The following is a 115,817-nucleotide window of genomic DNA, read 5'->3' as shown; positions in this document are numbered from 1 at the left end:
ATATCCAATGTTTCACTCATCTCATTGTTTAGCACATTTTTTTTTTTTTTTAAAGTAAACCCTGCTTTGCTTTGTAAACCTGCTTTATGCACACACACACACACACACACACACACACACACACACACACACACACACACACACACACACACACACACACACACACACACACACACACACACACACACACACACACACACACACACACACACAAATCTGCCATCTACAAACCCACATTAATTAGTATTTCCAAGCAAAGTAAAACAGGTTGCATTTATTAAACTTGCACTTAAAAGCAGAGAGGACAAAAATAAAACGTGCTATTGATCGGCCCGAACAAGAGCATCCAGTCATCAGAGTACTTCTGAACGTCCGTTCCAGGCTTTATTATTGAAGTGTACACAAATCTGTAGAAACCAAAAGCACTGTCAGAGGGTCACCAGAGGAGCGGGGGAACTCAAGAGTGGGTACGGGCGCGTGTTCGTTACGTTCTTCTTTTAAATAGTTTGCTTAAAGAATGACCAGTATATTCTCACTTACAAACTGTCCTTGCACTAAGAGTCCAAAATAAAAGAAAAACTGAACAAAAAAAAAAAAAAAGGAAAAGAAATAAACATTTGGTAAACATTCTCCACTAAAGGCAGTTCCCTTATATATACTGTGATTTCATCTTTCATTTTGTTTTACATAAACAAGTTTAATAACATATCAATCAGTGGTTATTTAACAATTTGGGAAAATAAAGAAAAAAAAAAAGCACAAAAAAACTTTATACTCTTTTACAAGTAAATAAAAAGATGTTTTCTTGTTTTCAGGGCGCAGAATGGAGTACAGCGGTTCGTCTTGTGTCGGTGAGTGTAAGCGGATCTCTTTCCTTGTATTTTCTTTGTTTTGACTGTCCTCTCTTTTTATGCTATTACATAATTAGATTCTTACATACAAATATTGACAAAAAGATGGCTTAATCACCAAAGCCATCCAGTCTTTTTTCAATATCAATGGATAGTCAAAGGCGGTGGGCGGGGCTTTGGGGGAGAGGGGATCATAGCTGGCCGTCGCTACAGTGGGCGTCTGGGCTGTCCGCCTGCTTCTCCGCATCCTGACCGGGCAGCTCTTTCACCATGAGCGAGGTGCTTTTCTCAGAAAACTCCTCCCCGTCCGGCTCCAGGCCTTCAGGACAGGGAAGCTTCAACAACTCTTCTCTGAGCTGAGCCGTGTGCCTCTGCAAAAAAAAAAACACATAGAATTGCTTTCATAATAACGAAGAATGGCACAATTTCCGGCTGTATGACAGCGTTCACACTGTTTTGTACCTTTAGTGCAGCTGCGTGATGAGACATGGTTCGGCCGACTCTCTTATCGCTGCTGTACTGCTGAATATCACAGATCCAGCCCTCGCACTGGGCCATGATCTCAGCTCGCTTCAGATAGAAGTGCCGATGGATCACCTGCACGCACACACACACACACACACACACACGGTTAGTGCACAAAAACACTCTCTGTGTTCTTGGAAAAGCAATTGTGAGCCCATAAATCAAACGCAAAACTCATATCCTATTTTAGTAGCACTAGAAAACAATCTGCTGATCTTTGGATTGAGACTCCAGTGATCTATTTGATTCATAAAGACCCGACGACCGATCGCAGCGCACAGATAACCGGCAGTCATTGCCTGTCCGCGCATGTTAATATGAACAAACTAAGTGACCTTTTCGGTAACAAAGACCATAGGCAGGAAAAGAGAGGGACTCAAAGCTCACACAGACACATACTTCTTAGTATAGTAGACTCTGTCTGTAGGCTAGAGCTGAATCATTCGTTCATTCTGGGTTTGGATCAGTCTCCGAGATATTCTTTTTCTCTCCATCTCAATGTGTTTTCCAAACACGTCATATAGTGTACCAAATGGCAGATGTGAGGATTTCGTAATAGCTGTCATACCACCAAGAAACGCTTCTTCAGATACTTGGGTGTGCTTAATACAGTAAAAGAAAAATGATAAATACATGATTCGCTTTTTAAATAGCTAGTTGGACTACATGGTCATAGACTGGTCACATATTTGGAAAAGCTTTACTTCTGAACTACTTTAAGCCATTACATGACTTTCCACTGTCTCAACTGCGTTATGATGATAGTGGTCATATTTTAGGACGTATTTTACAAAATACTAATTTTATAATGCCACTTCAGTACCATTTCAAGAACAAAATTAACATTATCACAACATCAAACCAAGATTTTGTCAGGTTTGCGAGCCAGAGATGCGAGTATAAAGTTATAGTACTGGGATTAAAAGGTTTTGAGGCTAGAGTTGCAATGTTACAACAATCCATGTTTTCTGTGAATCTGAGAATTCATGTTCTGCACAAAACATTGTTTAGATAAAGTAATGGTTTAATAAAAAAAATTTAATTAAGAGAACAAGTAGGTCATGTTTTGAAAATTAAGTTCTAATGCTACAATACTAGATTTGCAATATTTGCTGCACAAAATGTTACAGGAATAAATTCATAGTGTTTTTTTTTTAAATATTTGCAAATGATTTGAAATCATACAAAATTTGTAAAACAAACAAACAAAAAAAAAATAAATACTACACAGTTACCAAAATGTCATTTTCTCAACCATGGCTGCCATTTGGGCGAACAACAACAAACATATTAAGCACCAACTAAATAAATGCAGAATCCTCTTGAAGCTCAAGTGGGAAAACACTCGATCCACTTGTTGTGTCTTCACTAACACACACAATCTCTCTCAGGATTAAGACATGCACTTTAGCCTGCTTGTAAAAGCGAGACGCTGCATGGCTCAAACTTCAGCGGGGAAAAGACCGAGTGCAGACAAGAGGGATTCGGGAATGAGTGCATGTGATCGATGGTCTTGCCAGTGTTGCCATGGAAACCCCGGCGGCCACTACACATCACTCGCTGGCTCAGAGCTCAACCTCACCAGCCTTGTTTCTCTCTCGCTTCATCCATCCTTCCTAAATCTATCTTTCTTTCAAACATACAAAGGTCACCAGCCACCAGACATGTGACTGTTACAGCCTCTCCCATTACGCCGCATTTGCTTTATATTCATTCAGTCCCCAAAGGAACATCTGTAATGATATCGGAAAGCCAGAGAGAGGTAGAGGAATGAAAAAGGCTTAGGAACAGAAATGCCATTTAAAAGAAAATCAACATGAGCGCAGCTACCAAGCAAGGTTGTTGTGCAGGAGCAAGCGTGTGTGTTTCCTCTCCCTTCTGACGTCAACAGCCCACCATTTATTACCCTGTGTGACTGGTGTGTGTGTGTGTGTGTGTGAGAGAGAGAGTGTGTGTGAGACAGCTACTTGTCCTGCTGTTTATTAAATCTAATGTGTAAACCTGTGTGGATATACTATACTCAAAAATATAAATCTAATGGTGGATGAAGAAAGAGATATGTTGATTTTAATTACTAAAATTATATATTTAATATTACTAATATTATATATGATCGTGTGTGTGTGGTTGATTAAGATTCTGCTGCACTTGCTTCTGACAAAACCAACTTCCACCTCGTGTAGATGACGTCACGGGCATCTCCTACAATGGCTGAAAGCTAATGTCTGAGGGAACGAGAGAGAGAGTTCACTAGTTTCATTATATATTCAGCAACTAAAGCTAGAATTCTGCATAATTATGTGGACTCCGTCTGCGTCAATATATAACTCATCATTGAGTATGAGTCCCGTACGAGCCGGTCGATATTTGGCCTGGCTCGGTTATGCCCAAACAACAGCCCTTTATCCCTCTTAACAATGCTCAGGTTGCCATGGCAACAGCCTGTTTAGTGTCCACTGTGGGATACAGAGGTAATGTACCAGCCTCATGACTGCCTGAGGTGGTAAGGCAGACGTTAGACATTACATCAAACTCATGAACACCAGCTGAAATGCCCATACTAGACCTAAGATATGAAGCGATGATGCTAGTGTGACGCCAGGTGGCCTGATCTCGTTTCTTCTAAATGAAAAGCTCCTGATGTGTGACAGTCTGAGAAAGTCATCAGGGATTACATGAGGTGAACGCAGGGTTTAATGCATGTTTTTGGTTTGATTGTGGAATCGTGAGTACGTTTGGTAATTAGATGAGTGCACATATTTGGATCATTTCAGCTCATTCAAGATTTGTATGCCTTGTTTCAATGACTCTAAATCTTCACTCATTTATATTCCGATTCAAGCCGCCCATCCTCCTCCTATTTCTTGCGTATGGATGATTGTTATCTGCTGGTGGGGGCCAGATCAAGGACAAAAGGAAATCAAAAAAGTGGGGAGAAGATGAGGGGGTGGAGAGGAACATTATCTATCTAAAAATTTGAGGGAAAAAACAAAACAAAAAACCACCATGTAAAATAAGACATATACATATATACACACATATACATATATATACACACAAGCTTTGAAATAAAATTCCAATTTAAAATAATAGTTTTCTATTTTAATATATTTTGGAATAGTTTATTCGTGTGAAGGCCAGATCAAAGTTGAATTTTCAACAGAAACAAAATTCTTTCTAACATTCTTGGTGTTCAAAAAATATTCCCTATAATCACCAGTATTACACTGAAAAAAAATGTAAGCTCCCTAGTATTATTTTGGATATTCAGCTTTTATTTTCTTCTCCAAATACCTTTTGAGGTTTGAACTCATGATTTGAACTCAAACGTTTCATGACCCAATAAGATATGATATCTAACCTCTTTAAAGCAGGGTGAAGGGTTGCGGATCTGTTCTAGCATGGCCCACTTCACAGTGGCCTGCCGAATGTTTCCGTCGTACTCTCTGGAGCTCTGCGTTCCGCTCGGCGTACCCCGAGAACGCTCATAACCCGGTTCGTTGAAGTATGGCTCAGCCACTAGGATCAGAGACTGGATGGACACCAGCACCTAAAACACAAATACACATACACACACGTTTAGGAATGACACACAGATTAAGTGAAAGAGGTGAAGAGCACACCGGCTCTCACTGACCACAGCACTACTGTTCCTCTGCCTGATTTCCATTTATTGATTGGCTGGACACTAACTGTAGCACTAATCAATGGAGACATTTCTATGAACTGCTGGCAGAAGTACATGAGCACGAGCTTGAGGAGAGAGAGCTAGAGCCTGATCAGATCAATATTACAGGAGGAAACAGCTCCCCTGCCTATTATTCACAGAGGTATGATGGAGGGAGGGAGGGAAACCAGAACGAGAATATTGCAAATGCTCAACTGTCAATGTGCAGGTGATGGTGCTATGACTAAATATTCTCTGAAAGTGATGAAATGAGACTAGGTCTGGCATTCCACTACATTGGATATATCAGAAAGAACCATCCGCATTTGTGCAATTGGTATCAGAAGCCAAATCCTTTCTGGCTAATGAGCGTGAGAAGGATAGAGGATTATATAAGAAAGAGAAACTACAAACGGATGGGATTTGGCTCACCTGTAGAAAACTAGAAGTCTGAGGGTTCCATTTCTCCTCGGGACGCCCGTGCCAGGTGTTCAGGATACTTAAACACACCTGGTTGTGACAGAATGAGTGAGAGACAGTGCGAACAAATTACGATATAGTGAAACAAACAAAAAAACAAAACAAAAAAAAAAACATAGAACAATTAAACTAAACAACAATATGTATGGTGACACATTGCTGCCTCATATATAATATTTTTTCCATGTCATGATACAATCTTTTTCATTAAAATAAGATCTTTTCACAAAATGATGAAACATTTCAAAACAGAACTTTTCAAATGTCTAATCTTCAGTGTTATTTAAAAAGGGGTATGTTTACAGGGGTATACACGCATACATATATACATACACACACACAAAAAGTATCTAAAATAAAGTACAATAAAAATATTTGTAAAAATATGATCTTTTTGAATTGAATAAAAACTTCAAATTAATCAATCAATCAAGCAAGCAATTCTACTGTCTGTTTTTCAGTGTTTGCATCGGTCGCCGAAAAAAACGAAAAACATCCCAAAAAGACAGAACTGGCCCATATTTCCCCCAAAAAGGAAAACAGGAAGTGACACCAACCTTGCCATCATTGTAGAGGTTTGGATTAAAGCGGACGCTGTGGTCACCAGTAGTCTCCAGATTAACAAGAGGAGGGGAGTTTGGGTAATCTTGAGGAAAGTAGACGTCAAATTCAAAACAGCCATTGGCATATGGTGTGTCTGCGGGCCCTGTTATCAACACCTGAGACAAAAACCAATAAAACCTCAATTCATTCAAAGGCAACAAACATTAAAATAGAAATCATTGTCTTGAACAACACCATAATAATGTGTGTCTAAACCATTCCTATAGAGTAAGTTTTACTGATACAGTCCAAGAGAGGTATCCCATTTCCCACAGAAGGAGTCAGAGAGGGGAAGATTGGAGGACTGTAATACCATCCAGTGAATCTCTCTCCACTGCAGGCGGCAGAGCTGCACTCAGGCGTTAAGACTGTTTTGACATGGCCATTCAAACGCAACACTAAACACACACACAGAGCTGTGCTCACACACTCTGTGTAGGTTAAATCAGGAAAGCTCAGTTTACTATTAATGTCCATTAAGATTGTATGAAGTGCGGAGGAAGATAAAAGGACCCGGCCCGCTGTTAAGGGTCAGTGTAAGCAGACGGAGCAGCGAGTGACCAGTCTGACTGGGGCTCTGCCTGTGGTCTGGCCTGCCCGAGACAAAGCTCAAGCCAGACACACTGACATTTACACACTCAGAGAGGAGCCCGGGTCAAAAGCACATCTCAAATGTCATTAGGAAGAGTGTGTGCACTCGTGTGTGTTTGTGTGTTAGAGACCACAAGACAACAATACAAGCAAGTGACTCCGGGGATTCACTGCTGTTGTCTTGTCATGCAGCAGAGATCGAAAGATCTATGTTGACCCACAGTCTGCTTTCATATTGACCACCGGCATCAGAACAAGCATCAGATGCTTGTTCATTGAATTTATTCAACTAGTCATTTTACATTATTTGATTCTGTAATAAAAACTGAATGAACACATTTAATAAATGAATACATTTAACTTGTTTTTAAACTTGTGTTTAACTGTCATAAACATTTTTTTAATTCAGTTAATCGTGCTTGTCCATCTGCAATTTGGATAAATGTTATGGCTGAACCACTGAAAGTAGATATTTATATTTTTTGGACTTTGACAGAGCAATTTTCTGTCAATGGGACAGTCACAAGCCTCCCAGTTTTAATTTAAAGTATCTTTATAGGTTTGGAATGACATGGGGGTGACTGATTAATGACATCATTTTCATTTCAGGGTGGAGCAACCCTTTAAGATGCTTATGCCACTTAAATCAATTTCTACTATTACTTCTACTTCTACTAATAATCAATAAGCCCTAATAACTATAAATGTTTTAGCGAAGGGGTCAGAGGTTTCAGATCATACCTTCATGATGTCAAGACGTTCTTCATCACAGCGGACGAACACGCTGGAGGATGAGGAGAGAGGGAGGGAGGTGGAGAGTGTGACGGCCTCCTGTGCTAATCGTCTAGCACGGGCGGCGCTGTTGGCGTCGCTGGCGTTCTTCACCTGAGACAGGTAATGGTAGTTCACCTTAAACACCAGCTTAGAGTCCTCATCCTCACACACCATTTCAAACGTGTCTGTAGAAGAGAAGACACATTCACAGTTAGTGTTTAGCAGTCACAATGACATATAAACATCAGACTCACTCAAAAATAAACATTTCATCATATTTCCTCCAGAAAAAGCCGTACTGTGTATTCTGAAGGATCTGTTCTGTGTGGACCAGTGCAAACCTGTTTACAGTCACGTCAGTTGAGATTACCTCATTCGTCTGAGGTCAGGCTAAATCATTTTTGGCAGAACAAAACTCTTGTCATCAATCACAGCAAAGACAGATGAGAAATGACAACCAGAAAAGCTATTCTTCTAGCAAGATAACACAATCTTCCCCATTTCACTTCATTGTGCTCCTTCAAATTTTTGGTGCACTCAAAGAAAATAAAATCAACTGAATGGAAAAACAGCAATTACTATTAATTCATTCAACTATGCATGCAGCACAAAAGCAGAATAGAAGAGAAGAACAGGTTTAGGCCAGGGTTTCCCAAACTGAGATTCGTAATATCCAGGGTGTTAATGAATTAATGAAAAGCTAATAATGATTTAAATAATATAAATGCAAATATATATATATGGTTAGATAAACCAATGGAATGTACTGAATGCACCAATACTAAAGTAAAATTATATAATTCTGGGCAGTGATTAAGTAGATTTTCACAGTATGGCCAGAAACCGACAAAAGGCTGATATATAAAAAAATACCATGCAATTAACTACTTTTAACAGTGTCATCTAAAATGATCATTACTGTTACTTTAAAAGAATAATTTAAGAGAGACAAAGGCAATCTAATGAAATGTGCATGTAGAGCTGCATATATTTGATATCGAGCAACACCAATAAATAAATAAATCTAATGTTGGTCAGTAACCAATGTATATGCATCCCTAAAATGTTCAAAATGCCGTGAAATATGTTTAAAATATTAATTAAAATGTTTAAATTCATTGAACTTGAGAGTACATTTTCATTTTAACGATTAAACTATATAATATAGCAGAGAGATGTAGTTCAAGACTCACCAAACTGTAGTTTCTTCATGGCTGCTGTATATTTCTCCTCCATTGAGCGCAAGATGGACAGCGGTTTGGGCCTGGCTGCTGCCTTCTTGGAACTTTCAGCCATTTTCCTCTCTAAAAAAAAAAAAAAAAAAAAAAAAAAAAAAACCTTCAGGAGTGTGTGCATGTGTGTTTCACAGTAGCCTGAGGGTGTGTTTCAGTAGGTCACATCTTCCATCTTACGAGACACAAAAGTAGCTTTGCTATCAGTAAAAAAAATTAAAGAAATAAATACAGCTAGGAAAGAGCTCAAATGACGCATTATTGTGACTTGATAATTAAAGACTCCCATTGAGATGTGTCTGACTGCAAATTTGTTACTTTGACAAATGAGACGAAGCGCAAAAAGTCGTGTTGTTACACAAATGAGTCGCTGCATTTCTGTTCTTCCAATTCAGATTGTTATCGAGTGAGCGTCAGACTAATGACAACGACACCAGCAGACCGTCACCACTCCAGTGAGACACATTAGACCTGCGGATGGAGGCCGTTAGAGCTACAACACAATTAAACTCCCTATATTTAGGAGCTTTATGGCATTACCGCCCATTCTGCACTGGTTGCAGACATGTCCATCCCTGTACACCCATGCTCCATGTCAGCCAATGAAATTACCTTTGTGCTTAACAAGGCTGATAGTGGTTGCGCTATGGATACGAGCCACATAAAATCACACCGACATTGATAGCTCCATTTATTCTCACCTCGTCACATTAGCGCACGATATTGATGCCAATATCGATATTGAACTACAGAACGCCACTTTCGACCAATCAGACACCCTGACTGCGCTGTCTCGGACACTTTTTAGGAAAAGACGGAGTACTAATTAAGCAGTTAAACGGGGTGGTAAGTGTAATGTCTTACTGCTCTTATCATATGGATTTTCCTTATGGATAGTGACAGCCGCATCGATCAGCTTCACAACGTTTAACGCCCCTTTCATTCACTCATCACGCAGAGAATGAGAGCATGAGATACCCAAGGGAGGGTAATGGTTATTATATGCGGATGTACTGATCTCGTTCTCTGGCGTAATAGTGGAAATTCCCGTTATTTCCAAACCTCCTCATGACCACAAGGGTCTCTGCCTAGGAGCAAACACTCACTTAGCTTTGGTCTAAAGGACCTCAGAATGACATATTAGTAAATGTTAATAAAAGGATGTGACTTATCTCAAGAGCTTTGAATCTCCAGATTAGGAAACGCCATGGTCACATTCATTTTCGGACTGAATGTTGATCACACAACATCCCTGATTGAAAATACACCCTGGCTATGACCACTGGTTCAAAAGAAAGATCTTAAAGAATTAGCATGACATAGATTAAGTCTAGCCTGACAAACGAAAGTGCCCAGTAAAGCTGACTCTCCGTTTAAAAATCCTTGGAGAAAACGATCAGGCTTTAGAGAGCCTGCCGCCTCTGGTGCTGAAGAGCCGTTTCTCTTTGGCTTATTTTGTCAGAGCAAACAGTCACTTCATGTCCCCCGAGGCCCTCAGACAAGCAGGGGAGTGTCTTCAGCCTGTGAAATACACACCATCCCTTCTTCTGACTGGCCACTATACATCCAGCACTGTCCTGCTTTTGCTTATGCTCTGTTTTAAGTCTACTTGTCCTACAGAGACACAGAGCATGAGCAGCTTTTGTACAAGAGGATTTGATGTGCAATGTGCTTCAAATGGCACAGAAACATCCAAGCGTCAGAAACATTATAAAATGATATATATTAAAATGTACAAAAGTTTGGACACTCTTAACTTGATTCATGATTTTAAAAAAAGCTCAACCATCAACATGCATTTAATCAACAATAGAGTAGAAGTAATATTTAGAAATGTAATTAAAATTGCAAATATCTGTTCTTTTTTATATTTAAAAAATTTAATTCATAACCTGTGGTGAAAAAGTTGAAATTGTTTTAATATTCTAACATGGTGCTTAAATTAAATTTCAATTTCAAACTCATCGATGTTAAAAAGGAAGCTTTGTGTGAAGTTGGTTTATGAAGTTACTCTAAAACGTAATACTGAAGAATCGAGAGTTAATGTGTCCAAATTAGAAATTCACTGAATAACAGTTTGTTAAGCATTTTAATTTCATAATTTTCCATTTATTATGTAATAAACAGTTCCTATGGAAAGCATTTTTTTGGAAAAGCAGATTAAGATTGATGTTCTCACCATGGTTGGCCTGCCGTAGGTTGGTAGTGGCAGCGTAAACAATCTCTGCAGTCTTCTGGATGTCAGGAACTAGCAGGGTGAGGCCTTCTGGCTCAGGATCAGATGTTTCAGTCTTCATCACCCCTTTACTTTTGTCTTTCTTGGATCTGAGGTTGATACAGAATCAATAGAAATCGCATTAAATACACAGACACTAACAGACTGATTATGGGTCTGCGTGTGAATTTGTGAGCTGTTGCATTTTTCAGTGACCACAACAATGACAGAAAAAACAACCTTGATGCAAACACGCACACGCTCTCACCCTTAGAGATGCTAGTACTCACTGGATGCATCAAATGAGCAGCAGATTGTGACTTGTCCCAAAGTAAACCATTAAAAACAACATCCAGCTGTCTTGTGGCTAAGCACATGTCCTCACAACATGCATCTTTCATTAAGCAGGAGGAGAAAAAAATGAAAGAGACAGGCAAATGAGAAAGGGGGCATGTCAAAAACGTCCTTTACCTGTAGGTGACGCATAGGACAATAATTAAACATACGTTCTCAGACACTCAGACAGAGCCAACCTTGTGACTTACAGGCCAAAGCCATAAACATCTTACTACCCATGAAGACTGAGCCATTATTAAACACAGACGACTGATAACAAATCACAGTCTCACTACTCTACATATCCACCTGTGCTATTGCTTGAAGCAATAAGGCTCACAATCTTCACCTATGATAAAAAAGGTGGAAAAAATCCAAAGGCTTACACTGACGGAACATACAACATGCTATATAATCTTGAAAAAGAAATTAATGTTTCAATTTTAGAGCTGTGAAATTTGTGTAAAATTTGGTGTACATAATGTGTGTTTGTACTGTGTATAAATATCATATATTTATATGTATATTTCGAAATGGTGTTTCTATATTAAATATTTATATCTAAATGATATGAATATAATTACATGTAAATACATATTCATTTTTCAAAATATACACTAGTATATTTATGCATAATAAATATAAAAAGTACACATTATGTAAAAAAAATATGTATTTTGTATACTATTAATCTCAATTAATCATAGACAGCACTTAATTTTTATAAATATGTACTATTAACTAACATTTACACAAATACATATTTTTTGATTTTTAAAACAAATGTAAATGAAAATAACAATAAAAAATTTAAAAGTAAATTTGTAAATAAAAAAGAAGGAAGAAAGGGAAGAAAGAAGAGAAAATGATATTTCTGATATATTATGTTGCTAAAAATCTTCCAAAAATAAATCCATGATTTATTTACTGTGGTGGGTACAGCGAAATTTCTGGCAACACACACACACACACAAACACACACACACACACAAAAACAAAGCTAAATCATGGACTACAAAAGCTCAGGACAGTTTGAAGGCCAACGGAGATTAGAGGCTTTTCGGGGGCAACTGAGGAGCACTGACCGATCTAGTAGTCATTTATCACTGTGTTACTACTCTGGTGAAACTCTGCTTTTGACTTGTGGCTATAGCATCAGGTTACATCTTGTGGGTATAAGTCAGGTTTCTCCATGGAGGTCAGAGAAAGTGAGCGTCACAGGGTGGGCATCCATCCATCCATCAGCATTCACTCTGTCTGTCCTCTGTTTATTATTAGTGCGACAGACAGGTGGACTGAATGTCTCTCTCTCTCTCTCTCTCTCTCTCTCTCTCTCTCTCTCTCTCTCTGTCTCTGTCTCTGTCTCTCTGTCTCTCTCTCTGTCTCTCTCTCTGTCTCTCTCTCTGTCTCTCTCTCTGTCTCTCTCTCTCTCTCTCTCTCTCTCTCTCTCTCAGGAGCTCACCTCAGGCGGTTGGTGTAGGTGTCCACACAGGTCTTCATTTTGGCCAGTAACATGCCAACGGAAGTCTGACAGGAGCTGTGCGCTCTTCATGTCCAAAACTGCAGGAGACAGAGAGAGAGAGAGAGAGAGAGAGAGAAGAGAACCAGACTGGTGCAGGTAGAGATGGAGAGAGAGAGAGAGAGAGAGAGAGAGAGAGAGAGAGAGAGAGAGAGAGAGAGAGAGAGAGAGAGAGAGAGAGAGAGAGAGAGAGAGAGAGAGAGAGAGAGACATTACGTACAGAGACAGGACGCTTATAAAAGAAAGTCGATTACATCTCTTAAATGACAGAAGGACGCAAAGGACAATCCACACATACACACACACTTTCAGTCTCTCAAGGTTATTAATGTTTTTAATATAGAAGTTTTTAGGAACATCATTGATTTCAAACATTTAAGCAGTTTGAATACCTGAACAGGATATACAAGCCGTTCTATCATATGGAAAATCACCTTATGACCATCTTATGAATGGACAAACAAGGAAACTTGTGTCATGCCTATTTAAAAGGACAGTTTGTGCAAAAATCTTATAATACTCTTAACATATACTAACCATTACATCATTTGAAACCTATACAACAAAACAGAAAAGATGCTGCTTTTAAGAAAGCTGGAGGCCAAAAAACTTTTGGTTACCACTGACTTTTTTGATAAAATATCTTTTATTTTGCACAGATGAAAGCTAGTCTTACAGGTTTGTAATAAACTGAGGGTGCATCAATAATGACAATTTTCAGTTTTCTGTGAACAGTCCCTATTAAACAACATAATAGCTTATGGGGAAGGTATGGGGAAAAACAACATGATCAAAAAAAAACCCTCAATCAATCTCCTGAGTATGTTGAGATGCCAGAGGTTTGAGACATGAGGGCTCTTTGTGTATGAATTTCCTGTTTGGAGAAGGCACGATAATCCTTTTGTGGCACAGCGGAGTCTTAAAGCCAGAACGAGGACAGTGAGAGAATAAAGGATGAGAAGGAACGAGACAGAGAGCGATTACTGAGGGTCTTCAAGCAAAACGCTATAATCAGGCTCATATTATCAGTGTGCAGTGAATGTAAGGAGCAGCAATACTGTGTGCATGTTTGTGTGACTTGTGTGTGTGCTTTTAAGAAGAAAGAGGAAATTCAAACGACTGAAAGAGCTCCATCAAAGGGTTTCATTTGAGTGTGCGCCCACTTCGAGGAGACCATAGATCAGAAAGCGTTTAGTGTGCGTGTTGTATCATCTCAATGTCAGTCTACGTTCCAGATTCTCCTCATGCCCTCCTCAGTTCAGACTGTTTCTCCTTCACTCTCATCTCATTTACAGACTAACTGATTTACTGCACACCAATCCTCCTCTCTGGCCCTCTCTCTCCCTCATCAGACATGCAGCTCCATGCTGGATTGGGTGGATGATAAACAATGTTAGTGAGAGTGGAGAGGACACATGCGTCAGCTCCCCTGCCCTCCGTCGCCGTATGCAGAGCAGAGATGGAGGAAGAGGAGGGAGGACACGGCAGGACAGGAGGAGAAAACCGGAGAGAGGAGAGGAGAGGAGAAGGGACTAGAAAAGAGGAGGGGCAAAAAGAGACAGCAGACGACACCAGACAAGGAGCAGAGAAGATATGGAAGGACAAGTGGAAAGGTGACCAGTAAGAAGAAGAGGCGAACAGAACGGAGGGGAGAAGGAAATAAGGAGACTAGAGCAAAGGAGGAATAGGAGAAGACCTGAAATAAGGAGTAGGGAGGAGACAAGAAAAGATTAGACAAGACGTAAGATCAGAGGAGAACACAAGAAGAAAAAAAGACAGGTATGGCAAGAAAACAAAATAGAAAAGAAGAGATAACAGGAGAAAGTAGAAAAAAACTAAAAAGAATGAAGACGCAGAGGTAATAGGAAAACATAAGGGGGCATTTAGATAAGAGGAGATAACTTAAAGGAATAGTTCACACAAAAATGATCCCATAATTTACTCACCCCCTAGTTGGAGTTGTTTAAAAAAATAAAAAAAATAAAATCTGGCTCTTCTAAGCTTATGGTGGTGGATAGTGGTTGATATTTTGAAGCTCCAAAAAGCGCATCTATCCATCATAAAACTAACCCATGGGGGGGTTAACACAATTCTTCTGAAGCAGATCGATGGGGTTTACCCCCTGGAGGCATATGGGTTAATTTTATGATGGATATATGCATCTTTTAAAGCTTCGAAATATCAGCCACCATTACTTAGGGCGCTTTGGGGTAAATTATGGAGTAATGTTCATTTTTGAGTGAACTATTTCTTTAACAGAGCAAAAAGCATAAGAGAAGACCAGATAGGAGGGGAAAGGAAAAAAAAGCAGAAAAAATAATAAGAGGAGAGATTACAAGACTACTGATACTACTACAGTCTCATGTCAAACTCCTCACAGCAGCTCTAAGGACACAATCATCCATCCATTCCCTCTTCCCCAGGAAAAGACTCTGTGGGTCACAGGTCATCTGGACTCAAGCTGAGCCTGATCCACAGCTCCACTGCTTTAAACGATTCTTCATTTGTACCAGAAGACCTTTAAGGCTGACCTCTCCCCCCATCGGCTCACTGTCTAAAAAGGAACAATATATCCTCAAACACAAGCTTCGCACTCTGTATGAAAGAAAGAGCCTTATGCACACTCTCAAGAGACATCTTAAAAACTGCCGTTTTCCCTCATCTTCAAAAAACACTCTCCTCTAATTAGCTTGCACAGGTCACAACCTTATTGAGAAAACACACGAAAGAATTTAAGACAAAAGCACACAAAAACTCTTTAGCCATTTCAAACAGGCATATCATGGAATATAGGATGTCATTTTTATCTTTTAAAGTAGGAGTTTAAAGTACTAGACAGAGATTCTCAATCAAGATTTCCCTCATGTTTTTCTTCCCTCTATTACTGTAACTGCATGGAGTTTGGGTTACTTGTCACAGTTGCCTCTGGCTTGCTTAGCTGAGGTCTAACAGATGCTTTCAGTAATATTATTCATTTCATGGCACTGATGCTCTTGGATGATAACAAAACTTGAATTGAACTGAATTGAGCTAAATAATGACACTATAGTCTCCAGTAGAGCTGCGCAACTCCCCTGCATTCAGTTGAGCTACTTACTGCTGAATTGATCTTGTTTAATAATAAATGAACTTCAGTTATTGAACTGAACTGAACCAACGTTAAACTGGCTAGAGCTGAATAATGATATAATACTGCATTGCTACAGCTGTACAGCTATTGCCATATTTGAAGTTTGTATTATTAATTTGGGTATTTGTTTATCAGTTCATCACAGCTATAAGCTACTTTAAAGCAATTAAAAAAATTAAGGTAAGTTTCCTGTGCTCACCAAGGCAGCATTTATTTGATCAAAAATAGTATAATTGTAAAATATTACCATAAAATAGTTCTATTTTAATTAATTTCATAATTATTGTAAAATTTTCAGCAGTCATTACTTCAGTCTTCAGTATCATATGATCCTTCAGAAATCATATTAATATGATTTGCTGCACAAGAAACATTTTATATTATCAATGTTGAAAGCTGTACTGTTTAATATTTAGTAGTTTCACATGCCCCATTCACACGAGAAACATGTAGTACTCAGAATAAACCTTAGGGGTGTGCAGTGTGTGACAGTTCTCTGAACATGTGGTAGAAACTCTTTGTCACCATGACAACAAAGATCTCGAGGACAGGCGGGACAAGATACACCAGCAGCAGCACAGCAATGCACACTTGCTTTTTGCCTCGTGGGTTGGTTAAAATTTAATCTGGTTATTTACAACATGCAGAAATGCATAACCGTTTATGACACACAGATGAAGAGAGGGAGAGTAAAAAAAAATGTGTGTGTGTGCGCGCGCATTTATTTCGGTGTGTTTGAAGTAACACTAGCACACTTTTGTTGAAGTAAATCAGGCTGACAGGAGTCTGATTTTAAATGCCGCTTTGCAGAGCGGAACTGGGCCTCGAGTCTAATGACTGACACAAAAATCATGCTTCCCAAATCATTCAGGGCACAAGAGTCCTCCGCCTGTCTGGAGTGTGCGAGTGAGCGAGCGAGCGAGCGAGAGAATCCTTCACATGAGGGCCAGCTGGAAAGAAAGACACAACATGCAGCAAGAGCTCAGAGAAGCGCTCCATCAATAATGCAAGAGAACGAGGAATAAAACAAGACGAGCGCTGCTGCATCTCCCTTTCACACTTCTGCATCTCTCTAGCACAGACAACACTGAGACGAAGGACTCGGACTGATGGCACAACCGGACCACTGACTCAACACACCGAAGAGAACATCGCCTGATCTATGTGCCAAACAAGAAAAATATAAGAGAGCAGTGAGTCAAAGGATGATAGAGGGTTTATTCATATGCTTTTATGCAGGTCATATTCATACGCCCATGACTCCAATGCAACACCCATTTAAAATGAGATGGCACAATACTACAATTCAGTTACAAACAAATAAACCGATAATTATTTTTATGTTTAATAATGCGTAAGGGGTCAAAATTAAAAGTTCTATATACCAAGTCCAAAGAAATAAAAATAAAGAATCAAAAACTAAAATCAATTGTTTTTAATGCTATAAGTGAATTTAATCATTACACATTGAAATTTGCATTCATTATATATTCATTATTTGCTGAAGATCACATTTAGTAGTATTACATTATAAGTGTTTTTAAAGATTAACTTACAGTCAAAGTTAGTTGATAAGTCATATAAATGCAAAAATAGGCAGAATGAGTATGAACAATTAAATATCCATCACTGACAGATACTATAAAAAAAAAGTCAATATAAAGTACGGATATATAATGTAATGAAAGGTTGAGAACAATAAGATTTTTTTTTTTAAAGAAATTAATACTTTTAATCCAAAATGATTAAATTGATCAAATTTGACAGAACGCATGTGACAAAAGATTTCTATTTAACAAAAAAATATATATCAAGGTGTATTAATTGCATTAAGGTTTACAGAAAATGGTCAAAATTGATAATAAATGTTTCTTTAGCACAAAATGTATCAAATAAATGCATCTTTGCTGAAGTATAATTTAAAATTAATTTTGAATGCAGTGCTTCCCACGGGATTTTGTGATACTTGTGGTGGCAGGTGAAGTCAAATGCTAATTTGCATATTTATGACGTCATTGCGTTCAGAAGAGTTTGGGCACTTCAGATCTGTTCTACTCTATGAGCTGTCGCATACTGTAATACAACTCGATGCCCAATTTCTGTTGTTATACATAAAACAAGTATAAATAGCGCATGCGACCCAATAATACTACATGTTAACCAGGAATCACTCGCTTAAATCTCAATTTATAATTGCATCATCTTCTGATAAAAATCAATATATCCTACACTAAAAAGTGACTATATTTGGTCATTTTGGCTATATCGTTTTGTCTCATTCAGAGCACTGTATGAGAGAAGCTAAACTGCACCTGGAACAGCACTGGCAGCATCTTCCAACTAAACCATAGCTTTTTTTTCAAAATTTTTGCTAGGTTTGTCAGTATGTACCTGCCCTGGAAAATAGTTGTGGCAGCTCATCACAAATAAATCAAAGTATGTGAAACACGTCAGAACGAGCAGTACAAATGCGTAGGGAGAGGGAGATTTTCTACTTGTTGATCACAAATGGTTTCATTATCTTGTCCGCCCAGGTAAAGTCTATGTGTGGGAAGCACTGGGTAATGTACATAATTACTAAATGGATAGGCCTACTATTTAAGATTGGGTACAACAAGTCACTGCTTGTTCCAATACAACACCAAAACCAAAAGCATTGATAGAATGAGCCTAGAAACAAAATGCCACTCTTTTTTGGATTCAATCCAACTGACCCCAGAGATTACAATGAACAGTGGCCGCTCGCAAAGTTACTTAAACGCATGGAGTCAGCCAGCAGACACTTCGGTGCCTGGGCATTAACATCCACACCCTCATGAGAAAGTGGCACCCTTCCAGGCGTTTATGTACGAGTCAAGTTTATGCAATGTCGGCGCAGCACAAAAGCTGTAATTTTCAGGAAAATAGTCTTGTATCTGAGGAAAGCCTTTGCCAGCAGAGGCTGTTTATGCACAAGGATGTTTGATTGAGCTAATGGCGACGACCACAGGGCTGTAATTTTCCTCCTCTGCGAAGCTGCTATAAAACCTTCAGCTAACGGAAGGATAACAAAGCGCATTCTTCCCTTTCTGCATCATTTAAAGCCACTAAATCATTCAGAGCATTTCTCTCATCTGAAGGGGACTCAGTTTCTCAAAGGCTCTAATGACATTGCGTCTGTCTACTCATGAGGGCAGGATTTTGGACAGCGAGCTGACCCAACTGTTATAAATATCCCAGAAAAAGTGGTGGGAAAGAAAAAAAAGCTTAACCTGACTGTTGAACCTGTTGAAAAGCATTATTTGAATTATTTTTGGGGGTGTAAAGTTTTTTTTTTTTTTTTTTTTTAGAAGTTTCTTATCCTTACCAAGGCTGCATTTGTTTGACAAAAATACAGTTATAGTTCTGAGAAAACAAACAAACAAACAAACCACTAAATGTGCACTTCTGATGTAAAGCCAAAGGCTAGAAATTGCACTCACATTACCAGCACAACTATCTATACCAAACCAAAGTCGACTGAAGGCTAACGAAGCTAAAATAATCTTGTGGTCCAGTCACTTTCTGTGACTGCTTCATTTTAATGACCGTACCATTCCTGTCCTCCCATCCTTCCACACACTCCTCCACTCTCATTCCTTTATCCAATTTAGCTCCCGTGCACCCATCCAGGTAAAAAAGGGGGTATCTATCTCTCTCTCCACGCAGGAGGGCGTAATTAATTTTGACAAGCCCTCTGACTGACATTTGGCATTTTGTGTGGGCACACACACGCTGTCAAAGAGCTTTGGTGAGAGGAGAATATGACTTTACAAAAGGGCACCTGTTCAAATGAGCAGAATGAGATATATTAATACATCACAGCTGAGAGAAAACAGGCTGAGTCGTATTGCAAACCTTTACTACAAACATCTTAATGAGAGAAAGAAACCGCACACTCACAACAAAAAAAACTCAGCAAGAGAACAATAATTAATGAGTCTCGCAGGTTTTGACTGTCAGATATGAATTGCGTTCGTTGTTCAGAGTTTGTCCTCTATAATGATCCAGGTGGAGATTTAGAGAGGAAAAAAATGGGAAGAGGCAGGAATGTGCATCGCATGAGTGCACACACATCCATTAAAAGGTTTCCGAGCCATCACTCACTCTCTCCGTTTTTGGCGTTTGATCGAGGGGAGTATGAACGCATCCTGCAGGATGTTGCGGCAGGTTTGAAAAGCTTGTCAGCGCTGACCCAATTCACTGATGTCCATTTCTGAGAGTCTCAGCAGAACCTTGCTCAAGGTCTGTGTTACACCAACTGCTGTTTTAAAAGCTACACATACACTCTACAATATTCACATTCTACAAGATTAATGGCAACTGAAAATGTAGGTTCACTATATATATTTATTATTATATAGTTGTAATTAATACATTCTATTTTATATAATAAAAGTGAATAAGGAATGTTACTGTCAGATATATATATATATATATATATATATATATATATATATATATATATATATATATATATATATATATATATATATATATATATATATATATCCATACACACACACACACACACACACACACAGTTATGTTCAATTAAGATTAAAAGTAGCACTCTGACTTTTTGAATTGGATACTAATAGAAGATCAATATTAGAACACAAGCAGATCTTCGAGTCAGCAGAACTTTGTAATATTATGGTCACACGCACATACAGTAATGAGATCGCTCCATAATCGCCCACCACCGGCTGTCAGCTTGATGATTATATGATCCACAGCTCCAGAGAGAGAAAATTACAAACAAATAAATGAATATAAACAACGGCTCATTGACAAGGAACTCCACTTAGAGCAGATGAAAAGAGAGGGGAGAAAAAAAAAAAAAAAAAAAAAAAATCCTGCCTCTTTCTTCATGGCTTCTAACCCGCCGGGTTGAGTCTGATCCGTTTTAAATGTTCTGGCACGGCACTGGGAACCCGGGACCGAGGGAATTCACCCACATGATAATTTCATTTAATTGGCCTGTGCAATAATTTCTGCACATTATGGTGCCTGAAATGTGCCGATACTAATTATCAGAGAGAGAGAGAGAGAGAGAGAGAGAGAGAGAGAGAGAGAGAGAGAGAGAAGGGGGGTGGTTTCCTGACATGAGACATGTTCTCAGATAATTATGATGAAGATGATTGAAGGAAATAAAGTTCATAATCCTTCATTTTTGTTATGGAACCATGTATCCAAAAATCTGTCAATAACATATACAGCACATCTAGTAGCATCAGGATAAAACACTAACAATGAAGTTCTACAGCAGAGATTATTAATCATTTATGACCCAAGAACACACATTAAAAAAAGTCAACTTTCTAAAATAAAAATAAATAAGATAAAATTCACAGGTTGTTCTACAACTCTTCCCTTTCAGCCACTTGGCTCCTGTTTTATTTGTGGCACCCACTATTTAAGATTCAATTCATTTCCAATGACAAAAATAAAGTTAAATCATTTTTTCAACCATTTTTGAATATCATCTTCCCCCACAAAAATAACATTACAGAAGTAAACTGGTTTCCACATGCTGTTTTATGATTCTACAGTCAACATTCTCAGGCCGCTCAGTTTTGCTTCTTATGCCTAAAGGTAAAGCCTTTTATTGACCTCCTGTAATTGTGCGCCTGCCCAGAGGTCAGGATTATTTCAGATTGAAACAGTAAATAATTTATCTGGCTTTGCTGAGGTTCGAGGGCTTCTAGAGGTAAACCAACTTATTTATGTACCACATAACACTGATATATGATTTTATTGGACTGGACGTGGCAAGGAAGGAGTGTATACAGATCCTCTATTCTGATCCCATCAAATGTTAATATGGACAATGAGCTTGATATTTTATTAACACACACCAATGGACAAGAAATAAGATAAAAGCAAAAAGCAGGATGGAGAACTGCAAAATGCATAGGGAAAACAATGGTCAGAAGTACACGAGGAGAAGGGAAGGTTGTGTTGTATTTTATTTCCACTGATGGTGAGTAAGGAAACAAGAATCATACTCCTCAAGGGTCAGGTGTGAGTCAGTGTGCGGACACACGGTGGTCATGGTAGCTTGCGTTTGAGTTGAGTAAATGCTGTAGACGAGGATTACAAGAAAACAAGATGCCATGTTTTCACACTTCAGCTCCAAAGCTGTCAGCATTAAAGGCCACTTAAAAAGACATTTATTAACAATGAAGGGCTTATGATTAAAATTTCAGGGACAAAGTTTGTTTTACATTTTCATACTTTTCCTAAACTAAAAAAAAAAAAGATGTTCTTGCATCTTTTTTTACATTTATTTTTTGATAGGAGAGATCAGACATGACAGGAAGCAAAGTGGAAGGGAAATAGTGGGCATGATCGGCAAAGGTCCTCCATTTGGCATTTGAACTTGGGACACCTGTAGCACAATAGCCACATGGCTACTGGCAGATAATGACTTAATATTTAGTTATTTTGACATGTTTTACACTAGAAATATGTAAAAATCCTTAAAACATAATGCTGCATGAACTATTAAACAATATGCATGTTTTCGCCAATAAAGGTCATATTTTAAAAACAATAACCATGGCCAAGCTTAATTATTTCAAACAAAGAATAAATTACATAGAGAATGCAAACAAAGAACATTTGCACTGTGAAAAAACATTAGAAATGCGACAATGACCAGGGACGATTCATCATTTCTGTGAATTTACAAATCCTTGGAAACTTTTGGTATAACGTAAATGTACAACTAAATGAAATATATCACACTGTGGAAGTAGTTTTTAATTTTACCTTGTCTTAACAACAAGTGGGGAAAAAGCTGCTAGTTCTTCAAGTTATTTATATATAAATGGACTGTGTAATATGTGATAATTAACTTTTTTCAAAACTTAAAAATGTACGCAATTAAATTAGTGTTTTTTTTTTTATTTCAAGGATTTTAGCATGTAAAAACAGTTTGAAGAAAATGCTGCTCCCTCTTTAAAAAACCAAAAAAAAACCTATTCATATCCAGCTCACAACATTTCCTATCAATGAATCCCTAATCTCCCATCTGTTTCTGCCTATATTCTGCTATCACTGTCAAAAAAAATAGAAACACAATAAAATACCTGTATGCAATAGGTTTTCACGATCTTAGTGTTTTTTCCTGAGAGTATACTTTCTGAAAAGGACAAAAACTGGATAATTAAAAAAGCCTGAAAAATAGCCTGAGATCATCAAAAATTAGGAAAAAAGGAGACTTCGTGATGGTTTTGTGTACAAACGTGATTATCAAATCCCAAATATAAATTCGGGCCACCATCCCACACCTCCTTCTCCATTAGGATCCTTCTCCTCATCTCAGAGTAGCTCTACATTGTTCTTGGCAATAAAGACATTTGACGTGTGAGCCTCCTCGCCGCCCACCCTCCCGATCTCGCTCGCTCGCTCTGTTTCCGCGGTTACCAGTCGCTCTGCTTGGTTATGCAATGCACGCCGCTTTCAGGCTCCGAGACGGGACCTATAACCACACGGCTGCCATCGGCTACGGACAGAGAACGGCAGGGTGGGGAGCTCGCAGCCTCAGGTCACCGATCTGCCGAGCATCGGAGGAGTTTGCGCGCATCTGTAGCACTTCTACACCCACTGAAAAAGAGGAGCGCAAAACAAGAAAGGAAAGAAATCGCGGAGGAGGCGAAGGAGAGAAGGTGGGGGTCGGTATTTGTTACAAACGCTGAGACGCCCCGCTTTCAGATGCTAAAAGGGTCAGAAAGACAAGAGTGACAGAGCAGAGAATGAGAGTGTGTGACAGCAAGAGGGTGGGGAGAGAAAGGAGGGGAGACCGAGTCGAAGAGTGATTTTTTTTTTTTTGAGAGAGAGAACAAGAAAGGAGGATGGAGGAAGCAGATTCAAGCATCTCTTGAATGAAAGGTGTAAGTCGTTCAAGCAAAGAATAAAAAAAAAAAACAACGGCGAGAAGCATAAAAGAATATCTGAATGAGCGTGGAACAAAAGGAAGGGCTGGTGATACATAAGGAGGCTGGAATACTGACACAGAAAGAGCGAGAGAAAGCCAGAGGGAGAGGGAGAGAGAGAGAGCGTGAGCGAAGGGGAGGGACGTTAGGGACTGAGATTGTTGTCTGCGTAACGCACACGGCTCAAGGAGATGCTGTTGTAGACCTACTCTTTATGCCTCTTTCTCTCTGTCCACCTCTCAATTTCTCTTTTCTCCTCCTTTACGGTATTGGGGACGTTGGACATTTGGCCAGCTGGCCCTCATGTTGTCGCCAGCCCAGATATGCCTCTCCTGTGATGAGCCCACAGCATGCTGGATCTTCCCCCAGATCTCCCACGCCGTAGGGTAAGACTTCTTGTTTTCTAGCTATACTTTGTGTTTTCCATCTTGCTTTCCATTTGTGTCAGTCAGTCTGTGTACCTGCTTGCTTGTCCACTTCGCGGAGCTGTACGTTTGGCCCCAGGCTGCTTTATCGAGGTTCATGTTCTGGTACCTATCTGTAGGAACCTGGATGTATACGCTTCTACGTCTGCTCCAATGAATGTGACACCATAAACCATGACGGGATGAGAAAAGAGAAATCGTTTAGTGTGCGTAGAGGAAGCAAACAGCAAGTGAGAAGGTTTAAACGTACAGTAAATCATCTCAGCTGCCGAGAGTCGCCCTGTTGTAGCAGCTCCGCAGGGAAATATCATTTTCTGAGGGGGAAATCCATCACAGAGGTGGGGGGAGACATCCTCTTTTGTGTTCATTACGCCACACTCGCAGCTGGGCAATCAGCAGAGAGGGAAATCTCACCCTCCGTGCCGCTCATTCTGGCCTCTGGATGAGCACTTCTTGTGGCCACCAAAAAAAAAAAAAAAAAAAAAAAGCTTCCACGTCTTGTCGATTGTTTATCTCATTCTGCTCTCCTGTTTCTCCACAGATAAGCACCCCAGAGACAGAGGTGGGGGGGTCAGAATGGGGACGACCACCGTCAGTATAGAGGAGGTTCGGGCGCAAGAGGGTAAAGAGGAGCGAGAGGAGTCCATCTTGGCCCTGCTGGGGATCATTGGCACCTTCTTGAACCTCTTCGTCATTGTGTTTGTTTACATCTACACTACTCTGTGAGAAGAAGGATCCACGCGGGTTGAAAGGAGGTGAAGGTGAGGGGCGGTGTACAACGGAGATATGACAGAAGGGTTGAGATCTCACAGAGAAGAACGTGGAAGATGACACTGGACCGCTCAGGACTGGGGAAGTGACACTTTATCTTGACCTCTGACCCCTTACGGAGATATATATATCTCTTGAAGCGATGGACTGCTATTTAACGCAGATCTTTGAACACACTGAGAGCGATTCTTGGATTTGTACCCTTGCAGGACGCGGTCATGGGCCAAGGGACCTTGAGCTTCCCCGGTGGTGGGAATTACATCGAACACTGCCTGGCTTTAATTACAAGGACACACGTACGCAAAAAAAGGCTATTGGTCAAACAAGAATATCACAGAGTGACAGAACGACTCTTTCCGAACTTATTCACCAATAGGAAGAGTTCTGCAATAAAATGGAAAAAAATTGGAATTCTGAAATATTTTTCTATCGAGAACAAAAGAGAGAATGAGACACACCGGGACCCATCTGCAGGTTCGAAAAGCTGGACCTTCTGGGAACAGGCAGTTTGGTGACATGTGGACACTTTTTCACTACAGTTCATCCTCTTTTCTGACTGGTGACGGGAAGATAAACAGACAAATGAGTATGTGTGTGTGTTTTCTGTCTGATTTGAGTGCGGAGTCAGACACGTTGTTTCTGTGCAAAGGAAAACGCTTTTGTATTGATACATGATTACATACTAGATGTACTGTGCCATAGGGAATCTAATCAATAAAATGATATTCTATGGATCGGGATGTTGTAAATGGCATGCATGTGTGAGAAAATGCTGTATCAGATGGTCTTGTTTTAAGAAGCCCAGAGTTGACCAATCACGTATGTGAGCTGCCCTGCACGTCTTTGGGTGTGAGTCATGCATTTGAGTTTTTGAGTGTTAGTATAGCCCAGTGCACCATAAAGACAGTCAGGTAAAATAAACAGTTGCAAAAAGGGAACAAGCAAGGAGGAGGGCAGACATGGTTACTAAGCTTCGCTATTTTCATCCTTCTTTCCCAGTAGTGATGGAGGTGTTTTTAAGCCCTTTGAGCATGCAGAGGTCAGTTTCCTGTCACATGTAATAGAAAGTGGTAGAAATGGTTGATGGGAGCTTCATGCATTAGAATGAGGCTTCAGTATGTGCTCTACACACCTTCTAACTCAAAACACCAAGAAGCCTAAAAATGTGCGCATGTGATTGTGGTGGGGGTGGCAGGGTGGTGGTGGTTGTGTTTCTGTTTCTGTGTGAGTGTGTTTGCCCTCTATCCGAGTGTGTTCCGATACGTCACATGTGAAATGTGCTTCAAAAATCTGCCTGCGGAAATGTTAGCAGGGCTTTAACGCTTAGTCTCAGGTCCCTCAATAAATTCCAAAGCCACAGGGCACTGCTGTAATAAAGGCCTGAGCAGTAAATCAGCATGTACCTGCAGGGCTTATCATCAAATACAAATCCCCACAACGATGGCTCTGTGTAAACCAGCTCTCAGAGCTCTCAGACCAGAGGAAAACCTCTCTACCTGCACTCAGATCAGCAGTGTGAGCACTTTACACCAGCTCTCACATTAGTTAAACACTCTAAACCAGTACTCAGACCATGATTGCATACTCCTTAAAAGTTTAACAATTAGCCTTTTTGTCATAAACAATTGGCTGAAATTGTACCATTTTGTTTTTCATACATCACACTACAATTGCCTTTTGCAACAAAAGATTGAGGTGACTGGTATTTACCTCTTCAAATATTCAATTATGCATTGGACAAGGGGATAAAGACTGTAGCAAGACAGCAAAAAAACTGCCGCTGATTAATTATAAATGTAGGCTAAATGTAAACATACTTAGAGAAGAGTAAACCATTTATAACAAGCCTAAAATTTGTGCAAACCATATCTCAAGATTAAATTAAACCCTCAACACCTGCAAGAAGCACCCAGCCAATCCTAAGAGCTTAACCAAACCTCAGAGTAATAGAAATAACGCTCTTCCAGCATTTTGATGGACATGGCCTCCTGACACACACGTATGAATAAGGAACTTATGATTCAGTTCAGATACAGCTTTCAGGCGTAATGCAGTAGGATGTGCGCGTTTCCTGGGGTCAACAGTCCTGTGTAAGCCGCTCACGTGAGGTTTACACGTGACATGGTGGTCAAAGACATATGAATCACTATTGCTTTATTCGCATATCTGTTCTTCACAGGCCAATATATCAACACAAACGAAGCATCTTTCAAACAAGAGCTATGTTCCAGACCCTATTAAACTGCTTCTCATCCTATTTAGAAAGCAATCCATACCAGCATGTTGCTTCATTTGCTTATACATAGGTTACAATTTAAACAATTTATAATGAGCATAAATTTATTCATCAAACATCTAGAATTTTGGGGTGGGTACATCTCTAAGCATACTGGGACTGCCTTTTCTGCAAAGGCTCAACAGCTCCTTTGAATTTAGCTAAATTGAGGTGGTCTTAACTTCAAAAGCACAGTAACGATGCTTTAAAATGTCTCCATAGGCAGACTGCTAGATAAATAAAGAGATGGAGAAAACAGGGAGCCATACTGAGGAGGTGGGAGAAGAGATGAACAAGAGAGAACAGTGATCTTTTCTATTTACACTCAGGGAAAAGACTCTAGCACCTCAAAAACCTGCCCTACTTAATGACTGCACCACGTCAGCACTGTTTCAAACACACGCGAGCCTTACAGCATATGTCAGGGGTGCCGTGTGTAGGCGAGTGTGATATCCCTGTAATGAAAACAGCTTTCAAGGGAATATAAAGTGAACGGAAATAAACAACACAGAGAGCAACTGCATGTCCTACAGACCCACATTAACAAAAAATCTTGATCTTTTGTCGCTTGTTTTATTAATCAGTGAGTGTTTAATACAATAAAGTGTTAGATGCTAGAAAAGGTTATTTTAAAAATCTTTGATAAATAGAAAGGATAAAAAAGGATTCCTCTGTAACATTACAAATGTCACCTTCCATTAATTTAGTGCGTCCTTGCTGAATAAAACTTTTTTTTTAAACCACCTTTTCACAGTTGCATAGAAACAGCAAATTAGGCACCTCTTTTGTCTACTGTAAGATGAATTTTCTTAAATGTTTGCTTAAATAGTTGGCATTGCTAGTTTTAGTTTCAAACCCAAGTGTAATGGGTCCATTTCACACACTCCCTGTACCTCACAAACACCCTCCCACCCCCGTTCGTCAGAGTGCTACACAATTCTTCCCTCAAAATTGAATATTAATCAAGATTCTTGTATTTTATCCAACAATCTACGCAAAACAAATGAACAGTAACGTTCATTAACAGTTGCCTTCAGATTGCCAGAAGGTTAGGTAAAAATATGCAGAAGAGCTGATGGGAGTCGAGAAAAGTAGCAGGTTTGATGACCCCTCTTGAGGGAGAGAAAGGAAGGAGCATAATAATCTTTGAGAGAAGGTATTAAATGAATGTGCCGGATGGTGAGGGAGAGACAATGAGACAGACTGCTGTAACCTGTGTGAGCCAGAACAGACCTCACTTCCTCAATGAAAATAAGTGCTGGTGGCTGTCCATATACACAAAGTGCTCTACACTGTAATCTTGTACTCTCTGTTATTTGCCCCTTGGCTGTTTCTTAATGCTTTTTGGAAGCAGTAGTCCGACTCTTCTCTCTCCTGTTCATCAGGTGGATGGGGCGTTATTACAGCAGGGGTGATCGGAGATGCTAATTTCCTGTTTCACTGCCACAGAGACAGCTAAGGATACCAGGGCACAAAACACACACTCTTTAACACGGGGTGTGTGTTTTATTGGCTCAGTTGTTCATGAGATTGACCAACTGCTACTCCCCCTGCTGGTTGAGTGTGTTTAGAGAGAACATTTGTGTGTGTGTGTGTGTGTGTGCGCGTTGCTGTTCTCGTTGATTTGAGTCACACACACCATGCCAATGTAGGGTTGAAACCTCCAGCTGATATCTGGAGCTAATTACTACACTCATCGTTTTATTGGCGCTTATTTAATTAAGCCGGAGAGAAATAAACACACAGCACGCACACACACAAGCAGTGTGCATTTGCGGCTATTAAAATTAAGGAAATAGGAAGTTTTAATAGTTCATATTGAGATACTACAAGAAATACCAAAGATATATATATATATATATATATATATATATATATATATATATATATATATATATATATATATATATATATTTTTAAATATTGTACTTGTCAATCCTTTCCTTTAGAATGTATGGGGAAATGTGATGTTTCAAAAAGGATACAAAACTGCATAAAGTTTTGTAATTGTGGTCGGTAGGACCCATGTTCAATATTCAAATCATAAAAAAAAGTCATAAAAAATAGCTTTAAGGATGGAACACAATACAAAATAAAAAGGTAACATTTTAAAACACCAGGCATCGTAACTTGGTAACTTTACAAATGGTTGAAAAGAAAAACTGGGCATCATGGATCACACACTAAAAGGCTTCTAAATTCACTACAAACACAAACTTTTCCTTGTTGCAAAGAGGCACATTACATGACTTTAGGAGTCTTGGAATAGTGTGTATAGAGTCATGCAAATACTTCAATGATACTTTGATAATTCCATTCTTCACTTTCTTTATGTGGCCAAATAATTCATTCAAAAGCCAATTTGAAAACCTGGGGAATGAGCAAATGAGTAAACAATCCCTTTAACACCTGATAACAAAAACATGTTTGACAAGAAGAGATAGAGAGACCACTCAGAAGAGACAGGGGCTCCACCTGCTGTCTCCATACACAATGAGGCACGAAGTGGAACGTGTAAAAAAAATAATAAATTCTCAAGCAAACACGCAAATTATACGTCGCATCATCCCTTTAACCGCTTTAGCTAAAATTGTGTTCATTTTCAATTCGCTAAGAGTAATGGGCAGAGAATGTTTCCTACCTGAGTCATTGCGCAAGTATGAAGACATGGCGGGGATAAGACAGGACTGGCTGAGCAGTTCCTGAAGGACAGATGGCAGCAGTGAGCTGCTGTGACCTCTGACCTCTCCTGAGAGGGTCTCACCAGAACCCACGCAGCCTGATGGGTTGATATAGCTCGCCAAAACCTAACAGAGAGACAGAATGCACCATCACACATCCAAACAGGTGTAAACTCAAAATCTCAATTGTATTATTTCGATAAACACATACCTGTAAGAGGCAGGTAACATGTTCCTCCTCCAAACGCTGTTTGGTCAAAGCCTGCTCAACATCCCAGCCTGATGCAGTGGAGCCTGTCCCAAAACCTGTTCCCTTTGCCCAGTACAGCTGCTGCTCCTCTGTTGTTCCACCGACATGCCCACTGGAGACCTGAGGCTGCAGCACAAACACACACTCAACTGTAAGTATCAGACTGGAGCAGATCTTTAACCCTTTATTTGTCAGGTTCACAATGTAGATTTACCTGAAAGCTGAAAGTCCCTGAGAGCAAGAATTAAACCGAAAGTTCATGCACTGTATCTTTAAGCCTTGCTAACATGCTAATGAACTCTGATTGGCTAACATTTACGTAATCGTTCTTCACTCTTCAAGTCTCCTATGCTCAATAATGCTTCATTTAAAAACGCAAGTTAAAATTAATATTGTGAAACACTACAATTTGAAACAACAGTTGCTATTTTAATATTTTAAAATGTAATTTATTTCTGAGATGGCAAAGCAGAATTTTCAACAGCCACTATTCCAAACTTCAGTATCACAACCTTTCAGAAAGCATTCTAACATGTTGATTTGATTGATTAGGGAGTATTATTTTGAAAACAGCTGTGCTGCTTAATATTTTTGTGGACACTATTAAACATCTGTTCAGGATTTGTTCGGGAACAGTATTTATAATTTTTTTTTGTCATTTTACAATGTCTTTACAGCTTTTATTCATGTAAAACGTCTTGAATAAAAGTAGTCATTTCTTTAAAAAAAAAAAAATCCCTTAGAGACTGAAAGTAGACGCAGATGCATTACCTAGACTCTCTTCCACACACTGTCACTCTGGTTTTTGACATTGATTGTTCCAGACGTGACGCTCTGCTGAAATTTACTGCTTGCTTTAAAGAGTGACAGCATGTCACAACATTATGAGGGGAAACAATGAGGTCAGAAGCTGTGCATCAGCTGGATAACAGGCTAGTAGACTGTAAAAAGAGTGGTGCAATTCCCATACTTCCATAGAATGCACTTTACTTTAAATCCTGTGATATTATGGGAGGTAACATTGAAGAAAATAGAGGAATGGTTGCAGGCTGGACTCAAACCAGCTTAAGTATCTCAAGCCTTCTTTTCGACTATGCAAAGATCTTTAGTGAACATACAGAAGGAGGGGCAAACAGGAGAGTGAAAGAGAGAATAGAATAAATATGCGCTGACCGCAGGACTCTTCTTCAGCTGAGCGCGAACGGGTTTAATATTTGCTCTGCCAATACTTCTGCCGCCCCAAGGACGCCCATTATGATTCTGACAGGCCACTGGCCACCGCTCAAATCCTCAGCCCTGAACCCACCCCTCACCAAACTATAAATCCACACACAGACACACCGCCCTCCACAGAGTATCATTTTTGCGTTTTTTCCCCCTCTTAAACACTGGAATTTAAAAAATAGATTTTAATAAAACCTGTCTGTGAGGGCTGAATATTGATTTTTATGAAAGTCATTTGCTTTGGTATTGGGGGTCTGATGATGATGGTCGCTTTTTTCATTATTTTCTCATTATGATTGTGCTGCAGTTGTCCTCTGTAAAGACGCTTTCATTTCAGCTGCGTGAAACTCCCTATAATCATGTAATGACTAAAAGAGCTGTCCAACTCTTCTCTATACCTTCTGCTTTAATAGGACTACACTACACCTGAATGAGCGGTTCTCTTTCTATCTCTCTCCTTCACTCACACACACACCTCTCCTCATTAAGTCAAGGGCTCTGAATAAAGAGCCCTTCAGCAGTCTGTAAAGAGTGGCTACCACAGTCATTAATAAAATGACATGTCTCAGTCTGAGAAACATCTCCATTAAGGTCTTTATAGGAGTGTCTTTTCCTTCCTCTGCACACACTCACAAATTATCTGAACATAGCAGTTACGTACCGTTCTTTATCATTATATCTTTCCCTGAAGTCCACTTACAATTTTAGTCTGGATCATTGAAACAGATCAGTTGGATTGAGAATGAATTATTCAGACTGGTTCTGTGAATTGAATCAATAAATATTTAACTCAAAAGAATGACTCATTCACAAATCAGGCATTACCATTTCTTTCATGAAGATTAAGAGGAAGATATGCGCAAGTAACTACTTTATTGCAGTCTGTTACTAACACAAGGAATATATAGAATTGACACTGATTTTAAGTGGACTATTTTGACAATTTCTTTACTACCTTTTTGGTTGTTACACTGGTGTGTATGGAGAATCAAAAATCTCTCAAAAAAATCTTAATTTGTGTTCCAAAGATCTTACCGATGAACAAAGGTCTTACGAGTTTGGAATGACATGAGGGTGAGTAATAACTGACACCATTTTTGGTGTCTAAATCTTTAAACTCCCCTTCTGGTTCATTTAAATCTGTACCAGTTAAGCTCACAGTCAATCTTTAGTTGATGTTCTCATGTTTGTCACAAAAAATTGATTGTTGACTGATTGATGATTGTTGTGGACCAAAGGGCATGTAATCTGTGTGTGGGTTAACACTGACCTCACTGGAGTTGGCACTGCCGCTGGGCACTCTGGGAGCGTGATGGCTGAGGGCAGATAGGCAGGCCAGGATGAGGTGAATTGCACCGATCTCAAGAGCCATACGCCTCAACAGCAGCCCGTCATCCGTAGTAAGGGGAGTTGAGCTGAACAATGACCGGAGCACGTGGAAGGGCAACGTGGGCAGAACGTTAGCAGAGGGAGACTGCAAGATGTGACCTGGGATGAGAAAGACAGATAAAGAGAATGTAAAGAAGTCTCTAAATGAGAAAACTTGCTTTAAACAATCAAAATATAATTTTCTCTACAACTCAATAACAATCTTAACCAGTCTACCAATACATCAAGTAATCAGATGACCAATCCACAGTCCAGACTGACAGAAATACACAGTGGGCAGCCAATTCAGGCTCAATTAAAGCAGTCGATGAAGCAACCACGCAGTAACCCAATCAATGCTTCCCGTAGGGCAAACGTAGAATTGTGTGTGTATCTGCCTGTAGGCTGTTTACATATAACAGCCATTAGAGAGGTTTGATTCCCATCTGGAGGTTTATTTAAACTAGTAGAGGTGTTTATGATAGGGTTTATGAGTAGCTCTATTTGAGAGGCTTCACTTGTCCAATTTAGGAAAGGTTTGGGCCAGAGCTGTAACATGCTTAAGAAAAGCTGAAAAGTAAAGCATACATTATTGTTTAAATGTCTGGGATCAAACTAAATTAATACTATTATTCAAGCAAGGGCACATACATTTTTTCACATTAAAGTGTAATTTAAAATGTAGAACAAAAGTTTTCTATCTCAGATAAACTTTCAACTATTCAAAACCTTTGATATTAAGTAAGTAAATAAATGTTTCCTGAGAACTGAGCATACCAGAATGACTTGTGAAGGATCATGTAACACAGAAAAACTGAGCTTCGCCATTACAGGAATAAAATACATTTAAAAAAATATTCACATGAAAACAGCTATTGTTGCAACGATATTTCAATAAATTAAAAAAAAAAAAAAAAAAAATGTTTGTTAGTCTCTGATATTGCTGTTCCATGGAACAACTGATCAGTGCAAAACCAAGTCAATGTGAGACCTGTGTGTACAAAGTCAAAAAAATCAAAAGGCATGCATAATAATATGGTGATGAAATATGCGTCATACGCACTCTACACAGACCCTCATGTACGCATAAAAAGTAATAGCCTGTTTAATATGAAAGAGGAGTCTGAAAGGTCTTTTAGACAGTGACTTAAGAGGTTGATGGTAGACACAGATATGCAGGGGTTGCTGATTAGGGAATCAAAAGTGTTTCACATCAGTCTGCTCTGTGTCAATCAATAATCTCTGTCTCTCAAATGCACGCACAGGGCTACGGGATAAGTGAACAACACACAGTCAATATGAAACTCACTTTACATAAAATTGTAAACCATTTCAGAAGCAGTGCTTTTTTGTACTTAAGTGGTACGTACTTCCTTCTCCATCATCTGTGACGCCCAGCACAAGTCTGAGCAAACATTGAGCATGTTTCCTCTCCTTCAGCAGGACCTCAGCATACCCCGGCAGCCGCAGAAACAAGCCAAACGCCGCCAGTGAATGGGCAGGGATGGGCGACATTGTCTGAACGGAGGATTTGATGGGCGGAGGCTCAGCCGCAATCGTCTCGGGCGCCTCGTAAACAAGCTCTCCGGACTGCTCGATGGTGACCCACTCAAACTGATCGCTGTCTTTTGGCTTCTCCTGTGTAGTGGATGGCACCACTGGGGCACTGACCTGCACAGAACGATCCGGACAAACGGACTCAGAGGGCACCCAAATGAACAGAAATGCTGAGTACCTAAGTCCATGGTCACCGGGTGAGTGCGTAAGGGCTTATAAAGCAGAAATGGAGTGAAACTTCAAAGAAATAACCTATGCGGTATAATTTGATTTTGTAAAGAAAGCAAGCTTGCGGATATACTGACCTGCTGGATGACGTCGGGGTACAGCATGGGAAGTCTCTCTGCGATGAGCGCCAAGCCGCCCATACCTGCAAAAACCTGCAGGGGGGACTGGATAGGGCTGGTTTCTAGGAGGGTGTCATCTACTGCAGCATCCAAACCTTCATCACCTGGGGTCATTGGTTCATCATCCGGACAGCCGCTTAGCATCTCACAGTGATCTACAGGAAAAGAACAGAAAGGAAACGCATCATTCAATCTGTCGTCAATAAAATCTTAAAACGTCTAGCTGTAAATAAAGTGGTCTCAATTGTTCACATCATAAACCATGATGTCCAACCGAGCAGTACTGCACAAGAGCTCATATCTGCTCTCATAAATCAGATTATTCCTGTAAATCAGGTTTCTTTACTGAGATTGAGGATCGATGCGAGAGAATGAAAGGAATGTCAGAGGAATTATTGGCTGTTAAATGTTTGTGTACACACAGAATAGAAATGAATCCGCACTCAAATGCGAACCTGCTTTAAAGAGTTTACAGCCGACATAATGTCTCAAGTTAGATTTCTTTACAGACACCCAAATACAGCTGACAATAAAAGCAAAAACGTTTTAATGCTTAAAAGCTCCCGTTGGCATTCTCAGTAAACATCAAAATCTACATTATACATTGAAAGCTTATTATTTTGAAGAAATAAATTATTCTTGAGCACTAAATCAGTACATTAAAATAATTTATGAAGGATTGTGAGACACAAGACCAGAGTAATGGCTGAAGAACATTAAACTTTGCAGTCATAAGAATATATATTCTTTTCAATTAAAATACAAAATAGTTAATTGGTTTATTGGTTATTTTTTTGCAATATTACTGCTATACTGTATGTGATGCAGCTTTGGTAAGGATAAAAGTCTTCTTTCAAAAAAAACCTTAAAATTATATAAATAAATATATATAAAAACTTTTGAATAAGAGTGCATATTGAAACGCAGCAATTTTTTCACCAATTTTGCATCAATACTTTAAGATTGTACCAATATTTCTGTGTACATTCATATAATTCCATACAGTTCAATAAATAGTTTAAATAACCATTTCTCCTCAAGAAGAAAAATCCTTTTTGATTTACATTTTTTTTTTTAAATTACTTAAATTCTGACAGATTCATTAATAAAGCAATGGAATGGTTTAATGGATTCATTAAAAAAATAAATAAAAACATTAAAATAAAATAATAATAATAATAATAATAATTCACTAACAACGCAGTCATCATATGACTTGAGCAAGTTTCACTTCACCAAAAAGCAATTTCTAGTCTATGAAAAAAAGTAAAAATTTATAACTTTCTATCACTTTTACAGGGCTCAAACAAAATCAATTCAAGATTAATATTTTATTTTAGCAGACGTGGTGCTTTCCACAGAATTAATTTATAGAGATTCAGCTTTCTAGAGAGGACATTAGTCTGCTCAGCCCTGTCTCTGTAAAGGCCAACAACAGAACAAGTGTGAGACTAAGAAAGAAATAATATTTACAGACTATTCATGGATTTAAGCTCTGGGGATAGTGCAGGCCTTTTTTTTTCTTTTAAACTGTTGTTGTTATTTCAGTTGGTTGGTTCGGAATCAGAGATCTTTGTCTCTTTGATGTTGTGATCAGTACAAGGAAAACAGCAGATGAACGTAAAACTCGAAGCCAAAAATTCTTGCTGGAGAGATGAACAAAGCAGCTGTGAAATACGCTAACATCACAATTGCTATAGGGAAGTCGGTAGGGCGTATTTGATCTTAGTTTTGTAACAGACCAGCATGTCTCAGAAAACCTACTTTGCAAGTCTGGAGTCTGTGTTCAGGAACAAACTCATTGCCAACAGGTCGATGGCACGTCACAATAACAAGCGGCAACGGTTCAGATCACCGCCTGTGGTTGGAGTGCCTTCCATACACTTCCTCCACAGAGAGATGGATGGACTCCAGGCAGAGAGGAGAGAAGTATCCCTGGGCTGGTGAGCATCCTTTTAGCTCCTCGATGGAGGGGTGCGAGATGAAAGTGTGTGGAAAGAAGCAGAGTTGTGTACGCCAACAGTGATTTGACTCTGCTAAGACGGCCAATTAGCCGGAGGGTGGGGTGAGTCCCCCAGGCACCATCACTAAACTGAAAACTTCTGATGCCAGACTCTACGGGTGCCATCAAACGCAGCCTGCTCCAAGACTCCTTACTGAGCCAAACAAACAAACGAACGCTGTGTGCTCGGGAAAGCCAGTGGAGCGAAGTAAACAAATAGTGCCAGATCTTCACCTCCAGATGAAAATTCAACAGTTTGAGAGTCACCCTGTCTCGACAAGGCACAACATGGCAACTTTGCACTGTTAAATCATTTTTTGTACTGAAAGCAAAATACTGCTACACTGTCTCTACCTCAGATATGATTGTTGCAATCAATAAAAAAATATATATATACTGTATATATAAAATATACATAATTATCTCACACACACATTATATACACTTAAGCATTTTATATATATCATATATTTTCTGACCTGCTAATTTAAATAATATTGTTTTTAATTGCATGTCTATTCTGCTGTAGAAATGCAAACTGTATTTAAAAAAGAATTTAAAATATATTTAAGCTCTACTAATCATCTGTGCTATTACCGTGAAAACAATTTGTAAAAACAGGTAGCTAGTTAGTTTTTTTTTTTTTAAAAACATTAATAATAATATTAATAAAATGAATACATTTTAGAAATAAGAATTTTAAAATGGTAACATCTCATGTAACAATGGTCACATACACAATGCATTTAAATCAGTTCAACTTTTAGTGCTTAATCCTGTTCTGTACACACACCGTTCAGTAATTTACAGGAGTGACAACCACATTCTACTTCCAAATGAACTGCAATGTGACAGCTGCTTTTACAGAAATGTTGCACAGTTTGTACAGAACCAAACTTAACAACTGGTTGCTGATGATGACTTCACAGGACTTCCGCTAATGATTATGTGCCAACGCTGTTACCTCAGACATTGCAGGATGGCAGGGAGAAGTATGTTGTGGACGGGAATTTAAATAGTACGGTTTGACCGATGTTATCACGTCTCTTCATTTCTGATCTTTATTTTATTATCAGCAGCAAAAACAAAACTCGCTAAGCTGTGGGCTTGTTTTGATAACTACGGTATGTTGCTATGGTTTCCTCCGTGTCAATCATCACAGATGAGGGAGTGAGTCTTGTTCCACACATGGAATAACCATTTAGGGGATTCACTCCCATATCTAAATGCGCTTCTCACTTACAAAAATGTACAGCGTGTACGTGGCCAATAATAGTGGAAGCATACTGGCAATTGGAAGTTCAACTGTCAAGCTGTTTTTGCTTAATTAGTAAAACGTTTTAATTTTCCTTTAAAATACAAATAAAGACAGATTTTAGATTAAATTACCAGTGATGTAAAGCTATGTGATTTACAAACTATATTGTTTCACAACGCTTGTCACTGCTGATTTGGAAAAAAGACTCAGATTAACACAAGAAGTTGTCAGATTCAGCTCTTGATGTTTTGTCGTGCCTGATTAGGACACTTTCCCATCACAGGTGACACCCAGAGTCTGTGTTAGCAGATTCACCTGAGCTGACATCATCAGCTTTAACAGGAACTCTGTATATATGAGAGTATGAACATTCGCTCATTCCAACAGGGCAGAATCAATCAAGAGTATTGGCAATCTGGTGGGGAGGCAGCTGTCATTGTCAGGACGGGGGCGGCTCTTTTTTTATCCCTCAGAAAGCATTACACATCATTGACAGAGCAAAGCAAAATCATCTGACATCTGACGGTGCAGGACACTGGGGGGGAAATATGTGTGGGTGCACACGCAAGCACAAACACACAAGGCCAATCAGGAGATTTTTTCCTAGGCTGGCAAAAAATGGGATATGTGGGAGAGGGAAGTTAAACTGCAGAAGAACCTTGGATGGGAACATAGACTGAGTATCATGAAACAGTGGAAGGAAAGCACCTTCTGCTGAGTTTGTAATGAATGACTCTTTAGGCTTAAACGATTAAAGTTCTTTTCAGTGCATCAAACAGAAAATAAAACAAAAAAACTGCAGAGTGTGCATAATGTAGACTGATTCCAAAAAGATTCTATGAGCAGGTTGTTTTTAGTGAGTCCAAAACTTTGTGTGACTCATTCAATCTTTTTTTGTTTGCTTGTTTGTTTGAGCAGATTCTTTTTACAGTGTGAGCAACAAATGAATAGTTGTCTTTAAACTGCTAGTTGTTCAGTTACTGGTTGGAATAAGTCTGCCCTGTACAATTTTTAGCGATAGCAGAGTAAATTTCTTTCTTTGGCACCTAACTGAACTGATTTTATCATTTAATGACCAGAGTTATTTATATATTATTAATACTCAGAATTAGCTTTTTAATAGGGATGTCGGTTAACCATTAACTGCTCATAAGAATTTTGACAGATTAATCTCTCTTTTTTTTTTAATCAATTTATCTAAATATTTTAAAAGGTCTGATGCATGGTCAAAATATGCTGTGTGTATCTCGTATGTAAAAGAAAAAAAAATTACGCCTTGTATCTCCGAGGCATACATTACTCATTTTCCCTGTGTGTTAAATGTCTGGCTTGACTCTTGGTAATGTATTTTACCTTCCTATGATTCGACTATCAGTCAAATAACGGCAATATTTGACAATTTAGATTGGACTAGATTGGACATCTTTAGTCGGGGCACCCCTACTTCGCACCCATACCTTTCTCGGTGCGAAGCCTTTTGAAGGAATCTGTCTTGGAGAGCCCGGGGTCTGAGATGACCTTTGACCCCAGTTTGACCGTCAGGTCAATGGAACGGTATCCCTGAGGAAGTTTACGCTCATACAGCAGTGTCAGCAGCTGAGCTAAGGTCATCTCCGGCGGCAACGGCTGACCTGAAGAGAGAGAGAGAAAAAAAATAAAGATTTCAACCAGGGTTTACAAACTAATTTTCAATTAATAAATGTTTTTTTTAAAAAAGATGTGTGTCATTTTTTCAACCAAATAGCAAGCGAATGAGACTACAACTTTTTATTTTTTCCCCCCATTTGATGATACTCATGAAGCATGAATTAAATGCTTCACCTCTGAAGTACTGAAAGGCTTGTTACATGGAACAGAATGAGACAACGAGAGATCAGTGGGATAGAATTAAGCTTTGAAATTGACATTCATCAGACTCTCTGCATCTCTGAATAAATGCAGTGAGGTGAAGTGGCAGGCAGACAGGGACATACACTGAGGTGACCTCTACTCTCATCCTAATCTGTATGGAAGAGCCAAGGGTGGGCGAAGAGGGGGAACACAAAGAGTACAGAGTGGGCGAGAGGACCGGACAGAAAGTGAGCGCGTGACAGAACAAGAGTGTGTGTTTTGTACCCGGCAGTAGTTTGTGACAGAGGTGGAAGACAGGCACACTGATGGTTTTGGCAGACGGATCAACTCCTGAGGAAGCTGCCAGCTTGTCACTGAGGACTCGCCCTCGTCGGGATGGAGGACGAGGAGGAGTGGACAAGGCCCTCTTTGACTGAGACTTCAGACCTGAAACAAAGCATAAAGGTGAGATGCAACATGGGTAAACTAATTCAAAGGTCTACGATCTCTGTGTTATTTTGTCTCGGTAGTTAACTCCAAGGGAATATACAAAAATGGAATTAAATGGTACCTGAGGCAACAACAACACTGTAGTTGTCTTGAAAACCATTATCAGCTTTCATCTTTTCTTTTTCCTCATGGTTTTTCTTCTCTTTATCCTCCTTTTGTTCATTGATCAGTTTGGCCGTGATGCTAGGAGTGTCTAAAAAATATGCAAGATCTTTCAATTTTATCTCACTGTGTGCGTGTATGCATTCTTCAACCAGTCTGCAGCTCTAAAAATACACTTCCCTTTAGAGACATATGCATCGATGTACATGTCAGCTTAACTGATAATCTGAATTATTAATGCTAAAGCTGCAATATCCGTGAGAAGACACACCAATTCATAACGATAACACGCTACGCTTCCTGTGAGGGTCTTCCATCAGCGGAAGTGATGCGAGCACGAGAGCGGCTCAGAGACAGGACATCTTACATATATACTGTGACTCTTGCCGTCCTCTGAGAAAAGGAAGACTATATCTGCCATGTTCAAGGTCTCTGGAGACAAGCCATTCATCACAAATACATGCTGATGGCCATGCCACACGGCAGATCCAGACCTACATGCTTTGCGCATCAGACCTTGAAAGTCTGAAGATGTGGCAAAAGCGAGATCTGATAGATCTGATACACTGCTGCAGTGTGCTACTGAAGTTACTAAAGTTGCAACTATAAAAAAATTTTTTTATTATTATTGTGGAAAATCATAATAAAAAATTTTCAGGATTCTTTGATAAACAGCATTATTTGAAACAGAAATCTTACAATATGAATGTCTTTGCTATAATTTTCAATTAACTTCACTTTAACGCCTCTTCACTGGATAAAAGCTTACATGTCTGGGTAACACTTAACAATAAGGTTCATTAGTTAACAACATTACTTAGCATGAAGCAAAAATGAAAAATACTTCTACAGCATTTATTAATCTTAGTTAATGCTAATTTCAGCATTTACTGATGCATTATTACAACAAGTTGAATGAACAATAAATGATTGTATTTTATGAATTAATGTTAACAAAAATGAAAAAACACTAATAAATGTATTGATCATTATCTATGTTAGTTAATACATTAACTAATGTTAACACACAACACTTTATTTCTTTAAAAGGAAAATCTAATCTCACTGTTCCCAAACAGTAGTGTAATACAATGTCCTCTTACCTGAGACGCGGTCCAATACTTCAGACAGTGTGGTTGATATGGGAAGATGCAGTTTGCGAAACTTGTGCCCTGCTCCGTACATGGGGTGCTGGATCACGTGACTAGTAGCATTAATTCGCCCTTTATACAGCTAAAGCAAAGAAAGAGAGAAACACAAACGGATGATTTAAAACTGTCACTTTTGCATTGATTATTTTAGTTCCAGTTTTATTAATCAGTTTTTTTCAAAAATAAAATGTTTTAATCACATCCTAGCTCTTCATTTCGTTTCATTAACAACAATCTGGATTTTAAAAATTTACAATATTTAAAAATGCCTTGTCAAATGTCATTTGACTGTTTAGTGATAATGATCATAATGTCAGTTTTCTAACACTACGGTTATATGGGAAAACGAAAAAAAAAATTACAATGACATTTAGCAAAAAAACAACAACTCAATATGCATCAGTAAAGATTTCAATATCTACATTGGCAATCCTAACAACTTAATTTGCCTTGAAGGTGGACTTAAAGGTACACTGAAAAAAATACATTCCTGCCTTTGAGAGGACGCCCCGTATAGTACGCCTCTCCGGCCTGATCTAATGTGTAAACATTAACTTTTAAGAGCTCCTCTGTCGGGACTCTCTGTGAAAACCAGATGATTAATCTGACCTGAAACGCACACAGTCCCGCCGTAATTTACTGAAGGAACGACCTGCTGAATGACTCTACAGCTAAAAAAAGATGCCTTACGTCTTTACGATTTGGCTTCGTTCCGGTTTTGGCAGACGGAGGAGAGGCATAACTCTACATGTCATATTAGGGGTGAACTGGTTATGTCCTCCAACATTTAGATTATATTAAAAGGTGAAACGTATAATTGCTAGCAACACCACACAGAATTGCAAAATGATTTTCTTAAACAACTCGCTATTTTCTGCTAAACTAGCCATTTTACCCAGCTAAACAACTCAGGTACTCAAACTACAGGTACTCCGAATGGGCACCAGTGTGTGTGGACTCCTGCATGATTGACAAGGATGAGAGGATAAACCTGCCCTCTAGTGGTGTCCTAGTGCACTTTGCCTTGAAAAGAACTGCAGCTCTGAAGCAGTGGAGGTTTAAATCCCTCTGAGATGATGTAAAGGTCAGGGTAATTTTCCTTGTAAGTGAAGAGGCTTTTCTGAGCTTTACAGCAACAGTAATAAATCATTTAACAGACTAACCAAGCAAAACAACTTCTATATAAAATCTAATATTAGCTTAGAACAATGTTTCAGCTTTAGATAGATTTTCAAAGCACATGGCGTTAAGATTGTGTGTGTGTGTGTGTGTGTGTGTGTGTGTGTGTGTGTGTGTGTGTGTGAGAGAGTGTGTGTGTGAGTGTGAGAGAGTGAGTGTGAGTGTGTGAGAGAGAGAGAGGAGAGAGAGAGAGAGAAAGAGAGAGAGAGATCACCTACCGGACAGGGAGACTGAAGGAAGACAGTAACTTTCTCGTCTTCAAGCATAAGTTGTAGGAAGAGCCGACGTATAAATCCAGAAATGTTCCCTGAGACTGGAACGTTACCTCGCTGAGGAGCTGACTGGAACAGCTCACACAAAACCTTTACACACAAAGAGAAATACATTTACTTTTATCACTGTTATATTCTGTCATATTGCTAAGCCCTAAAACATGCTCCATTGTAATGCACCAATACATTATAGACATGATAGTATGACTTTCTGTAAAGCTGCTCTAAAACGTCATGTAACAATATACAAATTATCTGACCTAACTACACAATTAAAATGATACTATTATATATTATGTATAAGGTGAAAATATATTTCTTGACTCTAATCTTATCTAATCTCTAATCTTTAATCTTTCATATTTTAACTATTTGGAGATGTATTATATATATTTTACAACTTAAAAAGATTTAATATGATTTTCTCAATATTTAGATTTTTTTAGCACCCTCAGACTCCAGATTTTTTGGTTAAAAAATTTTTGGCTAATAGTTTAATTATTTTAAATTTTAATTTCTTAATATATTCACAAACACAAACACACACAAACTTGAACAAACACATACATATAAAATGTAAGGACCCAAAGAAAATGTTAACAACTAACAACAAGGCAAGATGATGTAATCTCACAGATTTTAGAGTAACATTTCTGTATTTCGGTAGCAACAATTTACTTATTTTTCAGATTTACCTTATTGTCTAAGAAAAAACATTAAATGAGACTCAAAAAAGCACCCCAAACACACCTGTGCCATGAGCCTCTGGTTGTTTGGATGGCAGGAAATGCATTGGAGGAAAAAAGCCACGGTGGCATTCTCAATGGCTGTCCTCTGCTGGGTAGTGAGTCCACTGCTGCGGCTCGTTGACGCCAGTGAGTAAGACGCCCCTGAGGTGTGAGGTGCGGCGCTGGCGTGTGAGGTGCTGGGTGATGTACCGTGCCCAGAAATACTGCTGCTGCTGCCACTGTTTGCACTGGCATTAGCAGCCCCACTGGCACTAGAGTGGCACAAGAGAAACAACAGCGCCGTCCAGAGAGGGTTCACTTCTGGTCCACCCAACCAGTCCTTCATAGTGTGACTGTTTCCTACTTCCGTTAGAAACACGCAATACAGGTGCTGCCAGCTCAGGAGACAGTGGCGGCCTGTTTGAGGATGATGAGGGTTGGTTGTGTGAGTATGAGCGTCTCTCTGCCTGTGCCGAGAATCCAACAGGCAAGGGAAGGTCTGCGCTGACCAACAGGTTGCAGCAAAGGTCGGCCAAGCTGCGAACAAGCAAGGAAGGCAGACCAGAGTCCAACAGCTGCTGGATGGCACCGGGAGACTGAGACGCAGCTGCGAGGGTCACCAACTGGCTTTCTGAGAGCGAGATGGGCACTGTTACTGGTGTCCGAGCATGCTTGGAGTCATCTGTGAGGGAGGCGGCACTGTTTAAGTCATGCTGCTTCTTGCCATCGTCCGTCATGGCCATACGCCTCTGTGCATTTGTCTGGGCAGCAGGGGGAGCCACGATGCCCATCCAGGACATCAGCAGAGAAAAGTAACTAGGGTGGATGTGGCACATGGAACAAAGCAAACTGTCCACAGCCTTCTTTAAAACCACGTTAGAGGGCAAAGACATCGACCAGTTGTACAACAACCTACAAAAGACAGAAAACGAGACAAGCAGCTCTTGAATTAAAAGTTCGGATTGCCTAAAAACAGGCTCATGATTTACTAATGCACCGAATTGTTCATGGAAAAGGCTGTCTCTGTTTTATTTGCTTCACATACACAGCGAAGGTTGTTTCACTTTGTTCTACTGTGTACGCATTAAGTATTCATACCTGAAGAGAGAGTGAAATGTAGAAGAGTGCGGGAGAGAAAAAGCAGCATATGTACTCTCAGACTTTCACAGTGCAGAGCAGCACCAAAACGCACCTCAGGCATAAACACGCATTCATCTAAAACTCTTGCTAGAACATTTGCATGGCAAGACTGTAAAAAGTTAACGTGCTTGCAGACTCACTCGAAAAGCTCTCTGTTGAGCAGACCGGGCAAGTCGTAATCCACAGGCAGTTCATAACTGTGCCATAAGACGGAGGCCACGCAGTGCAGATGTGATGGGGACGGCATGAGCAACCCATATTCCCTTGAGGGTGGAGCGCTTGGGCCCACATAGGTCGACGGGGAACTCTGCTTCAGGGCAGCGACACGGGATGAGTCATAAACCCACTGTAACAGAGCCTGGATCCTACAAAACAATCATAAACATTACTCAAGTTATCCAAAACCACAAAAAAAAAAAAAAAAAAAAAAAAAAAAAATCATATGAACTCAGGTGTAACAGGAAAACAAATGCAATGCAATTTCTACCTACAAGAAAAACAATTATGCTTTGGTAAAACCTAATAGTGGAGTCAGAACTCTGAGACAAAAAGTAAATAATAAGCAAATCAAAATAATAACATACCAACTCATCATGACAAAACTTTAATTAAACAAAACAGGTACAAAAAAATGTAACATAATAACATAAACCGACTCTGGAAAGTCTCTCCAGTCAAACTATAAACACTTCAAACAAGCTCATAGAAAGCTTAATGGTTTAGTTTTCTGTTGTGATGCAAAAAACAGACCTGTCTTTGGTACCGGGGTCCTGAGTGGTGCCCAGCTGGTAGAGAATATCTATAGTTGAGTCTGATGAAAGGCCATTTAACCTCCCAAAGAGCAGCGGACTATTTAGATCTGCAACAAAAAAACATAAAACCACCACTCAGGTAAAAGGTGAGCCTAACAAAATCAAGATGTCAGATCATTAAAAGGATGAAAAACTCAAACTCTCCGAATTGACAAATAGCACAAATCAATGTGATATCGCTTGACATTTATAGCAGTCAGACATTAATAATAAAAAATCTTTAGTCTTACTGGCCAAATCAGTGCCGGAAGCAGCACAGTTACGCAGCAAGATGTCAATAAGTTTGAGGCCTATGCGTGTGGACTGCAGGCCGATTTTCACCAGCACTGCCTCAATGTTGGGCGAGTGCATCCCACAGTATGGAGACATGAGGAGGGCGGCGCAGGTCTGCAGGAGGTTTGCTGTGGGAGCAGCAGCGCTGGCCATCATGGCCTCCAGATCAGAAACGTGAGTCAAGCAATGATGGAGCAACCGTAACCAGCCAATGCTGAGAAAGAAAGAAAGGAACATACAGAGGCTTAAAAAAGGAAACAAAACAACTACGATTACTTTAGATTTTACTGATGATTTCTTCAATACCTGGTTTTAGAGACCTGGTCCTCAGATGGCAGGAAAGGATTGTTTACAGTGGCAGAAGAAGTGTTCCCAAAAGCAGTCAGGCCCAATAGCTTAATCTGTGAGAGGCCCAGTGTGCTAGCATCCCGGGGCCGGTGCAGCCTCAAACACACGGCAGACGCCACCTCTGCCTTGACCAGCTGAAATTTAATGTACGTGAGACCACTAGTGATGACTGGGGTCGACAGGGGAAGCATGTTTACACCATCTGCGCTGATCTCCACTGACACTGAGGATGGGCAGGCTGGGAAAGAAAGAGAAGAATAATACTTTTTAACAGACTTTAAGATGGTTTTTTTTTAACAAGTAAGCACTTTCATATTTATGCCAAATATACTGCTGCATCAAGTGTGGACCAATAACATTGCATTGCGTGTGCACACTTACTAGCAAGAGATGCCAGGTGAGGCTGTATGTGAATCTCCTTTAGTAGAACGGCAGCAGGCAGGTGGATTGTGAGATCGCACCAGGCCTCTTCAGGAAGGAATATGTAGGACCAAGCGGCAGAACGAGCCCGTCGATGTGGAGGTGTGGCCTGCAGCAGCACTTCTGCTGGCTGTGCTGTGGGACTGCTGGAGGTGATGGTGCCTGCAAGGGAACAGCATAAACTATGAATGTAAACATAATCGTTAATACTTAAACAGACGATTATGTGAAAAGACAGGGCTTATGACTGAAAGCACGCCTGGTTTACCAAGAGGGGCAAAGTTGTGCAATCCTTCTGCATTGTCTGGTTCTGAGGTAAGCACTCGTGCTTTCAAGCTGCCATCTGCTGCTTTACCAGGTCCAGAGTCCAGAAACTTCATGATAGTGGACACCATGCTGCGTGCAGTGTTCACGATAGCACGTGTGCTGGTGACCATGTTGTTACAGATAAGCTGCACACCACCTGAAAGTGCAAAGAGAGTCAGAACACACAGACCAGCTCGACAGAGTTTTATCTTTTTAGGAAGTGTTAGTGTTGGCATACCCATGTCATGGAAGGCTTTTAAAGCCTCACTGGTGTCAAGCACTCTCAAAATAAACCAAAGCAAAGGCTCAGAGAGCTGACATGTTGATAGGGATCCCTTGAGGAAAAAAATAATAATAATAAAACCACTCAACATGGATAAGATAATCTTTGTGATAATCTGATGATAATCTTTATATATTGCACGCCTGTCCTCTAGAATGTGAAAATATTTAAGTTTATATAACCAGTCCAAAGCATACTAGAATAGACCATTAATAGTTTTGTGCTCTCTCTGTTTCTCTGTGATGAGTCTTACCTGTCGGCCCATATACCCACAGGCCATGTAGGTGAGAATGGGCTGCAGCATGACTTGGACAGATGTGGCTCTTTTACTCAAAGTGGTTAGGATGGTGAAGAGGCCATCGCCCACCGAGATTGCATCCAACCCACCATGAAAGTTCTCATGTTTAGTTAGGTGGAGCCCACTAGCACCTAGGAAGAGGGGCAAAAATGCATTCAAATATGTTGGCACTGGAAGCATTGTGGGCAGCACGATGTCCTGAGTTCGAATCACAGAAAAAAATAAACCTTGACAATAGTCTTTGAGAATGCCTAAATATACATTTAAGTCCAAAACCTAATAAACGTAAACAATTATGTCTAAAATCAACTAGGGAATTCACAAGCCTCTCTATAGAGGCCTTTACAGGCAACTAGTGGTTACACCATGAAATTGCACATTTTTTCTTTTTTTTGCTCACACTAAGAGGTGCTGCTAACCTGCATTAAAAAATTGGATTTTAAAGGCCTAGTGTCTATTTTCATCTGAAATACTGCAGAAATTGATTTTTGTTTTACCATTTTACCAAACTGATCCCAACAATCACACAAATATTAATTAGTGCCATAAAATTGTCCCAAACAACAAAAGAAAAAAAACAAAATCAATGAACAAAAATATATTAGATTTTTTTTTCTTCAGTTAAATCAGTCACATGTCTGCTCTCTATTGATAGCAAAGACATGCGTGTGACTCCTAAACGAGAAGCGCACTTAAGCGATTTTTTTGATTGCAATATATAATATATTATAACATTTTACTTGCATTTTATTAATTTTTAAATACATTTCCATACCAATTATCATGGCCATGGCGCTGCTGTTGCATTGCCCCAGTGCCGACAAGATCTGGCTCATAATCTGCTGATTGGCCAAAACTAGGTCTGCCACACCCGCAGCTGGTCCCTGGTGCTGCGCTGTGCCTGCCGCCCCACATTCTTTGCTTCCACACACTTTTTCTTCATCCGACACACTGTCAGTGGCTCCACCAGCTGGAGGCAGCCTTCCACTGAACTCCCGATCTCCTGACAGCGGCAGCATTACCAAAGCATTAACCAGCTTCAAAAGGTCAAACATCAGCTGGTCTCGTGTGGTCTCTCCACACACAGCCTTAGCATCTCCTGGCCGGATGATATTGGCGAACAGGCCCCCGAAACAGGCACGAGCGCCCACAGAGCTGTCAGAACCGCTGCGTGAGACCACCTTGTCTGAACAAGTGATGTAGTGATGAACCAGAAAGGTGATTGATTCGATCACAGCCAAGATGGTGGTCACAGAAACCACCTCAAAGTTCTGCTCCAGGGTAAACTCCAAAAGCTTCACCTGTGCATCTAATGGACCCTGACCAGACTGGAATGGACCCCTGGAAGCAAATAAAAAAAAAATAAAAAGATTTAAAACACAGATGTTTAACAAGCACCAGTTTAATTATATAAATGTTGAATTAATCATCTACCTCTCTGTAGACAGGATATGCAACAGTTTAAGCAGAAATTCGCTGAACATCTGTGGACATGTGGAGGACAGGTGCACCTGCAACCTGGTTAAAAATTCCTGCAAGGCTTGCGTTGCAGTGGGGCCGACCTGGAATGAGAAATGGAGAAGAGTACGTGAGGCATTTTCCAAATATATCATCATGAAACCAGTCACGTGTTTACTCTTCATTAAGCTCAATACCTGTGAGCTGTGCTGGCTGGTTCCGTGAGGGTTTCCCCCAGACAGGAAGCGCACAAGCACGTGCACAAGTGTGGGGTCAGACACCATCTGCTGGGCTGTGCTCTCCTGCACTCCCATCCCACTGCTAGAGGCTGCAGATGCAAAACATTATCACTGAGTTAATCCGAAAGTGTGTCACCAGACTGTTTGCTTCTATAATAAGTGTTGTGGAGGGAAACAACACCGATCTGCTGAGCTGGTGGGATTCCCGAAGAGAAAACCCACATGTATAGAAACGCAGGTCTCCCCTTGGGAACACCCACACATCACAGAAACAAAGCCAGGCTCGTTTAGATACTCACCACTAGCAGGCATATTGGTCATGAGGGTGAGACTATGCAGGACAAGACACCATGTCCTCAGAGAAGTGTTGGGGTACCAGGCCAGCACTGACAGGAAACTGCTGATGGAGGCTGAGAGACAAGAATAAGGCATTAAAAACCCACATTGAACTTAAGGGTTGATCTGATTTTATGCATTTATTTCTTTAGTTAATATTTGTAAAATATGTTCTCTTTTATAGCATATTTCATTGCATATTGTGCTTTTGCACGGTTTTCTTTGTACGCATATAATCAAAATATGAGACTGCTCACCTCAATAAACATGTTTACATGTACAAGTTTTCATCAGTAAGAATAAATCTAATCTAAACTGGTCTGTTTATGCGACTCCTAAACACTGATGTACGATTTACATATTCGTTTTCAAACAGAATGTAAGGTTTCAAACATAAATGTGTAGTAACATAAAACCAATTGTTCTATTTAAGATCCTGTAGAAACTCTGCCATCCATCATCAAAGCTGCTCAAAAAAACACATTATTATCCTCAGATTAAAGTGTTCTTTCATTTGTTTAGTGTCACACCTTGGTTAAGGGGGATTGTGGGCACTCTGCTAGCGTTAAACAGGAAGATGTCTGAGCCGCTCTCCTCTGAACCTCCAGAGCAGGAACTCAAACTCAGAGTCAACCACAGCTGCAGCAAAGACTCCAACTAAACAAACAAAGAGTGTTAATGTGTAACTTCTAATAGCGTTTCATAAAACATCATTCAAAAAGTTTGATATTAGGGCAAACTCAGTGAATGAAAGTGACAAAACCAGACTTCGCCTGTACCTGAACATGATGCACTTGCAATAAAGAGAAGAGTTTGTTGAAGCAGGTGCTTAACATGGGGATGGAAGAGGGTTGTACCATCAGACTGCTGCTGGGGGGAGAGCTGTGGAAACCCCCACGCAAAAGAGAGTCGTCTGTCCCATTTGCAGACTGGGCCACTGAAACAGAACAGGAGAAAAGATAATGAGGAGAAAAGATGATACTAATCAAATCATTTCTAAAAAAACAACAACACAGGGTTCCCAGTCATATTTGCTTTTACTAATTATTTGCAATTACCAGAAAAGAAAATTTGATTTAAAAAAAGAAAAATCTGAAAGCTCACAATTATCAATTTCTGCACTCTGAAACTAAAAAGGTATGCTCGTTATACACTATTTAATATTTTACTAATAAACTGACAACTTTTACAATGCTGGACATAACACAAATACTAAACAATAAATACAACATCCTTGATATTGTCAGATTTTCCTTTACCGTAGGAACCCTGCACACATGCTTTTGTGTGTGTACCAGATGGAGATGTGGACGTCAGCGCCTGCAATATTGCATCTGCCTCTAGTGTTGCCATCATCTTCAGCATGAGTTCTGCCTGCTGTTCTAATCCCACCTCCAGTCGAGCATCCAGTGCTGGGATCAAAATGAAGGTACATTAGCACCTATTTTTTATTTTTTATACTTTTGATTTTATTGATTTATTTCACTTCTCACCCTGAGACACAGACACTGAGAGGTTCTGAGATCCAGGCTTCTCTGTCGTGGCAGCGGCAGGGGGTTTGGACACTGGTATGCCCACACCCCCTGTGTAGGGGTTATAACTGTAAGAACCGTAGTCAGCACCCCAGTAATCGTACCAGGTACTGCTGATTGGCTGCAAGGGAGAACATATAAAAGAGGAAAAAAACAACAACAAAAACAACCTCAGATACTTGTCTCTGAGAAAAAAATGAAAAATACTTTACTGGAAAAGGGGTTAAATCATTGGCTTTGTGTAAATAATACAATCAACTTTTAACTACTCATCCTTGATTACATAATACATGCAATATAGGGGTGAAACAGTTAATTGTATAGTTCACTTCCCACGGTTCTTGATACAAGTTTACACCATCTAAAAGTGCTTTCAATAACAATTATGGTTATTTTCTACGTCGCCAAATCACTGTGCTTCAAGACATTTCACAACGTAAATGTCTGTAAACAGTGTGCTGTATTTTACAGGAATTTTTGAATACAAGGGCTTTTAGAATTGGTTGTATATGGAAGTCAGTAAGTTAACATTCTCTAGCAATTTGAAAAAAGTAGTGTCCACAGAACCATGAGAAATTTTAACCATTACACCCCAAATGCTGTAAGACAAAAAAAGGAAAGATAAAGAGAACAAGGTCCATACCTTAAAAACCTTGGCGGCGAGTGGATCTTTTTCCAAATCAATATCTAAAGGATCAATATCAACATCCATCAAGTCTTGTAGCAAGTCAAAGTCAATGTCTTTATCTTTTTCCAAAGATGACAGTGGAGGAGCACCTTTGGGCAACGAAAAGACGTTTAATATTGCAAGAGCAGCGTACCAAGAGAAGCAACTACACAGACAGCCTTCTTCAGGACGTCCGGCCGTCAAACTCCTCTTAGAAAGACAGGGTGCCAGAACAGTGGATAGCTGACCCATTCTGAATGAGTTGTGCCATGAACTTAAACCAATAATAAAATCACCAGCAGCTATAAAGTTTGAACGTATTTAGAGTCACAATCATCTGCACTGTTCCAACCTCCTGCCCACTGCATTGTACCACTATTACATATTATTTAAAAAAAAAAAGCAAACACAAAAAAATACACATGCAGCTCATCTAAGAGAGAGGAAAACAGACAAATAAACATCAGAACCAAAAGAAAGGTGAGGGTCCGTGTGAGGTGACGTGCTATTCGGACGGGGTTACCAACGCACTTTGGAACACAGAGGATGTCCCGGGTGTACCTGCGATGATATCAGGTCCCAGAGGCTCATCGATGGTCTCCACCAGTGGGATGGGGGTTGGCTGGGGGAGTGAGTCATCGGAATCCACCACTACAGAGGAAGAGGCGGCCCCGGCCTCATCAGCCCCGGCCCCCTCCATCCCATCCACACACCCTGGAGACAACAGCTCTCCTGCAATCAGATTATATATCAAGCATGTATAAAACCAGTGGACCGCTGACAACATCTTTTCAAGTCTAAAACACACACATACCTGCAAGGATGTCCTGCAGCATGCAGGTGAGTGAGTACTGAGCCCAGGCTCCTCCCCATGAGATGTCCCCACGGTTAAAGTCCGTTCCCACAAGTAACAACAGTAACCTCTCCAGCTGCTGTTCTGAAACCACCTCACACAGGTGGATTGTGGGTCGTGTTGCATTTGCTATTCTGGCCAATACCTGAGCAGGTGGATGAGATTTCAAACATTTAAGATAAATATGGTCTATAACACCTTTTTGTCCAAAGCTCTGAAATCAGGAAAACTTTTTTTATAATACTTAATACTTGGATAAGCAAATATGCATTAACTGATCAAAAGTGACAGAGAAAAGAAAAAAAAAATTAATGACGTTTTTAACTTTCCATTCATCCTAGAAAATCTCAAGCGACACAATGGTTTTTAACAAGGATAATAATAATAATGGCGATTCTTCTAAAATCTAGAACAATATTAGAACATTAGACATTAGAGGTGTGGTAATTAGAATGAATTGCATAACAGAATGATTTCTAAAACATCATGTGATAATGAAGACTGATGTAATGGCTGCTGCCATCACAAATAATTTAACATTTAAAAAGAAAACAGCTCATTTAAATTGTAATATTTCATAATATTGCTCTTTTAGTGTATTTTTGATCAAATAAATGCATTCTTGGTAAGCACAGGAGACAACTATGATTTTTTTTACAGTAATAGACACCCAAATTCTGAATGATGCTGCATTCAAAAAAAATAAATAAAAAATTAATACATCAACAGCTTTTAAAACGCTTTGTTTTCTGAAAAAGTATGTTGCACCTTGCAGACGAACAGCAGCAGGTCTGCATGACAGGTAAAGTCCATAGAGAGGAGGAAGAGAGCTAGCTTCTGGACGACGCAGATGCAGCGCTCATGAGACAGTGTGAAGGGCAGGAGCTCCACCTCAGGGGTCTCTTTAGCCACTGATGTCTCTGAATCCAAGGTGGAGCGTGGCCATTCGGCTGTCCTCCTCAAACGGATCAGATCTTTAAAGTGCTGGGGGGAAAAAAAAAGATCCACAGGGTTAATGTTCTAATGTATTCAAAGGCTACTTTTTCACCGAATGTTGTTCCACACCCATTCATAAGAGACAGGACGTTAACAAAAGTTTGGTTGCTCACCTTGGATGTGGCTTGTTTGAGTTTGGCCTGTTCTACCAGAAGCTTGTAGGAGGAGCCTTTGTTACTCTGAATTTTCTCTTTCTCGATTTGTTCTACTAAAGCCTTCTGTTTGGCTTTCAATAAATTCAACTGCTGCAGTGAAAGGAAAATTGATCAACACCCACTCTATAATAAGTATACGTAATAAGGAGAAGATTTCAAGTACATAAATTACAAGCACAGGATGTTTGTGCGAGACACATGTACCTGTTTATGGTGGACTAGCTGTTTGCGAATCTTGCGTGAATATAGACGATCTAAACTGCTGTTGTTGCCTTTGGCGGATCTGCTTGTGTTCTGAGACTGCAGACTGTTGTTTATGAAACTCCACTGGTTCCCTGGTATAATTGGAAAGAGAATACACATTGAGGTTTTTTTTTTTTTTATGTTTATTTGAAATAAATGTATATATTTTTATTCAGCAGGAGCACATTAAATCTAATCAAAAGTGGCAGTAAAGTTTTACAACAGATATATACGATTCATGGAGCTTCAAAATAATGGCCACTATCCACCATCATCCACCTGGAAGCGCCAGGATGAATTTATTTAAAAATTCATATAAAGTCATATAGTAAAATTATGGGGTAATACATTTTTTTGTATTTTTGTAAACTATTTCTTTAATATTGTTGAATGTTACTGTTGCTGTTTTTGGTGAGCTTAACTAACTTTAGAAACACTGAATAAACATTAGATCACAAGAAAGCTTGTGACCAAGCTTAAGAATTGTGTCACCTGTAAAGGATCTTTCTCTATCTTTAGACCCTAGAGGTTTCTTAGCTGCAGTGGCTTCATCTTCCACACTGGCCACATAGTCAAGTAGCCTAGAGACGAGCATGACCACCCAGCTGATCATGGGGATATCCAACACACCTATAAACACAAACAAAATCGTAACATAACCAAATTTATAAGCAAGTTGAAATTCTGGTCATATTTTTAAGATGACATAACATTTTAACAACCAAACCACGTTAATCTTAACTACTATTGATTTTGTATTTAATCATATATAAGTATCCATTCTTCTAACAGTGGTTCAAGACAATGTGATGCTGTTCCTTCAAGAGTCACTCACAACTTATCTGTTCATAAAGCCTATGAGAAATCAGTCGATGGATTCCACAACACTTCAATCATGTCATTCTTATTACGCGAGGGTGCTTTTTTTAGGATTTTGTACCCAAGTAAAGTCCCTGAGAACCCGACACATTGCACTTGTGGAGACTCCAGAAAGGAAATCATATTCAAAAAATAAGGAGTTTTTGACTTTCAGCCTTCATGGACAATTACATATCACATATATGATTAAATACAAAATCAACAGCAGTTATTAAGATTGATGTGGTTTGGGATTTGTAATAATTCGGAACAAAGTGTAAACACATTAGCATGTATTGCATACACTCATTCTCAAACACACACCTTCTGTCCTGCGTGGCTGTGCTGCACTAGTCTGTTGCAGAGGAGATAACAGTGTGTCCAGAAGGTTCAACAAACCCTCCAGAACCCCACTGTTACTCAAAGATCTTTGGCCAATGCAGGACAGCAACATAAACACCCTGAGGACATGAAAAAACAGGCATAAGGAGGTCTGAGTATTCTTAGTAATAGTTCAGATAATTTTATAAAACCTCTTCCAGAGTGTCTTTATTGTGTTACCTGTCCTGAGGGAAGATGAGAAGCTGCTCAGAATTGTAAAGCTCCTGCAGGACGTTGGACAGGAACTGGCCCCACCACCTCTCGCCTCCACACAGCTGCACCAACAGCAGACCAGCATGCAGACGGATCTTAGGAGTCCCGCTGATGCATAGTTGCTTGAAGAGCTCCTCACACGCCTGGGCGTGAAACGTGTTCTGCAACACTGAGGGCACAGAGTGACCTAAGCGAGAAAGAGAGGGGGGGACATTCATTATGATAATTGAAAAAGGCAATTTGGTCAATTTAAAAGTATTGACACCACAAGTGAGGTGGTGTTAGGAACAGCTGCCCCCATCACCATTACAGCAGTGCAGCAGGCTGAGCAGTGTGTCCAGTAGGTAACGGATAATAGTGCGGAGCTGCTCTGTAGAAGAGTTCTGGACCAGCTCTCTGGTGTCGTAGTTTTCAGGTAGGTGTTTCCGGGTGGCTCCTAGTGACACACGCAACCTCTGGACAGCGTGGTGTGCAAGGTTGAGCTGAAGCTGGAGCTGAATGCAGTCTTGGTAGGCAGAGAAAACACGGGAATCCTCTTCAACCGCTTTATCAGGTTTGCGCAGGAAGTACTGTGCGTTATTAGCGCTGTTAAGAGGTGGCAGGTCGATGTTTTGAAGTAACGTCTCAAGTCGGTGACAGGCCAGATTATACCTATAAGACATTAGCATATACAATTAATATTATACAAAAAAAACTTGCTGCTCACAAAATTTTGAATGGTAATGTCAGTGGCAGCTTATTTAAAATATTGAACACCAACTGCAGCCTCACTGACCTGCACTGAATGTCTTCCTGCAGGGCCACCATCATTGACAAATGCTGATCCAGATCTGGCTGACTGGCAGCTTCACTCTCTCCCCTCAGAGGGTCATGCATCAGCTTCAGTTCACTTTCCCATGGTAGGATATAGGTGTGACCATAATAGAAACCCAATGGAATTTTAGCCCGGGCATTAGTACTGCCGTATCGACCAATCACAGTGATCTGAGGGATGGGTACAGAGTGAGTAAGAGTGATGTCTCTATATAAAAATAATATTCTCTGCACTGAAGTTTATAGAAAGCAGACTGCTATGAACCCTGTGCATATCTGATTATGCCAAAAAGTGTATAAACCTTCATGAATCTGCAGACGGGAGGAGGCAGCAAGTCGTGTAGAATCAGCGAGTGTGTGCTGATATCTGTGGCGACCACGAGTCGCCTTCCATCCACCTCCTCCCCAAGAGTCCAAATGTCAATGGAAAGGGAGGCCAAGTCAGCACACGTAGGGATCAGTGCATCCGTCAGCAACACCGGCCGGCCGAAATCTAGAGTCACAAACCGCCTTGCACCTACAAAGAGAGTTTCAATCATTACATCAAAGATCATACAATCAAAACATGTCAGCATGTCAAAGCAAAACAACAATTAAACAGATTTAAAACCAGGAAGCCAGGTCTCATTCGGTGGCCATAGCAGACTTCGAATGGGCCTCGAGATTACTGAAAATATTTTAAAATGAGACAAAATTTGCAAAACAAAACCAAGGCATTAATTATAATTCATTTTCTTGACAAATCTGGATATATGAGAAAGCCAAGTGTGATTTTTAAACTTGGAAAAGTCATCTTTATTAACAGTAAATCATCTTTATTAATTTTTGGCATTTTTGCCTTTATTATAAAGGAAATATGTATGCATGTATTTATTTATATATGTATGTGTGTATATATGTATATGTATATGTATATATACATACACATTTTTTTTAAATTGTAAGTAAACTAGGCTTTTATAGTATTATAAATAATTTAAAATCATTCCTTTGCTGGGTCTTTCGGTGGAGCAGGCTTGAGAACCACTGCTTTAGGGTAAGGGCTAGTAAAGTACCTGAATGCATTCGTTCAATTATTATGGACTGATGTGGTGGAGGCTGTAGAAAGTGAGAGGCTTGTGAGATTGCCAATGCCAGGCCACTTCCTATGGGGTTCTGCAATGACCACACACACACATGCGCATTAGTTGAAAGCATCCACAAGTTCAACTAGAGAAGGTAAATAAACAATGCACATTCCCTTCCAGGAAAAAAATACATATTTTATGCTACCTTACCTATTAGCTTCTGGTATTATGCACATATTTGCCACAAAATCTATTTTGGAGCATATTTGATAACAGAAAATAAAACACTACCAAATAATACCTATTTAAACAGTGTAAACATAAGCCGAAGGAGGTTTTAAACTTACTGGTTTGGCTTTCTGTGTGTTTTTATTCTGTGCTGAAAGGTTCACAGGTGGAGGATCAATGACGGATCCCGGGAAGAGCTGAGCCAGTTCAACACTAATAGCCGCAGACACTGCCTCATTCGGTGGAGTGAGAGGAGGCGTCATGAACAGTGGTGTAGTTTTCGGAGTGGGTGGGATGACATCAGAGGGATGGATGAAGAAGCCTGGGGCAGAGGACGGGTTGGATGGCACTGAGTTGACAACGCCTGATGCTGCAGTGGCTGCTGAGGTGGTCTGGTGAAGTTTGGCCTCCAGCTTCGCCTTCTGTTTCATAAGACAACCAATTACATACAGTCAAAGTACTGAATTAAGACATCTAAAATAAAAAGAATAAAGAATGTATTCAAGTCTGACCTGCTGCTGGAGTTTTAAAAGCTGTTGCTGCTTCTCTTGAAGAACTTGGAGCTGCTGTTCGGCAGACACCATTGCATGAGACAGGGACTGAAGTGCCACCTGTGCAGCTGAGCTAAGGGCCGTGGACGCCTCGCCGACGGTCCCAGCAGACAGCCCTGTCACTGTGGGCGTCACGCCAAAGGTGCTCACTGTAGAGGAACGTAATGTAAGGGAAACAGGAACAGATTTTAGCACTAAAGTTGAAGTCACCTTTACTGGTGTGCAGCGAAATTCTGCGTGCAAAAACCAGTCATATAATTAGAAATCAGATTGGTTTTTGCTGATTTTGACAACTGACTTTTTGCCTGTGCTGTGACCACACCTTAAATATGAGGTCCACGATGACACGGCTGGTGGTAAAAAAAAAAAACCAAGATGCGAAAGAGAGGAAAAGGAAAGTAGGATATGTACCGGTGAACATACTTGCATCATCCCTCTCCACCCTGGTGCCATCGCTGGTGGAGACGCAAGTAAAGTGCAGAGGTTCGACCTCCAGCAGGCCGGTCAGAGCAGTAAAACTGCCCTCTGCCGCCCCACTGCTGTTCACCTTTCCATTACCTGACATTAGATACAAAAGCCATAACATTTTTGTCTTCCCTATTTTGTTATACATGGATGATTATAAGCGCATGAGGGAATGCACTGGCACACCTGAGAGAATATCGGACAAGTCGATCTCATCCGACTGGACCCCAATGCTGCTGCTGAAGGCATTCTTACAGGAAGACCCGCTCACCTCCAGGTCAAACAGTACTGGGTCAAATGGAGACCCATACAGACCATATCTGAATAGAGAGGTTCATAATACAAATAATTTGATTTCATTGAAATGACCACTCGTTAGTGACCGTTTCCATGGGCCACGATATGTAGGGATCTATGTACACATCGAAATGATATAAAAACTGTTTTGTGTCTTAAGACATTAATGTATTGTCACGAGCCGCAGGGTTTAATTTGGGTTTGTCTGTGTATGTTTTTTTTACTCTCAAAGACTGTGTGCTATAGGCAATATGACCTAAATAAATTGTTGCAAAATTATTTTCATATTTATTGCAATAACGATACCAGTGACAACAAATTGTAATCTAGCATTGGATGAGTAACACTCTTTTAGAGCACATTTGGACTTTGAACCCTGGCTAACAAGCAGATAGTCAGTGAGCTTGTGCAGCGCTGTTTCAATGGGTTACATGCAACTGCTCTGTGTGTTAGAAAACATAACGGTCTGCAGTTTACTAATAATTTGAGGCCTTTTTGCGAATTCAGTCATGAACCAGCAAAAGCCACACTTCCTCTTCTCATTGGAGACATGAGATGCAGTGCTAAATGGTCTTTTGCTGTTGGTGCTTGTAATGCTTTTAAGTTTTTTTCTGACAATTTTTTAAATGCTTTTACATTGCAGACATTTTTGCTGCATTAGCGCGTGTCTATATTTAATAATCTTGGACGTCCTTGGGGTAAGCAGATAAACATAAGATTTTAATTTTGGGGTGAACAATCCCTTTAAGTATATGACACTGACCTGGTCTGCAACAGCGCCTCAAGTGGAGTCAAGCGGTCCTGCAGCTGCCGAGAGACAGCAGTGAGCAGAGAAGCGCAAGCAGTACTGCAGCCGGCAAGGTCCTCATCTTTCACATAATTTAACAGGACAAAGTACCAGAAGACAGATCCTGAAAGACAGTAGCACAAGTTTTTTTTTACATTTTAAATTAGATAGGTGCATATTTATTTCTGCAAAATTAAAAACCTTTGAATCTTAGTATTGCTTAAAAAAAAAATCTCTTACAATTTTGGAATGAAAAGAGTTTTATCACTATATTAAAAGGCACTATATATTTTCAATTAAAAAAAAAAAAAAAATTAAAAATAAAAATTACCTCCTGTGGCAGCAGCAGGCAAATAAGGCATATTATCCAAAAGAGCTTTAAACAGAGCCTGGCCAAAACCCTGCTGACCAGGGTCTCCTTTACCGGTACTGAAATGTCAGAGACATTTATCCATTAAGTTTAATGAACAAGACATCACTGTATCAGCATATGTTAACTAGACAGTAGAGTTCATTAGTTCTGCAATTTGACTATAAGACTGAAGATCAGAAAAATATAGTGAGGTGGCAAACTCACCTAATACAAAGTGCAAGAAAGCGAGAGCATTTATGAGCTATACTGCGTCCAGCCTCAAAGAAACATGCCCTGATGATTTCTGTCAGCCGTCTCCTAGTTTTAGTCAAAAGCCCCTCCTTCCCCTCTCTCAAACTAAAGGGTGAGGGATTGGACAATTCATTAAAAGAGGCAAAAATTAAAACTGAGAGACTAAAAATACTAGCTCACTGTGACACCTCACCTGCAGGGTCCGTTGGAGTAAACCCCTGCCAACCAGCAGAGGATGTCCAAAGTGAGACTCTGACAGTGCTCTGAGCTCTGCCCGTCTTCTCCACGCTTACACAAACCTCTTAGCAGCTTTTCATGGAGCTCAGGAAACTGAAGCATTGCACAGCGTTGCACTCTGGGAAATAAAAGACATTTAGTCAAGGGACTGGATACTGTATTCTTTAAAAAGCCTCACTGAAACAGGGCAGTTCTGTTCTTAATGTGCAAACTAATACAAGCATACACTACCGTTCAAACACATATATAAATAAATAAATTGAGCCTTCACAGTAATTATATAATAAAATATTTTAAAATACATCACAATATTACAGTTTTACTGTATTTTTGATTAAACGGCTTTGAGCAGAACATTTTTTAACTTTCCAACTCCAAACGTATGAATGCTAGTGTATAGTAAAGACTTGTATCTCTTACCGTTCTTTGGGTACAGATGTTTTCTTAAATCTCCTAATTGTGACAGACACTTCCTGAAGCAAGTCACATCCCCTCAGGTTATCAGGCTTTTTAGGGGTAGACTGAGGATCTGCTTTAGACGTTGAAGCCTTTTCCTGAAAATAAGAATTGGAGCTGCAGTGTTGGCCTTTAAATTGTGTGCAAAAAACACAAATCAAAATGAAGAGATTTTCTTGTACGAAACAATGCAGCTATACACCCACTAGAGGGCTCTGTATAGCAGTTCAATCCAACCTCTCCCCCAAACCAGCATTCATAGCCATGACATCAGGCTTGATTGAGCACAAAGGATTACACACTTCAGTTTAAAGCAGCCATTCAAGCCAGTGTTTTTACTGTACCTTGGTGGCCTGAGCCCTCTGCAGCAGAGATGAAAGCGAGTGAGCTTTACTACTTTGAGGTTTGGCTGAGGGCATCCGCACCACTGGCCTCAAGTTCTCATCCAGACCCTTATCATTCACTGCCTTAATGTGCACCAAGAATGAACGGTACTTTCCCCCTGCCATGCCTAAGAATAGAACGAAAGGAATATTTGTGTTGCAAATTCACGGCAGTTAAACACTGCATGCAGCTCTGTATAGTTTTAGATTTGTCACACTGCTGAATTGGGTGGAAGTGGTTGCTATAAATGGCTTCTGATGAATGTTCGGCCGAACCTTTAAGGAGTTTGGGACTTGTAAGGCTCAGCATCCCTGCGTGTCCAGACAGATCCAGTCCGCTGGACAACCACACCGGCCCGCACAAGATATCATCTTTGTGCTCCTGCAGGAACGGACACAGCCTGGAGCCTGAGACAGACAGAGATGTATTAACAATGCTGACAGACGTTAGCATAACAGGTGGACGTTTTTAAGTGGTAAGGCGGCTTAATCACCTGGCGACTCCTCGATGTCCATGAACTGGATGTCCTCTGAGAAATCATGCAAATGCGGTTGTCCGTTTTTCTCTCCATTTGAGTGCAATACATGAGACAATGGGAAAACAATCTGCCTGTCCACTGCTGTCTCTGCAGCACAAAGTTTTACACAACAAAATATTCATTTAGAAAATATCGCCTACGGAATCTACTGTATCTTTCAGGTTTAGAGTGACTTACCATTCACTTTGCCCAGGCCTGGTGCTTTGTTCTTCAGCAGTGTGACCTGGATTTGTGGGATGTTGGTAATACTGCTGTTTAGCACAAACTTGAAGTCCACATGTCCAACCATGCAGGCTTTGGGTAAGACCAGCTCGAACACGTGCTCGTCCCAGCTGGAGCTAAGAGAGGGGGTATGTTACACATCACAATCCAATTCTGAGATGTCTACAGAATCATTTTTATTTAAAATTAAATATTTCTATTTGTTTGTGAATGCACACCTGTCGCTCTGTAGCTTCCAAGTGCGTGTGTGTTGTGCGGCATCGCCATGGTGCTGCTGGTGAAGGTGTTGCGGATGCCGCCTTTGTTGCTGTTCCTGCTGTACCTCCACCCAGCAAGGGGGCACTGTTGCGGAGAAGCGTGGCGTCAGCGTTTCAAAACGTGTGAGTTCCACCAGAGATGAAAGTGTCTCTACGGTCAATGGCTGGTCCACTAGGAGGTCAACTCCTGCCAAAAGACACACAGCTATAATGAACGTTTCCATGGGCAAACCATCATTTTACTGCTAGAGTCATTTACACAGAGACAGAAATACAACATCAGAGGACACAAACAAAGAACAGTGGAAAATTTCACTGGAAGCAGTGAATCAGTTATACCACAGTATACCACAATAAAAATCAACAGGACAAATTGATCAAGGTGGATTTCTGATGTGAGGTAGCTGAAGGATATAAACAACATTAATGTGCTTCCATTTATTACTCACCTGTGATACCTGGGCTTGAAGGATTTGATGTGGGTTTTGCTCCATCCAGTAGTTGCTCTGCTCTATTAGACAGGGGGCCGTCGACAAAAATGTCGGCATCATCGATATCATCACACACACCTCCAATTTGAAGGAAATGAAGCTCTCCACCTTCATACAAGGGAAAAAAACCTTATTATGTGACTAAGTGCTCAAGATTAAGAAGTATACCATGAAAAACAAATAACTGCATATAGCATTTGTACTACAAGTAAAAATATCTAAAGTACTACGCTAGCCAAGTTAATTAACTATAATATTCTGAATATTTTAGATATTAGTTAAAATCTTTCAATGCAAGTTGGAGATTCTTTGGCCTATTTTATCACCCATATTAAGGAAAGTACGCACATAATACATAGCGAGTATGAGCAATCCTCTCAACCTAACAGCAAGTATATCTTATAGTAACAGTAATTTTAGTATGAAACTACTTTGTTAATACAGTGAAGAGAAAACCAAAAGTGAAATGCAAAGACAGAATTCTCCTAATTCTTCTTGAGCAGCAAATCAGCATATTAGAATAATTTATGAATAATCATGTGACACTGAAAAATGGAGTAACGGCTGTTGAAAAATACATATTATAAAACCGGTACATTTGACAAACAATTCAATTAACACTTGACTCGCCAAGGTCAATGCTCATGAATGTAAGCAACACTGTTTGAGAGTTTTAGCCCTGTTTGAGAGTCGGCTGAGCTCACTATGGTTAATGAGAACCTTATTGGTTACCATGGCAATGAAGGATGTGTGGGAAGCAATCTAAACTGAAAGAAACAGCGAACCTCCACACCTCATATGCCCTTGTTGGTGAACAAGACATGAAGAAGACCAACATAAAGCATCTGGGTTCCTTACCTTTTGTGCAGGCACACAGCCGGTCAGTGCCTGAACAGTAGGTAACAGAGACGAAGGGGTCCACCTCTTCTGTTCCCTCTTTCTTTGGTGGCTCCACCTTGGCCATCACCTCAAGGGTGGACAAGTCTAGAATCATGATGTAACCTGCCTGTGTAGTCACCACCAGGTGTCCAAGTCCAGCCACCTCTCCTCTCTTTTCCTTCCCAATGGCGGTCCCCATGCTTGGGCCCGCTGTCACTGCGGATGCAACCGTCCCTGTGCCATTTTTGAGCCCTGATGGTGTAGACTCCTCTGAAGTTTCCTCTCCGTCATCTTCTCTGCCATCCAGCACATCTGGCGGCAGGAGTAGTAAAGACGTGACGGCATCTCGTGAGTCACGAATCTGCTGGACCTTCACTGGTTCCTCCTCCAGGGTCACAATACGGGTGGAATAATTCAATTTGTAGAGCGCAAGGTATCCACCACCACCACTGCCACCTAGAGGTCTGGAAGTATGGGGCTGTTGCTGGTCATGAGGGGGCAGGATAAGAGGGGTCTGTGGAGGAGAGGTGCCAGAGTGGGCGTCATGGCCATTGGCCAGTGTCTGTCCTTTGCGATGGCCACAGAGAGCAGAGTGCAGACGGTTGAGGGTGTTTAACACCTCCACCTGATTGATAGCGCTAAGGGACTCTACGGAGCATGGCTGAAGACCAACTAACAAGTGTAAACCATCACTGCAGGGCGTGATAGAATCAACGTACAGGTTCTCTTCCTCCAATGCTTTCGGCAACCGCAAGCACTGCACCAACGAACCCGGCCGCGGAGCCAGAGAGCTCCACTTTTCCCCATCCAAAGGTCCGAGCCCAGCCGCTGCATCCGCAAACTGCTGGATGTACGTGATGGGAGGGTCCTGTAGCAGCAGCTGCTCGTGAGAGTCAAACTCCATCTCAATAATCTGCGGGACAGTGAAACCCTCCTCATGAAGCCCTTTGCTCATCAGGTTGTTCATCTGGGTGAACACTTTCCCTGAAGACTTCTCATCTGCTTCCTTGATGCTGTACAGGAGTAGTACAGGCATAGTCCTATGCACAGGGGCGGCTGGTGGTAGGTTTGGGGAGCCCAGGTCTGTAGGAGGATTACAGGACTCGATTTCCATGGGACCCTGGTCTGGTGCAAGCCCCTCAGGTGCAGCAGTCCTTACTGGGCTATCCATGGAGCGCCGAGACGGAGGGGGACCTAGTGGAGAACTAGCTGCAGACCGGTAGCTTAGCAGTCCTCCGGCCAGCAGGCAGGGGAAGGGAATGTTGTGGTGCTCCGCCGGCCTCTCCTTAGCCTTGTCGGCTTTTGGGGGGCCCAGTGAGTGGGGAGGATTGGCCCCCAGCTCTTCCAGGTCTTTAACTGTGTCCTCTAGCACACTGGCCACCACCTCCCACTGCAACTTCTCAGGCTGCTGTAGGACACTGAGAGCTGTGACTCCCAAACTCACCTCCATTGTCTCTTTCTGACCCAGTGGGCCTACACAAATGGAAAGCAGAAAAACAATAGGGTTTATGGTGACAAACTGCTTGCAGATATGTTGAATAAACGTTGCTAATACATGAAAATCAAAGTTTAAGCATTTTTACCTGTGACCGACTCTGATCTGGAATGCTCTTCACTGTCTGAGTCCTCTATCTGGTCATCACTAGGCACAAAAACACAGGTCTCGTTCAATAAACACATCAACAGAGTAAGACATCAAAAAAAAAAAATAAACAAAAAATTTAGGTGTGTATATGTGGGTTTAGAACCTGTCTCCCTCTAGTTTGGGTAAGTCAGAGCAGCAGGTGGCCTCTTCTAGCCAGGAGAGCGTGGGTCTTCGTGATTCTGTACCCGTTAAATTCTGCTGCTCACTGCCGGACAGAATCAGCTGCCTCAGGATGGCTGGGTCATATGGGTTCACCTCAAACTTTAAATGCACCTGCACAAAAAAAAGGTGGAGGTTTAGGTGTACTGTGTCATTCTAGTCTACTTTATAAATGAAGATAAGAGATGAACACCACACCTTCATAAGCTTTGAAACATCCCAGATGCAAATCTTTCCCCTTTTGGTTGCCGTAGCAAGGAAATGAGGACAGCTTCCAAACCCATAGCACACGATTTTATCCGAACCATCTGCACTAGGAAACTGAGCTGGGCTGGTGGCCAAAGTGACAGATAGCGGAACGTTTTGGGTGTGCTCTCCTTTCACAAATGGGCAGTTGGGTGAATGACGCTCATGCTCTGACCTAAAAAGGTATAAAAAGGTATTACTAGGATGGTCAACGGAAGGAGTTTCCTCAGTTCTTGGGTTTTGTTGTGGCTCATGTTTGAGTGAGTGACATTGTGGTTGTGTTTTAGTGGGGTGCTTCTTACCAGGGCTCATCTGTAGGCTCCCAGCACACTAAACATACGCTGCAGGTGAAGCACATGGCCCGGTCATCACCTGTGGATGCAGGCTAGAAGGAAGGAGAAGTTGTTGTTAGCATCATCTATAGTGCAAAGATATTCAAAAGTCCAATACAACGGGACAAAGACAATACATTATAGAGCAGAAATTAGTGCTTTGGAAATATTTTGTGACATTGAATATAACATTGAAGAAAACTCTGAAGATTTGATATGATTGGAAAACCAGTCATAAAAAATATATATATATTTACTGTGCATTTGATGGATACATCAAAAGTACATTAGTACACTTAAATCAATGTGAATCTTAAGTGGCAAAAATACCATTTAAACAAGAATCCCACATGTTCTGCTTGTCTCTTGGTGAATGAACTATACATATACTGAAGCATGCATGACACTTGCTGCGTTTGAACACAATATAAAGAACAGCTCTAAAAGCTACTTTATATACTTTTCTTTTGAATATGTGACCCTGAACCACAAAACCAGTTATAATTAGCATGGGTAGAGTTGTAGCAACAGCCAAAAATACATTTATTTTTACAGTTAAAAATGATAGATTTTTCTTTTATGCCAAAAATCATTAGGACATTAAGTAAAGATCATGTTCCATAGATCTTTTGTAAATTTCCCACCATAAATATATCAAAACTTAATTTATGATTAGTAATACGCATTGCTAAGAAGTTTATTTAGTCTTTAAAGCCAATATTTTCAATATTTCAGGGTTTTTTTTGTTTCACATTCTAGATTTTAAAATAGTTATATTTTGGCTAAATATTGTCCTATCCTAACAAACCATACATCAACTGAAAGCTTTTCTCTTCATATGAAGAAAAGACCCTTATGACAGTTTTTTTGGTCCTGGGTCCCATATATACTTAACAGTCTTCATAGCAACCCAGCCAAAAAATAAATAAATAAAACTTAAAGAAACCATGACAAAAATTACTTAATGCAATGATATTACTACTACCAATAACAAAATTATTATTATTAAAATATTACCTTTAAAAGGAATAATTACCAGGATTTATAGAAAAGAAACATGTAAATACACAAAAGAAGAAAAACATTTTTTAATGATTCTTAATATTGTAAATTTCATGATTTCAGTTAATTGGACTTATTAAATTAAATACAACTTCATTTGACATTTACACCATGGGAAAGCATAAGACACATTTCAAAGGGCTTAAGCATGTTACGTTAGCAGAAGACATGACATGAAAGACTTATTTTCCAACACATCTGCTATCCACCTAGCCCTTAAAGAACCTACCGTTCGTAATCACATTATCCCATTTCGCTCTATTTCTTTATTAACTAACAAAATGTCCCTTTGCTGTGGCATCACCCTTTCATCCACAACACAGAGGCACTGTTCTCCCTTCACTTCGTTCGGTTGGCATGACAACAGGGAACATGGGTGAGAGGAGTAGTGTGGTCTCTTTGGTTACCAGTGCAGCTCAACCCTTTCTTGGCATGCATGCTGACTCGAGTAGAGACAATAACATGTACCAGCGCATCATTGGGAATTCCCTGATATTACAATAAAACCGAAAGCGGAACATTCATAAAATGATCTTTGAACTCATAATACACAGCTCAAACAGGTGCTGTCCAGGATTTATATTGGTTGTTTATATAGACTTAACAATTAGAACACACAATTCATTCATTCTTGTTGAGCCAGTTTTAGGTCTGTGCTCAAAATGATTTGACTTTCAGTAGTGACACAAACTTACTTTCACAATCAGTCAGTGGCCATTAAGAGGAATCATTCAGAGAGTGAAAAAAAAGAAACCAAAAAGGAAAAGCAAAACGAACCAGACATGCACAGGGCAAAATTTAAAGGTCACAGTGAATTTGAAAGGAATTATTGCTATGGTGATGACACAAACCTGGTGATAAAAGCCTGCCTGGGCCATGGGATCAGGCTGAGCCCACCTGTAGCCAGTATGAGGCCAGGATGTGAACGTTTCTCTCCTGTTAGCTTCACTGTACATCAAAGACCTGTAAATATCATACAAACAAGAAATCTTAGGTGGTGAAGAGTCACAAACAACACTTCAAACCATTCTACATCCTCAAATCCACTATAATTAAATACACTTATTCCTGTAAAAAACAACAACAACTGTACTTTCTATTGCTGTCACCATATAAGGTGCTCTTGGTTGCCAGCGTTTTTTAGTATGAAGGGGTCAGAAATTGAGAAATCAATCCCTTGATGCTTAGACATAACGGCTCACTGTACTATAAAAATGTCCTGCAAGTTCTCAAAATGTTCAAAAACAGCTATACGGAAGCCAATCAGGCATAATTTTATGGCATAATAGTGTGCACTGCCTTTGCAGAAGATCAACTCCTGCTTCCACAACACTGCCTGTTTAGCCCTGCCCACCGATTCAAACGTTTGGTTTAAAACGGGACAAATTAAAAAAATAATAATAATAAAATAATAAAACAAAATAATAAAAAGGCGGTTCATGACACCTTCAAGGTGTTCTGGTGTTTTTAAATTAGTTTTAGCTGAAACACCCTATTCTCCAAATCTCAAAAATAAAAGTCTACTGATTTTGTTCACCTACTGTGACCAAATTGGAAACGGAAAGGTAAAAGCACAGTTGACACCAATCAGAATGCTGAACTTGCCATTTTGTCCGCCAAACAAAACAGGAGAGTTAGTAGATTAACATAAGCAGAGCTGAACTTGAAAATGGTGCGCTGTGGTTGAGAAAACATACTTTCTAATGGTCATTCATGTTTATTTTGTGCTGTAACTAGTAGTAAATAACACATTAAAGAGCCACAAAACAGTATTTTTGATGTTTACATTATTGTATACAAAAATGTAAAGTTTAGACTTTGACAAAGTGCCTTAATTTTGGCATGAAACAATGTTCTCTTTGCTCTGTGATGTCATGGCTTGTCGAACATAGTCAATTCTTAAGCTGCACTATTTTCAGTAACATTCACAATTCTGAATGCTTTTATGCGATCACAAATAATTTGACAAACACTTAAGTGATCCTATCTTGTGCAGTTACCTGTCTACGGAGCGCCCGGGTCCGACACCCAACTCTGGCCTGCCGCTCGGTAAGAGGTAGGAGAGTCTGTCCATGACCGAAGAAGCGACCGAAAGGGCTGCGACATTCTGATTCAACTTCTTCAACTCGTTCACGATGGCACTCGTTACCACCTTCAGCACGTGATGAGGGAGATGGAAGGTCACGGTCGCCCACTGGAAAGCGAGAAAGACGGAGGGTGACAATACATTTCAACAGCATTTACAGGAGGACATGCAAGATGATGTAAATAATAGGTCTACGTCTTTTTTTCCTGGAGCTTGTAACAGCTGCAAAGACTTGAGGATTTTCCAAGCTCAGCTGCCTAATTTCTGGCCAAAGTGTATAAATATTTCTAAACTGAAATGTCTGAACAAGTCTGAACAAGCTTGTTCACAACAACCCTGGCTTTTTTAAAACTTTCACTCTCATTTAAACCTAGACAAAACTCCAATGTTCAAACATGAAATAACCTGATACACAATCTGTGCTCTTTCCAAGAGCCAGGAAAGTTCCAGAACCCAGTGCAGTGGCCTGACAGGGGTCAATGGAGAGCTGAGTGAGAAATCCATCACCGTAGCTGATGCTCATTGTTACAGCAGTGCGATCTGGATGTCCGCCAAATTACGGAAAAAAGGGTGCTTGGATGACTACACAAGGGAATGCAGCACTTACTTTCATTTTTTTTTTACCACATGAGGCTGATGCCGCGGTCCACAGCAAAACTGCATGAAGAGGACTGCAGTAATATGCTGATAGCTTGGAGGACGCAGGGGAGAAACATGCCGTCATTATTAACTGCAGAGGCCCATTTATTTAAACGCGGAGAAAGAAAGTGCTGATCTAGGATCAGTCTCCTTCCTGTTATCTAGAGGAATATGACTCATGGGTAGATGTTGTAAACATTTCCTAGACCAGCATTAACAGGGGGGATCCTTATAAACACACCATTTAAAATAGGACTCCCAGAAAAATAACCGGTGCTCTTGTTTTCTCTCTACAAAGATATACGATACACAAAAGACTAAGAAATTTCAGCTTTTTGTACACACGCTTGCACCTGTTAGGGACAGTTATATTTATATATATATATATATATATATATATATATATATATATATATATATATATATATATATATATATATATATATATATATGTATATATATATATATATATATATATATATATATATATATATATATATATATATATATATATATATACACACACATTTCTCTCTGCTCCTCACTTTGCATTCTTACAGTAGCAGTCGTGACAGTATGTATAAAGACAGAGGGAGTCTTAAGATGGACCTCAGCTCTGACAGACTTCACTGGCACAGGTGCATTAGTGGGAGTGTTTGATCATCCTCCTGTTACTGCAGGGCTACTGATACACCTCAGAGCTCTGCAGCACCGCTGTTCAATACAAGCCTGTGTGTGTCTGCACAGATAAGTCACTGTTAGGATGTGTCTCATGAATAATCTATACGCTGTAATGCTACATGACTCAACTATTCTTGCTTATTAATAAACACACAGACACACACATTGCGCCATGAGGTTTTGATATGACATTATGGGACCCACAAATTCAAGTAAGGAAAAGTAGCTTGCCAGAGGCTCTGCAGCACTGAAACATGAAGCCAAATCCCAGCACTGCACAATAATGAATGGATGGGCAATACTACCAGCGTGTGTGTTTGTGAGAGACCGAGAAGCAGTCCCGTGATTAAAGAACATATACCGCAATCAAGTCGAAGTCACATGAATTTGAATATTATCATTCATTTAAAAAAATTCTTGATAGGACAAAATGTGTTTTCTATGGTGGTCTGTTGTAAGATATGAAGATTTATTTTTTTAATATTGTTTTAAAACATTTAAAAAATGTTTTAAAAACAACTTTGAAATATAAGACTTGACTGTAAATTATAATATCCCGAATGCATAGAAACATGATTCACCACAGATATCACATCAATTCAGAGTAATAAAATTGCAGTTGGAGCTACGAAACAAGATGTAACAGAGATGTAAAGGTGCTTTATAAGATATATTTAATTAGTGAACTATTAAGTCTAATCATTAGACATTTAAAAAACATTGTAAGATATTAAGTAAATTATTAGAAAGGTGAAATTTTAAGTTATATTTGAGAGTAAATATAGTCTTAATTGTTGCTGTGAAAATCTAATTGTGAGATAGTGTTGCAACTGTGATATACTGCCATAGTTATTAAAATAGTGAACCATAACGTTGCAGTTCTGATTTTATATAAATTTATGAAAAAGTAAAGTGGCCATTATGACTTAGAAATGACTTCAATTACCATTTTAGCCATGAACAGGCTTGACACACAGAAATATAAAAAGATTAATTTGACACTTTGCACATTTTTTACAACTCTGTGGTTACAAAAATATTATAATGATCAGAAAAGTGTAGATTATGATTATTCCATGGTCTGTCTGAATACTTGAATCTGTTTGGCTGGCAGCTATGCAGTGAAAATGTTTAAATCACAGGTATTTAATCACATTCTTTCGATCAAGAATTCATTCAAATAAATGTGATGGACAAACTGACAAAAATAACAGTCATTTTTACCCTTCAGGTCAAATATTGTGCAGCAAAGAGCTGCTAGCTTTAACTATAACCTGGCAAATGCACTTCGCATAGGGTGTTCCTTAGCCTCTACATGCATTTAAATTGCCGTCGATACATAACCACATAAGACCTTACTGTTAGACTCACCTTTGCCACTTTGTGATTGGCTGCTGTCTCATGTGAGGTATTCTCCAGGCCTTCTTTGAGCTGGGTGAGAAAGAGATCGTAACCCTCCGTGTTGGAAACATCCACCTTCTCCATACACGCATACAACATCTGCTGGGCCTGCAGGGGAATACAAGGAACACTGTATATCATGCTTTCGCCCATATATATTCATACCCTTAAAGTTGCAGAATATTAGCAATAAGTCATTCATTATATAAAGAACACATGAAAGTCCATCACAGTTAAAAGGAACTGGCATTGAGTCTGTATCTTCTCATGTAGATATCAAATGATAGTGTTAGGCCATTCGACTGCTTCAGATTATTAAGGGCTACTGATCTCACAGGACCAATAGCACAGGAGTGATTGTATTTCTACTGCAGAAACATTAGATATTACAGAAACATGACAGTAAAGATGTTACATAACATCAACCTTTCAATAATGCTGTTCCTTTAAAATTCATATTCATCAAGAAATCTTAAATTATTTCTACCAAGGTTTCAACAAATATATTACATTTACAGATTGTTTTCAAAAGATGAAGCGCTAGACATCAAATTACAAAAAGAATCAGTCTATACTCCATTTTATGTTGATTTGTAACAACATTTTATTTATAACATCCACAAGGTTGGCACTGAATATTATGAACCCGAGCATATCATGACGCCTCTATTTTGACGCTTCATTCCACAGAGTTCAATGCACTGGGGAAGACTGTCATGAATGGTTAAAGGGCCTTAAAGCGCTGTGTCTCTTTTACCGAGCACTCAGGAGAAGGTTCACGCCTTATATTACTCACTACCTCTGAATAAGAATAAAAGCACATCACAGGGATATTCAGCTGATGTTTCTAACAATACTGCATCTGTTGGCTCCACCTAGAGATTTCCTATTTATGCCATTTTCGTGTGCCAAAGCATTTGAGTAGTAACAACTCATAAAAACGGCATGACGGCAATGTAATTTTAGATGAGTACAGAAGTGAAACACCGCCCCAGAGCTTAGAAAGACCAAATATAAAAAGGTAGGCCTCAATAAAACGGTCTCTTAAAGAGACATTCGTTCTCATGCGTTTTACTATGTCGAATCAGAACCATAAAACAATGAGGTAATCACGACCAACATTAAACTATTAAAAATCCTATATAAACAGATTTACATCCAGTGCTACGGTGATGACTCATGTTTACACTTCAGTTCTCACATTTCACTGTACACTTTATGAATGGTCTTTCTGAATAACAAGTTCAGTCACATGACATGACTAGGGAACTCCTAAGTTAACTCATGTGACCGAGCAGAACAGATTGGGCTCCCATGAGGAACAGCTCATAGCCTGAAGAAGTTTGTTTTGACATCAATGGCCTCTATTGTGTACTTGAAAATATCATCTTAGACAGATGTACATGTAGATCAAAAGTGGATTTAGGCATTAGAAAAAAGATGTCACTGCCATATTTATATTTCTAGTTTTGGTTTTTTTGGCTTTAAAAAGAAACAGTGGAAACCAGTAAAAGTTTGAGAGTCCGTAGGATTAGCATATTTAATTTTCCTTTAATAAAGTTTCTTATGCACGTCAAAAGTGCATTTCGTTTTTAACAATTCAATAAGTTAACAGTACAATGCCAAATATTATTACAATTTCAAATAGTCTTCTATTCTAATATATTTTAAGGGTAATTTTGAATTTTCATCTGCCATTATATTAATAAGATCAAATTTAAGATCTTAACCAACAATGCTGATGTGGTCTATTCTTAATGATCGATATTGAACGTGATGCTATTTAGCCTAAGACTAAACATATATGTTTGACAGAAGCCTACACCCCTCTGTAAATGAATGACGCAATTCATGAGGAATACTTCAACATCTTAACAGTCAAAGATGAACTGAGCAAGTCCTGATTGTTCAAACAACACAAACCAGACCCTAAAACGCATGACATGCATGTCACCATGTCAAAAGACAAATCAAACATTCCCGATATGACCCTTGTTTTCAGCAAAAGAGACACAAACAACATGATATCCAATTGTCAGCTTATCTCAGGTTATATGCTCATCGCTCTACGAAATACACTGGTTCTCACACATAAGCGTATGTGGCCAGGGAGTGGTGAGAGCTGGGAGGTTTGTTTTCAGAGAGTGTCCTAGGACACAATGGACCAGTCTGTCTGCATAGCGCTCTTTGTCAGACTGGTTATGCGATCACTATATCAACAAGCGCACTCAAACAACTAGCATTTTGCAGAGTTGTAACCTACACCGTACACTACGGAAGTGCATGACAGTAATTCCTGTCGTGCAGTGTTGGATGAGCCGCGGAAACTTGTTATATACTGTACTACACCATACTGACCTCAGAACCACACTGATGGATGACCTGTGCTTACACATGTTCTTAAAAATATTCAAGAAAAATTATAAGGTCTTATTACTTAAACATTATGAGCTGTCAAGCAGTAATGTGTCAGTTAAAAGCATTAATCAGCTGTAAAATAAACCAGGCAAATTATACTTGCCATCTGGTGTGCTAGACTTGCAAATTATAATTTTAACAAATATTTCTGCAATCATTCATATTTTACATATGCATACCTTAAATTTATTTGACAAATATCAGTGATTTTAGCTTCTTTTTGCCTAATTAAACAATTACAGACTCTAAAAAAAATTATTCAATGCATTTTAAAATGCCGAAAACGTCACTGTTTAGGTTTGAACTCCACAACCACATCAGCACATTTACCAATAGTGGTTCGGTATAAATAGCAACTCACTGATATATCAAGGCACAGCACATTACTAAATGTAAAGAATATGCTATATATTGATTGAAAATACACATTCAAGGATTCTTACCTCGGTAACGGGCAGCTCCAGCTGCACCATGTCTTCTGGCTTGGACACAGGGGCCTGGAGAGCTGTGTCCAAAAGAAGGATCCCATTCAAGTCCTTCCTGCAGCCGACGGCGTAATCGTCTACAAACAGCACCTTATCCACGGCTGGGAAGTACTGACACCTCACCCGGCACCCAGGTTTAGCTGTCACAAAACATACACAGAAGGAAAGAGGGTGATGTTATTTAAATTTATATTATTTAGAACTAGGCATATATATATATATATATATATGTGTGTGTGTGTATACAAACACAATCAAAAATACTAATTATAATATAACTTTTTTTTGTTTAAAAAAAATTATATCTTCAGTATCACGAGATATATATAAAATAAAAAGACTAATTAATTCAAGTGTATGCAAATAAAAAGATACTAAACTTGTTCTGAGCTACACCCTCATTTTAACAAATCAAACCAAACATTCAGAACATTCACCAACACCAAACGAAAAAAAAGTGAGAAATGCCACCGGCATCAGCAAGTCATTCCAAAATGTTCTGTTCCTTTTTATTCAAGAAAAGCCGAGCACCCTTTAACATGCATGAAAAACAGAAAGCTGAATGCAAAATGACTGAAATCTGATGAGCAAAAACAATGTTTGAAAGACGATATTTTCAGTAACATTATGCTAAATTCTATTTCAACCTCTTTTATACCTGCATTTGGCCTATTTCAATGCATTTTGAATTACACTTCTTAACAGGAGAAATAAAGAGCAACAGCTTTGATCCAAACTGCTCCTAAGCAGCTGCGTTACACCCTCAGGAGGGAAAAAAGGGAAAACCTCTCCAATCAATATTATCCAAACAAGCATGAGTCGACTGGTCTGCGCAAGCAACTCCCTATCCCAAGACTCCCTGCAAAATAACCTAATTGCATTTTCAAATGGACTAGTTATCAAGGTGGATGTTACACACTGGTGGTGTTTGAGGAGAGACCCCTGGTTTGTGTGTACAGCAATACACAATAAAAAGCACTATATAAATGCCTCATTTTTTTATTCATAGTTAGTGGACCGTAAACTCAACAATATCAATGTATCATAAGTATCTAAATGTAACCCAACCACTAGCTTACTGCAAAAATGTACAGACTTCTTGCTGCACACAGGGGATTTAAAAAAAAAAAAAAAAAAAAAAAAAAAAAATCACATGTGTTATGGTGTGAGACCGACTATGCTTTGCATTTCATATGTATCCATAGTAAACAGGTGTGCTTTAATTGAAAAAAGGCAAGGGTTAAAAACAGCTTTACCGTAATTTCAACCGCTGCTTTGATGAGGACATGAATGAAGTTAATCTCCTTAAACTGACCTTTCAGATTAGTCCTGGACTAAATGTCACATTTACAACATTTAGTTTTAATACTTTAAATCTGGCCCTGGAGTTTGCCTGGAAAGTGGCTTAAAGCTACATTCACAGATGTTCACACACGTTCATTGACACACACTTGACAGAAGACTTTCAAAGATAGTCTTACATCCTTTAGTGTGCAGCTGTCTTTTCTTCAAAGCATTTAGGTTTGCAGTGTCATCTTATGACAGTCAGTGAGATGGACGTTTCATAAGAGTAAATGACACAAACTATATTAAATATAAAATATTTCACTATTTTGGTGGAGACTGATTAAATGTCTGAACGTGGCCGTTTAATCCAGTTACTTAATGAATATTACCGCTTCAGGTAACAATACACATCTCCACTGTAATTATTTTTGCCCTTCATTAAATGATTCCAGGCTTTAACAAACAGAATAAAATACAAAACACACACCGACAAGGTCAACAATGTAATATTAACAACACCGCCACGGGCATTTATTCTTCCGTTCAAAATAACATGTTTAACAGCAAACCGGCACAGAAAGGACCCAAACTTTCCCAAACCAAACATACTATGATAAAATTTCTACAAATTAATATAATATTTTTACTTCACGCAACAATATAGACAGCTGTCACCGGTCAGGGTTGGCATAAACATGAGCAGTGTTACTGATCCGTAGCAGACCGGCTAGGCTATCGCTAGGCTAACGTTAGCATGATTAGCTAAACCTCTGTCAGCTAATTTAGACGCAAAAAGCAAAACATGGTTTACTGTAAAAGCCAAAATCTGTGGTAAAATATACTCTATATCACTGACATGCATTGAGATATTGCTTGAATGTCCGTGACACCAAGCAGGAGAAAGACACACACAAATACGAGCTGATATTTGCTAATGTTTAGATTAGCCGCTTTACCCTAATATCGCATCAGATTTTAGGTCGAGTCGTGGTTTAGCCTTATTTGACTTAGGAGGTGTAAAGACAAGAGGAGGTGTAAAATGTAAATAAGCAGTACTGTTGTGGTGTGTTTGGACATAACGTGGCAATGTTTACAGTGATCTGGCAGCACAACAGATTCAGGAGGCCCTAAACAGTGAGGATCATCCGGAGGCCCAAAGACTGAGAGATCACTGACAACAACTATCAAGAGTGAGCGATTATTCTCACAAACACCTATCAGAAGTGAAGGACGATTCATCAAGAGCCTGAATTGTAAAATGTCGATCTTAAAACGCTGCTCTATGAGGAGGTCCTGGAGTGAAGGATCACTCTCACACAGTCCCAGAAATATCGCAATGCATTTCCATCATCAAGCCCAAAGAGGCAAAGAATATTTTGACACAGCCCTCTACAAGGAGTCCAAATAGAAAAAAGTCATTCTCACAACACTGCACCATAAGAGAATCAAACACAATCTAACAGGATCATCTTGACACTGCCCTCCTCCATCACAAGCTATAGGAGGAAAAGATCCTATACGTCTGCTCTATGAGGATGTCCAGCCCATGATTCTGTACTATGATCCCGGTCGGGTGTTAAATCCCTCCGAACTCGTCCGAACCGAAACTCACCGTGCAGAGCCGAGGCCTGTAAAATAGCCCCGGAGGTGCCGTCGATGACTTTGATGCTGCCCCGGCTGGTGACGGCCAGGATGGCGTTGAGGGCCGGGTGGTAGGATAGACTCCGTAGGCCCTCCTCATCGCAGCGCAGGCAGCCGTCCCTCAGCACGACCCAGTCCGGCGAGCCTGGCGAGGCCGCCGCCGCCGCCGCCATCTTCCTGCTATCTTCCCTTCCTGCCTTCCCTCCTCCTTCAGTGGCTCCTCCGTGGACGCGACTCGACGAGAAAACGTTAAAGCTGAATCCCGAAGTACCGCTGCGCTTCCACTGCGGGCTCTAAACCTCCTCCCGATACCGCAGGAGCAGCGATTCACCATCAGCGGAGCGGAAACCAGCGGCTCCTTCTGCTCACACAACTCAGCGTGGAAACGGAACTGGCGTAGTCACCGTGTGATCTCCCGCCGCAACTCAGGGGGCGCTATAGATAGATGGAGTCGCAGGTTCTTGTAGTTAAAATTATTATTGTGTAAAACTGGCAACTACACTTACCACGATGGCTGTCAAGAATTTTGACAGTAAATCTTAAACCCTCTTTGTGTTTTGATATGCGTCAAGAGTAGAAACAACACTCTTGCCTCCATAAAGGAATAAAAATAAAATTCTGTCATCCTCTACTCACCCTTTAGTAGCAAAAAAAATATCATGGAAGTCAATGGTGACCCAAAACAGCCTGGTCACAAACTTTTATTCAAAATATTTTCCGTTGTGTTCGCCCAAACAAATTCATCCATATTCTGAAGTAATTCTGGGTGAATAAATGACAGATTTTTCATTTTTGAATGAATTGTTTTCAATATTATGCCCTTTTTTGATTGTTTTTTGTTATAACCAGTAGCCAAACATTTTAATGAATGTGAAATTAACAAATAAATAATCCAAGTATTATTCTTCCCTCGAAATTAACGAGATTCACAACAAAAAGGGTAATTACAGTGTCAATAGATTTTAATTTGATTCATGAATATAACAATTTCCAGACTCAATTATTTTAGCTCAACTAATATGGTAACATATGTCTGCAGTGTACACATCACCAGGTAGAAAGTTGTTTTCAATTGCATGTTCTACAAATAAAAATTCCTTTCCTTTTTGGCTACATTTACATAAATAAAATACACCACAGCCATATAAAACGACCAATTCAAGGCACCCATACAAAGCAGACCTTTTTACTCTAAGCTGTACCGCCTGCATACTCTTTTCTTTTTTTTTCTTTTTTTTTTTTTTTATGTAGAACTCATAAATTAAAAATGAAAATTGATAAGATCAGGAATTCTGTAATTGTATTGGATCAGTCTACAACAACAACAAAATCTGTCTACCATCAGCTGGTTTTTACCATTATGTGTGGTGACATAATTTCGTTACATGCTTTCCGTAGTCTTTTACAGTATAAAGTTCTCTTTTTTTTTTTTCTTTTGGTGTTTGTAACTGTCATGTAAAACCAGGGCTCCAGATTCCGGTGGCAGAGGGATCTCTGCAAACAGGGCTTCCACAGTAAAAGATGCAGCTTTTTATTGTGTACAAAATAAATGGAAGCAGTTAAATACACTAATGTCTGTACACCTCATTCCCCAAAGCATATAGGATTAAACAGGGTAAAAGAAAATAAAAAAAAAAAAGCAAGAAAATCCAAACTCCTTCTTGGTCTTCATGGAACATCCCTGCTGTGTAGCTCTCCACAGTGCTCTTTGTCAATGTCCAAGCAACGAGCCAATCAAAGCCTGTGGTCAATTCAGACTCCAGTATACAGAGACAGGAAGTAGATGTACAAAAGAAAGATGGGATATATGAGAAGGGGTTTCTTCGTTTTGAATTCATCACCGACGAGTAAAGAGGCAGCACTGTATGCAGCCCAGAATACTCCAAAAAGCTAGAAAAAAGAAAAAAAATCCATATTTACATATTATATAGTAATCCTCACACATAATTTCATATTCTTTAATATTTACCTTTATGAGTGTAGACACAACTTCAAAACCCCCAATGACCAGGAGAAGTGGAGCTATTACAATGAGTGGGAGCAAAGAATAGCCAATAACCCCAAGCACTTGCCCATAAGACACCTATAAATAAAATTAAAAACCATGAGTGGACATCCTTTTCAACTCATTATATGCTATTTGATGCTTTACAAAATGTAAATACCTCTCCACCCAGCACTCTTGCAAGAAGGAAAATAGTCAGTGATCCAAATATCCAGATCGTAATGATCCAGGAAACAACCTGATTGGTCAAAAAAAGATAAATAACATATTTTAAAATATATTCCAAATATGATGCATGATATGATCTTTATGATCATCCTGAACGTCACTTCAGAATGGTGCTATTAATGTAATATTACAACTGTTATTCTACTATAATACTATAACATTTATTTTATCAAATAAATGCGTTTCACAATGTCTAAGGTTCTCTGTCTATAAAATCTTGCATTAAATTACACATGAAATAAAGTAATAAAAAATTAATATTTAAAAATATTCTAAACATATATCTAACAAATATTTGATGACTAGACTTAGAACTGTGGTTTTAGAATCACAAATATCATTCATTTTATTTCTTTAGCCTACAGTCTATGGCAATCTATTTCGCATTTTGATGGTAGGTCTATGTACATCTTCACTACACACACAAAACACTGCTCACGGTCAAGATACAAATAAAAATGTCTCACCCTAAACTGTCCGTAGATGGAGATCATGGAGAAGAGCAGGACAACAGCCAGCGGGCCCCAAAAATCAGGATTGTCCCTCACCACCTGTCTGTTAAAACCCAGCGAGGGCATTGGCATCAACACGCACCTGATCTTGTAGTAGATGTCCTTTAAATCAATGTCCAACTCCTCCCTGCTCAAACACAAACAACAAATAAACACAACCGAAAGCAAATGTGACATCAAGCATCACAAATCAAGTCTCGGAAACTCACAGGAGTGGTTTAGTGTCCTCGGAATCCTCCTCCTCCACCTCCAGCAACCATCCATAACCTCTCTGTCTCAGGAAGGTGGTGGCGTAAGTGTCCCTGGTGGAATCAGGGCCCATATTAAGTGTGATGTCCGGTGCATCGATGGTGCCGCTGAGCTCTGGTGGATGAGAGGTTATTTTAGATTAATATAACTCACTCTTGCTTCCACATTGAGCCTAAAAAACAACACCCATGTCATGACACATTAAGAGGCTTGATCATTCACGTACTTCGCTACATCCTCATATTAATGTATGTGTAGATCGTACACACAAACACAACCAACTGCATTCCATCATAAAACAGACTCGCACATCAGAGAAGAGACGTGCGGATGCTTTGGGGCCTTTTAATCACTGTAACGTTACCTTCAGCGTCCGTCGAGGAGACGAAGGTAAAATCTCCGTTGGTGGGAGAGAACTGCATGGCTGACAGCGATAACAGCTCGGGCTTCACTCACAAACACACACACCGCCGCCGATCGCGCACCTTCACACCATTGCCACGTTTAACGATTCCTACCGAACGGCTTTCGGACGGGACTGCTGGCTCAAAACAGTCATGGAGGAAGCAGGAAGTGCAGAAAAAAAACAGACGACACGTCAAATCCTGGAGCAGAACGGAACGGGGAGGCACGCGCTCCACCCAGCGCCAGAACCGAGCACCGACAGCACACGTTCAGTGCACCTAGGCAGCACCACCCCGTGACCGTTCAGGAAAAAAGGGTTACATGTATGACATAGCATTACGTTACATCTACTCTGTATTATTATTATATATAAGCTGCTTAAATTTTACTCAGCGTTATTGGCTGCGCTATTATTACACTATTAGTATTATCACACTTGTTGTTACACTCCCTAGGATTGAACAGAAGACCGAACCGTGATGAAAATGCATAGTTACTAGTTTTAGTCTTTCTCAGTCTCATATGTTCAGTGTTATATGTAACAAAGACGGGATATAAAAGAAACATCTAAAACAAATCAAATGTATCGGATTTTATGACTGCTTTCGTCTCTTTTTCCAGCATTATAAATAAATAAATAAAATAAATAAATAAATTATGCATTATAAAGATCGTGAGATTCCTTGTCCCGCCTCTTCAATATTTCGACGCTGTGATTGGCTGTCTTTCTCAAGCTGACCAATAGGGTTATTCTGCAGTGATGTCACGTTTTTGCCGCTAAAGTCGAACCCCTGCCCTGTAACACAAGCAGACACCGAAGCGGACGTAAATGCTCTGGGTAAGTGTGTTTTTTGATAAATAATAAAACAAAAAATTACTTTAATGTACACGTGAATACGGTATTAGCTCCATCGATCTCTCCTGTGTTGTTCAGACTATCTAAGTTGTTCAAACCTCAAGTTTCGCGAGAATTGTCACTGTTCTTGGTTTTGGAGGGATTTGGCGGTTGAAGTCTTGCGGACGTATGAAATAAACATCAACTTAAACGTCTTAAAGTAAGTTAATATATATAGTTTTTTTTACAAACGTCCTCGCGGCTGGACGGTTAGGGAATGTTTTCAGTTGACGTTTTTAGGATGTGTTTATGTTCCACAGTGCATCGTGTGTTCTCAATGATCATCAGAGACGTATGTTTTCATCTGATAGAGTGACAAAGGCCGGATTCTGATCAGCCATCATCTTCAGACATCTGTCTTTCCAGACAGACAACATGGGAATTCAAGGCCTGTTGCAGTTTATTAAGGATGCATCGGAGCCTATTAATGTGAAGAAGTATCAAGGACAGACAGTGGCGGTGGACACATACTGCTGGCTCCATAAGGGAGCATTTTCATGTGCTGAGAAACTTGCAAAAGGAGAACCTACAGATCAGTGAGTCGTTTCATTCATTTGCATGTTATATCCCATGTGTAATTCACACAGTTTAGTCATTGTCCAGATAAAAATATGCATTTCTCATGCTCGCATTCATTGCGTGTCCATTAGGTATGTGTCGTACTGTATGAAGTTTGTGGATATGCTGCTGTCTTTTGGTGTTAAGCCAATCTTGGTGTTTGATGGACGCAATTTGCCATCCAAACAGGAAGTAGAGAAGTCCCGACGCGAGTAAGAACAGAATATTTAACTGGTTACTTACTAAGTTGATTTGTTGAATTAAAATTTTAAATGTTAAATGTATATTTAATTAACAGGCGGCGACAGGCAAATCTGCAGAAAGGCAAACAGCTTCTGCGGGAGGGTAAGATTTCAGAAGCCAGGGAATGTTTTACCCGCAGTGTTAATATCACCCCATCTATGGCACATGATGTCATTAAGGTGAGACCATTGCACCTGATGTCTGTAAACAGTATTTGTTTTGGAATTAGTGAAATATATTGAAGTCAATATACTAGGATGTGTTTAGTAGACAGTGGATGATAATGTTAACTGTTATGCACTATTGGAAACCGATTAATCAAGATTTCACCTTTTTTGTTCAGTTTGACATTTTTTGTTTATGCTTGTCTACTGGTTTTCAGACCGCCAGAATGCGTGGAGTGGACTGTGTTGTTGCTCCATATGAAGCAGATGCCCAGTTGGCTTTCCTAAACAAATCTGGTATCGCTCAGGCAGTGATCACAGAGGACTCAGATCTGCTGGCATTTGGGTGTAAAAAGGTACCAGTTCAATGTGAAAAAACAGATATTGATCACAGCCTGGTTTAATCCAAGTCTGCACTGCAAAAACTGCTAAATTATGTGTGTACATATATTCAAAAGTTTGAGATTGGTAACATTTATTTTATTTTATTTTAAAGTTCGAAAGTTGTTTCAGTTATTACAATTAAATGATTGTGTTGCACAAAAAAATAGACGGCTGGTACTTTATATTGGAGAAAAAAATTCTTTGTGCAAATAAAAAAGGCCATGGTGAGTAAAAGCCACCTTTTTCAAAATCATTTAATAAAATCAGAAATCATTGTAATCATATTTACTAAGAATTATATCTAAAATATAATATCATAATAAACTTCATAGCTCATTGAATCAGAGTGGTGCTGGCAAACATGTTGGACAGTGGGGATATTAACTTTATGCATTGTTTGAAGGTGATTTTAAAGATGGATAAACAAGGTAATGGACTGGAGATTGATCAGTGTCACCTTGGCCGTTGCAAGTCTCTTGGGAACATCTTTACAGAGGAGAAGTTCCGTTACATGTGCATCCTCTCTGGCTGTGACTATCTGCCATCTCTATATGGCATCGGTCTGGGAAAGGCATGCAAGCTGCTCAGGATGGCAAATAATCCAGATATTCTGAAGGTGAGAGTTGGTTAGAAACATTTAATATGCTAAACTGCCACAACAAACAGTTATTTATGTGCTCATAGTTGTGCAATGATCATATTACTAAAACGGCATGTTTTATCACGCCCCTCTTGCTCTGGTAAGATTCCCATGGGACAAACTGCCTTCAGTGTTCTGTGTGTTGCATTTCATTTTTGTCCTTCTGTCTTTTTGGAATATATTTTAGTGGAAGACCTGAGCAATCTTCTGTAAAAACAATTGTACCTACATTATAATTTGGCATAACCAAACTAAATAATTAGTCTCTGTTATACAGGTGATAAAGAAGATGGGTCAGTACCTGAAGATGGACATCACTGTGCCAGATGAGTACATTGAGGGTTTCACAAAAGCCGACAACACATTTCTGTATCAGCTGGTCTTTGACCCCTTGAAGAGGAAGGTGGTTCCTTTGAACCCTTACCCGGATCACATTGACCCTGCTTCCCTCAACTATGCTGGAACGTATCTTTCACATATTGTATATTATTTGAATAGAAACGGCTGAGCTTTTGTTTTATAATTAATCAATGAATTGTCTTGTCTTGACACATGCAGAAGCTGTTTTTAAAGTATGTATGTTTGTGTTGCAAACACTGTCTGATTAAAAATGTAACTTAACTGATTAAATGCAGTAATGTAGGAGATGAGAAAGGGCTGGAAATGGCTCTCGGGAATGTGGACATTAACACAATGCAAAGGATAGATGATTTCAACCCTGACACACCTTACACTCAGGTAACCTAGTCATCTTTAATGTATATTTGCTTAAACGTATAAATGAATTTCATAGCGTAGTTTATTTGCTATTATAGAACTTTTATAATAATAATAACACCGTAGCAGAGTACCTAATGTGCCTATCTCCTTTCTTCCAGCCCTCTAAAGCTGCTCGCAGTAGTTCTTGGAATGACAGATGTGGCAAAAATGTTCCATTGCAGATAAGTATTTGGAGCAAGAACTACGAACCAGGTATCACCCAGCCAAAGAGTCCTACAACCCCCAAAAGACCCCCTCCTACTCGGGGCAAAGAAAAGATCATCACCGTGCAGAGTTTAAAAATGCCCCAAAGAGAATCACAAGTGAAAAGACCCCGTGAAGGTAAGCAGGCTTTGGTACCATGAATATACATCTCAAGGATTAAACTGATTCTGTAATGTGTTTTATTTTTCTTTTTTTTTTTTTACTATAGAGACCAGCCTCTCTGTAGATGACCTGTTAGGGCAGTATTCAGCTGGTGTAAAGAGACGCTGTTCTGAAACTCCGCCCACCACTGAGCCGCTGGCCAATGACAGCATTGAGAAGGGGAATGGCAGCACAGTCGGACAGTGCCGCCCTCGAAATCGCTTTGCAACACTGTTGCAGTGGAGAAACCAGTCAGAAGAGGGCACTGGAGAGCAGGTCATGCGCAGCAGGTATGAGCACAATGGGGAAGCGTACTAAAGCAATGTGTACCGTTGCTATCAAAAGTTTCTGTCACACCGTAATTGTATTGCACATGCAGTCAAAGGGTTTTTTTTAGTACTAAGTTAATTCGGAGGTTGTACTTCCAGTGTAAAGTCTGTTGAAAATAATCATATCTCCAATCTCCATCAGGTTCTTCTGTCATGGTGAATCCAATATGGCAGTAACTCAGGGAGATTCACAAAAACAAGATTTACCTCATCCTACGAAGTCTCTAGAGACTTCTGTCTCACAGTTGGAAGGGGAAACACCAGCATTGTGTCAAGACCCTGACCCAGAGAGAAAGCAGGTCAAAGATGAGTCATCCAGCCCATCTGCATCTCCTGCTCACTCCCCCAGGCCTGCTAGTTTGGGTCTTGGGGACTTTAGCTGCTCAGGAAGCACCAAAGATCTCAATAAATCTGCTTCACATCCATCCACCGTCACCACAGACAGAAACCGCTCTTCCACACCTTCAGGGTTATTCACTCTGCAGCAATTCCACAGAAAGAAGGGCAGCTTCTCCTGGGCAGGATCAGGGCTTTCTCTCTCGTCCTCTCCTGTAGAGGGCACTGAGGATGCAGAGAAATCTCCCGGGTCTCCTCCGTCTCAAGACAGTGCATATTTCTCTCAGTCTAGCAGCATCTCTGCTGGTGTGGAGGACTCCCTAGTAACAGAGGACAACTCTGATAAGGTGAGAAAATATATTTGATCTATTCATATTTTATACCATCTACTATAAAAGAATATTTCACCCCAAAATTAAAATGCTGTCATCATTTACTCACCATCATTGTCTCTCTATATAACACAATGCTCCATAATATAATCAGTAGGGATCAACCAAACCGGGCTGTGTTTCCCAAAAGCACCATAAGCTTAATTACATTGTAGACCCACTGAAATTATGTAAATGGTGACTATTTTTCATTTCCTTTATGGTGCAAGCTCAACATCTTAATTGTGGTATTAGTAATTTACAGTATAGTAATTTACAACAATTTACTTAGTTTTAATTAGACTCAAAATGATTAACAGATGCACGCACAGTTACATGTACTGCATAAATGTATTTTACTAACCACAAATAAATACCTTTGTACAAATAACAATTTGAGTCTGGAATTCGGGATTTTTACAAATACAAATGTTCTGTTCTACATTATTTTATCATAAATTGCTCATGCAAAACATAATCTGTGTATATGTGGATGAGGTGACACGTGCATTAATTGATGCCTAGTTCAAGTAGATCTTGTTCAGTTTATTTGGATTTTGAGGCTTCATTTTCACAGATTACAGCATTTCACAATCTGACCGTGGAATTTGCTCTGTTTTTATAGATTTTTTTTTATTTAAAGTAACTTTTCTGTCATCTAATGATCACTTTCAGTTTATTATAACTGAATAAAAGAAACTCCATAATCAAATAACAGTTCGATGTTGTCTCAAAATAAATATAAATTTGTTGTAATGACAACATTTAGCATATACATGCAGCATATAATTAATCAGTTTCCTTTTATTTTATTATTTGTAATTTTATTTAAACTTAACCATTGAATTTTAGCATCAACCATTTATCGGTTATTTCTTTTTCTTTTTTTATTCTTTTCGAAGGAAAAGGAGAGGGATTTAGACGGCTCCGACAGCCCAAGCTGTTCTCCCACAGACAAGCTGAAACCTGCTCTGAACAGAACAAAGGCACGTCCGTCTAATCATGACCCAAAACCACAGTCTGCATTCTGCATTTTCATTTCCTTGCACCGTAGAATGTGGGAGTGAGGGGGAATTATACCTTGATATTATTTTCCCCACACCTCCACCCTCAGTCTGACTTCCTACCCCGTGCTCTAGGTTTCAGGGTTGTCTCGGAAACAGCCTTGTGGGCAGGATAAAGGTGGTAAAATCGAGACCTCAGCTCCCGCTAGGCCCAGTGGTCTGAGGAAGAAAGCGAGTGGGAAAAAGAGCACCGTCAACAATGAGAACAGTCCAGGCCTGCAGGCCACCATCAGCGGCCTCTGGGGGGCCTTCAGCTTTAAGAAGTAAGTCAGCCTGTGTGCAAGTATGTGATTGTATAAATAAGTGAATCAACGTGGCAACGACAAGCCCTCACGCTGTCCAATGCATCTTCTATCGTTTATTTATGGCTGTCAGTTCCACCTGTGGTCAGCAGGGGCAGTAATGGCAGAAACCTGTTAACGCCAAGATACTAAACTAATGGGAGTGGTGTTGTTACCTAGTTGATATTTGAACAACAGAGGTGTAACTAATTGATTGGGTAAAGTGAGAGTCATTGTAGTAGTTTAGAGAAGGGTGGTGCCTGCTCGCTATGAAAGTAAATAAATTCCCATTACGTAATGCTCAGGCCTGAGATGAATAATAATGGCCTGAGTCAGTGCAGGATTGAAGGGGGAGGGGCTAATCAACATACCAGTTAAATGTGAAACTAGAGAAGTATCTGATTGCTCTTTGGCAATTGAGATCTTGTCCATACGTTTTGTTTCAAAGCCGTATGATGGGACCCAACAAAATGGCCACATGCTTTGATGTGAATGTATTTAAATGTTTGTGCATGTGTTTGTTTAAGGGACAATCCAAAGCTGAACGCTTGTAAGAAAGGAGAGCCGATGTCTCCGGTCAGGGAGAATGTGATGACAGAACTGACTGAAGCAGATCAAGAGATTGTCATCATCGCAGAATGAAATGTCATCTTTTCAATCAAATCATTGTTTCTTTTATCAGTAACAGCCAGCCTTTCATACCGTGTATGTTCATATTTTTGTATGATAAATAAAGCTTGCAGTATAATTAATCTTATTTTATTTCAAGTCAATAAAGACATGGTTCTCTCTTAGTAATTGATTTGTGCTCTGCTTTTATTCACTTCATTTAAATTTACAGAATAATCTAAGGTTTAATTTCTATGATGTGCATAATTTGTATAGTGTATGAACTGTTTAACCTACAGTCTCCTAAGGCTAAATATATGCAGTAGAAGATGCTTAGTTAAACAACAATCATAAGTAGGCTTTTAAGAAGCAGTCGCAAACACTTTCGTAAGTTAGACTAAATCCAGATTAAAGTCATAAAATCAAAATGTACAGCTTTTGATAGCGTTATTATAAATGGTGTATAAGTGCACATATCTACAATTCAATAGTGAAAAAAAACTCTCACCCTACCTACATTCTTTCTTGTTTGATAAGCGATGACATTCAGATACAAATCACTAGTCAAAAGTCCAGATGCTGGTTTCATTTTTTTGTAATAGTTTTAACTTTTTTTTTTTTTTTTTTTATGAAATTGTCAAAATACAGTTGTCACAATAAAAATAAATAAAATGTATTTACAGATGTAAATGTGTCCCTTGTTACGTAGCTAATATATAAAAAAAAAAAAATTCTAAACGTTATCATTTTCAGCCTTTATTAAAGTAGAAATGCAAGTTTACCCTGCAGCTGTGCGTGTGTGTGCAGTGTGCCATGCGCTACAATTTTGCTATCGTTTACCTGGATTCCACCTTAACAAAGAAGTCGGAAATTTATTTGTGCTGCGCGTGGGTGGAAGTGTTAGGCTGGCTAAGGAATGTAGTATGTGAGTGAACAAATGCCCTAAGTGCAATGCTAGACCTCAATCCTGCTTTAGGACATCAGAAGACGCCTCACAAAGATGCCTTATCAAGTCAGTTTTACAAAAATGCATGTGCTCATTGACAAACACTATCACTCTTAGAGACTTATCGGGACGATCTTAGTTGTTTTGCTTGAATACATAGTTTTCTGGCTCTTACATTCTTTGGGTGTTTCTAATTCGTCTGACTCACTCACATGTCAGGTTATGAATGCATGTAAGAAGCCCCGAGCAGGACAACTGCCTTAAGAAATGCTGGGACGTGTTAAACACAGCATATCCAAAGGGATCTGCAACTGTTCTCAAAATGTAGCTATTTATGATTCAAAAGTGACTAAGAAAAGCATACCCGCTGAAGCGAACTGCAGCAAAGTGCGTTATTAAAGGCCACAATGGTAATGATACCAAAGAGTCCACCTAGGCCTTGTTTGGTCATTTTAGCACCATTATTTTACATCAGGAATGAGCAATGGTAATTACATTGTGCATTGTTTTTACGTTACAAAAAGAGTAAAAATGTATTTTGTTTCAGAGGAAACCAATTATATTGGAATGTACAGAGAACAAACATTTTTTTATAAAACATATCCGATGTCACTTGCTTGACAGACATATAAGAAGTTACTTCAGCTTTAGGCAATTTTATGTCTTTGGAATTTATTAAATTAACCATTTATTTTTGTTACATGATGGTCGCATTGAAACTGCCTTGGAAACTGAAATAAATTAAATTAAATAAATTATATTTATTTTGTGTGAAAGCTATTTCTATAAAGATTTCCGAAATTTTGCTTTTCATGCCTTACATGGAAAGAAAAACAAAAAACAGATTTTTCATGCAAAGTACAAATGAATAACTATTCTCAGCGACCATATTTTAAGAACTCCTTAAGAGATACTGCAAACTCTTCACCATTCGCGCATCCTTGTGCACTGTATATCTATAAAAACAATAGTCTTTTTTTCCCTGTCATCTTTGGCCTGAGCTTTGCAGTTGCATTGAGTTACAAATACCTGAATGAGAATGTGGAGTGGTGGCATTCTTCTGAAGTGTGCTCACGATGCTCAATCCCTGCCGCACCTAGTTTAAAAGGATACTATACAGTGCCAACAACACTGACTCAATGGCCACGCATGTTAGAGAAAAGACCTGGAACCAACAGGACTGTCAGACATGTTTAAAACCACAATGCATTTGGGATATACATTGATTATAGACTATCAATTTATGTACGAATGTCACGGATACATGAAAATGTTAGAAATGTCCACACATACAGTATAAAAACCAGTGATGGGGAGTAACTAGTTACATGTGATGGAATTACTTAATTTATTTAAAATAAATGTAACCAAGCAGTTATAGTTACCGAGAAAAAATGTGTAATTAAATTACAGTTACTTTTGAAAATAGATTACAAAAGATTACATCTGAATTTTCACACACACACACACACACACACACACAACGAGACACCAATGTTATTTGTTCTTTCCGTGGCATTGTTAGATGTCAGTATTTCTTGTCATAACTATGCCAAGATTTGATTTCAAAACCTGTATCATAGCTATTGAACTTATATTGAATTTTAAATCTGTATTTAACCTCAGAATGATCTCAAAGAAAATAAGAAGTGTTAAGCATGATTTTGTGATGGCTGTGCTTTAAATTATCTTTATCACATGGCTCTGTGAAACGCTCGATTCCGACTAGTCAGTCATGACATTGCATGGTACATGTTATTCATACATGTACATAACAACTAGTAAAAACTAATAACACTGGCTCATCCTGTTAGCTAAAGTCAGTTCTATATGCTTGCTAGGAACAGTTGTTGTTGGGTTTTTTTTGGTGGAAGCTTTGCATTTGGATAGCTAATAAACTATTGCAACTTAATTTAATTATATGTACAATTTCTTAATTCTAGCATCCTTATATTGTGGACACGCTGTCTATTTCATTCATTCAAACACAGCTGCTGCCATTTTGTTTTGTACATTGTAATGGAGTATAAGATAACTAACAAACTAGTACTGTAAGTACTAGTACTTTATTATTTATGCAGTGAAAAGTTAATAAAAGTGCAGTTGCATTGAGTTGCATTGCAAGTTGCATTGCAAGACAGTCTGCACAGTATCCCTTAAATGTCCGTCTAGTTTGAACCTGCAGCTTTCATGGAAGCTTTGTGTTCAAATATTTAGACTCAGATCAGCATTTCATGTCTAATTATTTACTTTTGTCGCAAGCCAAGTAGTAAGTGGCATAATGTACATCCAGCCAATTGATATTGCAAAATAAAGATGTGCATTATCACTTATAATCTTAATTCAAGTAATGAAGGATTTTGAAAGTCTCACAGGAACCCGGCACAATTTAAATGTTTCAAAATGATTAACAGTTCAAAATATTAGAAATTTAGGAAAGTAGGTAATCAAACGTAATAAGTTACATTACTTTTCATTAAAGTAATTGAAAAGTTACACTACGTATTACATTTTGAATAGGGTAACTTGTAATTTACAACACAGTAACCTTCCCAACACAGATGAAAACTCCATTAAACTATTAGGCTACAGTCTGGAACGCAGAAACATGTGATCCTAAAGCAAGCAAGAACCTGTTCATTCTCATTCATACATCAGACATCAGAAGACAATGAATTTGACCCTGACCTCTATGCTGTCACTGTCTGGGTGCAAATGTGAGTCTCTATGACAGGACGGACCTTATGCTGTCACTATGTATAGATTTAGCATTTTTGCAGTGAGTCATTAATTGGTTTAGACAGTGCGAGACTGGTTACTATGAACAGCCATAATTAGTGGGGCCTCGAATATAAACTCCAACATTTACCTCCTCCCTTCACTTCTACTACTACTCTAATATTAAATAAAGAAATCTCATTTTAGGCATGTCAAGTGAAACATGAAACATAACACCTGAGAATAAAGATATAAGATATTTGTTGACAACATAATTATGTTTTGCAGATAACCCATTTTAATCCAGCCATTTTATTTTTCTAGCATTTGCATACTAAGGATGAAAATGTGGAAAAAATTTCTTGTATCTAAACGTCTTGTTTAGTGAGATACTAGCATAGAATATAAGCATTTCTACTTAATATAAAATTAAAAACTCATGACAGACTGTGGCGTTGTTAAACCCAGTATGTGAAACATGGAAAGAATATCTTCATCAAGAAGATATTGCCTGATTTTACTGTACATTTAGTCATTTAGCAGATACTTTAACTTGATTTGAACACATAGCACATAGCCTTTATATTTTTGTTCTTCTAAAGTTTAATATATATTTAAAATCTATACGGGCCCAGTTTCATAGACAGGGTTTAGCTTAAACCAGAATTAGGCTATAGTTCAGTTATGGCATTTAAGTGATCATTATAAACATCTCATAGAAAAGCATACTGGCGTGCATCTTAAGACACAACAAAGGCCCTGACATGTTTTAAGATCAGTCAGTGCAGTGAGATGAAACAGCTCAGATTTACATTTTAGTCTAGGACTAGGTTTAAGCCTTGACTGTGAAACCGGGGGATGATGCATCAAGCTGCGGTCTAAGGGTCAAAACGTATTATAAATTGAATGAACAGTTTGTTACTTGTGTGCCATGAACAATTTGTGACATTTTTTGCATCTTAATTGTTAGTGTTTCAAAACAATTCGAGTATGTCACAACCGGATTGGTGGTATCTGAAACATTCAGTACTGTGCCCATGGTGGTGTGTGCAATGACAAATATGTGTTTTTCACAATTCAAACTAGCAGTTGCTCAACCACATTTTGTAGCACCGCATAGTACCACAGTGACAGCAAAAAAAAATTAAAAATCCAATGCATAAAATGTCTTTTCTCTAGTTTGCAGTAATCATTTAGACACCTGTTTCTATGTCTGCATGAAGACTTAAGCAGCTCTCATTCCTGTGTTTTTGCTTCCACCACACTACGAGATTCTTCCTTAATTAATGATTAGGCCTTAACATGTTTATGGCTAGAGGAGAGCTTTTGTTTCCTGGTTGCTGGTGACTGTATTTCATTACAGAGATACAATGAAAGAAACAAGTTCATACCTGAAGCCCAGACGCTAAGACTCAGATGCAACACGAATAAATAAAAGTCAAAGACTCAACTCCAAAGTCCTCCCTTAAGGCGAAAGCACCGCTCTTGTCACAACATGTGCTCAAGCTCAATACCACCGTGAGCCTTCATGCATTAGCCCATGCTAAGCACACAAGGTGCTTTCCTCTCTCAAACACTTTCTTTTGAGGTTCGGTAATATATCTGTGGATTTCATGACAGTGCAGTCAATAGGAGCTTTGCCGAGTACACAGTGAAAACGTCTAAAATGTGGGTCATAAACGGGTGATTCTTTAGTTAGTTGCACTTTTGACTATTTGAAATCTTGAAAAATGAACCTTCTTCAAACTATATTTTCGGCTGGCTAGCTTTTGGAGAAAATGGGTAAGCCATATTTATCAGACGACAATAATATATAAGAAATATTACAGATCACACATATATTTTTAAATAACCGCATCTTGTTGATGCAATGCAAACAAATATAATTTAATGCAGTGAGCACATTCAAAATGTAAAATCTCATTCTATTCATAAACTTTTACCTGTACTCAACTGTAAACATTAACAATTCCAGCACAGTTTACTGTCTGTAGAGTTAAATCATTCTCTCTGTGAACAAATACCAACAAACCCTGTATTGTGAAGATGAGTGGCATAGTCTTTTCTTTTAAATGTAACAATTCATAGAAGCTCTTTTCTGCCATGAATTGTGGTTAAGGGCTCCATTTCTGCCGCCAAGAGCTTAAGGTTCCAAGGTGGGTGACTAACAGTATTACTTCTGACTAAGAAAAATGACTACTACAGTTTATGAAATAAAAAAGAAAATGGAACACCCTGCATTAACACTTTAATAACGTCTTGATTTGTTTAATTTGAAATCTTTCTCAAACTTTCAGGATTGTTCAGATTGTTTCTTTGATTAAATATGCCTTAGGAGTACAGAGAAAGCATGTGAACAAGCATTTACGAAATACATTTTTGGGTTTTTTCCGATGGAGATTTCCAAAAAATTTGTACGATGAAAGTCACTCAGGTCCAAAGTAGATATTTCTGGGTGAACTATCCCTCTACTGAAACCATCAAAACATGCATTCATATGCATTTTAGAAAGAACTCAAGGGTGTGTGGCACAATACTATAAGGCCAAACCCTTGCAAACACAACAGTCTTGCAATACTTCACTGTTGACAAAACACACTTTAGTTTTTCTCATAGGACTTTTAAAAACCACGGCTCCCACAAAATATGAACTGTTCCCCACAAACATTAAATATTTGGCCACATCCTTGAATAAAGCATAAATTAGCTCACCATAGTTTAAATATGATCATTTTAGAAAGTGAAAAACAACAAATGCAAATTTCAAAGTCCATTCTGGATTTCTGGAGTGTTTGGGGCTGACTGATCAAATCAGTGTTGCTTTGGCAATTTTGAACACAAGCTCTCTGTGACGTAGAAAACATAAAACAAACATTTAACTTCATCAATGCCACAAATTTACATGTAAAATCACTTTTAAATGTACTCTCTATATCTGCAGTTTCGGTGTGTGTTGCTATGTGTGTGTGTGTGTGGTTGTTATGCTGGTGCTGCAGAACCTGTTTGGTGGCTCCACATTCATTTATCTGACAGAAACCCCATGACTGAGAAGACGACAGTCATATTCACCTGGAGTTTAGAGGTGTCAACATCAACGGCTACAGACTCAAACATTGGGTAAGTGACTCACTCAGACCAGTGCTTAAATAAATCATACAGAATCATACAGAACATCATAGTGCGATTTACCATCCAGCGTCATCTAATGGGAACTGATAAATTCAAGTACTTGGAAAATGTAGAGGTTTGTCATGCCAAATCAGACCTAAAGAAGACTGTCCTGTTGTTGAAACAGCTCCTTTAATATCTCGTTCAACATTTGTGCACTTTGCTCTGATTGTTGTTATAAATGTGAGTCTTTGGAGGTTTTAGCGATTAATACAAATTGTCAATCGAAAACGTTAACCAAAATGTGAATATGAATAACGTTTGGATGAGCGGGAATTTTAAGCACTAATTAAACATGCTTGTGCACTGTATACAAATGAGGAATAACTTATGATATGTGACTTTTGAAAGCAGTGATTTTTTTTTTTTTTGCGTTAGATTATTTTAGAAGCAAATCTTTGGGATACTGTTGTGGTGGTGGGTGAAGCTGAAACATTAGATGATTCCTGCTGTGGATTTTAATGAGCAGAGTAATTATATTGTTCTGATGTTGACTGTGAAGTCTTAACTTCATTGTCAAGACCATCTGACCCATCTAATCACAGTCTGTATAATGTTTTAGTGAGACAAAACTGAAAAAAACTTGTATTAATCACCTAATCTCTCTTTCATCTGAACAAACTGGTTCTCCTCATTCTCTACAGTCCGTTCATTCCTAAAACATTCCTGACACAAACCACACATACGAGTTAAAAAGTCTTTTATTTTTTGTTAAATAAGGCAATATTTAGAGTTAAACTGGGCATGCAGAGTCTGTAATTTGCATATATTCAAGGTTTCTGCAATTCTTTTGTTAAAAAATTTAAAACTCTCTGCTGGCCTGTGAAATGTTACCTTAAACCTCAGTGGGAAAATGAAGAAGCCAATGTCATAAAGCCTTAAAAGGGAGCATCATAAGCCATTGTTTGTTTATATTTTGTCCTAAGCAATGTGGTGTGCAGCATGGAATATTATCTTCCTTTCTTATTTACTTCACTATGAGATCTACTGAATGTGATTAACTGCATTACAGCCGATTACATCTGTCTTTGAAAAACTGGAGGTGGTTCCTGACTTTTCCCTGCCACTTCCTTTTACCATTCTTTTAGATGCAATGTTTATATTTTTTACTTGTAAATGACTGCTGTGGATTTAAAATAAATAAATAGCAATGCTATCAATCAATTCATTTTCAGAAACCTGTAACACAGCGGTGCTTAGATTAGCTTTATTACCAAGCAATGTACAAGAGTACTAAAATGATGCAATATAGATGTAACAAGTGTCTCAAGGAGTGTGGGTAGAGTGTTTAAAAGGAAATAACCACACACCATTACGCTTATATGCTATACTGCAACATCTTTTTTGAATCAGTAGGTCTAAAGCTGGCCTTAAATTCAAATTACAATTAGTCATTGTACTTCCATTGTATGTTCCTAAAAATACTAAAATTAAATGTTTGTTTTATGGCTTTAGGTGAGTAATTTTTCTTGGAAATGTTTAAATGTATCCTGCTAATGAATATCTAAATGTAATGACAAAGATTACTTCAAATCTTGTTGCTCTTTGTTTTGACAGATCTCCTGAAAACTGTTATTCATGACATGTCAGTTGTATTTAAAGAAGTGAAGACATGATGGTTGGTACCCTCTCACCAAAATAACAATTGAAATATTCTTGTAATTTTTTTTACGGAACTACACAGAAAATATTCCTAACAGATCTAACAGATGTAATCAGATATTTTAGAAGTCAGGGAGTGCTTGACTCAATACTTAAGTCTGCTAGAAGTTTCAACATGGCTAACAATAGTTTACATCACTTTTAATAGCATTTCACACATTCATTATACCTCTGATTACATCCTTGCAATGGCATGGCATCTAATTTTTACTTTTGGAAATAATATTATGCATTTATGAGATTATAAACAAAACAGGAATGAATGGTAGTAAGTCACCTTTTTCATGTGCAGAATGGAGAAACCAAGATTCGTGCCCTCTCAGAGACTGTAACTTTGGAGGACACCGAAAAAAGAGGGGTCGTAGTCACAGGGATCACAAATCCAACAATCAACCTGAGGGAAGGTAAAGAATTAACATGTATCCTACATGCTGCCTCATTCATACAACAAGCAAACTTAATGACAGTAATAGATTTTGTAACGTACCTTATCCTCTTTTTTTGTCTTTTGCAGGAGATCAGCTTGTTGCTGCAACCGTTCATCTAGACCACCTCAGTAAAGATGAAGTGTTAAAACTGATCAGAATACTCGAGCCCTATGACAAGAATCTAGAACTCAAGACGGCAAAAGATCTGAAAGCAGGACTGGTAAGCAACTGAGAATTAATGAACGAGCAAAAATATAGATTCATTGGGTCTCATCATCTCTTCATCATCTTCCTTTTCAGTCTCTTGGTGACCTTCAAATGAACAGTGATGCAGGACTGCAAGCACCAGGTGTTCAGGTTAATGGGCTGAATGGACACATAAATGCCCCAAGCCTTAAAAGTGGTATCTCAACCCCAACAGTAAATGCAGATATGCCACATATTGAGCTAAAGGATGCCAAGAATAGCTTCAGCCACCCTGGGTTAAAAAAACCAACTTTTGGCTTGTCTGCACCAAATCTCAAAGGAGCAGGTCTGGATGGTACATTAGAAGCACCTGATGTTAGTGTCTCTACCCCTATGCTAAACACCCCAGATGCGTCTCTTAATGTGGACAAACCTGAACTGAAGGCCAAAAGACCCAAGATCAAAATGCCTACTTTCAGTCTACCTGGTAAAAAACCAAAGGTTGATGGTGATGTGAATCTATCCACCCCAGACATAAATGCTGACCTAAAAACCCCTGATCTGAATCTGTCAGCCCCAAAGATTAATGGAGAAATTGGTACCCCTAAATTAGACATGACTTTGCCAAAAGCTGAGCTCAGTGATCCAAACCTGGACATCAAAACTCCAAAAGCTAATATTGAAGCTCCTTCTGGCAAAATTAAATTTCCTAAGTTAAAGAAAGCAAAAACTACAAAAGTAAAAGTACCAGAAGCAAGTGTTGATGCTAATCTTTCTGCTCCAAAATTAAATGCAGATATCAGTACACCAGATGTTGACATTGATCTACCAAGAGCCAACCTTGAAGCTCCAGATGTAGATATTAAAACTCATGGTGTTGATATAAATGCTCCCTCTGGGAAATTGAAGTGGCCAACATTTAAGAAATCCACATTTGGGCAGAAGGTAAAAGCACCAGAGGTTGGCTTAGATGCCAATGCTTCAACACCTGATTTAAATCTCACAGCGCCAAAGATAGATGGAGATATCAGCATCCCAAAAGCAGATGTCAAATTACAGAGTGCTGATGTTAATGTAAAAGCACCTGATGTAGATATTAATGCTCCGACTGCAAAGCACAAGTTCTCAACTCTTAAAATGCCAAAGCTAAACTTGCATAAATCAAAGCTGAAAACTCCAGATCTAAATGCAGGGGTACAAGCACCAGACTTGAACATGTCAGCTCCTCAGGTAGATGTTAATCTGCCAAAAACTGCACTGGAAGGACCGAATCTAGATGTCAAGGCACCAAACCTCAACCTCTCTGCAGCAGATCTAGACATTAAAGCTCCAGCTGCAGATTTGACAACACCAGATATTGACATAGAAGCTCCATCTGCAAAATTCAAGAAGCCCCATGTTAAACTGCCTAAAATTAATCTATCTGGGCCAAAAATGAAAGGTTCAGATGTAGACCTCAACGCACAGGCAGATCTCCATGGACCGGACCTAGACCTGAAAGCTCCAGATCTCAGTCTTTCAGCACCCAAAGTGGATGGCAAACTTAATGCTCCAGATGTGGATCTGAATTTGCCCAATGCTAATGTCAAATGCCCAAATGTAAACACTGAAGTCCCAGACATTGACATTAATGTCCCCTCTAGCAAAGCCAAGGTACCTCACTTCAACATGCCTAAATTTGGTCTTTCTGGACCTCGGATTAAAACACCAAAATTAGACGCACCTGATGGGGATGTGAACATGCCCACAGCAGAACTCAAAGCACCTAAAGTAGATGTTAAAGCACCTGATCTTAGTGTTTCAACACCTAAAGTTAAAGGTGACATTTCAGCTCCTTCTTTAAATGTTGGTTTACCAAAAGCAGACTTAAATGCTCCACGTGCAAACATTGGGGGGAACCTAAAGTCACCAAATCTCAATCTCTCCACCCCAGATGTAGACCTAGACTTGCCAAAAGCAGAGCTTGAAGGACCTGATGCTAACCTTAAAGTCCCAGACGTTGACATTAATGCCCAATCTGCAACATTTAAGATGCCACATTTCAATTTGCCAAAACTGAATTTGACAGGGCCAAAAGTAAAAGGACCTGAGCTGGATGCTAATGCAGATCTAGATCTCTCAGTTCCCAAACTCGAAGGAAAATTAAATTCACCTAGTGTTGACTTAAATCTTCCCAAAGCTAAAGTCAGTGTGCCTGATGTTAATGCAACTTTACCAAAAGCTGAGGTTGGCGTTCCCGAAGTAGAGATCAAATCGCCAGACTTAGAGACTCCGTCTGGAAAGCTGAAATTGATTACATTTAAGAAACCAAAAGCAGACCTTTCTGGTCCAAAACTGAACACACCTGAGGTTGACTTAAATGCAGCAATTCCTGATCTCAGCCTCTCAGCTCCAACAGTTGATGCAGATGTCAAAGTGCCAGAAGCTGATATTAACCTTCCCAAAGCAGACATTGACATCAATGCTCCCAAAGGAAAAATGAAATTCCCAACGCTCAAAAAGTTTAATTTGTCCAGTCCAAAAGTCAAATCTCCTGATGTTGACTTTTCTGCTGATGTAAATGGACCAGACCTTAACCTGTCTGCACCCGAGGTTGGTACTCCTGATCTTGACGTGAGTCTACCAAAAGCTGGGGTTGATCTTGATGTCCCCACAGCAGATGTTGACATCAATGCTCCAAAAGGAAAGTTGAAATTCCCAACACTCAAAAAGTTTAACTTGTCCAGTCCAAAAGTCAAATCTCCTGATGTTGACATTTCTGCTGATGTAAATGGACCAGACCTTAACCTATCTGCACCCGAGGTTGATACTCCTGACCTTGATGTGAGTCTACCAAAAGCTGGGCTTGATCTTGATGTCCCCACAGCAGACGTTGACATTAATGCTCCAAAAGGAAAGTTGAAATTCCCAACACTCAAAAAGTTTAACTTGTCCAGTCCAAAAGTCAAATCTCCTGATGTTGACATTTCTGCTGATGTAAATGGACCGGACCTTAATCTATCTTCACCCAAGGTTGGTGCTCCTGATCTTGATTTGAGTCTACCAAAAGCTGGGCTTGATCTTGATGTCCCCACAGCAGATGTTGACATCAATGCTCCAAAAGGAAAGCTGAAATTCCCAACACTCAAAAAGTTTAACTTGTCTAGTCCAAAAGTCAAATCTCCTGATGTTGACATTTCTGCTGATGTAAATGGACCAGACCTTAATCTATCTTCACCCAAGGTTGGTACTCCTGATCTTGATGTGAGTCTACCAAAAGCTGGGCTTGATCTTGATGTCCCCACAGCAGATGTTGACATCAATGCTCCAAAAGGAAAGATGAAATTCCCAACACTCAAAAAGTTTAACTTGTCTAGTCCAAAAATCAAATCTCCTGATGTTGACATTGACGCTGATGTAAGTGGACCAGATCTGAACTTATCTGCATCTGGGGTTGGTACTCCTGATGTTGACATGAGTCTACCAATGGTTGATGGAGATGTTCCAGGCATCAATGCTGAAGTGGAGGGCTCCAAGCGTAAGGTCAAATGGCCCTTCAAATGGAGAAAATCTACTGAATTAAAGGATGCAGATATAAACATTAAAGCACCAGAAGAAGATGGTACCACTGCAGAAATTAAACTCCCCAAAAAAATACCAGTGTTCAAGTCTCACCGTCTACCTGACACAAATATTGACACTATCTTACAAGAACTCACTGGAGCGGTTGACCTCAGTACTGACCCTATAAAAACAACTAATGACGCAGTTGTCTCTGTCTCCTCAGTCAAGACAAATCTTAAAGCCTCTTCTCCATCTGTTGGGGTCAATGGACAGACAGCTAGTGTAGATATCCGGGAAAGGCTAAGATTGTCTAATGCACGTACTACAAGCACAGATTTTGGAATATCCTCAGAACCAGACAGCCCTTCTAAAGTGAATAGAGGAACATTTAAAGTCTCTAAACCTGATACTGATAAGGACTACCCAGTAATTGATACAACAAGCAATGAAGATGATGCCAAGATTGCCCTCAGTTTGAACAACATGCTTGGTTTGTCAACAGATTAAACCTTAAATAAAACCAAGAGCCTTGTTAGTGTGGTTTCACACCCACTGTATAGTGCATATGTAAAATAACGTTAAAAAAAAAAAAATAATAATAAAAATTCACCTCCTACTGTTTACTTTTAAAATGGGTAGAGTATTTGCAGAGAAGAATTACAGAATTTGACAGAGATGTACTTATTTTTATATTCAATTATATACATAATTGTATAAAGTTCTCTTTAAATGTGCAATGATTTTATCTTCTCAGAACTTTTACAAGAAAATGAAGGAAACTATGCTGAATCTCTAATTCGGTCTTATTTGTCACCATTTTGTATGTAAAAATATATAATATATAGTTTTTTTTGTTTACACTTGTTTCCAGTTATATACATCCATATATATTTGTCAGTATTGCAAAATGGAAAAAGTAAAATAAAATAAGTCCACTTTTTACGTCTATTAAATATCACGTGTCTTTCTGTGCGTTTCATGAAGCATGTAAAATCTCACAAATCTCTTACTTTAATAAAAAAAAGTTTATGATTTGATCATTGCATGGAACATTAATTTTAACATTAACTCCACTTTTGATGATGTCAGACCATTGTTCACCACATTCAACCAATGCCATTAGTTCATAATGTATTGCAGGTGAAAAATACTCTGTATTTAGACTATAATGGTAGTTATAACAAATATTCAGATACTGTGCATAAAAAAAAAAGTTTTATTTTTAAACAGAACCCCTGATGCACATAAACAGGTTTAAATTTTTAAACATAGGAAATAAAAAGCTAGGTAGAGTACATGGCACAAAACCAAACACTTTTTAAAGTCTTGTTTAGAAGAGGTAATGTTGTCACATTCTACCCTACTACCTGCATTGTAATTTACAATTGACCATGCATTTTGAAACAGCCACACCCTGCATTTTTTAAACTATAATTTTCAACAAAGTCCAGTCACCTTCCAGATCCACTGTTCTCGGCAGTTATACTGCTATTTCACCACTCCTTTCTCAGAGACATGCTTAATTTTTCTTAAAGTCTCCAAATAATAAAAAGTGCCATTCATACCAAACATGATACTAAATTCAAGTGCTCAGTGAGCAGTGCAATGGGAATTGTGATATATCTCACAATGTTTTACACGATCAAATTCATGTAAAACAATGAATGAGATTCAACTTTTTTATACACTGAACGGAGATGCAGTTTTTGTGTGGTTAATTCTAGAATATCCCTGTTACTAGAATGCAGGAAAGAATAAAGGTGAAAAGTAGCCTTAAATCTCATTTAGATATCGTGAACAATGACTCATTATAGTATATGTTACTAATTAAAAGAACACTTCATAAGACCACCAACACTGGCACACCGCCAACAGATGACTGTTTGCATTAAAATAAATTAAATGCTGTGTGACCGGAATTCACAGTGAATTTCCAGACAGAATCTAAATGAGTAATCACACCTGAGCGGTCTTTCCATTTTCTACTGAAGTGCTGGGGTGCTACTGCATATATTTGTTGATTTTACCGCTTAGCTAATAAAGCTAACTAGATGGTGACACATGGAGTGATAAAACCAGCCAACGGTAACAAAAAAAGAAACTATGTCCAGTGTACAACCTCGTAAACACTGTCTTTGTACCACCCGTTCAGTAATGTGTGTTCTGACCTGCTGTCCATCCCTGCAGTCATGAATTTCAGTTTTTACCAATACATTTCTCCTTTGAGGTCCAGTTATTGTAAAGTCCCAGCTAATGGGCCTGCTGCCAGCGCGAGGGCCAGTCGTTCTCCATCCACCTCTGGAGCAATCGAAGCACATCGATGCGCTGGTAAAGCTGGCAGAGTTCAGTGAGCTCTGTGACATTTTTCTGGTTGTAGCGCAGGAGGAACTCTTGAGTGGGACTGTGGTAGATGGGACCGTGTGTGCGCTGCTCTAGAATCATGAGCTCGTCGTAGCTCATTCCCCAGCGGCTCGCAAAGTTCTTCCAGTTTTTAACAGTGCAGTGAGTCGGATCGAGCTTCAGCCGTAGGGTGTACAGAAGGTCTTCGTCGTTCATCAGGTCACTGATTTTGGGTGGAGGAGCGGAACATAAACACTTCTTATGTTCCTTACTGAAATCTACATGGTGTGGAAAGAAAAGCACATATATAAGTGCGTAAAATCTCTAAAAATCATGCTAACAGTGACAACGGTCCCCAGAAACCCAATTTACACATGCTTCTTAACCCTTTGAGGGCTGTTTGTCTATGAAGCACATTTTATTTTAAACCACTTGTTTTAAACCCTTTCTGTCACCTGATGGAAAACAAACACTTTTAAAATGAAAATATAAAATTACCAATATAACCAGTAGATGACAACAGAGGATCACTGGAACTCAGTGGTCAATTCCACTCACTAGTTCATACCAAGTTTTGTATTTAGATTTAATATATTACACTGCACCTTTACTGTACTAAAGTAGGAAGTACCTTTACTGTTGTAAAGTAGGAAGTATAGTAAGCGCACAAATTCACAATGTCTCATGTCATTAAATAAACACTGACTACAACAATTTAGAAGGGTTAATTATTTAACCGTTTTAATTATTAATTATTTGCACTGGTCAACAATATTTAATAAGGTAACTTAACACAATAATAAATAACTAAATAAATCCAGCATTAACACCTTCAAATATTGAGAAAAACGAATATATAAAAAACGCAACACTTTTGTTTTTGCCCCCTTTTTACACTCAGAGATCTAAGACTTTTTCTATGTAAACAAATGGCACAATTTCTCTCAAATATTGTTCCGTCTAAATCTCTGATAGTGAGCACTTCTCCTCTGCCGAGATAACCCATCCACCTCACAGGTGTGGCATTTATAAATTATCTAGAAACATTGTATTATTCACAGGGATATTGTAATCAATAAAGAAGACCTTTCTAAAGTTATTCAGGTAATGTCAAAACATAACCAAGGCCACATGATCACATTTCCTCTGGTTTGTCTGGCTGTTATGACTCAGTTACAGCCAAACAAAATCTGATGTTAAAACAATTAAGACTCAAATCCCAACTAATGCAAACAGTGACCACTATAATGGTTTTTCCCTTTGGTGTTTTTGTTTTTTTTGTCCTTTGGTGGTCCTGTTTGTTAATTTTATGTGTCTTTGATATTAGTCAATCATCACGTAATCACTAATTATTTCATTAACTTAAAATGTGTTGAGTGTTAAAAACTTTGGTGTTAATTTGTCACTTTTCAGTGTTAATTTTAACACTCTCACTTGATGTGAACTCAAATACACTCCCTGTGACAAACGTTCAAATTATTTTTACGAAACTTCATGGCAAACGTAGTTCCAGGCAGCTCTATGACTGCATTACAGTTCCATATCTGTTAAAAGTAACACTGAAGAGTGCCAAATTAAAAAAATTTTAAAGAGGAAAAAACCCAACTGTTCGCATTAATTGGGATTCGACCCTTAATTTTTGTAACATTACATTTTGCTTGGCTGTTGTAACTCTTAACAGCCAGACGACCCAGGAAAAGGTGATCATGTGGCCTTGGTTATGTTTTGACATTACCTGAATAACTTAGGGAAGGTCTTCTTTATTGATTACATCAACCCTGTGAATTATAATGTAAATATCTGACTGAGCGCAGAGTTCTGACTTCTTGGCTGACTTCTGTCTCGACATACAATGTATGATGCAAGTTGCGTCATATGTCGAATCATAGATCAACCAACAAGCTGGAACTCGGCGTTCTTGCAGAAAATAACATTGGTCAGTCATTTTTGTTTCCGAAAAGCCATCAATCTGCTTCAGAGGACATAACCCCCCTCCCAAAGGCGTATAGATTGGTTTTACGTAGCAGTACTTATCCCCAACTTACAGAGCTTCAAAATAATGGCCACTATCCACAAGCATTACCAAGATCCGAAGAGCCAGGATACATTTTTAAAAAAATATCAACTTGTGTTGTGTCTGAAAAGAAAATCATATACACATAGGATGGCTTTGGGGTGAGTTTCATTTTTGGGTGAACTATTCCTTTAATACCATTTCTAACATCGTGTGCAATATGTGATGACAGTTGTGTTTGATGGGAAAGGTAGTAGTCTAATATTTACACATACCTGAAGAAACAGAAGATGATGGAATAAATTCACTACTGTCATTTTCCACAGGCTGGGTGAAAAAAAAAGAAAAGAAATGTGTATTATTGCAGTTATAGATTTAACAACAAAGGCTTAAGTATTACACATTGAACGAATACATTAAAGGGAACATTGGTTCTTCATGAAATGTCTTGGTTAAGATTGCTCAGTTTATGTTAGATTCCTAACGTGTCAAACATGCACAGGGGAATTTAGCATCAATATGAAAACCACATATTTCTCCTTGAGAATCAGTATACCACAGTCAGAATCTATAAATAAAGATGAAAAGTCTAAAAAGTGTACATGACTTTTTCAAATAATGATAGAAAGTTATCAGACCACTCATTTCCAGTGGAAGATGCAAACTGAAAGACTCACTTGACGTATCCTGTCCACCGCTGATGACAAATATCCAGGAGGAACAGAGCTGAGCTGCAGGGTTACAGGATCTATAATGAATCAGAAATTCTATGAATAATCCGTTGATCTTTTATTAACAGTATGCCTTCATATCCTACTCTGTACAATTATATGGAAAGTGTGGAGGCTGACCCAAAGGTCACCACTCTCATTGCCTGAGATCAACGGAACTTATTAAATCCACAGACAGGAAATAATCAGTTATTGTATGACTTTACACATTTAGCACTACCAATACAAAAAGGAACAATGTAAATAAACAATAAATACCTCTCATAGCATGTGGATCAGTGACCTGAATGGGGTAATTTGACCTGAGAGACTGAAAAACACACACACACACACACACACACACACACACACACATATATATATATATATATGAACATCAGTAAAGACCCCCAGAGGTCAAACATCACATCACACACATTGGAATTAAGACCTCAAGGAAAACAATGTACCTTTGTTCCTCTTTCTACATGTTGGAACGCATTTGAAGAGAGGTGGTGTGTACAGTGTAGCGAAGGAAGGAAAATTAAACTTTCAGATGTGTGGATAAATGAGCAGAGAACATGCTAGAACAAACCTCTGAGACTTAGCGGAGGGCGTCCCACAACATCGTGAGAGTGTGAGTTTCAAAACCTGCTCCTCCTATTCAATGCTACTTTCATATCATGTATGAAAATCATGTCTAACCTACATAATCTGTTGTGTTTGATCGCAGTATGAAAGGAGACAATGTTTACAACTCATGTACTGTGTCATAACAAACCAAAACTAAACATCAAACTATGATTCAATTGATGTGTCAGTGGGTATTACCCACAACTTTTATGAATGAATAAAGTACATCCTTAAAAAAAAAAAAAATCAACTAAATGTTTAGGGAAAATAAAAAAACCCCAAACATACCATATCTGTAATGAAGCTGCTGGGGTCAGTGTCCTCCACCGGTTCAGAAGCCACTCTCCCTGCAAAAAAACCCAAAGGTGAAACCCTACATCTTGTCAATCGTTACACTGAATCAAGTGGAGTTAGCTATTTTTTGGTTTGTGCAAACTCAATAAAAACACGTACATACAAATATAGAGATATTAGCACAAAGTCAAAAGGCAGAGGATAAGAAGTGCTGCGATTCTATTTAAAAAAGAAAAAGGTTAAATTCACTGCTTTAAACCGGTAGTTAAACTGAGAAAAGGCACCTGTTATTGTTTTCTCAGTCACAAAAGTCTCCTTTGCTGATAAAGTTACTTTAAGGGTGCCAGATTCTAAGCTGTATACAATTACGGAACCAACAAGCAGCATAAAGAAATACAGAGGACTGTCAGTAAAAATGACTAAGTGACTGTGAGAGGAAGGAAGTGTGAGGTAGGTGTGTGTGTGTGTGTGTGTGTGTGTGTGTGTGTGCGTGCGTGTTTGTGTGTGTGAGAGAAGCACAGAGAGAGCATCACTGGCATGTGGCAGATTAAAATACAGATATCTTTACAGTTTAGTGATTCATACATTCATGCGTTTTATTTAATTTTATTCTCCTGAATGATCTGCTTTAATCAGATGCAAGCCAGGATGCAGAAGTAAAGTTACATCACTGCTTCTGTTACACTTTAACACGACCAGAGCAGATTATTTTTGTGATGACATTTCCACAAATACTGTAATTCAAAAAGGTCACGTGTTAGTTGCGCTACTCTGTTCAATCAATTCTTTCAGTCTAGTAATCAAACACGAATGTTAAATTAAAATGTAACTAGTGAAATATCAAACCTAACCATTCACAAATTTGAAAGAAAAAAACAAAACAAAAACATAAAAACAGCAAAGAACGGAGATACATAGCGAGAAACATAGGACAACCTAGAAAAGTTCATGCATCTCCAAAATTAGTATTATAAAGTCTTGCGTCGCATTTTAAAGGCAAAGTGTAAAAAGCATGCCTTCCACGCTTGTGAAATTTGCTAAAGAGATAGCAGAGACACAATTCAGTCATCTTAAAATCGAGGTGAGGTATGTTGAGGGGAAAGACTGATCATCACCACAGTCTCACCCACACCAGACAGCTTAACCTCTGACTGCTACTGCTACTTCACACTAAAGATACAATTCAGAGGAAATAAGAAGTCATTTGTCTTCTTAACCAGACTTTGAAAAAAAAAAAATATATAGACAAGGGCACAAAATATAGGGTATTTTCTAGGAAATACCATCAACTGAAACAGGATGTTGCCCTTTTATTGTAATCATGATGACTGCTGAAAGTACAGGCAGGGAAAAAACAAGCAACAAACTCTGATGTAAGCAGCAAACCGGAAAGGGTGCCTAGCACCCTGAGCTGATATTATCTGTGGAAATTTATTTTCACTTATGTTGTCCCACTGCAAAAATACCCAATACTAATAAAAAGAAAATCTTCCACAATCCAGCGCACTTCTTTCAGAGCGACGAACTAAAAACTCACGGACAGAACAATGTACACGTGCCACATTTAACCCCAGTTAGTACTGCAGACGAATCCAAACCTGCGCAGCCTGAATCTATTCATGACTGTTTCTCTTCAGCCAGGGAATGCGGAGAGCATGTAGCCGCTTGCTCGGGATGCACTTGAAGAGATAAAATGTAAACCACATCATAATATAATCCTGCAGGGCAAAACCCTCTGCACAGACCTTCTTCTGCATGGCCACCCATACACTAACAGAAACGACATATAGAAATACTGCAGTATAAACCCTATCACCTATACAGAAGAACAAGTAAAGACTTTTGAAATAAAGACCGAGCGAAACCAACAGGTTTTGTTCCTTTTACACAACAGACTGCAGCCTTAGCATGAGAAAGTCTATCCGATTTGATGCAACTCAACAAACAATTGTGTGTGTAATATATATATATATATATATATATATATATATATATATATATATATATATATATATATATATATATATACACACACACACACACACACACACACACACACTCTTATAGCCTGTACATACATATATAGCCTTTTGCACATAAACAAGTGATACAATACTGAAACTCAGACAACTCAGTTTTTTTCCAAAACAAACTGCCCCCTAAAAAACAAACAAAATGTTATGGCATCTTGATTGAGATTCAATGGAAATATTGATGTACATTTTTATTAGTAATTGTTAAAATTTGTGTACCGTTTTTGCAAATGAACTCTTCATATAAATATATACACATGTACATTCATATACACACACCATGACAAAAACCATGATGTTCCACACTGTCTGCTTACATTTTACACAACACCTTACCCTAAATGTTCACCTCTTGACGTTTCCAACTTCATTACTTAGAAAACTGAAAACCAAGTGCTTAAAACAAAGCAAGCGTCCGTCATTGTGTCCCGTACGAAGCGCGTGTAATTCTCAAGGTACAAACCAGCGGCTTTAACTTACCAAACGGCTCGGTGAACGCCTTCAAACTCGTCATGTTCACTACAATTGTTTCGAACATAGGAGATGATCGCTGATGACCTTTACACGATGGATGGGGTTTAAACGCTGTGCGCGGTGCCGGCGAGCTCGTGCTGTCCCGTTAGATGGAGACTACGCGAAAACCTTTCTAACTACCTGCTCTAACTTTTCCTGAACGGAATATCAGACATCTGCTTGCGTGACGTGAGCCGTCTATTAGTGAACAGGACGGTTGTGTGTGTGTGTGTGTGTGTGTGTGTGTGTGTGTGTGTGTGTGTGTCTCTCCCACACAAGGAAATTGCGTAGATGCGCGACCATTTACGCCACAGATAACGCCACATTTTCTCACCTCTGCCTCTACACACGTTCGGCGCATTAAGATGTGCTTGGTTTGTATAAAAACATCAAGTGTATACGTAATGCAATGACAAAGTTTGATTAAATATATCTTAATTACGCTAACGTGAATAAACTTCGACTTGCGTGTATGAATGAATCAATGCATCAGGTAAAAATGTACGCCTTGTGCATTGACCACGCGTGAGTTCTCGAACATAAACTTTAAATATGTTTAACTGGGCTATAGGCCCATTTGATTTGTAAGAAGCGGATATGCGTACGTTTTGTTTTCGTGAGCCTACTTTTACAGGCTATTTGTTGAAGTTACAATCAAAATGCACCTATGAAAGAAAGTCGCAACCTACATTAAACTAACCCGTTGGGCGTACTACTAAAAATAACCTCATGACCCAGTATTAAAAAGGTGGTTGGGGGGAAAAAACAGTAAAATAATCATTGCAGTGTGTCTGTATTTCACAATGTCACCACTGTGGGTCGCTATAAGCACACGGTCACAGAAATGCATTGTTTGCCTAATAATGATTTCTGCAAAGAATAACAAGGAATTGTTTTGCCGATGCCTGGCTTGCTTAGGGTGTTATCTGTAAAAAATTATATTTTAACAGCATGCCCAAAGAAGAACCCGGTTCAATTAGCTTTAAATCAAATTAAAAGTAGGCATTTAGGAAAGAACGCGTTTGGGTGCTCACAGTAGCGTTCCACGTGCAGAATAGTGACAAAGCACAATCGTGTTTTACTTGTAGAATAGTGACAGAGCGCAAAAGAAATAGCGTGAGAGCAAAATAGTGTTCCACGTGCAGAACAGTGACAGAGGACAGCGGCGTTCCACATGTGCAATAGTGACAGAGCAGAATAGTGTTCTACATACAAAATAGTGACAAAGCAGAAAATAGTTTTACATGTAGAACAGTAAAGGCCAATTCACACCGCACAGAGAAGCGGCAAAAAACAAGCTGGCTGTTGGATTTACAACCTCATAAAAAAATACAGTTTGTTGGCGTTTGTCTGTGCGGTGTGAATTGGCCTTAAGAGCAGAACTATTTCCATTCGAATTGAAACGGAGTATGATAGTGTTCTATATGTAGAGAATGGTCAGAAACACGCTGTTCTACGTGCAGAACAGTGACAAAGCAAGGCCGCATTTTGTGCTTAAAGAGGATCTCAGCATTAATGAGTAAACAGTTCTTCCCTTATCCTCTCCAAGCTCGTTTTATAACACAGTTTGCTTACTCCATCTATATATGTTAATGCTGGCTTCACTTCATTGAGGTGAAGTATTAAATGTATCCATGTAGAAAGAGAACATTAATATTCTTCTTGGAAAACGGCAACCAGAATAATTAGCTGCTCGCTATGCACTAAGTGCCCCATTGTTTTAAAATGGCAAGCCGTGGTCTGATATAAAGCCTTGCAATGGCCAGTTTTCATTCTTGATATGGTCCGTTAAACAACAGAGGGTTTGAGAAAAGCGGCATCCTAAATGAAAAGCAAGTGGCTACTGTTAATCTTGTGGTAATGAAATTTAGCACTTCATCTTTAGGGCTAATTACTGAAAAATTAACATGTCTCCAATCATGTCTTATTCATGTGTGTTTTCTTAATCATTTTTATTCATTGAATAATGAGAGAGGGACTGTAGAGTATCTATATTAGCACAAGACATTTTTACAGTGAATTACACATCAAATTGTATTAAATAATAAAAAAAAGGTGGTCAACTAAAATGTTATCCACCAGTTTCTAGTTCTAAAATAACAAAAGGAATTTTAAAGGAAGACAGAATTGCTTAATCAGTTTTAATTCAGCTTTGGCATCTAAAACAAAAGGCACTAGATTTTTAAATATGATTTATGTATTTAATCAGTACTATTGTGTAAGTGTTTCCACTTGCCTCATATTTCTGATGTAAGTGGGAAAGTGGGAGTTAAAAATTTTTAATTATATATATATATATATATATATATATATATATATATATATATATATATATATATATATATATATATAAAGTATAATGAAGATGCTTTGTCTCATGGTTATCAAAACTTTTTCCCAACACAAATGAGTTATTAAACTTAAATATATACCCTCACTTGACATCTAACATCTTGTTCAAAGTTTATTATTATTATTATTTTTGGTTACACCTTATTTTGATAGTCCACTTTTAGACATTCTGCTAACTATAAGTAACTTTGTAACTACATCTCAACGAATTCTCATTAATTTGCAACTATATGTCTAACTCTCAGTATACTGTTAAGGCTGGTTTAGGGTTAGTAGAATAAGTTGACATATACTTGCAAAGTTTCTGATAGTCGGTTTGTTGAATGTGGTGGAACTATCAAAGTAAAGTATGAAAAGTTATTAAGTTCCTAATACCCTAACGACTGCTAGCTGACATGTTAGTTGCAAAGGTACTTGCGAAGAACGTCAAGTGAACGTCAATCTGAAGTGGACTATTAAAATAAAGAATTAGTTTATTTTTGCAGTCATGTCATATACTTATGCAAATAATTTTAACTTGGAAAGGATGTCTCCTCACAAAAAATAAATTGTATGTAAATGGATTGACAGCTCTGTGTGGGATGCACGGAAACAATTATTGGAAAATTAGACGTTTACAAAAGAATTATATTTAGAGATAGTGTTGGAGTGTCATAAGAAGCTGCTGCATTTTCAAACAGTTTCAGACACGCTCAGAGCTAAGATATCCCCTGGAATGAAATAAAACCTGTTGTTATTAGCATAAGTGGATAAGGACTTTGTTTCTATTACTTCCATTTGCAATTAAAATTCCTTTGAGGTGCCTCCACAGACTGCATAAAAGTGTCTCAATAACAAGTGGAATAATTGCCCAGAAAGAGGACAACCTCGTCTAATACCTCTTAAAACATAATGAATACTCCTCTCTTAAATCACAACTGCTTGAGAATATGACAACATAAAAACATTGCTTTGTTTCAAGGCCAGCTTTTCAGGATGAGCAAATCGTATGACTGTATGTGTCATCTTTGCTGCTAACATTTATTTGGTTGAGCACAAGTCACCATGGCAGGCCCTCTAACATTGTCGGGTACATTCACACACACTCTAAAGGGCTCATGGACCGCTGCTCTGCCATTTATGTGACATTTAAAACTCTTTATGCGGTCCAAGATGGCCCTATCCGAATGATATCTGTTTAGAAATGCACACATTCACGCACAAAACACAATACTGAATAGCTCGTGATATTATTCTCTTCTCTGATTCATACAGATGCCAAATAATAGTGCAGAAGCTGTTTAAAGCTGCAAGATAATAGTAAATGAGAGGGGAAAAAAAGAATGACTATAATAAAACGATGTGTCTGCACGCCAGCAGATGCTGTCTCATAAAGAGCATTTCGATCTGAAAACAGCTGATTATATCTGATTCTGACATAAATGCTTCACATCAGATCATTTTAAACTTTAATGAAAAGCATTCAGGCAGACTTTGTGTATGTGTGGGTGTTTATGAATATTCTGAATATTCTGCCTCTCATTTGGCCTAAAAGACAAAAAAAAATCTCCAGGTTTTTAAAACACATGAGGTATAAGAGCAGAAACACAGCTGACACTTGTGTGTTCTGGATGATGGATGAATCCATGTGAATATTATGAAGTTGTACAGCCTTTAATCGGTCCTCCTGTCACATACGTTACACTGCAGTGCATTTCACACCAGCTAAAGCTGATGGAAACCCAGTGCACAGCCTCAGGGGCTTCCCAGGTTTTCACACGAGACCAGATGCACTATGCGTTTCAAATAAGGGTGCTTCTTAAACACAAGGCTGCAGCAAGGCTGAAATGCTATTGTTATTAAATGCCTTCATGCCGTGTAACGATTTTTTTAAAAAATCATTATTTTCTGACTTCAGCATAACATGATTGATTTACAACAAAACAATGTCTTCATCCCTGAAAAGAGCATTTAATAATGAAATTGCATGAACTCAGTGCTGAGTCATTTCCGGCCAATCCATTTTTGTGAATTCTAAAGTGTGCAAAGGATTGTGGGTGACTGGAGTATGCAAAGGACGCGTATCCTTCAGCACATGATGAACAAAGGATGCAAAACCAAGGCCGCCTTCTAAATATCCTACAAACTGAGACGTCCTTCAACAACATTTGACCAAGTTTTACTAGAATGCAACCTTCTGATTGAGAAGCAACTGCACTGTATCCATATATGCCTATTTACAGGCAAAAAAAAAAAAAAAAATCTGAAAATCTGAAAAACGGTAAGACTATGGTGAAAAATATAGTAGGCTTGCCTGTGTCAGAATTCACTGTATTGAAAAAAGCAACTGAAGAAATATAGTTCTTCCGCTGAGATTCTGAAGTGCACATTTTATGGACGCATTACTATCCCACGAGGCCACTGGAGATGATTTGGGAATGATAATTCAACCACTGAAAAAAAGGTGACGTGTAGTAGGCAACGTTGTATAATCATATATTATGATTAATGTGCTTTTTACGAAGTTAATACGTACTAGACAACATGCGATTTAAGGTCGCGAGTGCGCTAAAACGCGCTGTTCAAACGCAGCTGGCGCCATCTTGTGTCTAAGTTATGGATTGTAGCGACATTAAGGTATGGTTGCAGCTCGTTTCGTTGCTGTTTTAGACACGGTAATGAACTGCTTTTTAAGATAACATGGAAAAATTCTAAAAGCTGTATCGGTCAGCCCTGTCAACACTTACCATATAACGCTCATTTATTTGCTTTAAGTGTCAGACTTTGGTTGTGGCTTTTTGTATAGCTCACATGATTACTGTACGTGCAAACTGTAGGTCCTTCTGTGGAACATAAAATTGGAGTCTTTGATTTCACTCTCCAGTACAAGAGTAAAATAAAAAAACATTGTAATAATAAATCAAACACTAAATGATGATATTAGGTCTAGTAAATAATAATTTGCTCTTCACATTTGCAGTAGGCTATATTGATAATCAGAAGATTGTGAATATTCAAAGCATTTCACTCCCAGGTGTCAAATGCCTGCCACCCACTTTAAGGGAAACAAAGATTATATCATGATTTACACACCCTCATGCCTCATATGTTTTCTTTCATCAGCCGAACACAATATTTTATATGTCATGACTATGACATATAAACACACTTGAGGTTTTTGCACTTGACCTCTTGTTTACTTAAATAACCTGTTTCCTGTATTTGAAGTACTCATATGGGCGTTAATATGGCAAGGCTGGATAGAACATTTGATTAACCAATGGAGCACACTAACTACAGTGTTGTAAAAATGCCAGTTAAGTTTTTACAAAGCTATATTTATACATTTTGTAAGATGCATATACTATTTTACACTTTAAAATAAATGTTTACACATGTCTGTCCAGTATAGTCCCTGTGAATGGCAATTTAATCTTGGTGCTTCTAAGTAATACATATTTGGAAACATTTCACAAAATACACACACTGTGTGATAACTAATTAAAGTACTTTAACTACTTAAAGTAGCTTTTTCAGGGCATGTGCATTATGGAATACAAAAATTGTGCTCTGAAGGTGCATTGGAGATGTAGTGTGGAGATGAGTGCGGAATTAGTATTTGTTCAGTCTTACGCACTTCCTGTTGCATGCACACACTCTTAAGAGGTCAAGACCACAAGTGTGAGTAATGAGCATGAGCATGCTTTTGTTACTTCTTGCTTGAGCTACAGAATGTACTGACATTGATGTTAATCATCAACTCATGAATCTGAATATATCAGCTGGCAGAATGTAAAAGCTTATACTTTGAAATATTAGTATTTTTTTTACTCATACACAAATGCTTCAAAAGAGATTGACAAATTAACTGTAGTTGAATGGATTATTGTTGCGTTTATACTTGGTCATTAACATCT

The 115,817-nt window shown here is 39.0% G+C and overlaps 5 protein-coding genes and 1 long non-coding RNA gene across 11 annotated transcripts; 2 read left to right on the top strand and 4 right to left on the bottom strand.

Annotated features, from left to right (window-relative positions):
* Positions 1–254: 254 nt before the first annotated feature.
* birc6 (baculoviral IAP repeat containing 6) lies at positions 255–78,374 on the bottom strand. Its single transcript, XM_043262819.1, is given in 76 exon segments — positions 255–1,222; positions 1,314–1,448; positions 4,738–4,926; positions 5,476–5,553; positions 6,081–6,242; positions 7,459–7,676; positions 8,685–8,795; positions 10,903–11,048; positions 12,737–12,824; positions 12,826–12,834; positions 29,997–30,162; positions 30,248–30,412; positions 32,781–32,998; positions 34,249–34,549; positions 34,741–34,937; positions 39,500–39,673; positions 40,158–40,319; positions 40,444–40,575; positions 41,588–41,717; positions 43,033–43,176; positions 43,837–44,190; positions 44,192–44,726; positions 45,095–45,319; positions 45,705–45,813; positions 45,997–46,253; positions 46,346–46,625; positions 46,769–46,969; positions 47,076–47,270; positions 47,352–47,448; positions 47,650–47,825; positions 48,470–49,035; positions 49,129–49,256; positions 49,350–49,480; positions 49,691–49,801; positions 50,258–50,384; positions 50,507–50,664; positions 51,023–51,139; positions 51,221–51,380; positions 51,903–52,036; positions 52,488–52,658; positions 52,741–52,924; positions 53,548–53,763; positions 53,889–54,020; positions 54,135–54,265; positions 54,666–54,803; positions 55,356–55,492; positions 55,593–55,812; positions 55,930–56,276; positions 56,401–56,609; positions 56,741–56,955; positions 57,494–57,593; positions 57,853–58,155; positions 58,246–58,433; positions 58,696–58,842; positions 58,936–59,069; positions 59,810–59,957; positions 60,165–60,262; positions 60,411–60,542; positions 60,631–60,792; positions 61,095–61,228; positions 61,475–61,641; positions 61,790–61,921; positions 62,008–62,139; positions 62,230–62,390; positions 62,493–62,718; positions 62,981–63,130; positions 63,881–65,374; positions 65,485–65,543; positions 65,650–65,819; positions 65,904–66,126; positions 66,254–66,336; positions 68,197–68,308; positions 69,346–69,539; positions 72,123–72,260; positions 75,014–75,195; positions 77,955–78,374. Coding segments are annotated over 76 exon segments (14,637 nt in total). The 5' UTR covers positions 78,157–78,374; the 3' UTR covers positions 255–1,042.
* Positions 78,375–78,927: 553 nt separating this feature from the next.
* yipf4 (Yip1 domain family, member 4) lies at positions 78,928–81,548 on the bottom strand. Its single transcript, XM_043263464.1, has 6 exons — positions 81,342–81,548; positions 80,938–81,091; positions 80,684–80,855; positions 80,149–80,226; positions 79,953–80,066; positions 78,928–79,873 (listed from the first exon to the last, which is right to left on the bottom strand). The coding sequence occupies exons 1-6, from the start codon at positions 81,397–81,399 to the stop codon at positions 79,736–79,738; spliced, it is 714 nt and encodes a 237-aa protein (XP_043119399.1). The 5' UTR covers positions 81,400–81,548; the 3' UTR covers positions 78,928–79,735.
* A 152-nt stretch (positions 81,549–81,700) lies between these two features.
* On the top strand, positions 81,701–88,589 carry exo1 (exonuclease 1). 3 transcript variants are annotated; one of them, XM_043263463.1, is made up of 15 exons: positions 81,701–82,220; positions 82,317–82,437; positions 82,589–82,813; positions 82,928–83,047; positions 83,134–83,257; positions 83,461–83,598; positions 84,030–84,242; positions 84,544–84,731; positions 84,902–85,004; positions 85,145–85,367; positions 85,459–85,681; positions 85,863–86,403; positions 87,336–87,413; positions 87,567–87,754; positions 88,300–88,589. In XM_043263463.1, exons 3-15 carry the CDS (start codon positions 82,653–82,655, stop codon positions 88,412–88,414), a joined length of 2,415 nt encoding a protein of 804 aa, XP_043119398.1. In that variant the 5' UTR covers positions 81,701–82,220; positions 82,317–82,437; positions 82,589–82,652; the 3' UTR covers positions 88,415–88,589. The 3 variants fall into 3 exon arrangements, with proteins under 3 accessions (XP_043119398.1, XP_043119396.1, XP_043119397.1); XM_043263461.1 differs by having other exon boundaries at positions 87,330–87,413; positions 88,300–88,588; XM_043263462.1 differs by having other exon boundaries at positions 82,538–82,813; positions 87,330–87,413; positions 88,300–88,588.
* Positions 86,240–89,816, bottom strand: LOC122362155. The gene is made up of 3 exons (XR_006253064.1): positions 88,895–89,816; positions 87,508–87,650; positions 86,240–86,376 (listed from the first exon to the last, which is right to left on the bottom strand). It is a non-coding gene; the product is annotated as an uncharacterized LOC122362155 (long non-coding RNA).
* A 5,245-nt stretch (positions 89,817–95,061) lies between these two features.
* On the top strand, positions 95,062–102,069 carry si:ch211-125o16.4 (neuroblast differentiation-associated protein AHNAK). Its single transcript, XM_043262898.1, has 5 exons — positions 95,062–95,162; positions 96,771–96,831; positions 97,168–97,279; positions 97,390–97,523; positions 97,604–102,069. The coding sequence occupies exons 2-5, from the start codon at positions 96,826–96,828 to the stop codon at positions 101,537–101,539; spliced, it is 4,188 nt and encodes a 1,395-aa protein (XP_043118833.1). The 5' UTR covers positions 95,062–95,162; positions 96,771–96,825; the 3' UTR covers positions 101,540–102,069.
* Positions 102,070–102,230: 161 nt separating this feature from the next.
* On the bottom strand, positions 102,231–109,802 carry edaradd (EDAR-associated death domain). Of its 4 annotated transcripts, none has more exons than XM_043262900.1 (6): positions 109,537–109,802; positions 107,018–107,076; positions 106,376–106,427; positions 106,064–106,134; positions 105,662–105,713; positions 102,231–103,650 (listed from the first exon to the last, which is right to left on the bottom strand). In XM_043262900.1, exons 1-6 carry the CDS (start codon positions 109,592–109,594, stop codon positions 103,283–103,285), a joined length of 660 nt encoding a protein of 219 aa, XP_043118835.1. In that variant the 5' UTR covers positions 109,595–109,802; the 3' UTR covers positions 102,231–103,282. The 4 variants fall into 4 exon arrangements, with proteins under 4 accessions (XP_043118835.1, XP_043118836.1, XP_043118834.1 ...); XM_043262901.1 differs by lacking the exon at positions 109,537–109,802 and adding an exon at positions 109,393–109,528; XM_043262899.1 differs by lacking the exon at positions 109,537–109,802 and adding an exon at positions 107,308–107,858.
* Positions 109,803–115,817: the final 6,015 nt, after the last annotated feature.

This window comes from Puntigrus tetrazona, chromosome 17, assembly GCF_018831695.1.
Source record: "Puntigrus tetrazona isolate hp1 chromosome 17, ASM1883169v1, whole genome shotgun sequence".
NCBI classification, from domain to species: domain Eukaryota; kingdom Metazoa; phylum Chordata; class Actinopteri; order Cypriniformes; family Cyprinidae; genus Puntigrus; species Puntigrus tetrazona.
Note: the sequence above shows the minus strand (reverse complement) of the source record. Positions and strands in the feature narration are given on the sequence as shown.

Excerpts from the sequence above, each read along its gene's own strand:
- exo1 (XM_043263461.1), top strand. The coding sequence starts at position 82,653 with ATGGGAATTCAAGGCCTGTTGCAGTTTATTAAGGATGCATCGGAGCCT. Across the intron at positions 84,732-84,901 it reads TCCCTCAACTATGCTGGAAC|TAATGTAGGAGATGAGAAAG; the intron begins GTATCTTTCACA and ends GATTAAATGCAG. Across the intron at positions 87,755-88,299 it reads GGGGCCTTCAGCTTTAAGAA|GGACAATCCAAAGCTGAACG; the intron begins GTAAGTCAGCCT and ends TGTTTGTTTAAG.
- si:ch211-125o16.4 (XM_043262898.1), top strand. Across the intron at positions 97,280-97,389 it reads AACAATCAACCTGAGGGAAG|GAGATCAGCTTGTTGCTGCA; the intron begins GTAAAGAATTAA and ends TGTCTTTTGCAG. Across the intron at positions 97,524-97,603 it reads AAGATCTGAAAGCAGGACTG|TCTCTTGGTGACCTTCAAAT; the intron begins GTAAGCAACTGA and ends CTTCCTTTTCAG.
- yipf4 (XM_043263464.1), bottom strand. The coding sequence starts at position 81,399 with ATGCAGTTCTCTCCCACCAACGGAGATTTTACCTTCGTCTCCTCGACG. Across the intron at positions 80,227-80,683 it reads CCATCTACGGACAGTTTAGG|GTTGTTTCCTGGATCATTAC; the intron begins GTGAGACATTTT and ends TTGACCAATCAG. Across the intron at positions 79,874-79,952 it reads TTGTGTCTACACTCATAAAG|CTTTTTGGAGTATTCTGGGC; the intron begins GTAAATATTAAA and ends TCTTTTTTCTAG.
- edaradd (XM_043262899.1), bottom strand. The coding sequence starts at position 107,410 with ATGCTGCTTGTTGGTTCCGTAATTGTATACAGCTTAGAATCTGGCACC. Across the intron at positions 107,077-107,307 it reads GACTGAGAAAACAATAACAG|GGAGAGTGGCTTCTGAACCG; the intron begins GTGCCTTTTCTC and ends GTTTTTTTGCAG. Across the intron at positions 106,135-106,375 it reads TGATCCACATGCTATGAGAG|ATCCTGTAACCCTGCAGCTC; the intron begins GTATTTATTGTT and ends GATTCATTATAG.